This window comes from Desmodus rotundus, chromosome 1, assembly GCF_022682495.2.
Source record: "Desmodus rotundus isolate HL8 chromosome 1, HLdesRot8A.1, whole genome shotgun sequence".
Taxonomy (NCBI): Eukaryota; Metazoa; Chordata; class Mammalia; order Chiroptera; family Phyllostomidae; genus Desmodus; species Desmodus rotundus.
Window position 1 is genome coordinate 43,854,725 of NC_071387.1, and position 128,136 is coordinate 43,982,860.

Sequence of the window (128,136 nt, forward strand, 5' to 3'; positions counted from 1 at the left end):
TTAAGGCTGGAACATTGATGAAAGAAATGGGATGGGATTGCCAGCCCCTAGCAAAGGTGGGGAATAGTGAGAGACAAGACTAGGATGGCAAGCAAGGCCCAGTTCACAAAGGGCTTTGTGAGCTGGTTAACGGATCTGGGCTTTATCATGGAAGTAATGAGGGGCACAGAAAAGAGTTGAGAAGACTGATGTGATCGTACCTGCACTTGAGAAAGGCTCCTCAGCTGCAGCGCAGGGACTAGATGGCACAGAGGTAGACCGGAAACAGAGACAAGGAAGGATGCTTGCCGTGGTAAACAGACATCCAGAATTAAATGAATGACTGCCGTTGAGAGAAGCGGGTGCTACAAACACTACTTATTAGGAAGAATTGAAAGACTTCAGTGATGGATGGATGGTGTTATGAACTGAATGTCTGTGGCCCCCTCAAAATCTCTATGCTAAAGCCCTAAACCCCAGTGCAGCTGGATTTGAAGGTGGGGCCTCTGGGGAAGTAATTCAGGTTAAATGAGGTCATAAGAATGGGGCCGTGAAACCCAATTTGCCAGCACCTTGATCTTTGACTTCCCAGATTAAAGAAATGTGAGAAAATAAATTTCTGTTGTTTACACCGGCCAGACTATGATATTTTGTTACAGCAGCCCAAGCAGGCTGATACTGATGAAAATTCACAGAAGGAAGGAGGCAAATGGAACATCCGGGGCTCCAGGGTGATCACTGGCTGGCTGGGAGCTCCGGCCACTGGCAGAGAAACGCAGGAGAAACAGACTTAGCGGGGAGGATGCCTGAGTTCTGGGCAGAGAGCTTTTGCGAGTTTATGGAATATCCTTATGCAGATGCTCAGTAAGCTCAGTCGGACATACAAGTCTAGAGCCTGGAGTGGTGGGGGCCGGGGGAGAGTTACACCAGAGATAGACTTAGGAATAATAGGCATATAGAGGATAGAACCTTAAAAATTAATGATATTTCTCAGGAAGTGTATGAGAATGAGTGAAAAAAACTAAGGACCTAAGTCAAAAGATGACCAATATTTAAAGAATGGGGAAAGGAAAAGAACTGTTAAGAAAGATTGAGGACAAAAGGAAAAAGAAAAAGGGTAGCGAACAAAGCAAAGGAAAAAAATCAAGGAAGGCATGAGCAATCGCGTCAGATGTCACTGGGAGATTCAGTCGGACAAGGACAGAGAAGGGATTCCTGGGTTTCGCACAGGCAGATACTGATGACCTAGAAAAAGGACATTCAGGGGGGCAGTGGGCGGTGGGGCAGTGCGGTTGGTGTGCAGAGAGTGAGGGACTGAATTAGCAGACTAAACTCTGAGAGAAACGGAAGCAAAACAGCATGAGAAAATAAGGTCAATATATATTTATGAATTTTTTTACCATTGAGTTGTAATTTTTAAAAAATAGATGTAAATTGTAAGACAGAATTCATTAGTAGAAGGCATAAAGACATACTTTATTTGCACAATGCTATTTTTTTAAATTAGATTATTTGGCAGGTTAGAAATGAAATCACATTTCAACCTCATGTGGAACTAGATTGGTATATTTTGTTTAGATTAGGTTTTAATAGAAACAGAGCCTTGTGAATCTCTGAAGTTTCAAAACTGTTACTTTTGTTTATTTGTAAAGTGACTTGAGAACAAGTATAAACACACTCTGAAACCAGGCCAGTTCCAGTAAACTTATTTCTGTGTATTGTAATATTTGTTTTCATTATTGCTATTCAGAGATAATAATATTCTGTGCATTATTAGAAACAAATGATCTGTATGAGCCCAGAACATTTCTCATCTATTGTTGAGACAGAAACCTCTGGATTACAACAAGAGTCTAGGAAGAAACTGACCCCTGTCCCTGTCCCTCTCCTCCCTCTTTCCATCCTTCGATAATCACCCAAATGTGCAGAGCCCTGGATCAGCAGCTGGCAACATCATAGCTAGTGTTATTTGACATAACTCTGCTTACCTGTGAGTTTTAATTCCTCTGCGAGAAGTCCCTCCCTGCTCTCAAATCATCAGATGTTTTGAAGGGTTCTGTCACTCCCTTCCACCCTCCAGATTCCAGAACTTGTCCCATCAAGGGCCCAAATACTGGTCCACTCTCCCTCTGATCTTCTTATGCTTCCGTCACATCCAGGCAGACATTACCCAACAGTCATGCAGGAGAAGCCGACTCTAACTGCTATGCAGTCATCCAAACTGTCTGTCTTTGCCAGGTCTTAACTTCAAACACACAACTTAAAAGTCAACTCCCCTTCTATCCACATTGGGCTCCATGTGAGCCCGGCCCCCAGGAAGGTGAGTCTCATAAGACATCAGGCTGACACAGAGTTACAAAATACATGGAGGGGCAGGAGTTTGGGGTTTGTTTACACCTCCAAACTTCATCTTGCCATTTAAGGAAACGAAAGAAAAACAAGGAAAAACAGCACTTGGATATAATAAGAAAAATTAAAGCACCCACCACCCAACATTGCAATCACTGGGGACAATTTTGGTATATATCTTTTCAACTCACTATCTGTTTATATGCGTGTATTTCTACTACGCCTATCTTTTACCACCTGCAGGTGAAAACTGGCTTCATTTAATTCAGCCATTCACATATCCCTTGCAGTACAACATTATTCATTTCTGGAAAACCTTGCTATGTGAAAAAACAGTAATTTTTAAATTTCCATTAATTTTAATGGGAAAAATTATGATACATTCCATCCCAAGCTATGACACCTAAACAATTTTCAATTGCTAACTGAAAAATGAAAACAAGTTATATAAGCGATAGTCAACAATATTTTAAAGGATAAGAATATGGTTTATGCATTGAAATATAAAACAAAGATTAGGAAATCACCAAATGAGGAAGAAGAGACTGGACAGTGGGTGTCGTCTGGGGACAGTTGTGAGGGAGTCATTCTTTTGGAAAACGCGTTCTCTCACACCATGTCCTGGACGTGGAAAGAGCACACAAAGACACCGTATATTCACCTCACTTGGTTAGTGAACACGCAAAGCAATCATTTTGAAGTCACCAAATACGGTGTCCAATTCACTGTTTCATGTTGTATTATTTTATTAGAAACTATCTGTTGAGAAAATTGGTGAGTGTCCATTAGCCTAAAACCATAGGAAAAATAATTACATTTTAAGAGTCGTCTGAAAAGGGGTATAATTGTTAATAAGGCCACTATGGAAAAAAGCCCATTAAATGAACAGTCATTATATGAAGTAAATCTATATATGAAAACATCATTTTATGCCAGTAAATATAATTCTGCATCAATATTTTAAATGGCTGCATAAATTCTGTTATTTAAATGTGCCATAATTTATTTAAATAATTTCCAATTGTTGGAAATTTAGTTGGATTTTTATTTTTCAGGTTTCATTGTTATAAACAACACTGTAGATTCTTGTGGATAAGTCTCCTAGGAGGTGCTTTATGTGGAAGTATTACCTTTGACCTGGAGCTAAATCCCAATTTTTCTGTTTCTCAAGTGAATATGTTTTTCTCTATGCCAGATCGAGGGGACTTGAATCCCATTCCATTTGCTACATATAGATTCTAAGCAAACACAGAAACAAGCCCTGAAGATTCCCATGAACACACAGTTTATGCTGATTGCCCAATTCAAATGAACGCAATTCTCACTCTACAGTAACTGTCCGACAGTTTATAAAATAATGGGCCTTTTGAGACATAGAGTCAAGGAAGAAAATGTAGCTCTTGTTCAATTTACATTGTCCTAAAGGCTTGGATTGAGAATGCCTTCTCAATGCTTCAACAATTCAACGCCTGTGGGCCAGAGACTAGGAATTTTCCAACTTTCCTTTCTTACTAAGAGGAAAAACTGTGTTGTGCTCAAAAAAAATGCCTGACTTTAATTTTCTCCCTTTTTCTTTTTTTTTTTCTTTTCCTCTTTATTAAGTCATATAGTTAATCAATATGAAAAAACTCTGGTAAACTATACGGCCACAGTGGTCACACACACAACCTGGGTAACTTTGCACACAAAAGCGAAAATGAACCTGGAGACAAATGTCACTGAAGCAAGACTCCATGGTCTTTTAAAGATACAATCTAATGTGGATAGAACAGAATACTGAATGTGTTTTTATTTACAAAGAAATAAATGACCTCAACTGTGTATTTCCAATTCAGACGTGACATTCTCCTGTTGAAGCATAGGGCCTGCCAAGCAGGATGCTATGTCATAAACACGTGTTCTGTAGATGCTACCAACCCATCTCAAATCTGAAAAGGTCTCTTAGCTACTTCCTCTAGTACTTCATGTAAAATACACAGCATGTTTATGCAAGTTATCCATCTTGTTCACAAAGGATAGAGCAAAGTTTATATATATTCTGTCAACATAGTACAGAATTAGTGAGGTGAATCGATTTCCCATTTACGGTCTCTGGAGTTGATTTTCTTGAAGAAGAGATGTGTTTGGACGTAATCTTCATAAATATCAAATTAATAGCCATTTCACTTTCTTTTGTTCTCTACAAGGATGCAGGGAGGGGCAGCAAAAGTTTCCCCAGACACCGAAATGCCAAAGAGGTGTGTCTGTTGCTTAATGGACCACTGGAGTGTGTAGTTTCCACAACCCACAACCTCCAGAGCAACCACTAGCAACTTCCAACAACTATCTGCTACTGTGGCAGCCAGAAGCAGAAAGTACCTCTTTCCCTCCCACTTGTGTACTCTCCACAAATGCCTCTCAATGACAGAACATATGAGAAAGCCAGTTGGCAAAGGAGCCTGGGAAATGTAGTTTGTAGACTCCCCGACGCAGCAGCCCAGAACCAGACATGGAAGAGCAAGTGTTCAGCTTGGACGCAACAGATAAATAACTGGTACTTTTCTAAAATGAAAAACAGAAACAAAAAAATAAAATAGAATTAAGGAATTCAGAGGAAATACTGACAATACAGGGACATTGACCAAAACAGCTTTTTTTTAATTTAATTTTTATTGTTATTCAATTACAGTTATCTGCATTTTCTCCCCATCCCTCCACCCCACCCCAGCCAAACCCCCCTCCCTCCCCCACCTCCACCCTCCCCCTTGATTTTGTGCATGTCCTCACTGTCCCCTCCCCACTCCCCTCTGGCTAAAAATACGGAACGTCTCACAAATTTGCGTGTCATCCTTGCGTAGGGGCCATGCTAATCTTCTCTGTATCAGTCCAAATTTAGTGTATGTGCTGCCAAAGCGAGCACCCAAAACAGCTTTTTAAGTAATGATTAGCAACTTCAAAAAATCAGAGAAGGTATAAAATATATACAACAGAACACGGTACTTTTAAAATAAGGGAACTTTAACAAAAGAAGAGTTCTTGAAAATGAAAATTATCATAACCAAAATTAAAAAGTTCAAAAGAAGGTTGGGAAGATTAGGTCAAAAAATCTCCCATGAAGTATTTTTTAAAAAACTGATCAAAAATAGAGAAAAGATAGAAAAATTAGAGTATCTTTTGAGAAGTTTTGTCATTTGAATAACAGAAATTCCAGAAAAAGAGAACCAAAAAAAAAGTGGAAGGGAAACTATAAGAGATAAAAAAAAAATTTGCAGACTTGAAGAACATAAATCTATAGTTTGAAAAGGTCCACAAAGCACCCAAAACACCAAGGAATGTCATCATAAAATGTTAGCACACCAGGAATAAAAATAAAATCCTAAGAGTTTAAATAGAAAAAAAGGAGGGCACAGTAAGGACTCAGAAATAAGAATGTCATCAGACAGCTAGAGGGCAAAAATAAGGGGGAGCATAGAAAAATATCATCAAAATTCTGAAAGGAATAATTATTTCCAACTTAAGAATTCTTTCCCAGCCACATCATCAAACAGAAGATAAAATAAAGAATACAAGGCACTACCCAGACAAGACATCTGCTATGCATCGTTTCCCAGAAAGCCATTGCAAATACCAGCAACGACAGAAAGGAAGCCAAGAAATCACGAGATTTTTAAAAAATAAAATTTAAATTTAAAAAAAGGTGAGTGGAATTTGGAAGAGAATAAATAGTTCCTGGATAGCAGCTCTCCAACAACTTAGAGATCAACCCACCCAGATTGGCACGAGGGGATAAAAAGAACTCCAAGAGAGTTGCTTCCATGGGGAAAAGCTAACAGATTATCCGAGGGCGTGGCCACACTGAAGGGCATTTCCCATTCTGTCAGAATGTTTGGGAAAGAAGTAACGACAGGCACATACAAAGTGAAATATATGAAAAGACACACAGCAATTACAAACTCCAGGAAAAACAAAACGTAAAAACTTATAAAAGAAAGAACTGTAGTCATATTATAATTCATGCTAATGCTATGAATCGTTACATAATCAAACTAATGTAAACAGTGCATATTAATTTCATCAAAATGTGTAATATGATTACGTAAAGAGGATGGGAACAGAAGCTGGAAGGGGCTGCTAGGAGTTTTGTGTTGAGGGGTATCAGCTTTTCTAGTAGGAAATCAATACTTAAAAGTGAAAAACTGAGAATAGAATTTATGCCCGAGGATCCATTTTACAGACAATAAAGTGAACACTTTTAAATTGTAACAGGTTATACACATACTGCTGACAGTGGTGGGACTCCAGTCCGAGTCTGTTGTGCTTTTGACCCCTCTACGCACTGATTCTGCCTCTCCGGTAGTGTCATCTTTTATATCTTGGGTGTTTGGGGCCTAAAGCCTACTCCTTAAGAAGTGCTCTTCGAACGCCGTGGAGTCCCACATAATGTCAAGTTAGGGATATTACTCAGAAATATTGCAGAGAAGAATTGCCCCAAACCATCTGTCCGCATAATGTGCTAATACAAATAGTACACCTTTTGACCCGCATCTTCTGAGAATAAACTATAATACCAAGATCATCCTAGAATTTTTTAAAATCATTTTAAAATAGATTATTCTCATTTTTTACTTCTAAAAAATAAATAATAATAATTAACTTTTTATTAATGATTTGATGCCATTGCTTTTATAGCCTCACAGAAATGCCATTTTTTTCTTATCACAGGCTACTTTAGAGGAATTTTAAAGTCTGAAGTGGTAGTTCTTTGCCATCTATAAATTGCAATCACCTGGGAAGTTTTTAAAACTACTGATCCTTAAGTCCCACACCGGACCAATTAGAAAATCAGAATTTCTAGGTGTTTTAAAGTATCCCAGGTGAGTTTGTAATGTGAAGCCTGTGCTGAAAACCACAAGGATGGAACGGTGGTCCTCAAAGCACCTTTCCAGGTCAGCAGCACCGGCATGCCCAGGGAGCTGGTCAGAAACGCAGACGCTCAGCCCAGACTCAGACCTGCCGAACCAGGTACTCTGGGAGTGGGGGCCCGCAGTCTGTGCTTTAGCAACCCCTCCGGGTCAGTCTGATACACACTTGTTATTAGTTTCCTAGTGCTCTCATAACAAATTACCAGAAACTAGGTGGCTTCAAGGAAAAGAAATTTATTTTCTCACAGTTCTGGAAGTGTTGGCAGGACCGCATTCTGCCTGAAGGCTCCTTCTGTTCCTCGCCTCTTCCAGCTTCTGGTGACCTCTGGCATTCCTTGTGCCTGCATCACTACAATCTCCGCCTCCGGCTTCGCAAGGCCTTCTCCTCTGTGTGTCTGTCTTACCTCTCTGTCTCTTATTAGGACAGTCGTCATCAGATTTCCAGCCCATCTAGAGATCCTCAATTATACCTGCAAAGACACCCCTTCCCCTCACAGTCACAGGTTCTGCGACATATCTTTTGGGGGGCCACCATTCAACCCACTGCAATGCTCCAGCTTTAGAAGCACTAGAAGAAGAGGAATGAATAAAGGATTCCACATCAAAAATTACTCTTCATATTTCACTCCTCATAGTCTTCATAATTCATTCCCTTCCCTTCTTTTATCTAATTAATTGTTATATTTTTCTATTTCCTTTCCAGTGTTTACCCATTTTCTCTTTTTGTACATTCCCTCAGAAAGAATCTCTCCATCATTCCTTGGCTGTTCTCCCTGGAGTTTTGTTCACACTGGAAACTTTGCTACTCTTGTTTTAGCAGAAAATCCAGGGTGTTCTCCAAAATGAAGCTGCCTCTCTCAGATGAAATATCAGAAAGCATAATGCACACAAAGTGTAATCAAACTGATTTTATAATTAATACTGCAGGCAACAAATTCTATATATAATTAAGAATTCTAAATTTTTATTGTGGTAACTGGTGCCCTCTCGTGGCCAATGTAGGAACTGAGAGGAAAAAAGTGAACATTCTTGCTGATTAAACATATGTTGAGCACTAAAGTGTGTCAGACACTGTAGATGTTTATGTGAAAAATCTAGACAAATAAACTACACACCCTGCCTTCAGCTATTCAGCTCGTTCCCATGGTATTTCCGAAACTCCAGGGTAATCTTTGATTGAAGTATTTATTTCACTAGAAAGTCTATGAAAACTATTTCAAGTTCATTTGGCTAACAATGCAGACTTTCTAAAGAGCAAGATTTTTCTTGCCCAAAAGGTACCATATTTTGCCATGTATAATGTACTCCCGTATATAATGCACACCCACATTTTTGGCCCAAACTTTCAGGAAAATAATCTTTTGTTTTTATTTATATGTACTACCCATGTATAATGCACATCCTTATTTTTCCCTCAAAAATTTGGGCAAAAAGTATGCATTATACATGGCAAAATACAGTAATTCCAGAATTTCATAATGTAGAAAAATGAATGAAATTGACAACTATAACTCAAATCAGAGCCCCTGGGTGTGAATGAATCATGTGTGTTGATACGGAAATTTTAACTCTTTGAAATTCCCTTATTTATAATGTATTTATTATATATCTCTTTTTCCTTTGAAAACAAGCAGTTAGCTTAATATAGATAAATGCGAATATACATTTCCTCTCCTTGTTCCCCAAATCCCACTGAAATAATAAAAGAAACATAAGCACAAGAATAAATTCTCATGCAGAGGGTTGAACAGTGGAAAAGGTGGCATCGCTGGATTAAAAGGAAAGTGCCATCGTGATAAAGTGTGCGTGCGGGTACGTGTATAAAGGACTCATGTCAGACGTGCACACACTTGGTTGGTAGCGTGTCTTCCAAGGGCTACGTTGATATTCACAAGGTGGAGAGATTCTTAGGGAAGAGAAGGTTATAGCAGGAAAAGATCTGGGGGGATTCAGAAGAAACAAGAAATTAGAGCAGGCTGTGACCTAGAGATACATGTTTTTGGAGATCTCTGGAGATACTGCGGAGAACACTGGATTTCCAACAGCACGTGGAACTAATGTTGGAGCAATTCTCCTAGTTATCAAAGCATCAGGCAACCTCCGAAGGTTGAAGGATGTAAGGACCCTGAGACAACAAATTGCTGGATTTCAAATAGTAACTTTTGCAAATTATTTGGTTTTTTAAAACATGAATGACAATGGTCTTGCTTTCCCTAAAATAACTTACATTTAATATACTTTGTTGGCTGAAAAAGAAAGGGTCTAGAGCATGTAGGAACTGACCACTGAATGTGTTGTACTCAGAAGTATTAGCCATCATTTGTATCATCATGGGGAAAATAAGTCTGGGCTAATACGTTTCATGGAATTTGCTCTGGGAGCCTGTCCTGATGACTCCCCTGATGTGTTGTTCACAGTCCTCCAGCTGAGGGGGGCTCAACCAAGGTTTGGTCCACATTCACCTAAATGACAAGGGTAGAACATCAAAGGAAAAAGACCACTCTTTCAGGAACCTCAAACCCAAGCCCGCCTACCTACCCCATACAGCCCCAAACATCGATGTTCCTTGTTACGGGAGAAACTGTGATGGCCTTCCCCCAAATCCACCTGTTGTAGGCCCAGTGCCTCCAAATGTGACTGTATTTGTAGATGGGGCCTTTAAAGGGGTGATTAAGTTAAAAAGAGGCCATTGGGGTGGACCCTACTCCAACCTGTTGGTGTTCTTATAAGAGGAGGAAATTGGAACAGACACCAGGATGCACACACACAGCACGTGAGGACGCAGTAAGAAGATGGCCATCTACAAACCTAGGAGAGAGGCCTCAGGAGAAAGCAGCCTGCCAACACCTTGATCTTGGATTCCCACCCCCAGAACCGTGAGGAAATAAATGTCTGTTATTTAAGCCCTTCAGTCTATGCTATTATGTTAGGGCAGCCCTAGCAAACTACTATATTCCTCAAGGTATGACATCTGATTTTTACTTTTCTGTCACCTGGGCTAGGCTTATCTGTATCTCTTTTTTTGCTATTAAAGTGCATCCACCAGAGATCCCAAAAACACACCTATGATCAAAACAGTTTAGATTTTATTAGCTCCCAGCAGCAGGGGGCTGCCCACACTGTGAGAACTTGACACATCTCAAACTAAGGCACTTCATGAAGGGCGTTTACAGCAGCGGTTCCCTACCTTTTTGGCACCAGGGACCAGTTTCGTGGAAGATTATTTTTCCACGGACCAGAGTGGGGGGATGGTTTTGGGATGACTCAAGCGCATTACATTCAAGCTCACCTCCTGCTGTGTGGCCTGGTTCCTAACAGGCCCAGACCAGTACTGGTCCACGCCTGGAGGTTGGGACCCCTGGTTTATGGAGTATTGGGGACTGTGGTTTGTCATTGGATGGTGTTAGGGCAGAAGATACTAAGCAAGGCCTGAGCAGAGATGGGTCAAAATTTCTTAACTAGGTGAGTTACTAAAACAATCTGTGGTTTTTACCTCTAAAAGACACAAGTCCTTAAGTGTAGTTACTGTTAGATCAATTTTGTGACTTATCTTGAACTCTGGGGTCTAAACGAGCTGGTGTTAAAGGAATCAGAGTTAAGTTTGTCTTGCATGTCATAATTTGGTAGTTTATCTGTTTTGCAAGTTATGATGTAGTTTTCAAGCTGTGGTTTCTGTTTCATTTCTCTCTGCGCACAGCCTCTTTGTGCTTAAATGCAAGTGACCTCAGGTGTGACAGAGAGCTGATATGGATAAGTAGGCACTGTATCAGTGATGAGTGACTCTGCTTACTTTCTAGGCGATTCCAAAATTCCTTATCTGTTTACAAACCATCAATATCCTACATTTAAAAAAAGGCAAATTGGAACCCGAAAAACTAAATTTTCAATACACTAAATTAATACAAATTTACTTTTTCATGTTCACAGAGGTCCAAACAGTAGAATTACATTAACAATTTAGCTCAAAAATTAAAATTAGGGCTTTAAAGTCAGGCAGATCTTGATTCAATTCCCAACTCCCTGGCTTATCAGTTGTAGAATTGGGCAAATTATTTAATAGCTATGGGTCAATTTCATCACCATTAACATGACATAAATAAAAGAATTTCCCTCATAGGATTATTGTGAAAATTAAATACATTAATGCATGTAGTCTACTTATCTGTTGCTACATAATAAACAACTCAAACTTGGTGGCTTCAAACAGCAATTCTATTGCTCATGATTTGGTGGGTCAGGAATTTAGTAAGGTTTGGCAGGGCATGCATCTCTGCTGCACAAAGCATCTGCTAGGGTGACTCCATGAGGCTCGGAGGATCCACTTTCAAGATGGGTCTCAGGTAGAAGAGCACCCATGGCTATTGGCCAGAAGCCTCAGTTCCTCTCCAATGGGCTCTCCACAGAGCTACCTGGGCTCCCTCACAGGCTTACGAGTAATTCGAAGAGTTCATGAGGCTTGAACAGAAGTTGGAAGGCCTTTTTTTTTCCGAGTGTCACTTCCACTGCATTCTACTGATGAAGCATGTCACAAAAGCCAGCATAGATTCAAGGGGAGAACAGCTAAACCCCACCGATCACTGCACGGCGTGGCAAAAACCTGTGGTCATCCTGAATCTGCTACACGCGACGCGTTTGACATAATAAGCACTGCACTCTGTGAGCTATCACGGTCTGTAGAGTTACTACTGAACCAAGTGCAGGACGCAAGGTAGCTTCAGTTTTCTAATATCAGCATGGGAACATAAACGAAATGATTTTTGATTTCCTGATAGAACTTTTGTCATTTGTTAACTCCATATTGCTCAAGGACTGTTTTCCCAGGCCTCTGCAATAATCATAGTCACCATAGATGTTAACGGCAGTTTTCCAGAGATGTGTGAATCCTAGCAAAGGTAGAATTTGTTGACACATTTTTAAAATAATCATTTTAGATTAGTTTAGATTAATCTCCAGATTTCTCAACAAACATATTATGAAGGATTCCCTATACCAGCTGTTACTTGTAATGGCTGTCAGGCAGAAGATGCGGAGATGGGGAAGAGCTTCCTCAAACATTATTAAACCCTTTCCTCTCTTCCCAGCCCCTCCCAGCACTTCCTGCTTCCATGGGATAGAACTAAATAACAGGTCGCCTAAGTGCCTGAGAGAAGAGGATGAGTGTGCCACTTTGACAAAGTAGGGATGACCTACTGGATCATTGTCTAATCCCATTTTTTGAAAAGGGAGGAGAGGAAATTTAGGGTGACAGTAAAAACTGTCTTCAAATATCTGGAAAAGCTGCCATATGGGAAAAGTAAACTTAATCCTAAAGCAAAAAATAAAAATAATAATAAAATAAAACTTGAATTAGTATGCAGAAGTCATAGGAAAGTAGACCTTAGTTCAATAAAAACAAACATGGTCTTTCTCTTACAGCTCTTCAAAAATGGAACAGAACGCCTCAGAAAGTAGCATCCTTCTGCCCCCTGGAGGAGTGGTAGCAACATTCAGATAATATTTGATGGGATGTTACAGACAGGATTCCTGAAATCTTTGGTCAGGAACAGGATGGTCATATCACGTCCACTGTCCTCCAACTCTGGGAGTACGTAATTTAAAGTCTAAATGAAAGTCAGTTCCCGTTTTACTGACATATAAAAAACCTACAATTCTATAATCTCCATGAAAAAGTCATGTTACTATATAATGTATTAACCATTGCTTCACAAGTGGGCAACTGGTTGGCAAATCAGTAGTCTTATCCAACAGAATTTGGGAGAGAAGCAACTATTGCCAGTAACTGTTGTATGTGCCCCCCCCCAAGTGTACCCCTAAGGAATACTTACTGTAAGAACCATCCTACTGTACCTCTGGGTTTGTGTCAAGGTTAAAAGTCTAAAGGTGCCATCCAAATAAATGAAAACAGAGATATATAGGAACTGGACATGAAAAGAAGTGACATCTATTGGTTTGGTACAGAAAAGTTGATGCACATGCAAACTCTGCCTTGGGTATGCCAGAACTAGGTAAGGGCCAGGCTTGGCATGTTAATGCAAGTGCTTGAACCATCAGGCTCGGAAAGGGCTTTGGTGATGAAGGGAGCAGTTATCACAAGGATGAAGATCGCCATAGATCATTACACAGGAAGTGTGCCTTATTCTTATAGAAGAGTAATTACAATGTCAACTGTGAGGTCACCCATGGCCTCTCTGTTGCCAAAACCAGTCACCACCCTCTGCCCTAATCTTATTTCTTTCAGCAGCTTTTCACACAGTTAACCATTCCTCTTGCTTTTCTTAAACTCTTTTCTCTCTTCATTCCAATGCTCCACACTTCACCGGTTTCTTCCTCTCTCTGTCTATTCCTTCCAAGTTAGTTTCCTTTGCTGGCCCTTCTCTGTGACATCACCTCTAAGGGTTGAAGTCCTAAGGATCCCATGGTGACAGCCCTTCTCCCATATCAGTAAATACCACCTATACCACCTGAACACCGACCACTCCCAAATATATATCTTGAGACCAGAATCTCCTCTTAGATAGCTCCTTCATCATATATCAACTGCCTGCTTTGCATTTCAGCTTGTGCATTTTACACATCTTAAATTCAACACATAGAAAACACATTATTTAATTGTGCCCCTACCTATTCTGCTCCTTGTTCTCCCAATGCCTCCACAAATCCACTGCTAAGTCCTCTCTACTTTAGTAAATGATGAATCACCATATAACCAGTTGTTCGGTCAGACACTCAAGGATCATTCTTGACTCCTCATTCTACCATATCCAATCTCTATTACCGAGTTCTGTTGAATCCACACACAAAGTATATCTATAATACACCCACTACCCACCTTTTTACTGCCAGAACCCTAGTGCAAGCTACCTTGGACACCACAATGGTCTTCCTAACAGTCCTCTCCCTCCACACCTTGACAATTCTCAACCCACTCTCCACACGGCAACTGCTATAATTCTTTTGAAAAATGCTTTTTTTCACCAATTCAAAAGAACCTATGCATCCCAATGTTCATAGCAGCATTATTTACAATAGCCAAGTGCTGGAAACAGCCTAAGTGCACCTCAGTAAATAAGTGGATCAAAAAACTGTGGTACATTTGCATAATAGAATACTATGCAGCAGAAAGAAAGAAGGAGCTCCCACCCTTCATGACAGCATGGATGGAACTGGACAGCATTGTGAAATAAGCCAGGCAGTGAAAGACAAATACCGTATGATCTCACCTATAAGTGGAACCTAATCAACAAAACAAACAAATGAGCAAAATAGAACTAGAGACATGGCAATAAAGAATAAACTGACAGTGACCAGAGGGGAGTGGGGAGGGGAAAGCAGAGGGGAAGGGACAAGTCAAGGAGCAGGAACAGAGGACTCATAGGCACAGACAATGGGATGGGGATTAACTATGGAAGGTGGGGGGCCGGGGGAGGGGAGAGCAATGGGGAAAAGGTATGACAACTCTAACTGAACAACAATAAAAAGAAAAAGAATTTGTTTTTCTTACATATGTATTTCCATTTTTCCTCCCCCAGAGGGCTGAAGAAGAAAAAGGCTTACAGAATTCTTACTCAACTATAACAACAGTCTGGGTATCAATCCACAGAATTTCTAAGAGGCAATGTTTCTGTTCTCATTAATCTTCTTTTCTATTGTTCTTTTCCTTTTCATATGCCAATAAAATGCCTAAGGAATATATCTGCCAGTGGAGTCTGAGTTTTGACATGTGTGCTAGCCAAACTAGTTCCACTGTGGTCTTTTTAAAAGATGAATCGATTTATATGACTCTTCTGCTTAAAAGTTTTCAATGAATCCCCCTTTGCACGGAGAAGAAAATCTAACTTTTTCCTGGGGCTGATGAGGCCCCCACAGCAGTATTTCTCAAACTATCTTTGGTAAAGGACCAGTTGGTTTATTTTTCAATTTCCAACTCCTCTCTTTGGATACACTTATAAAATATCAGAGAAATGAATTACTAGAAAAAGATAACATCAAAATACAAGTCCAATTTTTTATTAGATTGAATAGATATAAAACCACTCTGTCAAATCATTTAAAAGATTTTAAGTATATATTTTCAACATCTGTATTTATCGCCTGATAGGCCAGTTCAAGGATTGCTACTAACCTCAATGATTGGACTCTCAGGCCTAACTCTCCAACTTTGTCTTAAGGACTCTCTTTTTTCTTCCACTCTGTGCCAGCCCTGCTTTCTATATCTGAAACAGAAGAAGCTCTTTCCAGCTTCAAGGTGCAGTCCTTTCCCTGAAGCTAGAAATTTCACCACCCCCCAGTCCTCTGCTTGGAGAGTTCCTTCTCATCCAATGTCATTTTAATTCTGTCTCCTCAGTAGCCTTGTTATTCTCTAACACAGCACCAAATGCATTTCTGCATACCACTTATCATAATTCATACTATTTGTTTGTCTACTTGTTTACTATATATCTCCAAAAGTCTACCTCATTTCAATAAAAGCAAGAACTGTATCACCTTCATTCACCATCAATGGCTGGGATACACAAGGCACAACAAAGATATTTGTTGAATGATTGAATGAATGAATAGATGAGTGAACTTTCCCAGTAGAACACACTAATAGCCATGCCATCTATCCACGAATATTCAGCATTTGGGCTGAGCCAACCCAGTCAAAACAAACTACAAAAGTATACCATCATTCTATGGCTTTGTTCAACAGTTTATTTAAATCTGAAAAATCCTGAAGGACAGTACTAAATCCAAAATATTATGTAATGACACAACTGTCTGCAATTAACTGATCTAGTAGTGCTTTTGTGCAAAAAACAAACAAACAAAGAAAACCCACCCTGAGCTATCAAGCTTCTTCACAGATTGTGCACATCTGTCCTAACCAGTCTCAGAACTACCTGAAGAACGGATGTATGGCATCATCTCTGTTTTCCCTAACTCAGAAATCATGGCAGAAAAGTGTAAATATTGCTCAAAAACATTACAAGCCAAACTAACGATTCTCAGACACTTTGGGCAAAAGATTACAATCTAAACATACAATAGAATGCTTAAGGCAAAAGTTAGGGCAAGTTTTTTTTTCTGGAAATTAGGACATTCAAAATCAGCCACGTACACTAGAATTCAGAAAGCCGCATGCGTGTCCAGGCAAAATACTTGCAGAGAAAAGACCTGAGAAGACCCTGAGTTTTCACCTCCATCTGATCCCTGGGTTATGAGCCAGCCTGGCCAGGTGTTGGAGGAGGGCCCTAGCAGAGAGCCGAAGAGCAATAACTGGAAGAAGTGGTGTGTGTATGTGTGTCTGTCTGTCTATCTCTCTCTCTCTCACACTATTGTTTTATTTGTAACTCCCAGAATTCAAGGAAATTTTAACAAATTGAGTGCAAACTAAGGGAACAAAGACTTCAGTGACCTTACAGAATAAGAAAGATAATCTTCACGATAGTAGCTTCAAAAAGTCACTGAACAGGCTACTATGGCCTTCCACAGGTAATAAAGAAAAAACAAATCCCGGGGAAGGAGGAGAATCTGATTTCCAGTCTTACTATTGTATAATATTCAACTGTCTGGTTTTCAACAACAACAAAAAAATCACAAGGCATACAAAGAAACAGGAAAGCAGATACCACTCAAAGGAAGAAAATATACTGACAGAAAATGTCCTGAGGGAGCCCAAACATGAACATCACAGACAAAGACTTTAAACAACCGTTTTCGGTATGCTCAAAGGGCTAAAGGAAACACAGGCAGAGAACTAAGGGAAATCAGGAAGATGCTATATGAACAAATTGGGAATATCAATAAAGAGATAGAAATTATAAAAAGAAAACAAAAAATCTAAAGCTGAGAAGTAAAATAATTGGCATGAAAAAAACTCATGAGAGGGGTTCAAAAGCAGATGCGAGCAGGCAAAAGAATCAGCAAACTTGAAAATAAGAAAATTGGAATCACTAAATCTGAGGAGCAGAAAAAAAGAATGATGACAAGTGAACTGAGCCTAAAAGACCTGTCGGGTACCACCAAGAGAACCAGCATCTGTATTATGAGAACCTGAGAAAGAAAAAAAGGGTCAGGAAAAGGTATTTGAAGAAATAATAGCTAAAACTGCCCAAATTTGATGAAATATATCAACATACAAGCCCAAGAATCTCAACCAACTCCAAACAGCACACTCAAAGAAAGCCTCACTTAGACATATTACAATCAAACTCTCAAAAGCCAAAGACAAAACAAGCATCTCAAAAGCAATGAGAGAGAAGTGACTTACCATGTACGTAGGATCCTTAGTCAGTTATGGATTTCAGAAACCAAGCGGGCCAGAGAACAGTGAAATGACATAATTTAAGTGGTGAAAGAAAAAAACTGTCAAACATGAATTCTATATTTTCAAAAAAGCCCTTCAGAAATAGTGGAGACATAAGACATTCCTTTTGATATTAAAATATTTATTTTGGGCTGAGTGGAATATAAAGAATTTTTTATTGTTATTCTATTAGAGCTGTCAAACTTTTCCCCCTTTTGCCCTCCTCCATCCAGCCTGCCCCCCAACCCCACTGCCACAGTCATCCCCCAAACATTGTTCATGTACATGGGTAACGCATTCTTAAATTAACAAACATTGAGGGAGTTCATTACCAGTAGACCTACCCTACAAAAATATTAAAAGGAACCCTTCAGGTTAAAACAAAAGAACACTGAATGGTAACTCAAAGTCATTAAAAAATAAAGATCTCTGTTAAGGGTAAATACATGGACAATTATAAAAGCAAATTTTATTGTATTTTGGTTAATAACTCTACATTTTATATTCTACAGGATCATCTGGCTGTTCCTGAGTTATATCCTTCTGTGATAAACCATTGGTCTAGTAAGTAAAATGTTTCTCTGAATTCTGTGAGCCCTTCTAGCAAATTAATTGAACCTAAGGAGAGAGTTGTTGGAACCTCTGATTTATATCCAAATGGTCAGAAGACCAAGAAAATACCTAGGGCTTGCAACTGGAATCTGAAGTGGGAAGATGGGGAGCGGTCTTGGAGGAGTGAACCATTAACCTGTGGAATCCGGTGCTGTCTCCGGGTATTAAACATTGTATCAGAATTGAGTTGAATTATCAGACACCCTGCTGGTATCTGAGAATTGCTTGGTGGTGTGTATGTGGTGGCGGGAACCCCACCACACACACACACACACACACACACACACACACACACAGAGAAATTGGGTCTAGGAATCCAATTTAATTGTGAACAGGTATATATCCTCAAAGCACACTAAGTTCTAAATAGCAAGTAAAAATATGCCCTACATCATTTTATATGCTTCAGTTTGAGCCATGGTAGATAATTAAAAATCAAATTTTAAAGATAAGGAAGTTAAAGATAAGGAAAGAAGGGAGGTACTTAACATACTGAATGAATAATATGACAAGTATTTTCCATGCATTGTCTTTTGAAATCATTCTGCTTGGTAGCCAACAGTACCCTCATTTTAGAGAGAAGGAAATGGGCTGAGAAGTTAAGTGGCTTGCCTGGAGCCATTCAACTAGTTTGTAGCTAACCCAGGATTAAAATTTAGCTTTCCCTAAAAATGAAAACATTTTTCTCTGTGTACTTTGTAAAACACACTGCCTTCTGTTAGTAAAAGGGGCGGTCAGAATATTTTGCACTATTTTGACTTTGTCTGAGAATGGCTTGTTCCATTTGAAATTTCTGAGGATGTCTATAGTGGCAACTTCTTTAAAAATCTACTTTAAAGTGTATTTCTGAATCATGGGAAACGGTTCAGTCAATGATAAAAACTGACATTTTGGACCTCTTGCAAGCATTCAAAAATGTCCAATTCTATATAAATTAGAAAATAAACAAAATTTTATACAAGTTTATGTATTTTCTTGATTTTTAATGTCAAGCCTGCTGGGGAGCAATTATTTCACTTCAGAATCCAAATAATATTCATTATACCTCAGTAATACCCACAACTAGCCAGAAGTAATCCTATCTTTTCCTGAAATCCAAAGACCATTGTATGTGTATTTTAAAAGTACTCAATACGTATATACTAGGTCTGTCCCGGAAAAGTCCAACCACTGTCAACATAACAAGAATGGTTTGTGCGTATGTAACCTGGCAGCCAAGGAGAGTGGTCTTGAACATGCATGTGTGAACTTCACCGTACTAGTCAGTGGGGGTGGTAGATGCCATTGAGTGAGCATGTGGACTGTGTGGCCATCTCATTCAAAATGACTGAGCAAGTAGAAAATGCATCTGCATCAAGTTTTGCATTAAGCTTGAACGTTCCTCTGCGGAAACTATTCAGATGATTCCGAAGGCCGCAGCTATGGGCAACTGGTGATTGGCAGCTTCATCACAACACACCTGCCCATGCATCACATCTCATGCAGAGTTTTTTTGGCAAAACATCAAATCACCCAAGTGACTCAGCCCCCCTCCAGCCCAGATTTGGTGCCCTACAACTTCTGGCTTTTGCCCAAACTAAAATCACCTTTGAAAGGGAAGAAAGAGATTTAAGACAGTCAATGAGATCAGGAAAATGTGACAGGGAAGCTGATAGTGATTGGGAGAACTGTGTGAGGTCCCAAAGTGCCTATTTTGAAGGGGACTGAGGTGTCATTGTCCTGTGTACAATGTTTCTTGTATCTTGTATCTTCTTCAATAAATGTCTCTATTTTTTAATATTACATGGCTGGATACTTTCTGGACAGACCTCGTATACACATATATAATTTGTATAACATATATATATATATAACATTAATATTATTAAATAATAGAAAATATACCTTTGATCTGCCTCCACCTTTCCTGACACACAGTTCCTAAAACTCCTGGGGTCTGTTAAGAACTGTGTCTTTTGTCTGCTAATGCCTAATTGCTGGGGGCTCCTGGAGAGCCTCAGGGTGGGGCTGGTTGATATGAGAACCAGCCTTGAGATTAGCATGTTGGAACTTTCAGTCATGCCCTTCTCTTCCACCTGGGGCAGAAGGACTGGAAGTTGAGTTAATCACCTGAGGCCAATGATTTAACCCAACAATTTTCAACCTTTTTCATCTCCTGGCACACATAAACTAACTCCTAAAATACTGCAGCACAACAAAAAATATATTTTTTGCCAATCTAACACAGAGAATAGGTATAATTCTGATTCATTTACACTAGATAACTATTGTTTTGTTGGCTGTTGTCATTTTTATATTTGACAATCTAAGGGAAAAGAAGTCTTTGTCCCTCACTAAATAGTCAGGTATTTCATGTTTTAAAAATTCTTATGGCACACAGTTGATAATCACTGATTTAATTAATCATACCCATGTAATGAAGCCTCCATTTAAAAACAAAAAACGAGAAACAAAAAACACTAATTGAAGCGGTTTGGAGAACTGGGTCGGTGAATACATGGAGGTGCCTGGAGAAGGGCGAACTCAGGGCATGGAAGCCCCTCCCCCCTTGCCCAACCTTGCCCTATGCAGCACCTCGGTCTGGCTGTTAAACACAAGTACACTTTTCCTGAGTTCTGTGAGCCATTCTAGCAAATTATCCATCCCAAGGAGAAGGTTATGGACACAACTGATTTATAAACAGCTGGCCAGAAGAACAGGTGCCAACCTGGATTTGTGATTGGCATGTGAAGTGGGTCCCGGGGAAAGTCGTGTAGGACTTAGCCCTTAACCTGTGGGGTCCCGGTGCTAACCCCAGGTGACAGTGTCAGAAATGAACTGAATTATAGGACCCCAGCTGGTGTCCAGAGCATTGGAGAATTGCTTGGTGTGGAAACCCGACACAACAGTGCAGAAATGTGTACGACAGAAGGAAACAGGTTCCCTATTTAGCGTCCAATGAGGCCTATCACAAATTTTTCTTACACATGAAAGTCCCCAACACCAAGGGGTTGAAACTATGCTGACCCCGTATTCATCTGTTCCTTGAAAAAGCTCTTACCTCGACCTTAGCGTGGGGTCTGGAGGCCTGGGAGGAGCAAGAAGGAGCAGGAGACCTGCGGCTCAGAAACACCTTCTGGAAAATGTTACAGCTTCAAGGGTGCTCAAAGCCCCTGTGGCAGGACGTAGGGAGGACATGAAGCCGGTCCTGGGACGACCTGGCCTTCCAGGTGCTGAAGGTGCTGAAGTCAACACCTGCCCCACCTGCCACCATTGTGCTGCGCGAGGAGGAGTAGGATCTCCTTACGCAGATCTCGCGAGGCTACTGGCTCGGGCCGCAATGGGCACATTCAGAGTGAGCGCTGAACTATGGCACCGGCTAACACCCACCTCCTCTTCCCACGGGTTGGGTGGGTGGATGGGGCGGAGCCCAAACTAATGCCTGCTTGGAGATCCCCGGACAGGTTGCACTGCTGAATCCTTGCAGAAAAACAGGGATTTACAGCTCAGTTACCATCCAGGCTACAGCAGGGATCAGTGCACCCGGGCCTTGGGTACATGTTGCAGGAAAAATGAAGGTTTCCACGGTAAATGTTCAGGGGAAGAAAAATCATTGGAAAGAAGCAGAGAAATTGTGAGCACAGGAAAAGGCTCAAGTAGATGTGAGAGGGTAGAATTCAGTCACCCTCACCTCCTGGCGAAAATGGAAATAAAGGGAAATCTGATTTTCTGATGTGGCTCCCGGTAACAAAAAAAGAAACACAGTCCTTACTAAACCTGTAAGTAAATGCTCAAAACTTTTCATAACTGCCAAAATGTGTAAACAACCCAAATGTTCAACAACAAACTTACGATCATGAGATGGAATATTACTCAGCAATTAAAAAGGAAGGAACCGTCGATACATGCAATAAACTTGAATAATGTCAAAGACACACTGTGTTAAATAGGTCAGCCTCAAAGATTACGTACTGTATGATTCCACTGACGTGATATTCTGGACCAGACAAAAGTAGAGGATTGGCGAACAGACCAGTGATTGATAGAGCAATCGATGGGACAGAGTCGGGGGAGGTGTCGCTATGAAAGGACAGCACAGAGTTCTTTGGGTTGACTGGAACTGTTCTGTGTCCTGATTACGGTGGTGGTCATACAAGTCCTCATGTGTGGTAAGATTCATAGAACTTTACATAGAAAATGGGGTAAAGTCAAATTACTGTATAACTTTTTCTAAAAAATTAAACACTCCATGGCAGGTACTATGCTATCTGAGGTCAAAGCAATGAACTCGATAAAGCATAAATATAAACACAAAATAACTGGGGCACAAAAAATATTTGATATAGAAAAACTGGAAAGTAAAAACAGCAACTGTTATAAGAAATTAAAGAAGAGGTCATTTCTGGTTTATCTAAGCAGAAAATGCTTCAGAGCAGAGGTTGTACTGGATCTCAGTTTCAAGAGCAAGAGAAGGCAAATGATAATAATTCCATGAAGAAAATGGTCATTTAGATTATCATGTTAGTAGCACGCAGGAAGGAAAGGAACAGAAAGTGCAGAGGGCTGAAAGTATGCCTGGTTAGAAGATAAGGAATTTGGGGAGAGCTTGAGCTGGTGTGTCCACCATCTAGCACAGCAAGCCTTTCTAGGGCGCTGGACCCGCGCCTGTAGGATACTCTGGAGACCAAAAGGTTGGAGCAATCTATTTCATTTTATTCCCACCAATTGAGTTTTTCCCCTCATTTACAAATGGGTCCCACCTTCATCTTCCTTGCTACAATGTTCGCTCTTCCTAATCACAATTATGCAGTCTCTTATCTTCAGCTTATCCTCAGATCTCCAAGAACATCCCTTCCAAGCTTATTTTCCAGCAACCTCTCCTTAGATGGTACAACCCCCACCCCAAAAAAAGAGACACAAACCCCCTTGTGAATCCCAGCAGTACTAGTGGACATTGAATGAAAAACACAGATTTGAGAGCCACCGTTTTGGAGTTAGGATTGACAAGACTGGTCTGTAAATTGGATGTAAGGGATGAAGGAACAGGGAAGAAAAAACAACACAGGTTTAGAGGCAAAGTTCTAAAAGGATGAAGTGTAGCTAGTGACTATTTTATTCTTGTGCAACAATTGCATCTGAATATTAGTTTGCTTAAATCAGTATTTATAAGTCAAACCAATTTTTCTTCATTTAAAAAAATGCATGTAAGTCAATAAAACAATGTTTGAGAACAGGCCTTTCCAACATTCAATAAAAAACTGAAAAATATTTTATGCAACAGCATGACATAACCTAATTTTTTTCAAGATAAAAAATGGACAATCCTTCACATCACTATTAAAAACTTATTAGTGTGGAGCTGAGGAAAGAATTTTCATGAATTTTGTAAAACAGAGAACAAGAAAATAATATGTGATTGAAGAATTCTCTAAAAAAATGAGTAAAAGCGTACCACTTTATTGTGCTTCCTTTTATTGCGCTTCACAGATGTTGCATTTTATTATAAATGGAAGAAGGCAAAACACTCAACCAGCAAGAAAGGTTTCAACTTGCTTTATTGCAACACTCTCTTTATTACAGTGGTCTGGAATGGAACCCACAATACCTAACGAGGTATGCTTGTATTCACAGCTTTTCTCACGATAAAAAAATTTATGCTGAAAGAGAAATAAAAATGACTCATATAGAGAAAAAAGTTTGTTATTCAGTTTGCAGTATAAATGCACTCTGGTAGTACTAAATCTATATTGTTACAGTTTTTGTATTACACCACAATCGTATGCAACAGAAGAGACTCTCAATGTAATTTGAACACAATATTTTTCCTACTTGTATGAATGCATGTGAAATTGTTATGAACACTGCAATGAAAATATATGCAAACAAGTAAAATAAGCAAGGCACATCCATAAAGATTGAGGAAATGAAACCGGACTTTTATTGTTACTCATCTGAAGTCATTACAAAGTTTACAGGGCTCTCGGCTCAAAGGAAACATAACAGCTACAAGTACCTACTGAAACAGTACCTATTTACCGTGGTTTTATTTTTAGGATTCCTCAGTGGCTCTAAGTGGCAATGTTGCTAAACAAGTGCAAAAGAAAACCATTCAAAATATTTAGTTATCATTCTTCAACTTAAAAAGAAATCACCTTAAAAGTTCACATAAAAAGGTTCTTAAATATTTGCTGAATGTCCGGCAATACTCATTGCTGATCGATGAAATGGAGAGAAAGTACTGCGAACACTTATATCCTGTGATTGGATATAGTCCACAGAACAGTCATCTGATTGTAGTAACTCAGACACTATAAGGACATGAGTTTCAACTCCTTTTCATCTAGGCTAGGTAAGAGGGGCCACATACAAAACATGGATAATGAACTCAATCATTTCAAGTTACATTTTGGCTAGCATTTCGATTTCTTCCCATATTAATGTTTATCAGGAGACAAAAGTAAAAATATATTTGAACAGACCCTTCCCATCCCCTCTGTGTGTGGCTAGAATGTAGTGAAGAAAAAGAAATGGGAGGGTGGGGGCAGCTGACTGTAAAGCCACTGGAAAATCCCGTGCAGGAAAGACCTGCCTACAGCGGGAAAACCATCTCTCCCACACATCAGCACGATCGGGAAAGAAACACCCATGGCAACTACCTCAGAGCCCTTGCATCTGATTCCCCACTGGTGATCAGCTACATCATTAACTTTCTGTTTCTAATAGGAAGTCACTTCTTGGCCTCACGCTCCATCCATTAAAAAAGGGGAGAGGGGCCAGACACTGAACTGAATAAATAGCATCCGACTGTTCAAAAACACTTAAGAACAGCTCTCATAGTAGCAGTTACAGTTTTCTTGCAGAAATTTCCTAGTGAAGAATGGATGGTTGGTGGTTAGAGGTAGTAGTAGGGGTATTAATCAATGAATTCACAGGACAGCACAGAAAAAAACCACTGCAAAAAAAAATGGAGAGAGATAAGGCACAATTCCCAACTTTAAGAGAGAAAGGTATTTACAAATTTCACATAGTGTCTATAAGTGGTGACCAAAATATTCAAATATGTGAAAAGCACATGACTCATAGAAGAGCAATACTCCCAGCACTGACAAAAGCAGATCAAAAGCAAAAACCTCCCACTGCACCACAACACATTCACAAACTCGGCCAGGGTCCAAGTTCAAGAGCTCCTCGTGCCCTTTCATCTTGGGACCCACCATGTGAACCCTAGTTCTGAGATTAAAAGCAGAGGTTCCCCATGGAGCCGGCTGCAGATGAGGGCCACCACACACTGGAAAGTGACAGAGCAACCACAGTGGGTTATGCTGTAACATGAGCTTCTCAAAAATTGGGTCTTGATCAAGACCCTTTAAAAAATTGATGCAGCAATGACATTTGGAACTCCCGTGAGGAGCCAACGTCACCTGATCCTTATTATGGGTTCATCAAGTGGAATAAGACTTCTGGCCAATGCTACAAGGCTCAGAAATGCCACAAGGCTGCAGGCCAGGTTTCCCCTGAGCACTGGCTGTCATTGTGATGCCCTTTATCTGAGAACTTCTCAGGGCTGTGGATTTCTCTGAAGCTCTTTCTAGTTTCAGTCGATGACTGTTTTTTGGCTGATCCTTTGTACAAATCTGTGTGCAAACAGGCCTCACTTTCACATCTTAGACTTACTCCTGGTATGAAAAGGCATTTTCTTGGGGCCCCAGAAGTCCTCCTTCCGGAATGGGGAATGAAATACCCAATTTAGTTCATACTCTATTCACCTTCTTGTTCAAAGTTAGTGAGGACTGTATGGTACTTAAGTGCCTTGAGAGTCTTTAGGTCATTGACACTAATTAAATTTTTTTTCTTAAATTTATTTTTGTTATTTTTATTCAGTTACAATTGTCTGCATTTTCTCCCCATCCCTCCACCCCACCCCAGCCAGTCCCACCTCCCTCCCCCACCCTTACCCTCCCCCTTGATTTTGTCCTTGTGTCCTTTATAGTAGCTCCTATAGACCCCTCTCCCCACTGTCCCCTCCCCACTCCCCTCTGGCTATTGTTACATTGTTCTTAATTTCAATGTCTCTGGTTATAACTGGAGAGCATTATGCCAAGTGAAATAAGCCAGGTGGTGAGGGACAAATACCATATAATCTCACCTTTAACTGGAACATAATCAACAAAAGAAAAAAGCAAACTAATTAAATTCTTGACGCTTCGATCTCATAGGAGAAACATATGAAGTTGCAAAGCTCATCAGTTTGAATAGACGGCCGGTTTCTGTTTTGAAAACATGTAAGAGCAAGGTGGTAATATCAAACAGCCTTCCAATTTGAAATCATCACATACCAAATATTGGGCCTGTGGACTTTCAGGCCCATCAAACCACCCAAAGCAGCAACGTAAAATGGGAAGAGTGGCAGAGACATTCTCCTCACCCAAACTTTGAATTATTTTAATAACACATGATAATAACCAGTTTTTTTTTGAGGCAGATACCTCTCCTCTATAACTCTCAATAAGTACATTTACATTGAAAATCACTATTACCACATGTAAAGACGCCTAAATGATTGAAAGGAAATATCATGGTCCTCCACTTATTGTTAAAGTATTTTAGACTATCCCATTCTTCACAACGGTGGTGACTTTCCAAACCTTTTCGACACATCCTTCATACACACACATTCATTTGCTTGTAATGAAAACTTGCTCATTGGGGCATATGTGTATAGCCAATATTTATTGAGCAAGGACTCTGCCAGGCACTGTTCTAAGTCATTTACATAGCTCAGTTTATTTAATCCTCTTAACTTTAGGCAGTTTGTAGCATTTTAAAGCTAAGAACGCTAAGTGTTTTAGGTAATCTGTCCAAGGTCATTCGGTAGTAAGCAGCAGAGCCAGACTTGAATCCAGCGTTTCCCTCCAAAGTCCATACACTCTTAGCCACTTCTTGAAGCATTCTTATGACTTCCTATCAGAACTATGGGTAATTTTTAAAAGGTCCCCATTTCTCCTGTGATGTTCAGCCTTTCTCCTCCTCCTCTCTTCTTCCACTTTCTTCCCTGCTTCATAGGCTAACTCCTACTTTGGACTTCCTCAGTTGTCTTTTCCAGCCACAGCCAAAACCTGGCCTCATTCCAGCTCCCAGTTGGCAACGGTGTAAGTGAGGTGGAGGATGAGCCTGCTGAGAACCCCAAGCAGATGGTTGTTGGCAGAAAACGACAGAACTGCATGGAAGAATGAGGTTACCAACATGTCCACGAGCTCCCAACATTCTCTGACCCTTCTCAGGGACACATTTATTTTCATGGTTATGTGGAAATACATGAGGAGTTCTTAGGGAAATGTTGAATTTAGCAATGCAAACTTAGAGCAAGGTGAACAACTGCTAGTGTAGACTTTCCTCCTTTAATATGTATTATTTCATTTGCCTAGAGTTAGAAATGTTGGAAACCAGAGGGGTGCAACCTGCTTCATTAAATCCTGTTTCTGCAGTATTACCAGGAACCAAAAAGTTTTGCCAAAATTTTTCAGGGGGGTTGGGGGGAAGAGATCCTTTATAAGAAAAGGCTCTTAGGGTTGGTTTAAATAACACAATTAAATTGGTAGATATGTTGAATTTATTAGATGCTACATCCAGGAACTGAGATGGAAAGGAGCTCGTCTGTTTCTGCATATTTTTCTGGCAGCATGTGAGTGGCAGCATCTGCCAGTAGCAGCAGGCAGCAGGTGCACTAGCTCAGGAGTCAGCCAGACCTGCACTTCCACCTTCAAGCATGGTGGCCTTGAGCCATTTACTTAGCTTCTTCAAACCTCGACTTCTCTGTAAAGACACAGGGGCATTAATGTTCACTACCCTGGCAAACATTTGCTGGAAAGATCAAATGACATCATGTCACTGAAAGTGCTTAGCACAGAAACTGGCAGAGTAGGCATTAAACAAATGGTACTTGTATTTAATTTTATGTCATTTTAAGGGAGGGGCAGATGTAAAGGCTTGTCATTAAGAAATAAGGAGACAGAAACCATAAATTTGTGGTCTGCAATTTTTCCTTCACTTAAGAAAACTGTTCACCAACGCTGTATTTTCAGTTAAAATACGGAGAGCAGACTCTTTCGCAATACTTCTCCCACCAAAACCTCAACTTTTGGTAATCAGACAGTTCAAAGTTAGGCTGCTCAGTGTAGGGCTGCTCTGTATGTGACGGCCACATGCATATTTACAACATAAAATTTAAGGGAACAGACATGAAATCAAAGTCAACGGGGACATGCTGATGATCAGATGGAAATGGCGTTCCCCACAGCCTCTTAGAAAAGCAATCATCATTTATGCAGATGAGAAATACAGGGTTCACAATAAGAAACACAAGTAAATCAGAAACTCTATACAATAAATCACATTTATAAAGAAAGCACATATGGCCCTGGCTGGTATAGCTCAGTGGATTGAGCACGGGCCTGTGAACCAAAGGGTTGTGGTTGGATTTCCAGTAGGGGCGTGCACCAGGGTTGTGGGCCAGGCCCCCAGCAGGGGGCGTGCAGGAGGCAACCACACATTGATATTTCTCTCCCTCTTTAAAAAAAGAAAATAACAAAAAGGAAGAAAAAAAAAGAAAGCATATATGGAAAAAATTGTATTTTCCTCTACCTAAAAGTTGTATTTTCTTATACCTAAAATTAATGCTGGAAGTGAGGTTTCACTTTCAGCAGTATTTCCAATTTGTTGTACAAAATTAAAAAATAGGGTCACCGCTGCTTTGCTCAACATTTACTTCCCTTTGGGTAAAATGGCCAGTCTACTGAAAAGAGGCCGTTTGCGGGGCTCACTAAGGAAACGCAGAAACTGACAGCTGTAATGCATGGCAGTACAATGATAAACAACTCTCAACAGACCAGTCCCAGAAAGGAAACTAAAATGGGAAGCTCTGATTTTTTAAAAATATTCTTTGCATGAGGGCCCTGGGCTGGTAGCTGTACGAGCATCTCTCTTGGCCTAAGGCGCTGACAGGCATTATCTACCTAAAGAATGTAATGGCTGGGAAAGGGTTCGGCCCCCGTGACTGTCAGAGAGCTCCGGTTACAGCAAAATCTCCGAAGTCATTTCCAGAACATAATCAAAGCTTCGAGTCGGACTACTGGCAAGTTCCTAGGACTGATTTTTGTTGCCGAGTTCAGCATAAAACAATCTCTGAGAAAGCTCAGATCAGCTAGGCTGAATAAACAAGAAGCAAAAGTAAATTTTACCATGGAGTTTCAACCACAGCTAAATGCATTGTTCCATTTCACCAAAAATGCATGCAAATCCCTAAGCCCACCCTCCACGCCCCAACAAACTATAGTTGGCCAACTTTCTAGAATTCTCATAGTGTTACAGAGCAAGGGAGGGGGGTGGTTCACGATAAATTATTACAGAAAGGATTCCGCCTTTCTGTCTCTGGAGGTTCCTTCCCCCACGTCTCCACCTGCTAGGTTCGCAATGCCCGCCGCCAGAGGAAGGACGTCTCTCAATGCCAGAGACTGGTGAAAAGGAAAGGAATTGTTTATTTAAAAGTTACACAAACTTAGAATAATGACCTAATGTCTTCAATAAGATACTAAAGTCCTTTAGAATACCCACAGATGCACAGTCCTTCCCTCTCCCTGTGCCCAGTCCGGGGTACCGTGTCTCAGGAAAAGATGTAGAAGTCCGTGATTCAGGCTCCCGGCACCATCAGCTGTGTGGCTGCTGCAATCTCCAGTTAATCCAAAGCCATGTGGCACCTTCTCACGGCCCACTAGCAAGAGTCCTTTCTCCCCTTTTCTATGGCTGCAAAGTCTCTCCTGCTGCCTAAGCCGCGTGGCAAGAAGAACTCCAAAACCTCGTGGTCCTCTCTACTCTCCTTCAGAACCGCGTGGTCCTTTTCCCCACTTCAGAACCACATGGACCTCTATCTATCTACTTGCTTCAGAACCTCGTGGTTCTCCTTCCTTCAGAGCCGCATGGTCTACTCCCTTCTCCCCCAAAACCTTGTAGTCCTCCCTACTACTTTGGAGCCGCGTGGTCTCTTCTTTACTTCAGAGCCGCATGGTCTCTTCTCTTACTCTATGGCTGCCGGGCCTAGGTTTAAATCCCAGCGCCCAGCTTCCTTTGCAGCCCCATTTCCGACTCCTCCTACAGTCAGCTACACCTGCCAGCATCCCTGTATTCTTCCAGCTTTACTGGGCTGCCATAGTAAGTCTGGGCAGGTGTGGCCCCATGGCATGGAGCCAATCATCTCCACGCTCTCACGCAGGCCCTGTTAACCAGGGGGAGTTGCTTCCCAGACCCGTCTTGGGTGGAAGTCACTCCCATCTCCCTGGCTCAAAGCAGGGCCACAGCTATTTAACATATCTATGAAACCAGTTAAAGGTTATAGATATGTTAAATGACTGTGCCAGGGGTTAGCTGCAAAGCTCTTGCTACCCAAAACAGCTCTGAATGGCCCTGTTCCATGTGTCCCATCCCCCTTGGCTCAGGCCTGTGGGGGTGAAGACATCCTACATACATTTTTCTAATATTTCCTGGACACCCCGAGTCCTGGACCCCATTATAAATCCCTTCTTGGGGCCCTCCTCTTGGCTGCACCCTGCTTCAATAGGTCTGATAATGTTAAAGCAATGGCATTGAAGACCACACTACTCTTCTCCTCAAATACATAAATATCGACATCAAGTACTGAGTATTTGCATAAAATTTATCTATATTCATGCAAACTGTGTATCTCTACCGATGTTGAAAAACTAAAGAGTGTTTAGTTGGCGTCTCTCCTAATTACATGAGGCCCACAGCGTACTGGGACAAAACATTAGTGATTTCCAAACGCTTTCTGTTACAGCACAAACCCATTTTTAAAAGAACAAATCCTTAAAGGTTCTTCAGTGAAGACAGATATAATCTCAACAATGGTTTCATATCTTCAAATTTATGCTTATGAAGAAATACGAATGTTTAACTCACATTGAAGAATGTATCTGTTTTGAGAATAAAATACCCTTTCTAATTAATTTCAGGTTTTGTGCTCACCTTTGGCTGTCACTACTTTACAAATTTCTTTCTACTAAAATTTAGTAGTAGTAGTATATTTTTAAAAGGCCTCAAACAGGCTTCTTGGGGTATCCTTTCACAAGGCGCCCAGAGGAAGAAAAACCAGTCACAGACAGGACACCCCGACACAGGCCGTTATTTGTTTCCTGAGCTAACCCACTTCCTTCTTCACACATTTCCTTCTCTTCACCAATGTGTTTTTTGAAATTAGTATCCAAGTCTTCTCGCAAAATATAGTTCTGGGCCTAGTGCCTGGAACCTGGACAAATGCCAATGGCAGGGTCATTTTTAATTCAGAGTAGTGATAAAAAATTAGAATCTCAAATAAAGTGTCACTTCAGTAACAGAGAAGGCTCCTGATATGTTAATTGATGTTATAGCAAAAGAATACGAATCATTATCAGCTAGAGCCCTGACTTTGAGAAAACAAATGTTATCAAAGTGAAAACTGAAAGCCAAAAACTTTCATGGCTCCTGGCTACTCCACGATGGAAAACTATGGCATCTTCCATATGAGGAAATCATTCCTTTATTTTTAAATTTTATTTATTGATTTTAGAGAGAGAGAGGAAGGGAGGGAGGAAGGGGGAGAGAAAGAGAGAGAGAGAGAGAGAGAGAGAGAGAAACATCAATTTGTTGTTCCATTTATTTATGCGTTCATTGGTTGCTTCTTGTTTATGCCTTGACTAGAGATCAAACCCTCAGCCTTGGCCTATAAGGACAACACTTTAACCAACTGAGCACCCGGCCAGGGCGGTCATTTTTAACCTTTCACACCTTAAGCAAACTAATGAGCAGCTAGGTTTCTTCATACTAAGTATAACCTTGGAGATAAAATTGAAAGTCCCATAATTATTAAAGTTATATATTTTATTAGAAATGTATCTTTTTGGTGATTATTGTCTTGACTTTAATCAGAGCAGATATAGAAAGGTGAACAGAGACGTGGCTATTATGACTCTTCCATGCTAACACACATAATTTTTAGAAAAATAAAATCAGTCTTTACCTAAATATAAAAAGCTTTATTTATTTACCAGCAAAGAGTGATACCAGAAAAACAGACAAAGGGAGTAAAGTCTCTTAAAATGTTTATTTCTGTCAGAATAACTGACGATTTTCTGTTATCTTTTGATTTATTAATATAACAAGCATTTCCCCCCTTGAAAAATCCATCCAAAATAGCTCAATCCTTGAGGTAAAGAACTTTAACTAAAAAAAAATCCTAATTTTTTTAAAGAATAAATTCTTAAAATTCCTTTAACTTGATAAATAGCAATAATCTCTTCTTGTTCTACTCTGGTGAACAAACATATACTTTACACAGCAAAGTATCCAGCCACTTATTGGCAAACCAAAGGCGAGAACTACTCATTTACACGTTCTACCCAAACACAGTGCAATACTGCCATGTTCATACAGACTTGTAAAAAAAAAACTGTTACCAACACTCTTCCGGCAAAGACAGGTTTTGGAATGGCAAAAGCAACACACGTTTTAGCTCTTCAAGCTTTGAAAGGGAATTAATCTGAGTCATCTTCATCAAGATAATCCTCAGCATTGCTTAATGTTCGAACGCCATCTAAACAACAAAATAGAGGGAGAAAGCAAAGGAGAGAAATTAAAAATTGCTTGGATTTTCTTTTCACTTTCAAAGCTCCTAACAATTCAACAAACTCGTCTTCCCTCAGACCCAGAGGTTGTACTTTGCCCCGGATCTTTCTCAACGTTTGCTTTTCAGCCTAACTGTTCAGATTCTGCTGCCTCGGAGGCTGACACACACACCTGTCTGCATGTTCCTTAGACGTGAGTAAAGTAGAGCACGAGGTACTGAGGAGCCATCGCTCTGTCTTGTACAAAATGCACCCTGACCAACTCAGCACACCGGGAGTCGTGCCCCTCCGACAGCGGAGCTGCAACCCCCTCTCCCAACGCCAGCGCACACGTGGCTTCCGTCAGTGACCTGAAGGCCAGGTCACTGGGTAGGAAGACAACCAATGAGGGGTAAGAAGGAAAGAAAACGAAAACCCAGAAGTTTCAGTTTCATTATTGAAAACAATGATAAAGTATACTCAGAAGCAAAAGATTGAAATAAAAAATAAATAAATGCAAGTGTTGAAATAGAAAGAGCTGAACCTCATCAAATGTAAAATCAATCTTGAACAGGGTTCAAAAGGGAAACATCAGAGCTTTAACTATTCACCGATTCAACTGTGTAGTCAAATTTCTATACCAACAGGTTATACTAGGTATAATTTCAGGGGGGGAATTGAAATGCACATGTAAACACCTTGTCAGAGCTTAGTAAATACATGGTATAGCACCCCGATCATGGCCTCTAGGTACTACATCCCCGTAGCTCGTTGGAGATAAGACCAATTTCAAGTCTGGGGCAGAAACTGTAAAAGTGCACCAGGAACCACGTATCACGCCACAAAGCAAGGCTTGTGCCGACAGCATCACATTAAAAGGGTTCAGGATCCAACCTGAAAGACCTCCGCTAGCCAGAGATATCAATAATGGTACTAATTATACGGGACTAAGACACACCAAGTATTTCAGCACACACCAGAGGGAATCTGTTGGTCCCCGGTGGAGGATGACAGGGAGCCAGCATGCTATTTTGAAAACAAATAAAGGGTAAAAATCAAGTCTTTATTCTGCTCCTGCTACATGAACTATTCCTCTTGGTAACCAAACAGCTGAGGGGGAGAAATTTTTCTTTAGAGAATGTTCCAGCTAATAACAGAGGGAAAGAGCTAGAACATCACCACTTCGCAACCATCAGTGAAATAATGAATCTAAACAATGACCATCGCAGATGCTAACGTCACAGGATGAGTGACAGCAGATATCCTGCACAGGCCTCTGATGGGGGATCGTGATTTTCTCTGCGAAGTGTTCTTGCCTCTCCCCCTAAGACAGCTAGATCTAAATCTAATCAAACCTCTAGGTCTGACCTCAGTGGACTGCGGACAGCAGGACAGCATGACAGACACACCACGGAAACGCACACTGACAACGTCTGCCCTGGGAAACTCAGGTAAACTGATGAATGAATTACAAAGCTAAGTATGGGGGAAGAGGAATGGGAAAGGAAACACTAATTTTTTTTAAAAAAAAAACCTAAGAGATATACCTATTAATTACCTAATTTGCACCCTGACTTACTGCAAAGTGTAAGTAAATAAATACATAAATAAGTAAGCAAAGAATAAATAAACAGGTATAAGAAAAATGGCCAATTTGGAAAATGACACGATAATATTAAGGACATTAATTTTTGGCATGTTAATGATAGGAGCTTTTTAAAGAATCTTTACATGTTTAAGAAAATGATTATTGAGAAAAAGGGAGGGGCAAGCAAGAGTCAGAACAGGGGGATAGAAACTAGTTTATTTTATATGACAGAAGGAAAGGCAAAGAAGAACAAGTGCTGTGAGCAGAACGGAGGTCAGCTTCAGTGATTTCACTTCCCAACCTCTAGAAGACTCCAGAGTCACTATGTTCTTCTCCATCCTCCTTATGAAAGTTCTGGAGACCTGGGAGAAATAGACTTTGTTCTACCCATGCGTACCCACAAACTCCAATACTGGCTGCCAACTTGGGAAAAGCAGCTTTTTAAGCTAAAGACAAAAAGAGAAACAGCAAAGTTCTTTCCCCTCCCACTTTGCTACAACAATCCTGTATTTTGCAGTATTTGAGATATTCTTTGCCCTTCCGTGGTCACTTGTGCACTTTGTTATAACCTCGTTTCTGCTGTTGGCAAGAGAAAGATGACTTGCCACGGTGCGAACTCTGCCTGAGGGTAACTCCCGAGACAGAAGTGAGCCAGGCGAATGAATTCCTCTTCCTTCCTTCCTTCAACAGACTGCTCTGAGGCCCAGTTTATCTAGAAACTTCTCGCAAGGACAAATGCTGAGTCATGAGCTGAATCTCTCTCTGTCACCCATCTTGGAGCATGACCGACGTGATAGCGTATGGCCCAGCAGCACTTCCCAGCCTCCCTACCTCACTTGCATTCTTCCTCAGCCTCACTGCACTGGACTTAACGTGTTCCAAATCAAGGATCAGCACTTCAGACAGACAGATAGACAAACAATAAATAAACAAATGGTGGAGGAACAAACAGGATAACATGGCTAATTGTCATACAAATAATGTTAAAGGGAAGAAGTTAGACACAAAAATGTACATACTGCTTGATTCCATTTACATCAAGTTCAAGAACAGGCAAAGCTACGTATGGTGAAATAAGGATGCTGAGGGTGGCTTCTGGAACATGGAAAATGTTTCCTATCTTTATCAGACTTGTGGTGAGGAAGTGTACGCACAGTAAAAAAGTCATCGCTTAGCTGTACACTCGGGATTTATGTACTTAATGTACAAATATGACCCTCACCCCACCTCTATATCCTAAAGTTACTCTCATGGTAACTGAAACAAGTAAGTTATTTTGTCCCTATAAAAATTCCAAGATGTGACCTTGGCTGGTATGGCTCAGTGGATTAAGCATTGGCCTGTGAACCAAAGGGTCTCTGGTTCGATTCCCAGTCAGGGCACATGCCTGAGTTGCAGGCCAGGTCCCCCCAGTGGGGGGTGTGTGAGAGGCAACCACACATTAATGTTTCTTTCCCTCTCTTTCTCCCTCCCTCCCCGACTGTCTAAAATTAAAATAAATTAAAAATCTTCCCAAAAAATCCAAGACGTGCTTTTAAAAGTGGACAACATATCAGAATATACCTTTTCTAGCTTAGAGTTCATGCTGGCAATTAGTTCAATAGTCAAACTTTCATTCCAACTAGGATCAAAATATAAATTAAAACTTTTTAACTGGATGATTGGAGAAATGAAGCAAGGAAAAAAAGGTAACATGCCAGCCAAGATGGAGTCATAGGTAGATATACTTTACCTCCTTGAAATGTATAGAAATCCAACAACCAAGGAGTTAAAGAAGAAACATTCATTCAGACCGGTAGAAGGGCCAGAGACAGCATCTGAGGCAGACAGACCAAGTGGCAAGGCAGTAGCTGGAGGACCAGGCAGGCGAGACGGTGGCTGGTGATCCCACATTTGCAAGAGGATAAGCCAGGAAGAACAACTGGGGAGTGAGACAGACCATGCAACCCAGGGTTCCAGTGTGAGGAAATAAAGCACCAAAATCTTTGGATGTAAAAATCTGTGGGGATTGCAGTGGAGGGAGAAGTTCCCAGCCTCATAGGAGAGTTCGTTGGAGAGACCCACAGGGTTCTAGAATATACACAAGCCCACCCACCTGGGAATCAGCACCAGAAGGGCCCAATTTGCTTGTGGGTAGCAAAGGAAGTGACTGAAAGCCAAGTAAGTGTCATTGTTCCCTCTCTGACCCCTCCCCAACAGACATACCACAACACAGCCACATGGGTTACCCCACCCTGGCGAATACCTAAGGCTCTGCATCTTACAGTGTAACAGGTGAGCTGAGACAAAGAAATATGGCCCAAATGACAGAAGAGATCAAAGCTCCAGAAAAAATACAACTAAGTGATGAAGAGATAGCCAATCTATCAGATGCAGAGTTCAAAACACTGGTAGTCAGGGTGCTCACAGAAATGGTTGAGTATTGTCACAAAATAGAGGAAAAAGTAAAGGCTATGCAAAGTGAAATAAAGAAAAATATACAGGGAACCAACAGTGAAGGGAAGGAAACCAGGACTCAAATCAACAGTTTGGAGCAGAAGGATGAAATAAACATTCAACCAGGACAGAATGAAGAAACAAGAATTCAGAAAGAATTAGGAGAGGCTTAGGAACCTCCAGGACAACTTTAAATATTCCAATACCTGAATCATAGGGGTGCCAGAAGAAGAAGAGGAAGAGCAAGAAATTGAAAATTTATGTGAAAAAATAATGGAGAATTTCCCTAATCTGGCAAAGGAAATAGACTTCTAGGAAGTCCAGGAAGCTCAGAGGGTCCCAAAGAACTTGGACCCAAGGAAGCACAGACCAAAGCACATCATAATTACATTACCCAGGATTAAAGATAAGGAGACAATCTTAAAAGCAGCAAGAGAAAGAGACAGTTACCTACAAAGGAATTCCCATAAGACTGTCAGATGATTTCTCAAAAGAAACTTTATAGGCAAGAAGGGGTTGGAAAGAAGTATTTAAAGTCATGAAAGGAAAGGACCTACATCCAAGATTACTCTATCCACCAAAGCTATCATTTAGAATGGAAGGGCAGATAAAGTGCTTCCCAGATGAGGTCAAGTTAAAGGAGTTCATCATCACCAAACCCTTATTATATGAAATGTTAAAGAGACTTATCTAAGAAAAAGAAGAAGATCAAAACTATGAACAGTAAAATGACCACAAACTCACAACTATTAACAACCGAACCTAAAAAAAAAAAACAACTAAGCAAACAAGTAGAACAGGAACAGAATCACAGAAATGGAGATCACATGGAGGGTTATCAGAGGGGATGGGAAGGAGGGAGAATGGGGTAAAAGATACAGGGAATAAGAAGCATAAATGGTAAGTACAAAATAGACAGGGGAAGGTTAAGAATAGTATAGGAAATGTAGAAGACAAGGAACTTACATGTACGACCCATGGACATGAACTAAAGGGGGGGATGCTGGTGCAGGGTGGAGGGGAGTAAAGGGGAGAAAAAACGGGACAACTGTAATAGCATAATCAATAAAATATACTAAAAAAGAAGAAAGAAAAGGAAAAAAGATAAAATGAAAATGGAAATGTGAAAATTTATTTCTCGGCTCTGTGTGCCAGGCCCCAAGATTACCTCCGTAATGAATCCCTTATCCAGTCAGTGCATATTTAGGAAGGCAGACTAAAGACACTTGGAGAGAACAGAGAAAAAGAGCACACCCCTTCTAGCCGTTTCACAAGGACTGCAAAGAGGTAAGGGATACAGAGAAGACTTTGCCACCTGCGTCTCCCCCATCCTGCTGCTCATGTTGAGGTTTCTGGGTGCAGCTCTCTAAGGGGTAAACAGGTTTGGTGTCCTCCTTGCCTGTCAAGGTCAAGCTCATACTATGCATGAGATTCTGATAACCCACAGAGCAACAGGAAGTCAGTGGTGGAGAAAGGACATTAAGCCAGAGTCCTACTTCCTGGCCCAGCAAAGGCAGCAAGGATTAGGTCGTCCGCCTCACGTATGTCTCTCCCACAGGGCTGCAAACATAGCCGCTCAGTAAAAATGTACCTGGGGAGCACCACTCAGCTGGTAAATACTTTCTCACTCACTCAGTAGAACCTATTTCATCTACGCAGGAGTAATTACTTTAAAGACAGACTTGCTCTGCCAGTCACCACTAACCGCTTGAATAATTAAAGAATCCCAAACTGTTTAATAGTCTACATTATCTATCCGAAGTTAAAAGAAATAAGAATGTGGAATAAACACACACCTGGAATAAAGGACAAAAAGGAACAATAGGTTCGTGAGGAGGGTTATGACAGGAATGTGCTGATAGGTAGGGAGGATACTTCTGGGAAGCCCCCTTGGTGAGCTATGAAGAGAAGGAGACTAAAATTTTTTATTGGAACAGGAAACCAGGGGACTGACTTTATTTTGTCGCTTCTGCTAGGAATGGAGTATGTATGGGACGGCACAACATTGCCTCTTCTCATAACACGGCACACCCTCCCAGCATTTGTTTCAGGAATCGCCACATTAGAATGACTCTGGGGAGACACATTCAATAGGCTATATACTGAGAGGTCAAATCAACATCCGGTCTCTGAATAGTAATCAGGGATGATTGCAATCATGTTTAACACTTCTTTTTAACACCCCTACAAAACAACCACACAAACCGTTCTTTTTTTTTTCAAATCTATTCTCCCACATCACTAGCTATTTTTATCTCTAAGAATGTACACCCCAACTTCATCTTTAAAAACGATACATAGTACCATGATATATACAATAAATGCCAAAATGTTTACAAAGTCTAGGATGATCCTGATTATAGTTTACTGATACCCTCATTTAAAATAGAAACGAAATATAACCATGGAGTTGTTGAGTGCTTAAGTTAAAAACATTTAGCTCTACCCACTCATAAAAACATTATCTTAAAAGAGGTAATGGAAAGCAAGGTGATTAGAATTTGGCAGTAAGAAACAAAGAAATATACAAAAATCAGTATATTCAATTTGTTTCTTCAAATTTGTTTGCATGGGGGTATCCTGCCGGGTCAGGGGTTCTGACTCAGAGCAAGGATATAAAATCCAACTTCAGAATCACCTGAAGAGTTCATCAAGAAAATTATTTACCCAATCCTAAGTAGATAAATCTTAGTAATGACGGCACCACAGGAGAAAGAGGGGTTAAAACCGAATACCTGTTCCCTGTTTCTTTTTCAGGAGAGTTGCACAGGCAGCATTAGTAGCCATGTCCAGGGCCAGCTTGTTCTCATTGTTCCGCAAGTCTGTTCTAGCACCTTCCCCAACACAAGAAAAGTAAATTAGACGTTTTTGAAGACCATAGTAGCAGCCAGTACTCTTTTCCATCAAAACGGACCACTTTTGGCAAAGCTAACTGGAGATCTTTTCTGGCCCAGAAATAGTTTTTTGAAAGCAGAAAAACTCTCTCAAACCAGTAATAATGACCTATATGTTTTTATTAGCCAATGTCACCTCAATATCTTCAATAAAAAAATAAAGGACCCCGGTAGTTCCTGTGCCTCGGCATGAGTGTTTGGAGACTAAATTCAATACACCCTTTGCTTCTTATGTTCAAGAAGGTCTCTGGAAAGGACCCATGTAGGTTGAGCTGGAGGGGATGAATATTCTCCATCTGTAAGTATACTGTCATGTAAACTGGCGGAACAGCAACATCACAAAACCCAGAGGCAATCAGTGCGTAATTCCTGTGGCCCATCTTCTACACACCTTTTTCCTTGCCTTTATTGTATTAAAGATTATATCATAATTCATGAATCATCATCAAAGATTCAAAAATATGGAAGTATGCTGGACAAAACCATGTCCCGTTTCATCTCCCAAACAAATCCGTCCTTCCCCATTTTCTACCTTCTCCAGAGGTAACCATGCCCCACAGGTAGGGGCATGAATGTAGTCTCAGACATGTATGTACATACACACAAAACCACACTACAGGTATTGGTCTGTAATTTCACTTTTTAATTTATGTACAGCTGATGTATATACAATTAGTTTCAAGTAAATAATATGATTCTATTTATTTATATTGTGAAATGATCACCACACTGTCTAGTTAACATCCTTCACCCTGCAGTTACCAAAAAAAATATTTTTAAGTGGTGAGAACTTTTAAGATCTCTCTCAGCAACTTTCAGAGCTGCAATACAGTGTTACCTGTAGTCATCATCCTGTACACGACATCCTCACGACTGACTTTATAACTGAAAGTTTATACCTTTTGACCCCCAAGATACTTTTAACATAGCAATTTATAACGGTACTGATTTCTTAGCAGTACACATACTTATAACTCAATCTATTGAAATGTGTGTAAGTATCCCATGTGTGGATGCTCCGGATTTTATTTAATCTCTCCCCTACTGAGGGGCACTCAGGCTGTTGTCCCCAATTTTTATTATCACAAACAATGCTGCCCTGAACCTCCCTGCAAACATCTTCGTTTATGTATTTCTGAAGGATGGTTTCCTAGAAGGGATGTCGAAATGTAAGGACATGTACATTTTAAGTTCTGCCAGCTACAGTAGAGCGCTTTCTGAGGCTTTACCGATTTATACTTTCTGCCACAATGTATGAGGCTGCAATTGCCTTTGCAATGACATTGTCTTCAATACACGAAAAACAAATGTCCTAAAACTTAAAGGCGCAAAAATATTAAGTCCAGAAAAAAAGTAGTATGTGTAATTAGGAATATGGAGATGGTGTGTGGAAACCTGTCTCTGAGCAGAGTTAGATCTATCCATAGGGTTATACGGAAAACCTCCTTCCCTACAGGTCAAAAAGCCCGAGGGTTCCCCAGCTGGGCGGCTCAGTTGGTTGGATTGTCACCCCACACACCAAAAGGTTGCAAGTTCGTTCTCCAGTACAGGAGCATACGCGAGGCAACCAATGGAGGTTTCTCTCTCACACTGATGTCTCTCTCTCTCTCTCTCTCTCCATCTCTCTCTCTCTCTCAGATCAATAAACATATCCTCAGGTGAGGATTTAAACGAATCCTGAGGGTTAATAGTTCTGTGACTAATCATTTCTTACATTAAATTATACTTCAGAACTCAGACATGCTTTCTGTCAGGCCAGGAAATGTTCAGAGGCACTGTGCTGAAAAGAAACGGCAATTTCCTGTGTCCTTCTCACCCAGCGCTGCCCGATAGAAATACAGCGTGAGCCATAGACGTAATTTTCAATCTGCCAGTGGCCACATTGTCCAAAAGTGAAATTCATTTAAATACTTTATTTTACTAGTATATCTGAAATGTTCTCATTTCATCATGTCACCACTATAAAAGTGATTGTGATATTTACATTTTTTTCACTAATTCTTCTAAATCTGCAGTGCATTTTACACGTATAGCACACCCCAATGGACACTAGCCTTTATCTCAAGGGCTCAAGGGCACATGTGCCAGCGGCGGCCGGAGCAGATGGCACAGCTCTTAGCACGACTTTGGAGGGGTGGGGTGGGGGCGGGAAAGTGGTGTCCCATCTTTTAGACCTAGAGTTTACATCATCAACATACTTTAAATCAAAAACATTTCCTCTCCTATATCCCAACATTGCTCCAAGGAGCCCTAATGATAGTGCGTCCATATAACATGTGCCCTGGGGGTGCAAGCATCTTATATTACAGCCTTCTGGACCAGGGTCCAGTACGGGATGACATGCCTGGCTCTCTGCAAGGGTTAATTAATATTTGTGGGACAGGTGGATGAGGGGATGGTCAGTCCATAATTTCAGAGTTGCCTCTGACGTGTGTAAAAACAGAGAGTCAGGGGATCTTCTCCGCTCTCTGTAGGTCTAACACCTGCTCAGCTCAGAGCAGGACACCGCAGCCACGGAAATCTTCCGTATCTACCGAGACTGTCCTGTGAGAACCGGGACCACAGACACTTGCCCCACACGGCGCTCTCAGAGCAGACAGACAGAGGGCCTCCTTGGTCTGTTCATGCACGCACACACCCACGCACATACACACACACCACAAAACACGTCTTTCTAAGGTCCTTTAACCCCACAGAAATGCACAGTAAGTTCTTACTAAAATTAATACGTGTAATTTTAAAGCTTACTACAGTTTCAATTTAAAACTAAAAACTTACACAAGTCACCTCATAATTCCATCTTATTGTAACAACTCTGTGATGCAGAGTAGAGGTTAAAAGCCCCAGTTTTAAAATAAGAAGCCTAAGGAGCCTCTCATTCGTCTTATTCTTTCAAGTAGTATCATTAGATGCAGTCTAGTTTTCAGGGTAAGCAAAGACCGGATAGCCACAGCACACTTTACCTTTTGCCAGAAGCATCTCGACAATATCTGCGTAACCCTTCCACGCAGCAGCATGCAAAGCTGTGTCTCCCAACTTGTTCTACGGTGACAAAAAGAGAAAGTAGCATTTTAAAATCAGAGTGTGGACTGAAAACACACAGGAGCTGAGGCTTACTCTAGTGAACCTCAAACGATAAGAAAGTTATCTTCATACACAAATTCCACAGAGTGAAAGGAGACTCGAGAGATGGGAGGTGAGCGGCACTGGGAGAGAGACTGGGACGGAGGAATGGAAACTGCCGCGCCAGACCCCAGGCGAAGTGCAGGTGCACGCAGAGGAAGACTCCAAGAGGAAGCAAGCAGATTCCCGCCAGAAGCCCTGCGTGAATTAGGAACTGGAGATGCCTGGAGGCAGGCACTGGGGCGGGAATGAGGCACGGGGGTGAAAACACGTCCACCGTGTGGAAGTGTTTATAAGGAGTAACCTCAGAGCCCCAGATCACCACCTGCTGCTCTCCTTGCTGCTAGATGAGCCAGTACAGGTGCTAGAATTACCGTCAAGAAATTAACCAGATAGTTTCCATGCTCATGGACACCAAGGACAAGAAAAGGTGGCAATGAGGCCAGGAAATAAAACCAGGGGGTAGGTGAAAAACCTAACAACTGAGCGGCAAGCCCGCTCTCCCGGCCTCCTGCCGTGACACGTACGGTCTAGCAGGCACCCCAGGCAGGGGCGGGAAGCTGAACAGCCCGCAGGCCATGGAGGGAGTGAGCACTCACACTGATGTCTGGGGACAACCCCACAAAACACCGAGACTTCACCACTTCGCCCTATGGAGAAGCCCACCAGACAGCAAGCCCCACCAGCACACACAGCTTCCAATTTCACCTAAACGGGAAGGATAAACAAAGACACTAGGTATTTGAGGAAAGTCTCCTGTATCTGAGGAAAAACTAAAACAAAAAAAATAAACGAAACTGAGGAAAAAGACACAGTACTGTGAATAGCAGAAAATACTTTAAAAAGCTGTAATTAACATCAGAGATATAAGATGGTACTGAATAATGAAACAAGAAACAGATGCTATTTAAAATAGCAATCGGAGTAAAAGAATGAGCTTGGGGTAAACACAATTCTGAGATGGCCCCCAAGACTCCTGCCCCCTGGCACACACCCACTGTATGGATCCCCTCCCCTTGAGTGTGGGTGAGTCCTGAAAATATAACAAAATATTACTCCCATAATTAGATATCTAATCAGTTGACACTGAGATCATCAAAAGAGAGATTATACTGGGTGGGCCTGGCCTAATCAGGTGTGCCCTTTCCCCAAAAAAGGTTTGGTTAGTGCCAGACACAATCTCCTACTGACCTTGAGAAAGAAACAAATGTCATGCTGTGAGCTGTCCATAAAGAACAGTGGTCTCTGGAGGCTGAGGGCCACATTACTACCGATGCGAGACACTCAATTCCCCCGGCAACCTGAATGAGCTTGGAATAGGATGTGCGCTCCACACGAGAACCCCACTGCGGCCAATACTTCGATCCCAGCCTGTGAGACCTGGAGAGAGAACCCATCTGTGCCATGCCCAGAATTTGGGTCTACAGAAAATATAAGGTAAAGGGGTGCTGTTTCAGGCTATGTTTGTGGTAATTTGTTACACAGCAATAGAAAACTTATAAAGAGCTCTTGGTCATTAAAAACGTGACCAAAATAAAACATGAAGATAAAAGTGAGGAAAATCTCAAACTAAAAAAATTGGAGGTTCAATGTAAGAGTCCAATATAACTATTGATGGATATTCAGAACCAAAGAACAAAGAAAACAGTCAGAAAACTGACCATAAAGAGAAATAATACAAGGTATTTTTCCAGGCTGAAAATAATGCAGCACCATTACTGGGGAAAGACCCACACCAAAGCCTGTCACTGTGAAATTTCAGAACTCCGAAGTTACAGGCTCCAACCAAGGAAAAAAGCAAATCACACATAAAGGAATGGGAATCCAAATGGAATCAAACATCTCATAGGCAACCCCAGATAGGAGAACACCATAGAGGCATGGTGCAGCTGAGGAAAATCATTTCAACCTACAATTCTGTCAACCAAATAATCAACACCAAGCTCCCCTTTCTCAGGAATCTACTTAAAGATGGCCTTCAACAAATGGAAGACACAGGATCCAGGGAAGTGAAGGTACAACACAGGAGACAGGTGAAGGACTTCCCGGGAAGACAGCAAAGGGCAGCGCAGACCAATTCGCTCAGATTAGAGAACGAGGAGGGACGGCTGCTAGAAGTGTGATTCCAGGGAGAGAGAAGAAAGCAGCCGATTATCTTACACATAATCGAAAAGCGTATCAAGAGAGTATAAAACAGCATAGAAGTGTTTGTAAGACACCAAAAAAAAGCTAGTAAGTATAAAAACAGTTACATAAACAGTGAGCAATATTTAATAGCCATACTAATGTAAGCAATGTACAGTAAGGTAAAAACTCTGATGTGACACATTGGAAGGACCACCAGAAGAAAGGGTGGGTGCTGCGGGGCTGGGGCGCTGGGAGAGGAGACTTCGGCGGTTGATAAACTTAAACCTTCACCTACACAATAGGATGCCCAAATGCATATGAAAACGACAAATTCTGAGACAGCTCCATAAGTCTTTTCCTTAGTAACATGATGGTAAGAAGAAAAAGCGTAAAGCCAAAAGTGATATACAAGGAGGAATGTAGTAGGTATTTTGGCTTTATATAATTTGAACTTTAGTACAATATTAATTTTTTAACTATGTGCTTATAGCATTTTGATTAAAAGCTTACGAGAGATAATAAATGGGAAAAGGTCAGTTCAAGATACTATGATATGATTTTTCATGCTCATATGCTATACAAGGAGAATAGGACAGGTGTGTCAAATGACTTTCCTGTTAACAATCTTACCTGCTGGTTCAGTTCAACGTTTGGTTGAGTAAACAGCATTTCTACTATATCTGAAATTCAAATAGAAGAACATCATTTTTTAATAATGAGAAGTAAAAGTCTCACAAAAGTAGGCATAACTTTAAAGAAGAGAATTTTTTAGATGAATCTTCAAGAAAATCCTTATAATAAAATTTTTAAAATGTATCTAAATTGAAGACTTAAGACTTCAAAGGGTAGATTTAAGGAAACTTTTTTCCAAATAGTTTGGCGTTTGCATTTTCACATGGCATCTATTACAGAAACATTTCTACATTCGCTATGATACTTAATGTCTGTGTCACCGACTGGTGTTTATCAGCTAAAATAAAATGGGTACCTTTGGGAGACAGTCATAAGTTTCCCTCTCGCTATGCTATTTGATTCGTTGGCTTCTTCGTTTCTCATTGTTGTCGGGATTATGTTTTTGTGTTAGACAGAGGTGTGAATAGAGTGAGTGTGGTAGAGATTTTTGGCCTGTCTGAGATACATCTAGAAATTCCATTTGTCATTACTACTATTGGTTAGAACAGAGAAAGTCACCAACTGAATCCCTAACTCAAGCAAATGCTCCTTCTCCTCAGTCTGACAGTAAGCACTAAACTTGCAATGTGAATCATAACAGCATACCATGGAAAAAGCTGCACTAGAGAAGTCAATTCTGTCCCTTTCTCCTGGAAGATTAGATATTGGGGTTTGTGTTTACATTGCTGCTGTCTTCCTGTAACTTTGCCACGTCTGAGAGAGGAAAGGAAGCTTCTACCCTTTCAAGTCAAAGCGGTCCACTAGGGAGGCTGACCGATGACGTTCCACCTGCTGTGTTATAAAGAAAGCTTCCAGGAGCAAGGCTATTGGCTGATGTTCCAAAAGATTTGAAAAGAATAACGAACTTTTTTTCATTTCTGTAAATCCGATTCCCCTAGGTGAAGCACATCTTTCCGTAGCACAGACGTTTATGGTAACAAACAAAATGTGATACCTTTGTGGCCCCCGTGACAAGCCCAGTATAAGGCAGTGCTGCCAGCTTTGTCTAAGCCGTTAACACCCACTCGGTTCTCCAGACACTCCCTCAACCAGCTCAAGTTGCCTGGAAAAAATTTACATTTATAAAAACACAAGAAAGAGGATTTTGGTTTTGGTTTTGCTTTTAAATCAATTTCACCCTGCATAAATTTCCATTTGCAACAGATTAATCAGCAAGTCTGAAATTAAGACCTGCCCAGTAATGCATTTATTAAGGTACATTTTGACTTCCAGTCTACTAATGGAAAGCATTAACATCAATTTTTAATAGTAGACTAATGGGAAGAGTTACCTAAATGGGTCTGCTTAAAGTATTTTTACTCTGTAAAAAATAGATGTAAACATATATTTTCCTTTGTGAATTCCTGAAACTTGGGGGCAGGAAGGAGTCAATCCTAAGAACAAGCAAAAACTATTTATATTCATATTTAAAATGTACTTTCAGTTCTTACAAGAAAAGAAACACTAAAAACTTACTCAAATATGCTACTTTTATATGTTCAAGTAAAACCACTGATTTAAAACTTCTGGCTAATGCCCTAGGTATCTAATTGACAAAAAAATGTTTTAAATGTCAGTTTTGTAGTTCTTCTTATGCACAATCCTAAACCCATAATTTCCTTTTGCATATTCAGATTTCAAAATGATCTACAATAGCATAAGAGAGAGCCCACCGAGGCCTTACTAAAACTCCCACACAGTTTCTCAACGGCCGCCCTACTGACATTTGGAGCTGGAGAATTCTTCTGGCATCCGCGCTGTCACTGTAGTATATTCAGCAACATCCCCAGTCTCCACCCAAAAGGTGCCAGTGGCAGCCCCCAGTCATGACAGTCAAAATGTCCCCAGACACTGCCCATTGGTCCGTCTGGAGGGAGGAATTACCTGCAGTGGAGAACCACTGATCTATAGGGTAAAGCCCCAGGTACCAGGTGCACCTAGCGACAGGAGTTGCTCCCTCCCACCCTGACCCCACCCTCAGCACACACACCTTACATCAACACTCTCCTAAATGCTGTACCCCCAAGAGGCCCCCACCCACCTGCCTCCTGTTACTCATTCTGGCCTCTGTAGCCCATTTAACTTAAACACACTTCAACTGCTGTACATATCGCACCACCTTGTTCTGTTACTCACATCTCTTCCTTTCCAGGCCTTGACCCTGGAGTCACAGACCATGCCTCCCACTTACCACGGAGCATGGGTATGTAAGGGCCTCAGAAGTGTCTCTGACTGACACTTTAAAATTAAAATTGCACTTACCCATCTAGGATAGCAGAAGGCAAAACAGAAATTGCCTCTAGGGGAGGCAGGGGGTTAACTGGAAAGGGAGCTTTCTGGAAGGATACAAATGTCCCAGCTGGATCTTGATCTGGGTGTTAGTTACCTGGCTGCACATATTTGTCAAAAGTTCCCAAATTATGTAATTAAAACCTGTGTATGTCACTGTTCTGTGTATCTCAATCCAAAAGAATCACACCTACCTCTTTTTGCAGCTTCATGCAATGGATTGTCAATGGATTCTGCCTGCTCAGCCACTAGATTGAAAAGACAAAGCACAAACCCAATGCTGAGAGTGGTTCACTGAAGCCAGCTCAGTCCCCCAGCTTCAACAGCACCAGAGCCTTCTGCAGTTCAGCTTCCCTTACTTAATGTGGGAAAAAATAGCATAAAATCAAACTGATCTTTCCTGCTTTAAAAGAAGCTGAATTATGTTCAATGAACCCAAGCTAAGCAAGCAATGTGACAATAATAGCAATTAACTTGGGGTATACACAAAATAAACATCCATGGCCTGCATACCAGTTTATTCAATTATGTAATAAACAAATGTGGTCACAAAAATACAAAAGAAAGCATTTGATACTCATTTTTACATTCTGTGAAAACACCCTATATGAAGATGGCTGAAAATAACTGTTTCCCTTGTGTGGGATGGGGGGACCAGGGAGGCTGGTGAAAGGAAAATATTTTGCTTCCTCTATTCAGAAAGAGCAATGAGATACCCACCTGCCTCCAAGGAAGGCGTGTTCACTGTGCCCCAGAATCAGCACCAGTGACAAGACTATTGTTCACATGAGACTTCGGACACAGCCCCTCCCTCCATAAAGGGCTGTAACTGGACACCCCCTTGGCTATCCGGGATCCAAAGCTACAGAGGAACATTTTATTCCCTCAGTGTCTGTGAGCATTTTACACCCTCGGAAACGAGGTACATTTGCTATTTCAGAGGTTAGAGCAATGTAAAAATGTTCAAAGTCTGTTTTTAATCCAGAATGGTACCACTCTAAAACCAGGGCAGGTGGGACCCCTATGTTGGATCCTAAGCCTCAGCTCTTCATCCCTCCTCTCAGCTCTTCATTTCCTCCATTAGGAGCTTTAAAGTGTCTCCTTGACATTTTCTAAGTTCCCTTCCAGTCCTCGGAACTGGTGCCTGACGCCAGCCAGCCCTATTGCTCTAAGGATTCATCTAATGCTGAAGTCAAAGGCAACCTTAGGAGATGTTTCTCTCCCTTTCTCCCTCCTTCTTCCTCTCTCTAAAAGTAAATAAATAAAATCTTTTTAAAAATTTAGAAGTGATTTAAATCAAACTTTCATTGCAAAGATAAGGAACAGCCCTGGTAATTAGGAATTGGAAGAAAAAGAATTAGAACCCAGGACCCTTGTTTATCAATCCTATGCTCTCTTTACTCTGCCAATTTCTAGACGAGTCTGTTTTGCCCTCCCCCAGCTACAAGTGAGGTCATGGCAGAGGCCACATCTCTGTGCTCAAACACCCCAAACTGCCCCTGACATGCGTTTAATGAACATCGCTGCCCCAAACATGGATTGAAAAGGCAGGGTCACTTCATCAGAAAAGAAATGGCTGGTCTAAGAAACAATCAGTGAGATTTAGTTTAACAGCAAAAAAAAAAAAAGTTCTAAGAGTTAAATGAATGCTTTCAAGAATGCTACAATGTATTTTCTTGAGCCAATGAGGCAAGGCTCAAGCACTCCCAGCATCCATGACTACTTTATTAACAGGTGGCTCATGGAGGAGAAAATGTCCTAGACTGGCAAGGACTCCACTGATTTCTCAGCCAGAGCAGCAAGCAGAAAGCCCTCAAGAACCATATAATAAGGTTCATGCAGTAGGATTGATTGATTTGCCTCTTAAGTCTCTTTATGGCCAAAGTATAGCCACAGCAGCCATGCTTACCATAGTTGCTTGGGATTAGTCCAGTCCTGCCTTTGCAGGTGCCTTTCCACCAATTGGTATCACTCTGCGGAAAGAAAAGTTAAATTAAGTGGCACCAACTCCAGTTTACATTCAATCGCTTTTAAAACCACTGGACTCATGGAGTGTACCTGATCTATGAAATGTCCATTGGCCCTGGTGACAATGAGCAAGCCTCCTCCCTCCCTACTTAGGATGTCCATTCCCATTACCACTAAATCACAAATATTCATACATCTCTCTGTAACAAAACAAATACACTTCATCACAGAGCCTCAACAATCAAACAAACCACACGGATAATACAAATTAAAAAATTATATACAGTTTACACAGACTATCTGTAGCATTTTTTTGTCCTGTCTAATTTTTTTAGTGTCAAGATTTTTTTGTTTTCTAAAAATATCTTTATTTCACCTTTATTTTGGGGGTAACTTTTTATTACAGAAAAATCCAAACCTATATAAAAGTAGAGAGAACAGTATAATGAACCTACACGTACCCATTTTCAACTGCATGAATTATTTACTTATGGCCAATATCGTTTCATGTATACCACCACCTACAACTCCCCACCCCTTCACATTATTTTGAAATAAATTCTAGACCCAGTATTATTTCATCTATAAATATTTCAATATGTACCTATGAAAGATAAGGACAAGTTCAGATGTAATTGTGATACCATTATCAGAGATTAAGATTTTCAACAATTCCTTAATATCAGCAAATGTCTAGATCAATTGAATTTTCCAGTTGTCCCATAATCTGGAACCTAAATAAGGAACATACTATAGGATTGATTTATTTGCCTCTTAAGTCTCTTTTAGTCTACAGGTTCCCCTCCATTTGTTTTCACTCCTTCACAATCTACTTGTTTAAAAAAAAGAAAAGTCTGTTTGTCTTGTAGAGTTTCAACAGCCCGGATTTTGCCTATTTTGTCCCTGTGTCAGCATAAACGTGTTCCTCTGTTCCCTCTACTGCCTCTGATTTGGTCGTCAGTTCTAGACGCTTCATTAGACTCGGATCCAATTTTGGGGCAAGACTATTTCACAGGTAGTCTCGATCTCTTCCATCAAAAGGCACATAATGGCTAGGGGTGTCTCTTTTTGTAACGTCAGTAACCACTGACGAGCATCATCGGGATCTGCTATTTCACAGGGGTTGCAAAATAGATGACGTTCTCTCATTCTTTCTTCTTTAAATACCTAGAATATTTCTTTAAGGAGAAGACTCTCCTTCATCAACTCTCAGATTATCCAGAGATGAAATTCATAAAAAAAAAAAGGCAAAATAACAAGTGCAGATGAGGAAGTGAAGAAAGGGGAAGGAACCTTTTTGCACTGTTGGTGGGAATGCAGACTGGTATAACTACTGTGGAAAGCAGTACGGAGATACCTCAAAAAATTAAAAATGGATCTGCCTTTTGACCCAGCAATCCCACTTCTGACAATTTATGCGAAGGAACCCAAAACACTAATTCAAAAGAACATAAGCGCCCCTATGTTCACTGCAGCTTTATTAACAATGGCCAAGATATGGAAGCAGCCTGTGTCCATCAATAGGTAAGTGGATAAAACAACTCAGGGACATTTACACAACGGAATACCACTAAGCCATAAAAGAGAAGAAAATTTTACCCTTTGTGACAGTATGCATGGACCTGAAGAACATTATGCTAAGTGAAATAAGCCAGAGAAAGACAATACCATATGATTTCACTCATGTGTGGAATCTAATGAACAAACTGAACTAACCAGCAAAACAGACTCATAGATGGAGAGCAGATGACAGCTAGTGGTGGTGAGGAGGTTAGAGGGTGAAGGGACTGAGCAAAAAGGAAAAAGGACTCATGCATGTGGACAACAGTGTGGTGATTGCTGGGGGGGAGGGGGCACAAGGGGACTAAATGGCAATGGAAAAAAGTACAATAAAGATTAAATCAAAAATGAAAAGGCAAAATAAATGCTCCCTTCCTTAACAGATATCAGAATAAAAAATTGGTTCCCTCACATTCTCACAAGGTGTTTGATAATGTTTATTTTGAAATATCATTAGGAACTTACAATTCAATGATAGTACATGTGTTTCAGTTCTTGCGAATTGCTGCTCTTATTGATTGCTCATATAGTCCCATCTTTGGCTAGAGGCAGCCTCTTCAATTTAGTGCTGTGTCTTTCCAATGTGACCCTAAGTAGTCTTTGGTAGCTTCCCTGCTTTCTAAAAATAAGATGTTTGGGGATTACCTTGTACCTTAACTGTCCCTGACCTGGTACAGACATTTCTCAAAGAATCCTTGTTCCTTCTAATGGGAAATAACGTAACGTTACTGGTAGGTCATTTTTTTCTAGGCTTTCAAAGTACAGAGCAGGAGATGTTATTTTGTTTTATTTTAGGGAAAATATAGCCCTGGCTGGTGTGGCTCAATGGACTGAGCACTGGCCTGCGAAACGAAAGGCTGCCGGTTCGATTCCTGGTCAGGGCACGTGCCTGGGTTGCGGGGCAGGTCCCCAGTTGGGGATGTGCGAGAGGCAACAAGATCGATGTGTCTCTCACACATTGATGTTTCTCTCCCTCTCTTTCTCCCTCCCTCCCCCTCTCTCTAAAAAGTAAATAAAATCTTTAAAAAGAGAGACAGAGGGAGAAGATATAAATCCAATTGAAATGCAGAGCTGCAAGATTGTTACCTACCCTGATTTATCTTTCATCTGTACATCCTTCCTGGCGGGCTGAAGATCCCAGGTTTCAACACCACTTACCCAATGACTCATTGGCTCCACCATACACGTGCAGCTTCTCAGAACAGCAATACCAACGCTTCTCCAACAAGACTATGCTTAAAACCAGTTCACAATATTTTTGGCATTTGTTTTTGACCTTCATCTATATTCTACTAGAGGTGTTCAGTTGAACTGTTGAGTTGTAAAGTCACATGGAATAGTTCCTCTCTGTGTGGTTATACCAATTAGCTGGAGCACAATTAAGTTTACTTGATTCATGCTGCTTTTAATTTTCAGGGATTGTTTTTTTACCAATTTAATTGGATAACTATGCAAAAGTTTACATGATTCCAAAGTCAGGTCTCCAAAAGAAAGTATAATTTTTGAAAAGTTTGTCTTTCATCTATGTTCCCTCTACTCTATTTCCCTTCCCCCCCACACAGAAAAAAACTATGTTTTAAATTTTATTTTAGGATTCCTCCTTTACCTTTTTACTTTAAATTGAAGAAAATAGGTAATATGTATATCCTCTCACTCTTTCTTACATAAGGGAAGGCACGATACCCACATTTTTTATCTTGCTTTTTTTTCTCTTAAATTACTCTACAATAGAGAGATACTCCTTATTCTTTGTAGCTGCAAAATACTCAAATATAGCAAAGTTTATTCAACTACTTTCTTGGTGATGGACATATGGGCTAGTTCTAATCTTATGCTATTACAAACTGTGCTAAAATGAATACTCAGCATATGTATTTTTATACAGACTCGCATTTAAATAATGTACAATGTTATGGCTATACAAAATAGTCTTATACATCTTCAATTCATACGCAGTATTATAAAATTTTAGGTGGGCTTACCATGTCAGTAATGTAGATGATATCACCCTCCTCAAAGTACAATTCATCTGGCTAAAAGAAAAAAAAAGTTTAAGTTTGACTTCATGTGATATTTTCATGAATTAGAACACAATGCTTATAATTATATAGATTTCAAATGGTAAAGTATCCTTACACACAATGTGGTTTTTTAAATTATGTAAATCATTTCACAGGACATTATTAACATGAAGCAGTAACTCGGAAGGTCCAAACCATAGCAGCTCAAAGGGATTAGTTGATTACAGTCAGTCTGTGCTCTGGCCCATACCTGCCAAATGTCTGATGAACTCTGAATAAAGCCAGGCACTTTAATTAAAATATCTCTTTTCTATCAGTAGATAACAATTATCCCCATGACCTTATGAGCAAATAGCATGATGCCTATTCCGAGCAAGTTTCAGATATTGAGAAATGTTTACATTGTCATGTTGAGTGACAAATGTAAGGCACAAAATATCACATTGGATAAGATTACAGTAGTGCATGAAATTATGTATAGAAGATTTTCCAAAATTTTTATTATTTTCATAATTTTAGTTGGAAAATATTTTTTTAAATAAGGGGCTTTGATATTTCCTATTATAGTTATTCTTCTACACAAGTAAAAATTGTGCCAGTGAAACAAATTATTTCATCCATTTCTTTTTCCAATTGTTTATCTCCTCTTCAGTCACAGACTAGGGTAGTAAATATGACTCTGCACTAGTAATTTATTTAATTTCAAAGCTGATCTATATTATTATTCTAACTATTTCCCCAAATATAAATGAAGACAATAACAGCTATATGTTTTAAACAATCACAAAACATGAATATTTAGATGTATTACAAATTCAAATATAAAAATTAGCAAATAATGATTAATGACAGTAAAAAATGGCGAAGTTCCTGAAGCATTTGTTGCATTTACACTTTGATTTACAGAGACTAGACTAACACACAGCACAAGCAATGCAAAATTAGCTGAACCTACGTAGACTTGACGATACACATTTTAATATTATATGAAATAGGCATTTAGGAAAATAAAAGCAAGCCCTCTAAGATTTTCTGTATTTATTCTCTAAAATGTTCTGATGACCTATGATCAATATGACCACCAATATGTGATGGATACACAAAGTGATAGGGAAAGAAACTATTTCCCATTGCATATCCTTCTCAGGCCAGAAAGGGGACTCGCTTACCACCACACATAGCATCCCAGCTGGATGCAGTGGCCACCCCATAACAGACAAGGGCAGCCTTCACTGGCCATGCTATTTGACTATCTGCCCTTTAGATAACAGTACGGGATGGAAGGAGAAAATGAAATAGGATAGAAGGAAATAAGGAAAACAGAATATACGTGAAAAGGTAGCATTTTTCTGGAGTGACTAAGTTTCCTTGAAAAGATCCTTCAGGCCTTAGAGACACCCCAGGCCTTTCTCATTCTGCACCCCGCTAAGAGGTAACCCTGCCCACTTACTCTCTAACAATGAATCCTCCTCAATCAGCACTTTCATTGACATTAAGGTCCCATCTCTGACTACAGTTTTCATCTCCTTCTAAAATTGTAAAAGTCAAGTCTGACAAAATTTTCTCATTTAGTAAGATTCACCCTTTGAAGCATGTTTTGAAAAAGTATCAAACAAATAACTCAAGAAAACAAAGCATACACACACACACAATCCCTATGATTAGTCTTTCTCACAAAAAAAGAAAAAGAAAAGAAAGCGAGCCCAGAAGAATGGAAAGTTCAGTGCTTAGTGGGTATGGGGTTTCCTTTCGGGGTGATGAAAACATTTTGGAACTAGACAAGAGGCGGTGGCTGACAACACTGTGAATGTACTAAATGCCACTGAACTATACACTTTAAAGTGGTTAATTTTATGTGATAAAAAAATTTTACCTCAATTTTTAAAAAGGCAGTAAAAGCCAAGAACAGTTAAAAGTCAATGTCTTTTAAGTAGTGCTTGGCCTGTATGGTTTGGCTAAGTGCCATTTGGAAAATGTCACTAAGCATGGTCATCTTGACACTTGCTGGTGTTCTTTCTGTTTGGCATTTAAACCCATGGCTGCTGTTCAGTAATGGTGTCTGCCTGGAGCCCGTGTTAGGTCGGACTTGTTTTTCAACTGAGGCAACAGCAGCCGGTCGATTTCAGAAAGGTATAAAAAAAGGTCCTAACTATTGTTTTCATCTTGACAAAGGAAAGCGGACGGTTTATTTTCTTTCTAATCAATAGCTCCCAGACACACGACACTACTTACTGCCCATAAAATACCTTCTTCCAAAGAAACTAGCACAGTTTGTCCTAACAGAGCGAAGGAGATGAACTACCAAGTTCTTCAGGCTGTTGGTGGCAGTACAGACAGCAAGGTAATTTCATGACTTTAAAACTTGCATCGATTTTACCTACAATAGTCACACTTTCCATTAAGAAACCACTTGCAGAACACGTAATGTGAATTGTTCAATGAGGATCTACTTTTAAATTCTTGGCATCACATTCATGGAACAGAAACTGGCAGATAGTGACACAATCAAGTAAGCATTTCTCTATTTCCAGCTCAGTCTTTGGTTTTTAACCACATTCCTCCTTTCTTCTCTCCTTGAAGAACCACAAGGTATCAGAACAAGTAAATTTTGTTGGCCACTGGGATGTTACAGCGATGAGTACAAACTTGGTAATACTTATTCTCATTCCTGTTCATATATTCTTAGAAACACATAATTCCCAAGGCATTAATTGTTGGTTAATGCAAATATATACTTTATGAAAAAGACTGTGAAATACATTGGAAATTTTTCTGATTTGTCAACTTGGAGTCTCAAAAAATAATAAAAAGAAAAAAACAAATCGAATTGGCACAGATATTTTTATTTAACACTTTATAATAGTATTATGTCCCCAGGCACTGGTCTGACACTTACAAATACTAACTAATTGAATCCTCACCAGCAACACAACGAGGTGGTGCTACTCTCACCACCACATTACAGATGAGAAACTTTTCCAAGGGCACAGACAAGGTACAAGGCAGACCCCAGACTTGAACCATGACGGTCAGATTCTGGAGTCCCTGCTCTTCACCACCACTTATGCTTTCTCTCATATGGAAGGGTCATTCATAGCCATTACTGGTCCTCATGGGGTCGTGACCTGGTTACAAGGCAGTGTCCATGGGAAATATCTGCTTCCCCCCACCTCCACCCAATGCATTATGACAAAACCAACAGCAGCACCTTATACTTGCAAACCATACTTAACCTCATTTGATCCTTACAACGACCCATTAGAGAGGGCTGGTCACGGGTATAATCTTCCATGTCACAACCAAGCTTAGAGAGGTAGAAGAACTTGCCACAAATTACATAGTGAGTGGCAGGGCTGGGCTCCTACTTCAGCTTTTGGAATCCCATTCTAGGGCTCCTTCCTCTACATTTAATGCTATAAACCTAGCAAGGCCCAGCAAACATTACATGATAGAGCAGGGTCCTGCTGGTTTCTCTTTAGAAATCAATACGACAACTCTAGCACAGAGGAAATGCTGTTCTTTGTCTTTGCGCATCTTTACACTGGTCTATCCAGTCCAGCCAGGTCACTGCAGTATGACACGTTACTTACTGCCTTGGAGGTTGGGTGACAAATGAGAACCAAACAGGACTACCTTGCCTTCAAGCAAGACAGAGGAGAAATGGGTTGGCAGGAAGAACCAGGAGCCACAGCTGCCCAGTGTTTACCTGTTCAGTGAATCACCAAGAGCGGAGCTGGGCATTGCTGTCCCTATCTCCTGAGAGTTGAATGGTAGCTAAAAACAGACCCAGGCCTCCCCGGGGTGCTGCACAAGTCAGCGACGGTCCCACAGAGTCAGCTCTTCCATCTTGCCTGATCTCAATGACTCTAAGGAGACCAGGGCAGAGTAGGATGTACCCCAGTATGTTTATTACACCAGAAAAGATGGCTATTCTGGTGAGGGGAGAGAAAGACCAAACTGAGCTTCCGGTTTGGTCTTTCAACAAAAATTCTCATTCAGAAAAAGAATGTAAAACTAGTTATTGGATGATACCAAAATACTGAACTGCTGGTACAAGCACAGACACTTAACCAGTCAGGGAGACCCATGGAAGCTGGAGGCTACCTTGAACGTCTGGACCGAGGGAAGGTGGAAAGGGGCAGACTGTGGGGGCAGCAGGTTGTGGGGCAGCCATTACTGAGATACCCGGTACACACAGGCTGAATCTGCAGCGTTGCTCTGCAGCCTCAAATCCTTGGGACCAGGGATATTAAAAAACACAGTAACATTTTTAAATACAGAATATTCAAAAAACCTAATAAACAAATGCCTATTTTCCCCTGTGCACTCAATAATAACTAAGATAAAAAGCAGTGGAAAGATTCCATCTGGGAACAAAAGGTGAATTAAAGTAATTAATCCATCAACCAACTAAAAATATTTGTTAAAGGTCACAGGGAACCGAAGGAAGAAGAGGTGGTCAATGAGAAAGGACAAAGGTGGTGACAAAAGGAGAAACAGCCAGAAGTCACCTCCGGGCTCAGCTGAGTAAATTAGGGAGGCGGCAGAGAATGTCTATTCGCTGACTGGCCAGGAGGGCAGCTGATGACCCCCTCCCTCCTCCTACTCCTCTCCACCTCAGGGGTCATGCAACCTAAGGAACAAATGATTTGGACAATCAGAGGCATGACATGATTGTCCTCCCTGTGATCAGGGGACAAAGACAACAACATCTGTGCCTCGTAGCTCCTTACCTTTCGTGCCCTGCCCCAAAATTCAGAATGTGACAGTATTTGGAGCCAAGGTCTTTAAAGAGGTAATTAAGTTAAAATGAGGTCATTAGAGTAGGCTCCAATCCAATCCGGCCAGTGTCCTTGTAAGGAGAGATTAAAATGCAGGCAGGTACAGAGGAAAGACCACATAAAGACACTGGGAGAAAGACAGTCATCTGCAACCAAGAAGAGAGTCTCATCAATCCTGCCGACATGCTGATCTCACCCTCACAGCCTCCAGAACTCTGAGAAAATAAATGTTTGTTGGTTGAGCTACTGAGTCTATGGTACTTTGTTCCAGCAGCCCTAGCAGACTAACATACTGGCCACTTCCCACCCTCACCTCCACAGAGGAGACATCCATGCAACCGCTGGGTGAGAAGAGTAAGAAAACTGAAACTTACCCCTACTCACCAAATCCCTTCCTTGCCCCAGAAACACTCTGTTTACAAAGCCTCAGGACAGCTCCTCCGAACACACACACACTCACGCCCTCCTGCTAACTGCATCACTTCACCTGCTGCCGTCCCTGGCACTCACCATCACAGTCGGTGCCCACAGCAAGGTTCTGCTGTAAGACGGTTAATGTCATTCCCATTTTCAAAATAGGGAAACAATGGCCACAAGAATAAGTAAATTCGCACAGTGAGTAAATGACAGATTTGGGGTTCATTGTTCAGAGCTACTTGTCCTAGAGACCCCAGGGCCCAGGGCTAACAAAGCCAGCAGAAAGCTGGCTACACACAGCAGGCTTCCTTCTCTGGTTCTTCCTCCTCCTGATCCTGACTGGACTGCCTGCTTCCATTCTTATTCTCCTTGATGGTTGTCCACATTTCAGAGTGATTCTTCTAAAGCTTAGCTATCTAATCAATCTTGTACTCAAATCCTTCAACTGCTTCCCATCCTACTCAGGGCAAAATCCAAACATGACCCAGCATCCCTGAACACATCTCTTACCTCCCTCTCCCTCGTTCACAGTTCTCCTAGCCCCACTGTCCTTCCTGCTGTTTCTAGAACCCAATAAGCATACTCCTTGCACCTCCTGTTCCTTCTGCTCCCTTACTTCCTACTCAACTGTCACCTCTACACAAAGACCATCCCTAAACACCCTATTGAGAAGTAACACTCCTCCTCCCTTAACCTCGTTGTCCCTTACACTCCTTATTTTTCTTCATAGCACTTACCAGGCCCTGACAGTCACACTCATTTGGCTGCTTAATGTCTGTCGCTCCCCCTGGGATGTGAGCCCCATGAGACAGCCCTTGCTGTTGTCACTACACTATGCCTAAGGCATGCACCAGTGTCTGGCTCATAATAGGTGCTCTCTAAACCATGGGGAAATAGAAGGATGTATGTGTGGACACCAGAAACTATAACAATGGAAAATGCATACAGCAGAGACATTAAAAAGAACTGCTCTGGGCAATTAGCAGAAGGTACCAATATAATGCAGTATGAGGTAGCAAGTCAAGGAGAAAATTAGCGTGAGAGTCAGGGGAAGGATGGCCAGGACAGGGTCACATGCTTGCTATACAGGTCACTTGGTGATTTCAGAGCGATGATTTCACAGCATGGGAAGAAGCTGCTCAAGATGGGCAGCATGACCTTGAGCAGAAAGGACCCGCAGACCCATGGAGGGCCTTGGCTTTCACACCATCTGGACTGCGGGGGAAGGGACTGAACAGCCACCCCTGTGAATCACTTGTGGCTATCCAAGAACAGGCAGCCCATCTAGACCAGAGGAAGTATCTAAAAGAAATCGCCCTAGGTTTTTATGCCAATTTTAAAGTTAAAAACTGAATACTTACAGTTCTGGGTTCAAATGTATAAAGAGCTCTGAACACTTTAACTTGTCCTAAAAGAGAGGGGAAAAGCAACATATGGTCAATTCCTTTGTTTCTAAATTTGCTCTAAATAGTATTATCCATTATATTTTTCAGAATTCCCTAATGAAAAGCCCAAGTGAGAAATTTATTTTGGAATTAAGTGCTTTTTCCACATAGGAGGTATTTTAAAAACATCTGTTAAATGAAAGCAATGAATAAATACACACCTCTGGGTTGATTTTGCTTTCTCCTCTCAAACAATAGGAGCTACATAATATTTGTACTTACCCTCTCTCCTATATAGAGCCCTTCCAACCCTACGATCTAAATTTAAAACCAGAAAGGTGTGAATTTAACAGAGAGATACTTAACATGATAATCGACAATTGTTGAATATTCTTAAGTCAATGTTTAGAATATTATTTCCCTCGCCTCCAAAAAGAAAACACCATTGAGAAAAATAGTACCTACTGGAGAAATCTGTGATTCCATTAACTCCCAAAGCCGAGTACAGTAACTAGGCAAAGAGGAGGGGGGTGGTGCTCACGAGAGCTGTCCACCATTGTGCCAAACAACCTCTCTCTTCTGGTGCCCCTGCACCGCATCTCCACGCACCAGTGTCCTAGAGTAACTGACCTGCTAGCCTCATTTGAAGGCAGGAACACTGACCTTTTCAATTTCCTGGCACCTACCTGGCATATACATAGATGAACTTAATAAATGCTTGCTAAGTGAATATGTAAGTAAAAGAACAAATCCACACACCGTGTAGGAAAAAAGCCTAAAGACAGCAAAAGAAAAAAGGTCTTTCTATGAGATAAATGAATTTAGAAGGGCTATCAAAATAGAAGAACTACCTATTTAAACAGTGACAACGGTTCAGTTTCAGCACTGGAAGCATCTTTAGAGGTGATGTCTATTACAAGAGCGTCATGCATAATGGCAGCATCCAAGGTGGGACACAGGAAGATGACTTCAGAAATTCTGTGTACATTTTTACCTCACTCTTCCTCATTCCTACTGTAACATGTTTTATCATATGACAGCCTAACAGAACACATGTGCAAGTTATAAACACATGTAGTACCTTTGCTGGGAGCTAGTACTCAAAACCTTTTGCTGATACAATGTAAGCATTATGAGGACAGGTGTTTTTGTTCTATGAATGAGATATCCTAGTACCTAGCACAGTACCTGGCACATAAGAATACTCAGTAATTATCTGTGGAATGAGTGAAGAATGGGAGAATAAAGGAATGGAAACATGTGCCCAAAAAAACTCTGAGACCCCTAGTTTAGAACAGCCTCTAACTATGCAATGATGGGAAAAGCTCTATGTCTGTGCTAGTCACATGAAGCGAGTCACGGAGCACTTGAAATGTGATTAGAGTGACTGAGGAACTAACTTTTAAACATTTAATTCTAATTAGATTAAATTGCCACACATGGCTGGTAGCTAGCATACTGAACCATCAGAAAATGAGAAATGTCAAGATGTCCATTAAGAAGGGACTACGTAAATCAGCACCCGTCCATCCACACAGTGGAGTCATTAAAAAAAGAGGCTGCAGACAGATCTGCAGACGCTGACACGCACACCCCTTGATGGACAGCACCGATGACAGGGGACCTTCACATTCTGCTGTACACGTATTGTTTATATTCAATACACTTACCACGTATTACTTTTATAATCAATGAAAGCACTAAAGTTCCTTTCATGGGGGGGGGCGGTGAGAATCATTCTTTCTTCTAAATGCCCTAATGCAGAAGAGCAGCTCAGATCCCTGTCACTTAGTATGTCTGCAAGAAAACATTTTTGCAACTGAATTCTAGTGCCACTTTTTCCTGCTCTACTGAGAGGGTAGACAGTAACAGGCAGAAGAAAAGGCGAAAACTTTTTTTGTTTGTTTGGAGTTTGCTTTTTACCCACAGACCTGAAAAAGGAGACACCGAAGGGAAGGAGGAGTTGCTAAAAGAAATATTTTCTGCTGACCTGAGTGTCTCTCCAAGAGGGGAGACTGGTTATCTTGATTACTTCAAACTTTCCAAAGAGAAGTTACATAAGGAAGCAGTCTACTCGTGACCAAAATCAATAATGACAGAACTTTCTTGTTCCTTTGAGGGAACAGTGGGGATGGGATGTGCTGTGGATAATTTTGAAAACAAGATCCAATGTCAATTTAATGAGCTTAGATGAAATTCAATATAAAAACACCTGAAAAAAATACCTGGAGTATGAATAACCCAATGATTTTTGTAATTTTATCTTTTGTGATTGTCTTACTTAAAATGTTCATAACTATGCCCTGGCTGGTGTGGCTCAGTGGATTGGGCACCGGCCTGAGAACTGAAAGGTTGCCAGTTCGATTCTCAGTCAGAGCACACACCTGGGTTGTGGGCTGGGTCCCCAGTTGGGAACATGCAAGAGGCAATCAATCAATGTATCTCTCACACATCGATGTTTCTCTCCCTCTCTTTCTCCCTCCCTTCCCCTCTCTCTAGAGGAAATAAATAAAATCTAAAAAAAAAAAAAATGTTCACAAGTAAAAGGAAGTGGGAGGTTTATTTGCATTTTGATTCACACTGAACACGAGGCAACTCTTTAAGCCAAGTGCTCTTCGACCGGTTCCATCTCACAGCACACACAAATAAGCACTTCAACTCTGTGGCACACCACGGAATATGCTTTCTACCAACCCAACAAAAAAAACAGGTATAACTTTGACTCATTGACACTGGACAGCTATTGTTGTATTCGCTGTTGTCATATCTGTATCTGACCATCTGCAGGAAAAGAGGTCAGTGCCCCTAACTAGTCAGGTATTTCATGTTTCAAAAACACTCGTGGCACACGGGCTGAAAACTCTCTGCTTTAGGCCGTTACTCTGTACAAAACACTACCACATACACAGTCCTATTTACCAGTTAATGTTGGAATGTTAGCCTCTTCTGGATCCCTTTTAATCTTCACATTATAAACGTTCTGGGCCCTAATTTATTCCTTCTCAGAGCCGAGTCAAGCAGAAATGAAGGAATGCAAAAGAAATATCCAGAGGATATGAAAGAAATGCATTAAAAAAAGAAAGAAAAACATGACTTTCATGATTACAGTTTACCAATATTGGATAGACTCTCAAGAGAATAATTAATAATACTTAATACAGTGATCATTTTACATCATATTTAATTCAACTGTGATCGATGTTATATACAGGTTTAAATAGAGTATTGAAGGGAAGCAATCGGGGTACTGTTTCTATAGTAGTGTCCTTGCAGACACCTAATAAATAACAATAAACATTTTAATCATCAAGAGCAAGTACCGATCAATTCCAAATTTATTTAAGGAAGGCAGATCCATGTATGTATAATAGTTGTGTTCTTCTCCATGCGGGGAGACTGCCTGAGGTGCCTTCTTCAGGCACCCTCCACCTTGACCATTTCTCACGGAAGTCTGGTTACACACAACAGAGAGAGAAAGTAGAGCTGGGAAGACTGCGTGAGTTACCTGAAGTCACCTTGCAATTCACCCTGAATTAAGACTGGAAAGAGGCCCAATCATTTGATGCTTTACATGGCTCTCACACGACCTAGCGTGTGAACGGTGTTAAGGATTTCAGTAGGGCTGGTTTCCGGGTGTTAACAAGATAAGCAAACACCCGCAGCTGCTGGCCCCTGTGGGTTTTTCACTTTGCTGGTTTCTCACCGTGCCAGTCACACCCTTTCCATTTCTTTGCAACTCCACCCGCGCCCTACACAGAAGGGCTGAGTCCACCAGTCATCAGCCAAACACTATTTTCCTCTGGAGTGAGGCTGACCCCGGACTTCAGTAAACGAATCCTTGTCCATCGTGGTTGAGGCAGGCAGAGGGAACGGGATCTGGGCAGGGCCTTGCATATAGGGAAAGGGTAAGAGAATTTTCGGTTTCTGAGGTTTGCAGAGCCTGTATTGCTGCACCTCTAAGGCCCTGAAATGGCACTTAGGACATGGGGCTTATAAACTCAAACATAAAATTTCTAACCTACTTTATTCCCTGTTGGTGAAGGAGTGGAGAAGCTCCTAGAGAGAGCCTCTAAGACAGAATTAAAAAGGGGCTGCTCACTATGACAGACATATAATAAACTGCAAGCAAAGTGGCTTTTCAAATATCAGACCTTAGTTATCCCGAACAGAGCAACTATTTCACTTACCCTCTGCTAAGAATTTGGGAAGCAGGGCCATCTGGGACTCCACTTACAATGGCTATGATAGTTCCCACATACCCACTCTGAGGGAAAAACTAAAAATATTGACAATGTTCAGCGTTAAGAACACAGAACAACTGGAATTCTCACACACTACTGGTGGGTGTGTAAACTAGCACAACCACTATAGAAAATCATTTAGCAGTAGCTTCTATTTCTTTTTTGTAAGTCTTAAAATGCCTTTGAGATCTTAAATTTCATTTTAAGAAAAGAAACATAACTCGAAAACCTTTGTAGCATCTTTTTGTAGGACTGTCACTATGCCCAGCTCACAGTGAGTCTCAACATTTTTAAACTGCAGATCAGAACCTGTATATTATATATACAGCACATTGTGAAGCTAATGTAGTAGTTTTAAAAAATATTAAGTAGAACTGAAAAGATCAGAACACACTGTAAGCAACGGAACGATGGCTTTGTGAAATTGTTTCATTGGGACTAGATAGATGGGTGTTTATTTCAGACATCTGCCAAATACACATTTTGTTCAGCATCACACTAAATGGCCAAATGTTAAAATCAGTATTTGCCAAAGCCAAATGTTGCCTTTACAGGTGAACTATTGAGAAACAAGAATAAATCTGAAATTTTATTCAGGAAAATAATTACGATTACAATCTTAGTATGAAAATTTCTGGTAGACTCATTTTAAAAGTTTGATATAAAAGGGCAGAAACCATAATTCCTGGGCACGATCAACTCCCGGCCTGAGGAGACCGGTGTTAAAACTAAGTGAATGTTCTAAAATGAGGTCTGTGGAAAAGCACAATCGTTTGGTAGTAGCTCTGCCAGCTTAGCTGTTGCCTGCGTGATGTTGCCACCACGTTGGTCATTTCCTTCCTCCCTCATAGAAAATGACTGAGGTCAACACGTACCTCCTCTCTATCTCCCGGGCTGGAGGGTTTGCTTAATGCTGGTGACGCAATCTCGCTGAAGGCAATCCCACACAGGACACACTGGTTTCCCCCGTATGATTAGCAATCACACTCTCGCAACATCAATTCTCAATCTATACCTAGAGCCTCTACTATTTCTACAATAATTTTTGGACATATAAAATTCACAGCCTCCGCAGTCACCATTACTTATAGCAATATTCTACTTGCCAATAATAAATATACATTTAAATTTTCAGTTGACTGAGGGAATTTGCACATATAAAGCACAAAAGGAGTAAGTCACATTTAGAGTACTGACCTGTTTCTCACGGTAAATATCACGATAACAATACAAATGGCATGTCACTACACTGGTTAGACACGAGGGCTACCAATGCATCCTACAATCCTCGTTCCGGTACAAGTCTAGGTGTGCCTAAAAGGACACTAAGGTAGGCACTCCACCATTTAGAGCCAAATAGCAGATTCAGGAAGAAATTTGAGGCTAAGGTATACTCCTGTGTACCCCTATAATCGTGTGTGTGTGTGTGTACCAGGTCGTTAAGAAAACCATCTTGCTGAAGGTCAAAGTCAACAGAAGTTTGCAAGTCACTGCTCTAGACTATCTGATCAAATTAGGAATTTACTGCAAAATAATCTAAAGAATAAATAATGTTTCCTCTACTTTGTAAATTTTAAAATTCAGCTAGCATATAAATAACAATATTCTCCCCTGCCCCCCAAAACAGATGGTTTATAACCAACATTAGAGCTTTGGAAAAGAAAGAAAAGGAAGGAAATTATATAAACAAGGGACAATCATGAACAAATAATATTTACTATATACATATATTTCTGATATTTGTCTAAGAGAATGCAGCAAGTATTAACTTCTTAATTTACATCCTGTGTGTATAAAAAAAAGTGTCACTTCTGAATATTCCCAGGGTAAGTAAAAGTTAATGTTATTTCTATTAGGTATATTTAAATTACTTCATTAAACATGCATGATGAAAAAGGATGCTTTCTGCTCAAAACCAAAACAGAAGGAATCTGTGACAGTATCGGAGAGTCAAGCCCATCATTCAACTGCTGGGGTAAAAGGAAACAGCTGTGCTCTGCTGGGCCAATACAAGGCTCCCCTGGGCTTTGCGGACTGCAAACGCCCGCAAATGAGATGGCTGGCTCAGAATGAGCTTCTTGGTCATAATTTCTCTTCATGTCATCCCACGAAAGCCCACTGCTCTTGAAAACACAACACAGAAGCTATGATGCTTGCAAAGAAAAATCATCATGTGAGCGCAGAGATGTCCAAGAGTTTCCAAAGTAAAGATTAAGTTTCTTCCATCATACTTATACTCTGGGGTTAACTAATGAATCCAACGAATTCTATTTGCATATATACCTTTAAAGGATATAACTAATAAAAAAAGTTACGAACATAATATTTCCATCTCTCCTTACTCTAATACCACCTCTTCCCTGCAACTTCCCTTTATCCAATACAAAAAAAAAAGAGCTAAAGAATTTGAAACGTGTCTTGCTTTCAGCTGCAGGAATGGCAGACGCATTAAACACAGTAGCCAGTGTGTTTTCTGACAAGAGGGTTCTGTTTATTAACAGTGTGCCTTTCTTATCCACTTTTTCCTTTGCTTACACTTTTCAGTGACTTTCGGCAAACGGTTACTTTTACATCTCGAGGGGTCATAACTGCTGTTATTTTTATTTCTTCTCCACAGTATAAAAGTCCAAAAAGCAGGGTTCAAAATTTTGAATGACATGTTCACTGTCAACTGTGATATGACTGGTTAAAAATTAGTGATGGGACAAGTGCCCCAAAGAGATTTCATCCGAATATGAAGTTTGAGGAAACTCCAGGGATAAACAGAAGAAAAGTCTTTATTTCCATCCTTGGAGTTTAACTAAAGAAAAACAAACAAAAATGCTACATTGGTCATGTCACCTTCTGCAACAGGCTCAGATGAGTTCAAGGGCCAGCTCATGACAGCAATACCTGTTTCTGTAAAAGCAATAAGGAGCTAAGAATGGTTTTGCATTTGTAAATGGTTGGGGTGGGAGGAAATAAGAACAGCATTTCAAGACACATGAAAATGATCTGAAATTCAAATTGCAGCGTCCATAAGGTTTTATTGCAACACAGCCGAAGTCTGGGTACTGGCTATGGCTGTTCTTGTACTACAATGGCAGAGGTGAGTGAGTAGCGGCAACAGAGCCCATCTGTGACCCACCGAGCCTAAGATACTTACTCTCTGGCCCTTTGATGGAGGAAGTCTGCAATTCCTATTCTGTGGTCCCTTCTTCTGTAACTAACAAGTCAGACCGCAGCATCACCATGGCATAGTGTGAAGAGCTGTGGGTCCAAATCTGCCTCTCCAAGGCCCCGCAAGCAGTTTGGGCCCTGCCCTCATCTATGTAAAATGATTGGTTGGGAAAATAAGCCTATACGTCCGAGACTGAGATAGAAAATGTCCTTACACTAAACTCTCTAACTGAAAACAAAATCACCCATCTATACTAACGTTTATGGGACACTTACCACATGCCGTGCACCATGCAAAACGCTGAAGTCACTCTTTTTTGCCTCAGAACAATCCTGGATGTAAATACTTTATTAGCCCTATTTTACAGCTGAGGAAACGGAGGTTAAAGGGGGTAAGTACCTAGTTCAGGTCTAAGCAGCGATGGGGTGGAAACCCAGGCCCAGGCTCCAGGCCACATGCTCTGAATGCCCTGGCTGTGGCTCAGAAAAATCTGAGCTTTTAACGCTGGTATGCTGGGCTGAATCGACACTAAACAAATTAAAATACTGAGTGCAGTGACTGAGGTGGTGTATGTGCCCATAAGTGCTACCTATTATTAAATACTACATTTTTTTACCTTATTTGGGAGTTTACTCCTTGTGTCTTTATCCATACTGGCAAAACAGACTTATCAAAATCCTATTCCTGGATACTGGAAAATTTATCATTTATAATATGCCAGAAATCTTAATGCTTTTCTTGCGCAAAGCATAGCATCTAGTATTACATCCCTCAGGGGCTATTAAAGAATTAAATGTAGTTTTAAGTAGTCACTTTTGAAACCTATAGCTCTCTAATGTCTTTAGTCAGCTCGGTCTGCCTTAACAAAATACCACGGATGCGGTGGCCTAAGCCGCATTTATTTCTCACAGTTCTAGAGGCTAGGAGGTCCAAGATCAGGTGCTAGCCAACTTAGTTTCCGGTGGTAAGTCTCTTCCTGGCTTGCAGAAGGCTCCCTTCTCACTGTGTGCTCATATGGCCTCTCCTGCACACACGTGCACGCACACACAGAGACCTCGCTTCCTCTTCTTACAAACAAACCACTAATCCCATCGCAAGGGTGCCATCCTCCTGACCTATCCGAACCCTGATTACTTTCCCAAAGGCCCCATCTCCAAACACCGACACACTGTGGGTCAGGACTTCAGTATATGAATGCAACATTCAGTCTGTAACAGCAATGAATACAGACTTACTGAAAAACAGAAATGCATGAACATGTGAATATATATATATATATGTATTCCAGCATATATATATATATACATATATATATATATATGCTGGAGCATAGGCTACCACAAGAATAGGAAAAAATAGCTTTACGGAGATATGCTTATGCTTTACTGTTATGTAAAAACGGTTGGTGGTAATATTATATATACAATCAGCTATGTAAAACAAAAACATGCATGGAAGAAAAACTGGAAGGAAACAAACGTCAAAATGTTAAGAGTTACCTCTGGGCAGTAAAACTGCCAGTCATATTTATCCTCTTTTTTATTTTCCAAATCGTTTACAGAGAATAGGAGTTCCCATATATAACCAGGAAAACATATTCTCTTTTAATACCATGCTGAGGAACAACTTAAGTTATTTGTACTTTATCAGCAGAGTATTTTAATATGTGTCTTTTTTGTCCTCTTTGTCTCCCTGATCTTCCACCCTCCAAAACAAAATCAGCGGAGAGAGAAGCCACTGCAATGCCTTGAAGTAAGCTCCCAAGAGTAAGCCTACGGGGGACATGTAGGTACACAGACAGTGGGGCGACTCTTAGGCCAGTGCAGCTGGATAGGAGGTGGCACTACTTGATTCTGGAAACATAACAGGAGTTATCTCTCCCAGGGGGCAGGCAGGGCGGGCCGTCACACAGAGCAGTATGTAAACAGAGGGGCTGGAGGCCAGGAGGGGTTGTCTGCGAATGCCAAGTAGATCAATGTGCCTGGAGCCTGGTAGGAGAAATGGTGAGAGATTAGGTTGGGGACGTAGCACGGATAGGCTAGAGGTGTCTCAACATTTCTGAGACTCACATTGAGAAATACATTGCACATCAGGGACCAGGAAACACACTTACACACGCTCACAAAACTGAACAGAACTCCGCCAAAAATAGGTATCCTTACTTGGAGTAATTATCTCTGATAGTATCACCACTTACAATCTGAAAAAACACAAGGCCAAGGCATTTAATGCACAAGTGTGTATAACTGGTGTTAAGAAACCAAATGAAAAATTTTCAGATTTAGATATCTGATACTCTTGGCAATAATAAAATACTCTCAGAATATATTTTAAAAACCTCTTGGAAATTAGTTTTACTTCAAGACAATTTTTAAATTTGAGCAAATAATAAATGGACAAGCTTAAACTTCAGACTTCACGAGTGCCCAATTTCTGGGAATATCACAAATGTACTTTGGAAATGAAAATCTGCAACAAGAAAAAAATGGCTTTGATCTCAGCCCTCTATAAAAATACATGCTAGCACCCTGGCCGGGCTGCTCAGGTGGTTGCAGCATCACCCCATACACCAAAAGTTGTCGGTTCAATCCCCAGTCAGGGCATTCATCTAGGTTGCAGGTTTGATCTCCAGTCGGGGCGCCTCCAGGAGGCAATCGATGTTTCCCTATTACATCGATGTTTCTCTCTCTCTTTCTCTCTCTCACTCTCCCCACCCCCACCCTCTTTCTCTCTCTCTCTATAAATCAATAACCATATCCTCAGGTGAGGATTAAAAAAAACACATATGCTAGCAAGACAAGATAATAATAAAAACACCTCCTTTATTTAAAGCAGAACCCCCTTTAAAAGTTGATATAAGGACAAAGATATACACTGTGTCTAAGGGGAAAAAAGAAGACAATCTCCAGAGACACTGAACTGAGCTTAAGTTAAATCAAGCCCGCAACTCGAAGTTCACCTGATGGACACAGAGGGACTAAATCTGTAACAGAGGGCGTTTTACTCTTTCTAGCTAATATGAGAGCTCTCAGATGATGATACAAACTCTGGATGTGTGAAAAATATTATCAAACACAACAGGAAACAGTAATTAGAGAGCAACGAATAAGCAATAACTGAAACTGAGCGACTCTCAATTCAGAAAAGGAGTGCAATTTGCTTCTGTGGCACATTCAAGAGACTCCATAAAAGTCCATAGAGAAAATTAGAACAGGAAAAAACCCAGGAAAGTGGATTCCGGAAGGCCACGTATAAGGAAACCAACAACATGTTGGTTTCTACGGCATTCATTTCTTCCAAGATCATCTATTCGATTGTCTTTAATCGAGAAATTGTTCCCCTAATGGCATCCCCTCTCAAGTCCCACAGCAGTGCTCCTTCAAAAGGTTTATAACGTGTTCCTCAGGGTCACGGTCCTCCCATGAAAGTGGTGAGAATTGCCTGGTGGCCCTGGAAATGTGGGACATGACACCTGAGGCCATTACGGAGCCAGACCTGGCACCTTGCTGAAGGCTCAGCCCAGGAGATGCAGGCAGGTGATGAGTTCCTTCTTCCAGCTTGCCTGGTTCTGAGAGTCCAGATTGTTTACAGAAAGGGGGGCTAGGCAGAAGTCTGGATGGTCTGGAAAGACCGAAGCAGTTGTGGGGGTCCAGAACGAGTCATCCTCAAGATGTGCCTCTGTGATACACAGATTGTTTTTAGCTAAAGGTAACTAAGTCACAGGCTCAGGAGACAGTCTGACCCCCCCACCCTTAAGTGTCTAGAAGAGTTTGAATTAGAGGCCTTGCCCATAAGAGTTTATCAGCGATAACCTTTTCACCTGCCTATATGACCGGGCAAACTTCTATGTTCTAGACATCTGTCCTTCTTACCATCCTGTGATGACCCTTTGAAGCCCCCCAGGTGCATTACCTCATCTCTAACTCAGAACCCCTCTTTCTACCTCAATCCCTATTTCTACATAAACTCCCCTGCATGCGAGATCTCTGACTCTCTCACGTATGTGGAGTTTCCATACATATGTCTGTACTAAATTTGGTTATTTTCTCGTGCTAATCTGTCTCCTGTCTATTTGACAATTAGACCAGCCAGAAGAACCTTGATGATAGAGGAAAGTTGGTTCCTCTCCCACAGAGTCCAAGTGACTCCCAGAAAAGGTGAAAGAAATGTTCAGGGATTTTCCCAAACCAGATCAGCTTTTGGGAGAGGGAAGAGTGGCCCAAGAGAATAAAGTCCCTGAATAATAATAGAGAAGTCCCTAGAATTTCCCCAGAAAATGACAAGGGCAAACAAAATGGGGCTGGGCTGCAATTAAAATAGAGTGACAGGACCACTCTTTTGAAAATGTCCCCTCCACTCAAGGCCTGGACATAGCTGAAGGTCACATACCTAGATTCAGTGCTTATCTTTAGCTACTCCAGGCCCAAGGCACCTTTCACACCCATCCCTGAGGCTTCAAGTTGCTCATGAATTTTAACTCTTTTTCATTAATGGATACTGAGAAGATCATTTACCTTTATGTAATGGGGTCATGAGGCAGGGAAAGACAGGGGATTGAGACATTAGAATTTGCCCTTAAACTTCTAAGAATTGCCCCGGTCCCTCCCAAACCCGCCAGACCCTTGGGCCTGCAGAACTATGTGCAGTTTACGATGTGGATGGGTTGGCAGAGAAAATAACCTCTCTGCCCGCAGGGACAGAAGAGGGGAAACTCCCCGCTCTCTCTCGGGCAGTGGCCTCCCACCAGCACGCCGTGCTGCCTGAACTGCAGGCTTGAATGATTACCAGGAATTCGCCCTCCTTTGGTCGTCCCTGTCCAGCAGCATAAGAAACCTGTCTGCTCTCATCACCTATCCTAACAAACTGCAGTTCTTTAGGGCCTTAAATATATTCAGTGGAAAATTAATACTCAAGGACACTATCATAGTTTTCAACTACAAACATGATTTTTTTGGTTTACGTTCGAAAGTTTTAGCAATAAAACTTGTACCCATCAGTACAATTTTATGTACTGATCCCTGTAATATGTATATAAATATGTTATTTCCCTAAAAAAAAAACAAAACAGGCTTTTGGTTTCTTATGTAAGAACTATGTTAACTGACAGAGCGACGGGTGGGCTGAGAGCAATTTTTTTAGAGGAAGAATTGTTGTTCCTCTTCCAGACAGAGGCATTGAAAACCTTCCTCCCTGGAACAAAATACGGAAATTTCTAAAGCTTAAAACTGTTACCTCCAAAAAAGACAGGAAAAAAATGTCAGAGAAAGGAGGATTCTGAAAAATATTTTGCACAGAGTTAATTTCTAAGCACTAGCTAAAGATATATTCTTAGATCTCAGACCCATGGAGTTAATGTTATCGAGTTATAACTAACTTTATACATTTTCTAAACATAAAAGCCCTCCATGTTTCAGGCCATTCTGAATGACCACCTTTTGCAAGGGTCTCCTTGGCTGTGCACATGCGGTCCAGACACAGTTCTGCAGGGCCGCGCCACCCCGATGTCCTCTTCCTCTAGGCGGCTACTGCACAAAAACACAAACGAAACCCTCCACTGCCCTATCCAGCCAGAGCCCAGGTGAAACCCGATCAGACCTGATTATGAATACATTACATCCTCTTCCCAACCTTTCCCCTCTCACCCTGCTTTACCATGGAAATCTGGACTTATGAAAAGCCCGTGAGGTATTTAATTCCTCTGCACGTCTGCACTCACATGACCCTGAGCATTGGGAGTGGCAGGAAGATGGGTATCAAAAATGTCGCAGGGTTCTACAGGATGCACATGATGAAATTATACAGAAATTTGGGGAGTTGCTTGAAACACCAGTCTAAGGCAATGAAAATTCAGAATCGGATTTAGAATCAAGTAAGAAACAGGCCCAGAGTAGCCTGGGACTTATCAAGGTGCCCTAGCAAGTTAATTTAAAAATTGAGGCCAGAATTTCACCCTAAAGCAAATGTTTATTTCCCATTACTGTATTCCGCCTCCTCCTCCAAATCAAAGCTTAGTCCCTAGAATATCCACTTGATCATCCCGTCTTTAAAGTCCAACTAAAGAGTGCAGTTGTCCCTCTTACCCATGGGGGAGATGTTCCAAGACCCCCCGTGGATACCTAAAACCATAGAGTACCAAATCCTATATATACTATTTTTTCCCTACAAATACATACCTTTTCACTTAAAGGAAGCACTGGTCTTTGGCATACCCAAATTGCCAGCATCATTACTCTCGTGCTTTGGGGCCATCAGTAAGTAAAATAAGGGTTACTCGAACAGAGCACTATGATGCTGAGACAGGCGAGCCGGTAACTGAGGTGGCTACAGTGTGACTAACAGGTGGGTAGTATCACACCGTGGCTACACCAGAAAAAGGGATGATTCACATCGGGCGGGAGACAGCATGAGATTTCATCATGTTACTCAGAACCATTCACAATTACTAACTTATGAATTATTTCTGGAATTTTCCATTTAATGTTTTCAGACTGTGGGTAACTGAAAGCATGGAAAGCAAAACTGTGGATAAGGGGTACTACTATGTAGTTCAATTGAATAAAAATTGGAATTTCTTCCGGGAAGCTTGTTTTTAGCTTATCTTATTTTTTAATGTAAGCACCTTTGGGAAGGGGACTATGATAAGTCAATGACTGGTTTGACACGGAAGGTGGATTTGTTCCTCGGATGTGAAGCAGTGAGTTAGTTCCTTCTCAGAGTCCTGTGGAATTGAGATTAAGGGGAAACCAAGTTCCAAATGATGTCAGCAGACAGCCAGGCCAGTCCTGACCGAGATACTGTTGTAAGGCTCTCTGGGCATGTGGCCCTGGTCCCTGAGGTACCATAATCAGAGTTCAAACACCAACTGGCTATGATGGGCAGGTATGCCTAAGGTTATGCCTGAAGAAGCAAGAGCGTCTAGGGGAAATCCACCCAACAGTAGCCACAGGCCCAGGCCAATCTTAGGGTCATAGTACATCCAAAAGGCACAGGTATATGAGCCAAAGGTGTAGATGATAAAATGATATGGGGAATGCATCCAAGCAGGAGAATAGCAGGCCGATGACAAGGGTTCAGGACAGACCAAGCAGCTGCCGTCCCAGGGCCAGTCAACAAGGCAGTGCCACGACACACACCAAGACATGAGAGAGACTTAGTACCGACCAAGAATCTGGAAGTGGGCGGGAGCCCATTGTGGAGAAAAGAGCTCCTCCCAAGCCAGTGTCAAATCCCAGGGACCCTTTAGAGCCCCAGTATTTGGGTATACAATTAGTCCTCGAGAGTGGGAAGGAGTTAGGCAAAGATTAGAAGCAGCCCTGTGGCTGGGACAGGTGCCCTGAAAGAGAATGTGGCCAGTCCCCGTAAGTGGTGACTCCTACTTCACATTTCAACTTAACACAGGCCCTGGTTCTTGTTGGCAGCTGCTTGGGTGACTTAGATTTAGAACCTGGGCGCAAAGAAATGAAAGAGAAGGATTTATTCCTCAACAGAAAAATAAGGCAGAAAACAATCTCAAACTTGGCACACCATTCAGAAAAGAAACTTTGGAGGGAATGGTTTCTGTTGTAACATTTCACAGGCAGTTTCCTCGTCTGAAAAACCAGTGAGAATACCTGCAGTTTAAGTCCTCCCAGGGCTACTGTTAACAAACTTGCACTGACTCATCGAAACAACAGGCCCCGGAAGCAGAATACCCTGTAAACCCAGGTAGGCAACAGTTTGAGTCATTTGGAATCTGGTTCTCAAGCAAGGAAATATGAGACTTTGTGGACACTTCTCAGTCTGGAGTCTGAGTATCTGTTAACCGTGCCAACAGGCTACAGGGGCTTCTCTCAGCCTAGCCACCCTCACCCGTGCTGAGAGAGACTGAAATTGGAGGTGTCCTTCCCCCAGGTATGGACTGAGTCAGGAAGTTCACAGAAGACACAGCCACCCCAGAACACTCTCCCGTGGAAGTCGTTTCTTTGTCTCACGCAAGTAAGTTGAGTCAAGCCTTTCCCCCTAGATGAGGGAGGGAATCCCGAAATAGAACCCGTAAGTTTCTCAGAACCAAGCAAAATCCCTGCAGTGTGGGGCTGCCAAGAAAGACTAACTCCCTAGAGCTGCCTTCAGATCCTGCTAAAAGGCCCGAGGCAGCCGCTGTAGCAGTATGAACTGAGTTGGTCCCTAGAGCCTTCTTTAATTTGAATTCAGATTGCATTCAGGCTCCCTGGAAATCAGGAGCACTGAAACTGGGAAAGAACCACACTGAGTATATTCTTTGGTCCCAGGAATATAAAACCCAAGTAACTTATCAAGTTCTACAGGATGCTAATGAGCTTTAAATTCCTGTGCTAATCAAAATAAACAAATACAAAACTCTCCCTCAACTCTTAAACCAAGAGTAAGTTGAGGAATTTGCCTCGTGATTTTCTAAAAATTCTACAGTGGCTCAAGCATCAAGTGGGGAATTATTGGCAAGAATGAACAAAAGGAGGTGGGTACAGTAGTCCCAAGGGTGACTTGTTTAAGTGATTTAAATCTGTGACCCTCTTTCACCCAGGGCTGCAAACTTAACACCCACAGCTATTGTCGACACTCTGACAGACATACAGACATGCAGAGGACTGATATGCCGACATTTAAATTCTCAATTCCTGTGTGGAACTAGTTCTTGTTTTCCATTGGCTGCTACACCAGACAAATGGCTTTCTCTTTAATTCGGAAAAAATTTCTCCAGCCCACAGTTCCACCTGTGCACAGTCCGTCTCCCTGGCTTCCTGAGAGACGCTCAGCCCCTGTGCAGTCGGGCGAACGTGGACAGGAGGATATATTGAGTTATTCATTTCTGCCCAAGTAAAACGACTTCCCCCCCTTTTTGCCTACCAAACTCTTACTCAGCATTCAAGACACTGCTTAAATTTCCCCTCTTCTGTGACACGTTCTCGGCTTCCTCAAGCTCCTTGCCTTGTGCTGCCCAGCTCTCTGGTCACATTGTGATAATATCTCCTATGACATGCTTGTAATTTTTCTGTTTAAGGCAAGCTCACACATTTTTCGTAGGAAGGTCAGCTGGTGACACCTCTTTGGAGAGCATTTTGGAAACATCTGTGAAAATGACAAGGCACGTGTCTTCAAATACAACAATCCCCTACTGTCGTGACTTTCTCTTTTGTTATAACACTGTTATAACAAAAGAGTGAAAACGGTCTAAATGCTCACTAACATGGCTGTGGTTAAATAAATACCATAGAATGCCATGTGGTTGTTGGAAAGAACCAGGAAACTCTCTTTATACTGATATCTGAAAATTTCCCCCTAAACTTCTTTAATTTGTTTGACAGAGAAACTTTACCCTCCAGCTTTATTGAGATATGATTGACAAATTTATACAGAATCTTGACGTAACAGCTCACATCAGCCCACTGGAAGAGTGTGTGTGTGTGTGTGTGTGTGTGTTTGTCAGTCTCTCTCCCCCTCTCTGTCTCTCTGGTGTATTGTTCTCCCCCGGGCATTAAACAAGGGAGGACAACTTTGTCAATGGTTTTCATTGCACATGAGGTATGAGGTAAAGGGGGTAAAAATCTGCCGCCCCAAAGTATGCCACTTTGGCATAAGGATTACCTTGAGCTGAAGGTAATTGAGAAGAAGCAGAGACAGGAAGAAGTCTTCATCCTCCCCCATTTTCCTAAAAGCAGAGCATAAACTCCCCTCGTGGAGGTGCCCTCCCAACATGTCCCCCACACGGGAAAGAGGAAAACAGCCCTTATCACTGGAGATGGAAATGGCACCCAGATGAGTCTGCATAAACAAACCTCACTAAAATAACCCTTATCTTCCATTCGGTTCCCTATATATTTACCTTCCCACAATTCACTCCCCTCGAAGCCCCACCCTCCTGCTCTTTGTCTCGTCACTTCTCCACACTTCATCACCCTTTGTTAAAATGATGTGTAAACTTCCGATTCTAACCACTCCTTTGGGTTTCCACATTTTCCGTATATCCCCTGTACAGACAAAATTAAAAACATCAATTAAATTTGTATGCCTTCTTCTCCGGTTAATCTGTTCGTCAGTTTAATTCACAGAACCCAGACATAGAACCTAGGAGGCTAAAAGAAAAGATTTTTCCTCCCTTAACAGAAATGTGTCAGAAATGCTAGTGACTAGTGACACTGAAGTCAAGCAGTGGGAATGTAAAAACAAAAGGGAGGGGACACCACTATGTCCCAGAGTACTGCTGACAGTGCCTCCAGCCTTTGCTACTTTATAGTGAAGCTACACGACATACCCAAACACAGTCTCCCTCACCTTCTTCCAAAGACTTGATTATGTATCAAGACTTTTTATGTGTCTGTCATGCATAAAAAGTTTAGTTGCTATGCAGTTACAAAGAAATAAAAGATTACTCTCGAAAAGTATCTAATAGTCTAATACAGACCTGTTGAAAGAAGGGAGTTATACAAAGTAAATGCAAAAAATACCACTGCACAGTTGATAAAGGTGGCTGCCCAACAAAAGCCCGTCCAACCAACAGAACCATCAGAGGCTTCTCTGGGCAAAACGTGTTCCATTCCTAGGTCAAACAAACCACTTCCTAGCTTTGAGACCTCAGGGAGTTTTCTCGCCCTCAAAGTCCTACTTCACCCATGAAATGAGGACATTAGAATCTACCTTTTAGGGAAGTTAAAATAAACAAATGAGATGGAGCATTTAGAATTCTTGGCACAGTTCCTGACACTTAAGGCCAAATAAATGTTAACTGTCCTCATCATCACCATCATCATCATCCAGTAATTTTCAAGATTGTTTCTCAACCTTTATAAATGGAGCACCTCTGACTAATTCATTTACTGAGAGGGAAAAAATTACACAAAAAGTTCAGATCGCTTTAGAGGAAGACCTTCTACCTATCAAAGGTGTTATATAAGCAGCGTATGTGTGACATTTTTGAAGTTGTTTTTACTGAGGATACAAAAGAACCCAAAACATTGACATTTGCTTCTTCAAAGTCCCATGAATTTATTTTCACAAGACCTGTGAAATATTTATGCTGCTTTACTTCCACCATCAAAATCAATAAGCCATTTAGAAGAAGTGGTCAAGGTCAGACATCAGACTTCAAACTACAGTGGAGTATCATCACACCTGCTTCAAAAGCAGTGATTCTAGTTCACATCTCATTCAACATATCCTTTGGCCCATTTTACATAAGACTCAAAATTAAGTCTCCTTTTAAAAAAATGTCTTTGTGCGAACATAAGGTGTTTTCTACACTCCAAACAGCCAGACAGGCTCACACTAACTTAACTGCAAGGCTTCAGAGGGTGGCGGAAAGCTACAGAAGTGCTGTCCGGTATAACATGGAGAGGCTAGGCTGGTTCAGTAGAGAGTAAGGAGGGTCCCCTAAGGTCTGAGCTGAACCACAAATCTGTGACGCATTCCAGCAGATAGAGTACCATTATTGACACATCTAACAATCAGAAGGGAGAGTTTTGAGAACAGACCTTGAAGAGCCAAAGGTGACCTTATAGTGGGGGCGGGAGGTGGGGGCAGTAAACAAGGAAAGGTTACAATGCAGCAGAATTGATTTTTCAAGCAGAGCATAGGAGATATTATAGAGACTGCAGGAAACATACCAGTATGCCAACTACCGGCAAGGCACCTAAAACGGAAACTGACACTGTTCAGCAGTGGGGGCAGTGGGCTGGGGGAAGGGGGGTGCAACTGTTTGTATTTTCTTTTTTGAATGAAATGGATTTGAAGAAGAAGAAAAAAATCTGAGAAAAAAACAGTGGTTATTGCCAGATGATAACTAGAGATGGTTTTTATAGTTTTAGTTACATATTTACTATTTTCCTGTACTGTATTTTCTAAATTTTCTATCACAAAAATATTACTTTCATTTTTAACTACAAGTTTTTAAACAAAATGGACAAGATCAGCCATCCCATTGTAGATGTGAAACAACCTAAAATTAATCTGTAGATACATAAATCTCCCCCATTAGACTCAAGACCCTCATAAATGAAAACCTGTTTTGTTGTTCTTTGGGGCCCCAGTATCTAGCACAGGGCATAAAATATAAGCTACATGTTTTAAGAAGTGTTCTTAGCAAAAGAATTTAGATTGTGGCCAAAATCCCAAACAAGGTGACCCCTGGTATAACCTCAGGAAGGAAATTAAGGAATTGCAAAAAGAAATTAAGTGGCAGGACTTTCCCACAAGCAGCTGACCAGCACTTGTCTGGCCAGTCTCCTTTCCAAAACGGCCCCCTTCAGGGGTATTGCCAATCACCCCGATACATATCGGCTGGGCCAAAAGGTTTGTTCGTTTTGGTTTTCTTTTTCTGTAAGATGTCTCTAGTAGCACTTTGTTGTCTTTAATGTCATCCAACGCAATTTTGCTAGATTGTATTGGGACAGCTGTCACATCAGCATGCATTTAAAAAAACACACACACCTCTCAAAATTGGTGAGTTTTTGTGTAGCCATTTTAAAATTGAAGATGGAAGAAAATAAGCAGCATTTTTGGCATATTGTGCTTTGTTATTTCAAGAAATGTAAAAACACAACTGAAATGCAAAAAAAGATTTGTGCAGTATATGGAGAAGGTGCTGTGACTGATCTAAAGTGTCAAAAGTGGTTTGCGAAGTTTCGTGCTGGAGACTTCTCATTGAACGATCTCCACAGTCAGGCAGACCAGTTGAAGTTGATAGCAACCAAATAGAGACATTAACTGAGAACAATCAACATAATACTACGTGGGAGCAGCTGCCATACTCAAAATACCCAAATCGAGTGTTGAGAATTATTTGCTCCAGCTTGGTTATGTTAATCACTTTGATGTTTGGGTTCTACATAAGCAGGGAAAAAACCTTCTTACCTGTATTTCTGCATGTGATTCTCTACTTAAACGTAAAGAAAATGTTCTGTTTTTAAAACAAATTGTGATGGAGGATGAGAAATGGATATTTTACAATAATGTGAAACAGAAGAGATGGGGCAAGCAAAATGAACCACCACCAACCACACCAAAGGCCAGTCTCCATCCAAAGAAGGTGATGTTGTGTTTATGGTGAGATTGGAAAGGAGTCCTCGATTATGAGCTCCTTCTGGAAGACGAAATGATTAATTCCAACAAGTACTGCTCCCAATTAGACCAACTGAAAGCAGCACTGGACAAAAAGCATCCGGAATTAGTCAACAGAAAATGCATACTCTTCCATTAGGATAACACAAGACGACATGTTTCTTTCATGACCAGGCAAAAACTGTTACAGCTTGGCTGGGAAGTTCTGATTCATGCACCATATTCACCAGCCACTGCACCTACAGATTTCCATTTATTTCAATCTTTACAGAATTCTCTTAATGGGAAAAATTTCAATTCCCTGGAAGACTGCAAAAGGCACCTGGAATAGTTCTTTGCTCCAAAAGATAAAAAGCTTTGGGAAGAGAGAATTGTGAAGTTGCCTGAAAGATGGCAGAAGGTAGTGGAACAAAACAGTGAATATGTTGTTCAATAAAGTTATTGGTGAAAGTGAAAATGTGTCTTTTATTTTTACTTAGAAATAGAATGAACTTTTGGCCAGCCCAATACATTATTGGGCCATTAGAGCTTAATGTTCCTTGCTACTAAAATCTTCCAATACGTCCTCCCTTGCCTAGCTGCCCTCCCTTCAGCACTGCCTATGAACTGAGCCCTGATGCTCTGCCAGGATCTTGCTTCACAGGAAGCTATAGGGACCACCTTGTGTGTCTCGTAGAGATGTCCAGTCCACCCCAACACTTTAAGAGAACCATGGCGAGGAGTTCATCTCCGATCTCAGTGCCATTAAAACAACTCCTCTCAGAGCAAGTAATACATTTTAATTTTATGAATACTAGGAATCTTGTAATTGATCTCTTACCTCTCTGCTTGTAGCTGACAGCCAATCTACAGGATCTGAAAAGCTGCAGGATCTGAAAGCTAACTTTTCCACTGGTTTCCTCTTACTGCTCTCCCCTCCCTGCTCTCTCTCTTTTCTCACTCTCATTTGGGGTGAGGTAGAGTATAAACAAGTCAAGAAACCAAAAATTAAATACACCTCCCCATCCCCAAGTCCAAGCTTGCTTCAGACATTTTCACCCATTTAGCTGACCTGCAAGACAAGAGTTAAAGCTCAGCACCTCTCCTTGCTGCTACCAACCAGGGGGATGACTTTCATGTGCACTTGCAACAAGAAAGTCTGATGGAGTACCAGAGGCACTTTCCTTTCCACTTCCTGGCCACAAACTCTAAAATACACATGACCATTCTATGAATGGTGCACTTGTAAGGTAGAATAGCACTACAGTTAAGAGCCCAGATACTGGAGCCAAACTACCTGGGTTCTAATCCAGCTTGCTCCTCCTCATTCAGCTACTGACCTAGAGCAAGCTACTTAAATCTTTTTGTGCTTTGCCTTCATTCCCCAACTGTGCAATGGAAACAATAATAGTACTTAGCTCATAGGGTTGTTGTAAGAAGTAAATGAGTTAAAACATTCAAGGTGATTAGATCAGTGCCTGGCACACAGTAAATGTGGGCCAGTACTATAATAGGACAATTCTGTTTTCAATTAAGCCAGGCCACACAAAGTTTCAAGTCTGGTTGAAAGTAATATTTCTTACTGTACATTGGAAACTAACAGACCAATTTCTATGGTGACCTTATTTGAGTTTGGATGTCATTTATAAATGAGTGTGGAGTTCAAGCTCTCTCTAAACAGTAGTCATTTTCAACCATTTGCATTCTGGTTTGCGAAAGAGGAGAAAGTAAAAGTGTTAGACAATGCAAACAGTTCCTGGGAGGTTATTCCCAACTGTTAACACTATGATTCCTAAACCACACCTGTGTGTGCATTAGTACTCATGTACACGCTTATACACACACACATACACATAGCTGTCGATGTCCCTCCAGCTACAACAAAGACACACAATGTCTAGAGAGAGCCAAACCTCATGAATAAGCTTCTCAGGATATTCTTTAACATAAAGTACAGTACTTTATTTAGCTATAAAAGGACAACTCTGCTTTATTGGATGCTTGAGGTCCTGATTTACTTCCGAGTTTAGAAATCTGCCACCTCCTACATATTTACTTAAAATGCAAATTCCTCTTCAGATTCCACATCTAAAGAACTACAGGGCCCAATTCTAGCCAAGCCCCATCTTTGCTCAGAGCAGAGCCAAAGTCCCTTGACACCAGCCCACCAAAATTTAAGCCTTCAGTGAATCACTATTTCATGTATGTGAGTATGTACATGATTTTCAAATAAAATGACTTGAATCTAACAATGTATGAGGGGAAAGAAAAAAACTGAATAATCATACCAGTTGTAGTGCTCGATTAACGTGTAGAAAAATAATGAAAAGAAATTAATCACTGAAACTCCATGCCGTGCAACCTGGGTTACTTTGAAATGTAACGTAAATGGATAAATTTCAGCCTGTGCTACGATAAAGTTACATGAGATTTAAAGGGAAAAAAACCTGACAGTATGTCAGAGCTATTTATTTTCTATTTCTTACGTTTCCCGTAATTACCTATCAAATGAATGTAGGAGTTTGTTACACAGTATTGAGCTGAAATACATCACTCCCTTTTAAAATCTCTTTTCTCCCTATCGCAGAAAATAGTCTACAAATATGGACAAAAATAAACCAGGACTATCGGCCAAGAAAACGACTTTGAGGAACTTAGTTATCTCGCCCTCTCCTGTTTAGCAGGCCAAATTCACTGGGAGAGCGGAGGCACAGGACTTGCATTGCATGATAAACTGACACTTCCGAATAGTAATAGCTGAGATTGCCGCAGCTTGGATTGTTCCAGCCATGAACCGGAATACAGTCTTCTAAATGTTTTCCCCAAGATCCCGAAGTCAATTTCAAACGCTGTTCCTCTCAAAAGTCCCAAAGGAGACTCGCTCACCCACCCCACCCTGCAAGCAGCGCACTTCCCGTTCGCTCTGGCCGGTCAAGAACTCTAACTTGACAGTGACACACACTGAAGAAAAAATAAAAGGGAAGTGGCTACAAGGCCATTTCAGGATATTTATTTAATTTCTTTTTTAAAGGGAGATCAATGGCCCTGTCTACCAGGAATGCTTCAATGGGATGTAGCCATCACACCCGCCTGAGAGTTGGCGAATGTCATGTTGAAAACCGAGGGCGATTCCTCTTTAAAAATAAACGTTTTAAAAATCCTCGAAGTCCTCTTGCTATCCAAACCGATCCCCTCCCCTTTAGAGAACGCAACACAGCTAAGAACTCCCATCCCGGTGGGTTGGATCTCAAAAGCGAGGCTCGGGGCCGGTACGTGCCAGGTCTGCCCTGCCAAGTGGCAGAGGAAGCGCAGGGCACCGAGGCGGTCAGGGGATTCAACAAGCACCTCCCTTACCTGGTTTGACCGGTTTGGGTGGCGGCTTCGACATCTCGCTTCCTGGTGCAGCTGATACTAAAGACCACGAACGAAAAGCCAACCGAACGCCCCGGCAGCCGACGCCCCCGGCACCCCAAAGTTTCTTTTTGTCGGTTCCGCAGTAGTGCGCGTTCAAGGACCTGCGCCCACCCTTCACTCCAACCGGCGGACGCAGGCCGAGAGGCTCCGCGCAGTCCCCGCCCCGCCCCGCCCCTCCCCGCCCCTCCCCGCAGCTGCCAGAGCCTTCCCGGGAGCTCGCCAGCGAGGACGAGGAAGTGGCCGCAGCGTCGCCGAGTGCTAATTGGCTCCCTGGTTGGCAGCTGCGGCGCGCGCAAGCCGAGTCAGGGAGCTGCGCGCTCGCGCCGGGGCCGGCTCGGCCGCGCGCGCCCCCGACGACGAAGGGCCGGACCGTGCCGGGGCGGTCTCCGAGCTCCGCTCCCTGGAACCCCGCCGCTCCCTACCGGGACTGCCGCCTGGCGTCGCGCGGGGGCCAGGCGGCAGTGATCCCTGGGTTCAGATCACTGCTTGGGCCGCCTCTGACCGGAAGAGGCGCGGGGCAGGGGTTGTCGGCCTCTCGGTTAGCCAGCTGCGGGGTCGCGGCGGGTTAGTGACAAACGCGCGCTGGGCCATCGCCTCTGCCGCTGGGCTTGGGAGAACTCGAACTGGCGCCCGGTGAGTACCTGCCGGACTCGGCAGCGCCGCGCAGCCCCTCTGAGTGGGGCCTACAAGTGTTTTCAGACTGTTCCTGCGCTGGAGCGCGAAGCCTGGTTGCGTCTTGCGAGCCGCATTGGGGCTCTTACTGCCTGAAACGGGCCGACCCACGGCCTGCCAAGTGTACTCCTGACGGTTTAGTGCTTTAACACCCCGCAGTTATCCTTAAAATGGGAGTCTGCCTGCCAGAGACCTTACAGGTTCTGGGGAAGTCGCAGGGGACAGGACCAGGTCCTGATCCCCACGGGAGGAGGTCTTTTATTCCTCCGGCATTGGGGTTGACTAACCAGACGGCCCGCCTGCCACTCATAAGTGGTTTTTAAATTTTTATATGGCTGAAAAGAAAACAGAAGAATGTTTTGTGACACGTGAAAAGTACATAAAATTCACATTTCGGTGTTTATAAAGTTTTATTGGAACACAGCCACGCTCATTTGTTTATGTATTGCCTGTGGCCGCTTGCACTTCACAACAACTGCCCGCAAAGTCCGAAACATTTTCTGTTTGGCAGTTAACAGAAGTTTGTCCACCCGTACCCGGCAGGTTCAGTCGCCAATGGGAGGCAAGGGCTGGGGCACACAAGAAATGCAGCGTTCGTAAATTCTAAATAGCACAGCCAATTTTATAAATATTATGTTTGCGGGAAGAAAAATTGGGGGAAAAAAAACCTTTCTCCATGAGAGTCTACGTAAAATAAAGCTTGAAGTTTCTACTAGGGGTTATTGAAAGATTGAGTGACTAGGGGAAAGAGGAATGGTTTGCATATTCAGAAACTTCAGCCTTGGGAGAGTTCTGTTTACCGAAAGGAAGAAAAATTTAAACAATAGTAGGAAATGACTTCCCAGCAGCGTGGAAGAAGTTAATCAAAATATCTGTTAAATAAAATAAATAAGTGAGAAGTCCTGAAAACATTTCACTCTTTTAAAACTATCACACCGCTCTTGCAGCACGTAGAAAAGGAGAACCCTTCGTGAGCACGTCAGCCGCCTTTCAGGCCCTCTGTGTTAGGGAGTTGCTGGATCCTGACAGTCTGCTGATGCTGCACATGCCACCTCTGACCGTTTTGCAGTGTGGAATCTGAACTGTACCAGGTTTAGTAGTAAAATAAATGAAATATAATAAACACCAACTATGCAAAAAGGACTCAACAACATACTTTACGTAGGGTAAAAAAAAGTATTAAAACTAACTAAAATTCCTTAACAAGGATTTGCTCTTGAGTATCTTAGTTCTCCTACCCCTATGCAAATGCTCTGTGCTGTTGAGGAGAACTTTACATTTATTGGGAGAATAAGTGCATAAATATCCCGTGAGTTTGGGGTGTTTTATACTCCTATTAATCGGATGGCCTGGGCTGATGAGGCTGGAAAGTCCAGATGGTTGTCTCTCTGGAGACATTCAGCGATTAACAGTATGCAGTTGATTAAATGTGTGTTCACTTCATTGAGCCTGCGGCTGCCAATTTAGAGACTGCCAACTCTTGACTGAGAGCTTTTTAAATGTGATTTTAGAATACTTATTAAAGAGAGCAAAAGGGAGTGAAAAAACAGCATGGTGTTGAAGTGGACAGATGCTGGGCCTGAACTTAGAATTGACCTGCAGCTGCCCCCTGCATCCAACACTGTTTTTGAAATAAATTGCTTTGGGGATTGCTACACCTGCTCCCTCCCCAGCTACTCATGGCAGCCACAGGTCTTGCTTCTGCTTCTTCCATTTCCCCACCCTTCCCACTGCGTTGTCAGCTGTTTATTTCTAAAGGACTGTACCCAACGTGGACCCAAACACTGTCTTGTACAGGCGAAGACTGCTTACTGATATAGAACTGAGGGTACATGTTTTGGTAAGAACTTGAACTTGACTGGGGGAATTCCCTCCTGAGGCCAAGAGATTTTATAATAGTAGATTCTTGATTCTCCCTCATGCTTTGTTTCTGCATTGCTAGAGTTTCCACCAAAATAAGCCCCTTCAGCCTATTTTCCAGGGCCACAATCACACTCACCTGTTATTTACATGCTATGTAATTGATAGAATATCCTTGTGTGTATGCACAGATGTAGCAAGAAGCACAGGGTACCAATATTCCTTGCCATTCAGTGTGCACAGCAACTATATACCCATCAATAATGCACCAATATAAAGGACATTAATTATACATGAGAGCCTCACAAGCTGGCACATGTGCACCATTAAAAAGAAAATTTTATTGAATTTATTAAGGTGATGTTTAGTGAAATTATATAGGTTACAGGTGTACAGTTCTATAGTAAATCATCTGTATATTGTATGTTTATGACCCAAAGTTGTCTACCTCCATCACCATTTATCCCCCTTTACCCTCTTCTACTTCCCCCTAACTGCCTTCCTCTCTGGTAATCACCATAGTGTTATCTGTGTCTATGAGTTTTGTTTGTTGTTTGTTTGTTTGTTTTGCTTAATCCCTTCACCTTTTCACCCAGCCCCCTAACTCCTCTCCCTTCTAACAACTATCAGTTTTCTTTACCTATGAATCGGTTTCTATTTTGTTTGTTTGTTTCGTTCATTAGATTCCACATGTGAATGAAATCATATGATACTGGTCTTTTTCTGACTGGCTAATTTCACTTTGCATAAGGTTCTCCAGGTCCATCCGTACGGTTGCAAAGGGTATAATTTTCTTCCTTTTTTATGGCTAGTAGAATTCCATTGTGTAAATATACCACATTTAAAATTATATGTTATTGATTATGCTATTACAGTTGTCCCAATTTTTCTCCCTTTGCCCCCCTCCACCCAGCACCCACTACTCCCTCAGGCAGTCCTCACACCATCACTCATGTCCATGGGTCATGCCTATAAGTTTTTTGGCTACTCTATTTCCTATACTGTACTGTACATCCCCATGGCTATTCTGTAACTACCTATTTGTACTTCTTAATTCCCTCATCTCTTCATCCATTCCCCACACCCCCCTCCCATCTGGCAACCATCAAAATGCTCTCTGTATCCATGATTCTGTCTCTGTTCTTCTTATTTGTTTAGTTTGTTTTTTAGATTCAATTGTTGACAGATATATATTTATTGCCATTTTATTGTTCATATTTTTGATCTCTTCTTAAATCTCTAACATTTCATATAATAATGGTTAGGTGATGATGAACTCCTTTAGTTTCTTCTTGTCTGGAAAGCTTTTTCTGCCCTTTGATTCTAAATGATATCTTTGCTGGGTGGGGCAATCTTGGCTGTAGGTCCCTGCTTTTCATGACTTTGAATATTTCTTGCCAGTCCCTTCTAGCCTGCAAAGTTTCATTTGAGAAATCAGCTGACAGTGTTAAATGCCTTGTCAGATAATCATCTGCTTTTTTCTTGCTGCTTTTAAGATTCTTTCTTTATCTTTCACCTTTGGCATTTTAATTATGATGTGTTTTGGAGTGGGCTTCTTTGTATCCATCTTGTTTGGGACTCTCTGTGCTTCCTGGACTTGCATGTCTATTTCCTTCACCAGATTAAGGAAGTTTTCTTTCATTATTTTTGCAAATAGATTTCCAATGCCTGCTTTTTCTCTTCTCTTTCTGGCACCCGTATGATGTGAATGTTGGCCTTCTCGAGCTTATCCCAGAGGCTGCTTATACTGTCCTCATTTTTTTGGATTCTTTTTTCTTCTTGTTGTTCTGAATGGTTGTTTTTTGCTTCCTTATGTTCCAAATCACTGATTTGATCCTTGGCTTTATACACTCTACTGTTGTTTCCCTGTAAATTATTCTTTATTTCAGTTAATGAATCCTTCATTTCTGACTGAATCTGTTTCATGCTGCTAAGGTTCTCACTGAGTTCCTTGAGTATTCTTTTTTCTTTTTATGCTTTTAACATTTTCCTTGAGCATTCTTATAACCAGGGTTTTGAACTCTGCATCTGATAGATTGCTTATCTCCATCTCATTTAGCTTTTTCTTGAGTTTTGATCTGTTCTTTCATTTGGGCCATGTTTCTTTGTCTCCTCATTTTGGCAACCTGCCAGTGCTTGTTTCTATGTAGAATTAGGTAGAACTAATGTAGAATTAGGCTATGACACCCTGTCTTGGTATCATGGCCTAATATAATACATGTCCTGTAGGACCTAGTGGCACAGCCTCCCCTATCACGCAAGCTGGGTACTTGAAGTGCATCCTTTTGTGGGCTGAGTACACCCTCCTCTTGTCCTTGAGCCTTGGTTACTGTTGGCAGGTCAATGGGAGGAATTTACCTATGTCCATCAGCTGCAAAGATTGGCTGTGACCACTCACCACCAGCCTCCTTTCTCCGTGGAGGATCAGCTGTGCAGCGGCAGGGTAGTGGTACTCCAATGTGATCTGCAGCTGTCCACTGGGTGCCCAGGCCCTGAAGTTTCCAGGGTTGTACAGGCCAAAGTCAGCCTATACCTGTGTTTTGCCCAGGGCCACCCTGCCTGAGCTATAGAGCAATCTGAGATGGCTGCCACTATGCTGAGCTTGGAGATTCCCAGGTGAAGCCAAACTGTGAATCTAGGGTGGTTGCTGCTAGTGCTGTATCTGGGGCCACTTAGCAAGAGGTACTGGGGCTAGAGGCTTGCTGAGATCAGTTGTTGCTTGTTTGAAAGGATTTAGGAAATGTGAAGCTTGAGCCAAGACCAACCATTCATATAGAAAAGCTACTGTTAACAGCTGTTAATTGGGTGGGATGGAGACTCAGGATCTGCAGGGTAGGATAGTGTTAGCCAGGTTGATGGAGTCTCAGATGTGGCACGTGCCTGCTGGCTGTGTGGCTCTAGCTGCCTTTCTGTCTGGGAGAAAGCTGTACCCCAGCACTTGCCTAGATATCAGCCACTTCAGCTCCTCCCTGTATGCCACTGGTGCCTTTCAAGCTGCTACCCTGGTGCTGGAGGTCAGAGGGAGTGAGTCTGAGTAGGTGAGGCCATGTGTGGGTTCTTTAAGAGGAACTGCTTGGCACTCCAGAAGTTTCTTCCACTGACTCAATCCTCACTGGTTTTTGCAGCTAGAAGTTATAGGGACTTATCTTCCTGGCACTGGAACCCCGGGTGGGGGTTCTGGTGTGGAGCTGGGACTCCTTACCCCTGAGATATCCCTCGGGATCTTTATCCATCACACGTGTATGTGGGACCAGCCTGTTCCACGTCTACACCCCTCCTACCAGTGTTGATGGATGTGGTTTCTTTAACTCTGTAGTTGTCAGACTTCCATTCCACTCAATTTCTGCTGGTCCTGAGTGATGGCTGTTCTGTAATTTAGTTGTAATTTTGATTTGGGTGTGTGGGAAGGTGAGCCATGTTTTCTTATGCTGCCATCTTGACCAGAAGTCTTTATACCGCAGGTGTTTTATCAGCTCATCTATTGAACACCGTCCTTTCTTTGCTCTTGGTAATAAAACACTTTTCAGCAGCTTAGAAGGAAGAAAGAATTTAACTTCTTGGTCTAGTTTTGCTTCTCACTTTTCCAAAACTTACTAGCTCTGTGACCTTAGGAAAATCATTCCATTTTCTGGGCCAGTTTCAACTTCTGCAAAATGAAGGTGTAGACTAGGTGAATTCTAAGGCCACACTTGTCTGGTTTCGAGAGTTTAATGCTCTCACAAGCTATCCAAAAATGAGTGAGGTGGGGCAAAGAATGACAAAGCTTTATGTTTTGTTTTGGCGGGGGGGGGGGGGGGTGCCAAGTGAGGACATCAATCTACTACTATTTACTGCCAACATAATTTCATAAGAGAAAGAACATTTATTATCAAAAAAGTAAGAAAGGTACCATCTCAGGATAAAGGGCATTCTTTCTTGTCCCAAAAAAAGAGTAGTTGCCAGCCTTGCACCAGCATATTAATAAATAAGAATAGGGCAAAATTAAATTCAAAAGCAGAAAAGTTATGAGGACAAAAAAAGTCCACATAGTAAACCTGACAAGCCCGGGGAGGCCTGCATGATGGCCTTACAAACTCAGGGACTGAAAGTGACCACATAGGATGGTCTGAACATAAAAATTCCTAACTAAAACAAGTCTTGGCAGGTAGTCATGTCCTGGGCCTATAGCTTCCTTGACAAAGGTCAGTCTTTACCTTAAGTGAACCTGTCTGTTGTCTTTTTGCATCTAAGATAACAAACCCTTGGAGTGTCAGAGTCATCCCCTTTTTCTGGGCCACTCAGTATAACCTCACACCAGAGTCTACAGATCACAGAACCCCTCATTGTTATCTTGTTCCCCAAATAACTTCTTTATGTGCTGTAAATGGTAATTATTAACTATCCTGTACCCACCAATGGAAAAGAAGTATGTCTCTCTGTTTTACTCTTTATCCAATCTCAGAAATTTACCTGCTTTGCTTTCTCCCACCTCCCTAACCTATCACCAGTGAATCTCATGCAGCCCCCTTCTGTCTCCTCCTTTGATTCTAGCACTTAAAATAAGCTTCAAAACTGCCACTCTCCAGAGCACTTTCTGAATGGTGAGATTTGGCTTCCCAGCAACTGTCGTCAGTTTTGCTCAAATAAACTCATAAAAAGTCTCTACGGGTTTGGACGTTTCTTGTGTCGGCAAGGACAGCACAAAAATTTACAGTACTCACGTTATGCAGGTGTCCCCTTGATACGCCTTCGCAGTTTGGGTGGAGTAGATGCTCAACAGTGCAGTCCAACTCGTTCAGTTATTCTTCTGAAAGCATAGCTGTTGTTGAATTCTTGTCTCACACAGGCTTTTTAGTGAAAGTGGAACTGAACCTTAAGCAATTGCTCTCAATTTGGAATATTCTAGATAAACTGAGAAGACACCAAGGAACAACAGCCCTCTCTCCAGCAGGTTCTTCTCCCTGCCACCTCTTCCCAGGAGAAGCCTGCACACAGGTCAGAGAAGGGAATTGGCAGGGCTGCTGGGAGCCCTCAGCTCAGGGGCCCCTTACCCTGGACAGCATATCCTAAGTCCCTATCACCCAACCAACGCAGTCAGTAAGGCAGAGCAACTTTTCCAAGATTGGTTTCAGTGAGCTTCACCTTCTCACTTACAAATGTGAAAATGACCCATTGGTAGGGACTGCTGTGGTGAACCCTGGGTGACCATGTATGAAACTGCCCTAACTCCTAGACCAGGGGTCAACAGACGCTGACCTGTGGCTAAAACCCGCCCCTCTGCCTGAACATTTGCCGTCAATTTCCTGATAGGGAGCATTCACTTTCAAATCTAGTAAGGGAAGTGTTACCAAATAAAAAGGAATGTTATTTTTCTCATTTGTTGACATGTATTACCCAAAACAATTTTACTCAATTATTAGTATGTTTTGACTTTCATCAGAAGAGTTTTCTCTTGTCATATAAATACTTCCATAAAACCTAGATTTTTGCCTCTTGGCCTACAATGTAGTCTCTAATATTTACTACCTGTCCCATATCCGAAAAGAATTTGTCTACCCTGGCCCTCGGCCTAGGCTTTTGGGTGAGGAAATAGTACCCTTAAAGGGCATTATCTCCCCATTTCAGAAGTGGAAAGAGAGAGAGAGAAGCTATGCGGTTCACTTCATAGGGGCTAGGGGTCCTCTCCCAGTGATTGAATCATGCAGGTGAAAAGGCAACCTGGCTAAGGGGAGTGTGAAACTCTAGTGACGTCTGCAGCCTAGCAACTCTTCCACAGCCTTGAAAACAGACCTTCAAGCATAAATGTTTTGCCACAGGGGCCTTTTCAGTTCACTTCACTTGGGCAACAGGTCCTGAGTAGGCACCATCTGCTGGCACTGAGCAGCAGAGTGTCAGAGAGAAACCACTACTGGCGTGTCTCATTTTACTGCACTTCCAGATGTTGCGTTTTTTTTACAAATTGATGGCAAGACCCTCCTCCAGCAAAAAGATCCTAATTCCCTTTATTCCAGGGTGGTCTGGAACTGAGCCCACATTATCTCCGAGGTGTGCCTATACAACCTGAAGCTCTCCCACAGAAGGTTGATAATCCAGGAGTAGGGTAACCCAGAGATCACAGCCATCTTTGCTCCTCAGCTGGCCCTCCTAATTTAGGACGCATTCTTTTACCTCTTCAGACTTCTAAATGATAAGTATTTGACTTTTTTTTTTCACTTTAGGAATTCTAGGAGAACACTGTCAAAGCTAATTATGAAAACATTTGTCATTGGAATCAGTGGGTGAGTAGTTCTGCTACAATCGGCTGGTCAACACACTCCGAATGTCCAAAAGGTGTTTTCATGTGGGTGTGGTGGGGGAAGGAGAAGCAGTGAGGATTCCTGAGTCCTGTGGAAAGCAGGCCACTATCGAATGTGAAGCAGTGGAGCGCTGGCTACCTAACTGCTACCAGGAGGCGGGAGAGTGTCCTTATAAACAGAAAAACAGGGAAACCAATAAGCAAAAATTTCCTACTTTATCATTTATTTTCTGGAGCTGACACCAGAAGCAAGGCCTGATCAGATGCTGCTTTGGTTCAGGATGGTTTCATTCTCCACATGGCTGCTCCCCCAGCGTGACATTGGAAAAAATCTATCATTTCTTTTCTGTTATGCCCAGCTTTGGACATGTGAAATATGGAACCACCTCACCTGACAGGTGTGATAAGCTAAAATGGGCCTCCCATCTAGCCCCAAAGTGGAGAGAGGTTAGAGGGAAAGGAGACATCACAGAAGAGATGTGAATTCATGATAGAGGGGCTTGTAATGAGCCACTTCTCCATATTGCTCCATTGTGCATTGAAACAAAAATCACAATGACCATATGCAGTTTTATATATGTACTGGCATTGAAATGTGCTACTCATATTCTGTGTTGCATTTGAACCCTATGAAAGTTTTACCATAGACAAAAAATTCTTTTGTTTCCACCACCACAGCTGTATTTTCAAGCCTTGGTGTTACCCAATTCACTTGCCCCATAGTTAGTTACCTTTGTCCTCAATCCTTCCCAGCTTATTTCTTAATCATTTATTACATCAGGTCTACTCATGCCTGTGGTTTTGCCAATAGAAAAACCTTATCTCTGGAATAAATAATTTTTCTTAGATATTAGATATTGTTTTAAATGTTTTATTTTTTTAATGTATCTTCTTGGTATGTTCCTTTTTTTTAAATTCTTTTTTTCTTTTTCGTTCAGTGTGACAAATGGTGGGAAGACAACACTGGCTAAAAATTTGCAGAAACATTTTCCAAACTGCAGTGTCATATCTCAGGATGATTTCTTTAAGGTATCTATAAGACTTCTTAGATAACTTATTTAACAAAAAAAATTCTAGCAGCAAAGTTAATTGAACTACATCCAAAAGCCTTTGCTGAGTGATACAGGTTTTGTATTGAAGGTAGAGTCAATGCAGTAGAGTTACTTATCCACTAGGTGGCACTACTATTGGTGCTGTCTTTGATTTTATTTATCCTCATCATCTAAAGCATTTATTAGTTTATCACGTCTTCATTCTATAATTGTATTATTTCTGCAATGCAGTTTTTATGGGTACTTCATAATTTTTTTCAGCCAGAGTCTGAGATAGAGACAGATGAAAATGGATTTCTCCAGTATGATGGTAAGTGGATGAGCTTGTAAAAACATTATGCCCTAAAGTTCATTTCTTTTGCAAACCCAAATACTTCGCTGTCTGCAAAGACATTCTCAAAAGTGTGTTTAAATGTATTTCAGTACTTTAAACCTACCTTTGTAAATGTTTCTGATTTATATTTGGCTATTTTTTTAAATGAAATCTTTTCCAAACTTTACATTTAAAACTGAAAACATTGGAATGATACAGATTTTTCTTCTGAAGCTGGGGCAAGGTGTGTTCACTGGCGCTGTAGTCATCCCTGCCTGGGGAATGCATGACTAACTGCGCTTCCCTCCCCAGCCCCGAGTCTTACCTGGAGCAAACTGGAAGCACTCATCTTCCGGGCTTTCCTTCCCAGACCCAGGTGCTACTGGGAAGTGGGTTTTCATTCTTTTCATAGGTCAAAAAGGGTAGTGAATATTTTTTAGATGGATTCACCTCACTCCTGTATCCAAAGTAACATGGCTTTTAAGCCAAAGGATTAAAGTGCATCAGAAAAAGTTTATTTTGCTGTAAAGCATATGCTAGTAAACTATATTTAATGGTATTATCAACTTTCATAATTAACAAGAAGATTATTGAGAGTGTATGCCAATTAGCAACCAATAGAGTTCTCTTGAGGAGCCATAAAATGTAGTCTTTATTTTTAACTTTGATAACCTGGGAGGAAAATGTTGTATAGTCAGTTCTTATATAGACACACGCTAGTTTTAAGAGAGGCAAAGTCCTTGACTTGCTATCTGTTCTTGTGTTTTGAGTAGCAGCCTGGATATTTTTTTCTTCTCTTCCCCTCCTCTAAAGGTTAATAAGGAAAATTATCACAAAATAAGAGTCAAAAAAGGAAAAACTGTTTTCAACAATTGACAAAGAATTATTCCTAATTTAATTGTTCTTGCAAACTGATAAGAAAAATAGTAATATCCCAATTGAAAAAAAATATCCAAGGATGTGAATAAGCTATTCACAGAAGCCAAAGTTTATTTGATAATGTGCAATAAAAGATCAACCTCAAAAGTAGTCAAAGAATTGTAGTTTACTTTTTTCCCCACTTACGTAGTAAACAGATTTCTAAAGGAATGATAATTATCAAATGCTAGCACTGACGTAATAAAACAAAAACTGTCACAGGTGGGAGTATAATAAATTGGTACAACCTCTCTGGGAAGAGATCGAGCGTATGTCCCAAAGACCTTAAAATATTCATGCTTTGTGTGCAACTGTCCACTTCTAAGAATCTATCTTAAGGAAAAATTTGAACTTTTTACGTAAATATACAAATTTAAGGTAAGTCAAAGTAATGTTCAAATCTTTATGATAAACTCCAAAAGAGTAATTTTTAAATGCTAGCTATCAAGTTTATAAATAGCTGAAATCATTCAAATATAGTTGATAAATACCAAGTAGGAAGTTAAAAGAAGTAAAAAACAGAGATCTTAAAAAATCAAAGGATGGTATAAAAATAGAAAATGAGCCCTGGCTAGTGTGGCTCAGTGGACTGAGCACCAGCCTGCGAACCAAAGGGTCACTGGTTCAATTCCCAGTCAGGGCACATGGCTGGGTTGTGGGCCAGGTCCCCAGTAGGAGGTGCACAAGAGGCAACCATACATTGATGTTTCTCTCCTTCTCTTTCTTCTTCCCTTGCCCTCTCTCTAAAAATAAATAAATACAATCTTTTAAAAAATAGAAAATGATAGTAAGCTGATAGACTTAAACCAAATACATTGGTAGCTACATTAAGTTAAATGAACTAAAATACTCCAAATATTATCACACTGGATTTTTTTTTAAGCCAACAATCAGCCTCTTATAAAATATATATTATATTTCAATATTAGGACATAGAAAAGTAGTCAGTAAAAACCTAGAAAAAGTTAGTATATCATGCAAATACCTACTGAAAGAAAACTGATATAACTATATTAATATCAAAGTAAACTTTAAGGCAAAGAGTATTACTCGAAATAGAGAGAGATCAATTCAACAGGAAAATAAACAATCTAAAATTTGTATGCACCCCATAATATAACTTCAAAATACATTAAGCAAAACCTGAGAAAACTGAGAGGAGAAATATATATATAATTATTGTGGGAGATTTTAATACAACTTTCTGAAAAACTAATGGAATAAGCAGGCAAAAATCATAAGGGTATAAGAGATTTGGGCAATACAGTTAACAAACTTGATGAAAGTAACATATATAGAACATGCAGCCAACAACAGAATACACATTTTTTTCTCAAGAACACATGGAACATTAACCAATATGGAGGCATATGCAAGGACATGGAGCAAGTCCTAATACTTTTCAGTCAATTCAAGTAATAGAGATTCCCCCATCACAGAGAACTGAATTAGAAATCGATAACTAAAGAGGAAGTAGAAAAGTCCTAAGAATTTGAAAAATAATCAGTACCTTTTTTTCTGGATTTTAAAAACTTTTTCTTATGGAAAATTTTAAACATATTCAAAAGAAGAGGGGAATTGTGGGGGGGGAAATGGAGATAACTATACTTGAACAACAATAAAAAAGAAGAAAAAGTAGTCAGAAGGTATAATGAATTCTCATGAGTTCAACATTCAGCTTTTAAAATGATAAACTCTTGACCAATTATATTTTATCTACACCCTCACTCACTTTCTCCTATATTATTTTGAAGCAAATCCCAGACATCGTCACATTTTATCTGAAGCAAAACACTTCTACCTCCCTTGGGTTAAAGAAAAAATCACGATGACAATAAGAAAATATTTTTAACTGAGTGATAATGAAAATATGTTAAAACTAATGGTATTTCTGGTTCTAGCCCAAATGGATTGCCCCCATTCCTTGCTACTCCTCCCTCTTACAACTAAAAATCCTGGATGGAATACAGCAAACAAAGGGAAGACTGAAAGACGAAGAGAAGAGAGCAGACTGACTAGGGACTTGAGTACTTGAGGAATAACATGGCTGTGAGTTATCAGAGTTTTGGTTTTGGTTTTTTTTTTTTTTTTTTGCCTCTTATACATTCAGGAAGGGGTGCAGAGAACTCTGCAACATGGAGTCATTAATAGGTACAGACAAAAACAAACAAAAAAAGCCCCAGGAAACCTGTTCCCTAATCAAAGGACCAGAAAAAGGGTGGCCTGGCAGAATAGAAAATCATTTTGTCATTTTCTCTTTTGTCCACCCTACTGAAGCCAAACAAAAAAGAAAATACAATCCATCCATCTTGGGAGCAGGGCCACATATGGAGCAAGACTTCTGAACCACCAACACTAGTAAGGTGAGGTGAGTTGGCCCTCCATGCCATCGATAGGGATCCCATCAGTGGAGCCAAACCGGGCCTGGACTTCCACCACTCCTAGCAGCAAAGAGGCAGGATGAGGCAGTGTGCGGTGGTGCTGGTTGGTACTCCACTCATTCCTCACCCAGCTAGCTTCAGCTACAATCAGCAGAACTCAGTGGAGAGCTGAATTTTCACCCTTCACTGAGCAGCAGTGAAGCCATGCAAGCACTTTCTTTTCCCTTTCTCCTCACCAGGGCAATAACCCCCATCCAGTATCAGTGAGGCAGGTTGCTAAACATACCCCCCCACCCCTGCTGGCAAACTATACCTAATCAGGTAACACCTGCAAAGAAGATTAAATAGTGTTAAACGCCTCCCCACGCAGTGCCCAGAATTTCCGGGACAAGACTGAATATCACTTGTTGTATCAAGAACCAAGCAAGGCTCCACTTGAGTGAGAAAGGACAATCAACAGACACTAACTTTGTGGTGACACAGATGTTGAAATTATCTGACAATTTTCATGCAGTTTTATTAAAAGACTTCAGTGAGCAATTGTGAACATTCTTGAGTCAAGTGAAAAATTAGACCACTTCAGGAAAGAAATACAAAATGTAAAAAAAATGCCAAGTAGAAATTTTATTTCTTAATTTTTTTAATTTAGTCTTCATTGTATTTTTTCTCCATTACCATTTACCCCCCTTATGATCACCTCCCCCTAACTTCCCCCCACCCCATTAGCTGTCGTCTGATCTCCAGCTATGAGTCTGTCTCTGTTTTGCTTGTTCAGTTTGTTCATTAGATTCCATGTTTGAGTGAAATCACATGGTATTTGTCTTTCTCTGACTGGCTTACTTTGCTTAGCGTAATGTTCTTCAGGTCTATCCATACTGTCGCAAAGGGTAAAATTTACTTCTGTTTATGGCCAAGTAGTATGCCATTGTGTAGAAGTCCCGCAGCCGTTTTATACACTTAACTACTGATGGACACTTAGGCTCCTTCCATGTCCTGGCAATTGTAATACTCTGGTTTCTCTTCAGATCGTATAAATCTTTCACCTTTTACCGTATCTTGGCGATTATATATAACGCTGCAGTGAACATGGGGGTGCTTATGTTCTTTCGAATTAGTGTGTTCCTTCAGAAATATTCCCAGAAATGGGATTGCTGAATCAAAAGGCAGATCCATTTTTAATTTTTTGAGGTATCTCCACACTGCTTTCCACAGTGGCTGCACCAGTCTGCATTCCCACCAACAGTGCAGAAGGGTTCCCCTTTCTCTACATCCTCACCAGCACTTGTTTGTTGATTTATTGATGACAGCCATTCTGACGGGTGTGAGATGGTATCTCATTGTGGTTTTAATTTGCATCTCTCTGATGATTAGTGACGTTGAGTGTCTCTTCACATGTCTATTGCCCATCCATTTGTCCTCTTTGGAGAAGTGTCTATTCAGGGCCTTTGCCCATCTTTTAATTGGGTTATTTGTTTGTTTGGTGTTGAGTTTTGTAAGTACTTTATGAATTTTCTATATTAACTCCTTATCATATATATCAGTGAATATATCTTCCCATTCTGTGGGTTGTCTTTTTATTTTGTTGATGATTGCCTTTGCTGTGCAAAAACGTTTTGGTTTGATGTAGTCTTATTTCTTTATTTTTTTCTTTTGTTTCCCTTGCCTGGGGAAATATATCCATTAAAAAGTTTTCTCTAGTAATAGCTGAGATGTTGCTGCCTATGTTTTATTCTAGGATTTTTATGGTTTGGGGTCTAACATTTAAGGCTTTGTTCCATTTTGAGTTATTCTTGTGTATGGTGTGAGAAGTTGGTCTAGTTTCATTTTCTGCAAGTATCTGTCCAATTGTCCCAACACCATTTATTGAATAAACTATCTTTAGTCCATTGTATGTGCTTGCTTCCTCTGTCGAATGTTAATTGACTATAAAGGTGTGGGTTTATTTCTGGCTCTCTATTCTGTTCCATTAATCTATGTGTTTGTGTTTATACCAGCACCTGGCTATTTTGATTACCCAAGTAGAAATTTTAGAACTGAAAACAAACAATAACCAAAATTTTAAAATTCACTGCATGAGTTCAGTAGAACAAATATGATAAAGGAAAGAATCAGTGAACTACAAGACAAAATAATAGAAGTTACTGAATCTGAACAACAGAGAGAAATAGACTGAAAAACAAATGAACAGAAATACAGGACAATAATGAAATATCTAGCATATCATTGGAGTGTCAGAAAAAAAAGGAGAATGTGGTGCTGAAAAAGTGTGTAAAGAAGTAATGGTGTAAAACATCTCAAATTTGGCATAGGACATAAATCTACATATTCAAGAATCTGAGTGATCCCCAAACAGGTTACATAACACTGATCAAGGAAAAGAGATAATAGCATTACAGATCCTAGAGGCACTAAAAAGATAAGAGGGTATAATAAACAATTTATACAAATAAATTAGAAAGATGAAATTGACAGTTTCCCAGAAAAATATAACTTGCCAAGACTAACACCAGAACAAAGGGAAAATCCTAGTAGCCATATATCTATTAAATAAATTAATCCATAATTTATTTAAATAAAACCTCTACAGGCACAGATGACTCAATTCAGTCCTTCTGGAGTGGGACTCAGAATGTGCATTCCTAGTTAAGTCCCCAGGTGATGTTGATGGTGCTGGTCTGGATACCACACTTTGAGAATCACTTTCATAGTTACTTTTATATAAGAGTTATAATTGTAAGCTCAAAAAATATGTACATTTTAGAGGTTGAAAATGACATACTTCTGTTCTTTGTAAAATTTTTAATGATTTATTCTTATTTACCTGTAAGATCTCTTTATATATTAAAAATACGAGCCCTGGCTGGTGTGGCTCATGAGTGCCAGCCTGCAAACCAAAGGGTCGCTGGTTCAATTCCCAGGCAGGGCACATGCCTGGGTTGCAGGCCAGGTCCCCAGTAGGGGTGTACAAGAGGCAACCACACACTGATATTCCCCTCCCTCTCTTTCTCCCTGCCTTCCCCTCTGTCAAAGAAATAAATGAATAAAATATTTTTAAAAATAAAAATATGAGCTCTTTACCAAATACATCACAGATATTTTCCTCAATGTGTCATATATCTTTCAAACTAATTTATAGATATTTTTTCATCCAAAAATGTTAAGATTTATGTAGTTAGAGGGTAATAGAATTTTTAAATAAAGCAACATTAGCCATGAATTTATGTTGTCAAAGCTACCAGTGGGGACATAGTGTTCACTGTACTTTATTCTCTACTTTTGTATGTTTCAAATTTTCCATAATAAAAATGTTTCAAATACTAATTTCTCAATATTAGAGTCTAAAAATATCTTAAAGGTTTGTTATTAGATTTTTTCGGAGGGTAAATAGCATTTGTTATTTTATATATTTCTAGAGCCCAGGATATATTCATTATAAAAAACTGTATCATAAAACTTTTATCATACTGATTTCATATTTTTGTATGTTGTTTGAAGTGCTTGAAGCACTTAACATGGAAAAAATGATGTCCACCATTTCTTGCTGGATGGAAAACTGGAGACACTCACAGGGATCAACAGACTGGAGAAGCACTGAGGAAGTTCCCATATTAATCATCGAAGGGTTCCTTCTCTTTAATTATAAGTAAGCATCCTCACTCAAATATTGACTGAATGAATGGACAAAAAACCTCGTGAACTAAATATGCTGTTGTTTCAGGCCCCTTGACACTATGTGGAATAGAAGCTACTTTCTGACCATTCCGTATGAAGAATGTAAGAGGAGGAGGAGGTAAATTTTGAAATTGCCTTTGTAGATTGTGATTCAAAAGACAAAATTTATGAAAAACAAGAAAAGGAACATTATTGAGCAAGGCATATGCCATTTTTCAAACAGGGGAAGCCTCAACTCTTACACAGTGAGCCAAACCTTTTTCCATAAATAATCATCCACATGGAGTAACACAAATTAGGTTTCTAAGAAAAGACGCTTATAAGAGTCATTTGGCTCTTTTCTCCTAAGTCTTCAAATGAAACAACTCCATGCTGATTATGATTTTAAGTTAGTTGGCCTGTATTCTGCTACAGCCTCAAAGAACACCAATTAATTTAAAGCTTAATCCAACATATCAGTATTTCTATTATTTACACTGATATTTGTCTCTTAATTCTTTTATAAAAAACTAGAGGGGGGAAATAATATGAATGATAGTGATTTAAAGTAGTTTTTTTAGGAGACTAATTTTTGGGTGAATGAACTAAATTCCTTTCATTGTCTTTTAACTGACATTGAGTCTGGAAGTCTAAAATGTGTTATCTTAATCCTGTTTAGATTCAGTATCTTATGACTTTTCCCATTATCCTCACCATTATTATACTGTATCTATGCATGTTTCTACCAACATGAAATTTCCTACATGTTTTGATAGTACAAGGGTCTACCAGCCTCCAGACCCCCCAGGATACTTTGATGGCCACGTGTGGCCCATGTATCTAAAGCACAGACAGGAAATGGAGGACATCACATGGGAAATTGGTGAGTGCCTGTTCCCCCTCAACAGAAGGCCTTTTTTATTTGTCATGGCCTCAAGGTACATAAAAAATAAGGACTTTACGAGGCATGTTTCTCATGTATTATGTTGTAAAGGAACACTTTAAGCCCTGACATTCTGGGCTCCCCATCTTCCACAACTGGCTCTTCTAGCTTCTGCTTCTCTTTCTGTGTCTCTTGTCAATAGCTTGGCAATGTCTAGATGGTCATTTATTCAATAAATGTTGATTGAGTGTTCTCTGCATATAGGTACTGCCCTGGTGATACATATCAAGGGAAATAAGGCAGATCCAGTCCTTACTCTCATGAGCCAACATTCTGTTAGGGAAGCAGACGTTAACCACAGTGGCTACGTGAGCACGTCCTTGCTAGTGTGCTGAGTCCTGCGACAGCAAGCTCTTGGGAGACCGCCTAAGTCCCAGTGATCCAGCCACATTTACACCATGCTGACAGGTTTAACCAGACCAAGGGAAGAGGGTTGGGGTGGAAGATCACCCCAGACAGTGGATACATGAAAAGGTCAGCACCTGAAAGAATGTTGGTGTCTTTGTCATAGAGAAAAACCAAGGACAAGAGGTGCTGCTGGTAATATAGGAAAGATCCAAACCCTATAATGCCATAGGCCAGTTAAGCACTGTGCCATTACCTCAAGAAAAGTGGGAAGCCCTCTACAGAGAAGTTTGAACAAGGACATGATAGATGCCAGGTTCTTGTTTTAGTAAGATCCCCCTGCCTATGTGGAAGGTGGATGTAGGGGGTGTGATATTAGACATATGTGCTCAATAGAACTGATGATAGTGTAGATAGGAGGGTGTGAGAAATTGAGGTATCAAGGAACACCTTGGAACCTGGCAGGTACTATTTTGGAAAACAGAAAAGTGAAGGAGTTGCAGGATTGTAAGGTAAGAATGCAAGTCTGTTTTGCACATAATGTCGTTGAGATGCTTCAAAGACATAAAACAGCGATTTGGGAGTAAACATCTGCTCTGAAACTAGAAAAGCCGACGTTCATGCTGCCTCTTTCCACCAGGACCTGTAAGCAGAGACAGGGATTGAATCTGTACGTGCCCTTTACTCAGATGGCCAGCAATTTGGGAAGGCAGTTCGTTAGAACTAGTACTAGTTCGTTAGTTCAGTAGTAGTAGACCATCTTACATTTCCTTTCAAGCCAGCCTTTTTATAAGGAGGAAAAAAGTGTAGGTAAGAGATTTGGAATTCTGGGAAAAGGTTAATCAGATAAAAGCTAAGTGTGGCAATTTCCCTAACACCCTTTCATCCTGTTGACTGGTGATTCTTTATCTGTGTCCTGGGCTGCAGAGAGGTCTCTCCCTGGAGCACAATGGCTCAGATACCATCTTCATTGCTTGTATTCTGCTCTGGAGTACAAAGGTTGAATTGCTGATGGTCTCCTAGAGTCAGGATGGGCCATACCTTCAGTTCCTGAAACAATAGCTTCTTATATGCATTAACTGCAAAGATTATTAACTATTACTTAAAACCAAAATTTTCCAACTCTTGAGTTCCCCCATCCGATCTGTGAGCCCCGGCTCAGAGCAGACCACTGGGATACAGAGCTCAACATGGAGAAACTACAGAAGGCAGAAGGAGAAGGCTGTTGGTTGGGGCAAAAAAAATCAGAACTGATGTATATTCAATTCTGAAAAGAATTAAGCAGGTTACCCATATTGTGAGAAGCTTCATGGACTCCAAGTGGCTATATCTGAACCATGCAGAAAGCACATGGGGCCTCCCCATGGTCTGGCAGCCATTATAATCTCTTTTTCAGTCAAGTTCAACCCCTTCTCCCTATCCCCAGAGCCAGTGCTGAGGTTCAAGCCACAACACTTCCAGTGTGGACCATGGTTCTGGGGGCATCCCCTTCTTACTGTTCCTCTCTCACTCTCCATCTAAAATATGAATCCATGTCCCTGCCTGGCTTAAGACCTTCAAAGAGTCTCCTGACTACACAGTTAACACCTACACAGGCAGACATCAAAGACAAAGGCACACCCTTGCCCTAAAACCTCATCTCTCCACTATTCCTACCTCCTCACATCCTTTCCAAATTGTGCATCTTTTTCTTAGCAGGCAAAATTCTCTCCCACCTCCCTACTTAGTCAGTTTTCTGACTGGAAGGCCTTTTCCTTCAACATACATAACTTCTGCTGCGTCTCCAAAACTGACTGTGCCAGTTTTATTAAAAATCCGTATCTTCTGGGCCTAGAGAATTCTGATGCAGCACACATGTCAAAGCCCAGACCCCTACATGGTTTAAGAAGCTTCACAGGTAATCTTGTTGCATAAGTAAGTTGGAGAACTACTCCCTTAAAAGATTCTTTTCGGGAGGCACCTCTTCAGTCCTCCTAAAGTGACATTCACAATGCTACTTGATTCTTTTTCTTTCTTTCTTTCTTTTTTTTTTAAATAACATTCACATTAGCTAGTGTACATTTCTCTGTAATTAGCCAAAATTTTTTACCTGTTATTCCTGGCTATAATCTATTTCTCTCTTTAATGGCTATTGATTTATTTTTACTTTATGGTCCTGGGTTCTTTGGTTAAACATACTTATTTTCAAGAGATATCAGGTGCCAAATTAAGCACCCTATAAAGTAATAAGACTGTTAGCACTTGAATTGCTCTCTTTTTCTCTTTCCAGTTTACCTAGATGGAACAAAATCTGAAGAGGACCTCTGTTCACAAGTGTATGAAGATTTAAGACAAGAACTTGCAAAGCAAAAATGTAAGTATTGTCCTATTGAAGTGGGTGGTGAAGGAACAGCTAGGATTATGGTTCATCACACAACCAAAAAGGGAATACCAGAATGCTATTGTAAGAGTGATTGTATGCATTCATTCATTGCTTTGAAGATAATTCATAATCAGAGACTCTGAGTGGGTTTGGGGACTGGATTATTTTTTTAGGGATGAAGATATTTACCCTACATTGTATCTCTTAATAATATTTATGTTATGTAATTTAAATATTTTAGTGGACAGTTACTATTTCAATGACACTGAAATTATCCTTTGACCGGGTGAAGTTAAAATGTTGATGACCTTGTTTTAATGTCTAGAGCTCCCCTTCTCCTTTATTCCTCTTAGAGATTTTCCGTGCCCTGGCCAGGGGGGCTCCGTTTGTTGGAGCGTCATCCTGTGCGCCAAAAGGCTGTGGGTTTGATTCTCAGTCAGAGCATGTATGGGAGGCAGCAGTCAATATCTCTCTGCTCTCTCTCTCTTTCTCTCTCTCTTCCTATCATTCTCTTGAAACCAATAAAAACATATCCTCGGTAAGGGTTTAAAAAAATGATTTCCATGAATTTCTATTTCCCAAATGCCTCAAAAGTAAAAAGATTTTAAAAATTATTGAGTGTTTCTTTAAGATTAAAAAAAAAAATTTTATCTTCACCTGAGGACATTTTTTTCATTGCTTTTAGAGAGAGAGGGAAGGAGGGAGGGGGGAAAAAAACATTCATGTGAAAGAGAAACACTGGCTGGCTGCCTTCTCCTGCATGCCCCAATCAGGGATCGAACCCGCAACCTGGGCATGTGCCCTGACGGAATGGAACCTACGACCCTTCTGTCTACAGGATGACTCTCCAACCAACTGAGCCACACTGGACAGGGCTCTTCAAAATTTTTATATCAGACAACACATTTTGCAAGTGACAGAAATCCTTCTAAGTTTTGCTTAAGCAAAAAAAGTAGGGGCAGGGGTCACTGACACATCAATCACTGGCAGACATCATGTCTGTTGGAAGCACTGTCCTCCTAGGCCCAGCAGCCCCAGTGCAAGAAGACGGTGTATCCTTCTTCAAGACTGTTCATGGGCTGATAAATGTTGGAGCTGGGTGTTGGGTTAGGGGTTTACATGTTATTCTCGCTGCTTTTGCAGACGTTTAAATTTTTTATTTTAGACAGTTTTTTAAATTTTACTGTTCAAGTATACTTGATGTTCATTTGGCTTTATATTGGTTTCAGGTGTAAGCATAGTGGTTAGACAGTCACATAACTTACAGTGATGCCCCCAATATTTCAGGTGCCCAGCGGGCTCCACGCTTAGTTACTACAATATTATTGGCTGGTCCCTGTGCTGTGCTGTATGACCCGTGGCCATTTTGTGACCACCAACTTATGCTTCTTAATTCCTTTGCCTGGTTCACCCGGCGCCCAACACCCCTGCCCTTAAAGGTTTTTTAAAAGCAGTTTTGCATTTTAGCCTAGCTGAAAATTCCCAGGGAAGATTTTGATTGATCCTGCTTGGGTCACATGACTTTTACTAAACCAGTCACTATGGCCAGGGAGATGGCATACTCTGACTGGCTAGGACTGGATCATGTGCTGACCTTGTAAGTTGAATACACCTCCTGTATCCTCCTGAATTAAAGGGAGAAAATTCTCCAAAAGTAAAGCAGGACAGGAGGTAGAAACCAGAAGAAAGAGGATAGCAAAGCATGCTGGGAGAACAAAACTATAGATGTAGCTGCTGTTATATTTGAACTGAAAGGATTTTCATGGCTATCTCATGCAAAATGCAGTCATCAGTTGACTCAAGAGAAGACAGTGTAAGTCACTCCAGCAGTGAACACCATCACATGCTTTTTTTTTTTTTTTTTTACAAAGAGGAGAAAAGAGGGAGAGAAACATGGATGTACAAGAGATACACAATCATCAGTTGCCTCTCGCACGCCCCCAACTGGGGACCTGGCCCACAACCCAGGCATGTGCCCTGACTGGGAATCAAACCAGCAACCTTTTGGTTCACAGGCCAGCACTCAGTCCACTGAGCCACAGCAGCCAGGCCAAGAACATTACATGCTTTTTTTGGTGAGACACAACTGTCCTAGTCCCAATGTCATCATCTCAGTAAGAATTAGATTTGCCATGTCCTCAGTAAATTCCTGTCTGTCTAGGGGACTGAGCCCAGCCAGGCAATTTATTGATCCTGCATACTTCTAATTTCAGGATCAGCCCTTCATGTAAGCATGAACCCATCTGAAGAAATTTCAGGACCATAATTAAATTACTTCCTAGTGTAACTTATAATTCTTGCCAGGTATGCCTGCCCACCCCTGCCATCTGTTAGTGTGATGAAAGGCAAGCCTCCCACCGTGAAGCTCAGGGCACCAGCGTGAATGGATACAAAGATTGAAGGGAGAAGGGAGGGACTCTGCCTTTGTAAATGATAGCACCCGAGCCAAAGCCATTTTTACAGGGGTTACTGGCTTCCTTTCTGGCCACAATGAGTACTTCCAAGAGCTTTTCGGCGGTTGGCCGCCAGACTTTTCCATCCCCTCAGCAACGGCCAGTGCACAGGTCCAATTCTCCCTCAGTGACTCAGTCACATACTGGAGTTTGGCCTTATGGTCTACTTGCTGATAAAAATGAAAGGATCCTTGATCATGTATTTCAGGCAAATTACACCTAGTTCCATACCAAATGCCAGCTTTTGCCATCTGATACAGGGCCTAAGAATAGCTGGCATGTTTTGACAGGTGCTGAAAGCCCACAGGAAAGTACATGTCCATGAGTGCTACACCCTCTTCTTTTTTTGCCTATGTCCTAGAGGCCTGTAAGGAAATACTTAACTGTACCTTTTAAGGCTATCTTGTTTGTATACTAGATATTAGGTAAAGTTTAAAAAGAAGAAAATACAGAGTGGCAAAAGCAGGGTTACAGTTGTGAGTATGCAAAACCCAGAGCTAATTTTCGTATTATTAGTATTAATTAATTATTGTATTTTCCAAACAAACAACTGTAAATCTGTTTTTGCCCACCCCGGTAAGTAACAGATATGTTAAAAGAGAAATAAAATCCAAAGCAGATCAGCTTTTCCTACGTTGAAACTTTTGTTATGTTTTTTCCAGTTGCATAAATAAGTTACTATATTATATTTACCCACCATCTTTCCCATTTCTCCCAACCACAGTGTGCGGGCAGAGCCAGCCCAGAGGGGTCCTCAGCATAGCCTGCCTGAACCCTCAGTTCAGGAATGAGCTACTGGGGAGGCCTGCAGATATTTCCACTGACTACTCTTCAAGCTTCTCCTAACATCTCATAACACTGCTTAACTTATTTTCCACTCCAAGCATATTAAATAATAATTGTGATAAAATAATAACAAAGTGGAAATAACAAAGATTGAATTTAATTAACAATGCAACAATAAATGACCCAGGGGAGTAAGATTATGAAGCTATATATTTAATTCAATCCTTATTTAAATCCAGACTTTAAAGCAAAATTGAATCATTACCTGTTCTTACTATAACAAAGCAGTCTGGCAACATTCAAATTTCCTTTTAGAAGGTTTATTTTCATCTCATTATAAAAGTATATTATTACAAAATAAAATTTTAATGTAATAGCAAAAGAAAAAAATAATCACCGATATTTCCACCAGTCAGCAGTGTTAAAATTTAATGAGTACACACCCAATGTTTCGGCTGTTCACATTCATATCTTCTATATGGTTACATAGTTTACATGGTTAATTGTGATGCTTAGTTCTTTTTTAAGTTAATATTTAATACTTAAGAAGCTTTATAGAGGCCATTATATCATGAAATTGAATAAAACTAAATAGCTCTCCCAGTTACAGGATTGAAGGTTGAGTTCTGTTTTGCTCATTGAAAGTGAATTGTAAGACTTGACTTAAACATCTTAGTGCAGAAGGTGTCACATGTCTACTTTCAAACAGGAATAAGAAATTTCAAAATAGGCCCTGCCCAGGTCGCCCAGTTAGTTGGAGCATTATCCCAATATGCCAAGGTTGTAGGTTCAATTCCCGGTTAAGGCACATATAAGAAACAACCAGTGAATGCATGAGTGGATGGAATAACACATTGGTATTTCTCTCTCTCCCACTTTCCCTCTCTCTCTCCCTCTCCCCCTTCTCTAAAAGCAATTTTTTTAATGTAATTACTGTAAGAAATTTTTTTTTTAAATTTTGAAAATAAAAATGTAATCAAATGTTTATATTTTTCTTTTTGGCATTTATCTATATTGAATTTAAAATATAATATCTGATTACAAAGTAATAGTATAATAGTTCAAACTGACATAAGATTATTGAGTCATTTTCCAGTTGTTGGGTATTTTTTCATATTGGCAAATAACACGGTACAAAAATATCTGCACAGATTGCTGGTTTTCTTCTTGAATTACACTAACATTTTTCAGAGTAGCAGTTGCTTGGTCAAAGATTATAATCATTTTTACATTTTACATATTTCAAAGATTAAATATTATACTAAAAAGTGTGTTTCTCCAACCTGAGGTGTGTAATAAGAACACAGTAGGTTTATCACTGGGTTTCTAAGTCAAAGTCACTAAATATTCGACTAAGCATCCTTGGTTTAAGAAAAATGATTAGGGGATGGTTTGGGTGGGAGGAGTAGTAGTGGGAATGGAGACAACTGTACTTGAACAACAATAAAATAAATAAATAAATAAGGAAAAGAAAAATGATTAAAGCCATGACCGGTGTGGCTCAGTTGGTTAAACATCTCGAAAAGCAAAGGGTCGGAGGTTCAATTCCCGGTCAGGGCACATGCCTGGGTGCAGGTTCAGTCCTTGGTTGAGGTGTGTATGAGAGGCCATCAATCCATGTTTCTCTCCGTCTCCTTCTTCCTCCTTTCCTTTAGAGGGCTCTCTAAAAATAAATGATTAAAATTTTGTTTTTAATAGAGAAAAATTATTAAAGGTAACAATACTTATTTCCCCAAATCAAGCACAACACTCCAAAACAAGAATTCTGCAGCCAGACACCTTTTATGATATTCTCTAGCTCTCAAACTATTTCATTCCTTGAAGTCAAGGAGTACTATGCCAATTGCAAATGATATTGGATATCTGATCTTAAGATAGGCTTAAATTTAATGCAAGGTTTAAAAGAATGAGATTTGGACTCTATTTAGTTCTTTACAGAAAACCAACATTTCTAGTTCCAGAATCCCTGTAATCTCTTTTTAAAAATTTTATTTATTGATTTTTGGGGGAATAGGGAAAGAAACATCAATTTGTTGTTCTACTTACTTATTTATGCATTCATTGGGTGATACTTATATGTGCCCTGACTGGGGACCAAACCCCAAATCTTGGTGTGTGGAGACAGTGCTCTAGCCAACTGCGCTAGCTGCCCAGGGCTGGAATCCCTGTAATCTTAACAGCTTTAGAATACTGTTGTTAGTGTGAAGTTTTCATAAAATGAGAACTGGAATTCTCCACTAATTTCTATCCTATTTATTCCCAAGGTCTGCAAGTAACAGCATTCAAATAGAAGGCACTAAATTCTTCCTGGGTGAATTAAGAAACTTTACCAAGAACCTTATTCAAGAACCTTAACCAAGATATAACATGTACTTTGTTCTGGTGACAGCTGCTGTTTTGTTCTAGCACACGTGATTTCCCAACATGTGGAACAGTAAACAGTTACCCATGACAATGATCAGGAATTTATATTAATGAGTTGTTCTCACTCTAAGGAGTACATAGATACAGAATAGCTAATGAACAGTGAATCGGTTCCTCTACACCCGTGGTTGTCAAACTTTTCTAAATGAGACCCAGAGTAATGAATAAGATTCACATCACAACCCAGTGTAAATGTAATCTATTATTTGTGTGTGTATGTGTCTATACTTGTATGTATGTTTGTGTCTGTGTATGTGTGCATGTACATATGTGTGTATGTGTGTACACATATAATCAAGTATCCTAAGACATTTACCTTATATGCAATGTACTCTGGTGTTTTTCTATTTTTAATTTTTAAAAAATATTAGTTACTATCCCACATCAATGTCCACCTCATGCAAATAATGGCATTGCCAGCAGTACCAGTCCCGTTAAATGAACCAGCAGTTTCCCACAGTAACTTTTGTGTGTGCTTTGTCATTGTTGGATGTGTGTCACTTTTGTTGAGACATTGTTACAAATAGGGTTTTCCCTGTGTTTTGTTTTTTTCAAACCAATGGTCTAAAGTCACAGATATAAGTTATCGTTATTTCAATGACATGTAATACAGAGTACCTTTCATTGAAAAGCACATTCAGGCAGTTTGAATTTTGTGATTTTGTTAGGCCTTTTTCAATGCTGGAATTTAAATTATCTACTGTACCAATAACCTTTTGGTTATAAATAACAGATTGCTCACAGTCCTTTCAGTTCTTACGAATATAAAATATATTGTTATATTAACTTCACATGTTCTCTACAGATTCATTTGATTAGCTCTCATTATTTCTATATTTCTAACGAGCTTGCACACAGTATTGATTAGGATTTTTTTTTGTCACATCCTCTACGTAAAAATAAACAAAAAACAACAACCTGAGCTCAAATTACAGTTTAGCTATTAGTGGCTATATGACTTTGATCAAGCTATTGAAAGTCTTTTTAAGATGGGGACATCAATATTACTTAGTAGGATGCAGTGTAGAATAAGGATAAAGTTTGCAATCCTTAAATAACCTCTTAGGCGTTCCCCAGTCTAGCCTCCACGTAGCTTCCTAGCCTCATTTCCCATCACTCAGCCCACTGCTGTTCCGCCACTGGGACGTCTCCTCCAGGACCCTTGCTGCCTCACAGCTGGCGCATATGCTGCCCCCAATGCTTAGAGCAAACTTCTGCAACCCTTCCCCCCACCAGCTTGCTGATTCCTCCTCTTCCTTCAGATGGCCCCTAAAATCCCACATCCAGGAGGCTTTCCTGATCCCTGCTAGTTGGTGCTCTTGAAGACTCCTATTTTTTTCTTCAAAGCACTAATTACAATTGTAATTATACTGCCACTTACAGAATCTCTTGTTTAGTGGCTGTCTTTCCAGCTAGGCTACAAACCCCGCAAAGGCAGGACCTACCTCTGTGACTTAGTTATAAACACACCCCCGCTACCTAGCACATGATGAACACACAGTGTTAAGTACTTCTTATAAATTACTGTTACATCAGGAATGAGTTTGCACACAATCAATATGTTATTTGACTAATAGCTTAAACTCATTGGGATTTATTTTTCTTTACATAACAAGAAAGTTCAAGGCAGGCAGTGCAGGGTTTGTGCATAGAGATACCAGATTTAGGGGGAAAAATTAGAGGACACAGAGTTAAATTTGAATTTCAGATAAACTACAAATAACATTCTGTATAAGTCAGTCCCAGTTTACTTATTTAAAACTGATGTTTTTCTGAAATTCAAATGTAATTGGGTGTCCTGTATTTTATCTGGCACCTCTATTTTAGCTACAACTCAAAAATGCCATGAAAAAGCCAGGGTGTTTCATCCTTGACTTGTGGCCCTATTACCAGGAGGTCACAGGAAGCAGTTGGAGCAGTCAAAGCTGACACCTTCATACTGTCAGCTGTCAAGGTAGGAAGGGGGCTGCTGGAAGCACATAAACCCGCATGACTTTCAAAATCACCCAACAGTGACTCCAACAGACCCCTGCGTGCCTCTGGGCCCAGAACTGACTCAGATGGCCACTTCTCACTGCAAGGGAGGCTGGAAAGAGGATGTCATGATAGATTTGGACCAATCATGATTCATTTCCTGGGGATGCGCCACAGGAACAAAACCAAACCTCTTTTAGCAGGGAAACAGGAGGAAACAGGTAAGTAACTAGAAGGGCTGGCTGTGAAATTATCAAGCTGATTGCTGGAATTCTAAATTACTGTTAGGAAAACAGTAGGAAATTTTTAGAATAAAAGTCTAGCCCTGGCCAGTGTGCTTCAGCTGGCTGCAGTGTCATCCAGTACACCACAAGGTTGTAGGTTCGATCCCTAGTCAGGGCACATGCTTAGGTTGTGGGTTGGGTTCAGTCCCCATTTGGGGCATGTACAAGAGGCAACTGATCGATGTCTCTCTCTTACATCAATGTCTCTCTCTCTCTCCCCACCAACCCCCTCCCCTCCCTCCATCCCTCCCTCCCTTCTCTATAAAATCAATAAGCACATTCTCGAGTGAGTATTAAAAAAAATTTTTAATAAACTTTTAAAGTCTAGCCCTGGCTAGTGTGGTTCAGTTGATTGACTGCTGGCCTACAAACCAAAGGGTCACTGGTTCGATTCCCAGTCAGAGAGCATGCCTGGGTTGTGGGCCAGGTCTGCAGTTTAGGGTACATGAGAAGCAACCACACATTGATGTTTTTCTCCCTCTCTTTTGCCCTCCCTTCCCTTCTAAAAATAAATAAATAAAGTATTTAAAAATAATAGTTTTTTAAAGTCTAGGTATGATTTTTTCAAATTTAATTTCCAAGAATTTCTGAAATACCCTCTTCTCCCTGCTGATTGAGAATAATTACACTTGACTTTTCTGCCCAGTTCAGCCTGTGAAAATAGGTCAGTGAAAGACTATCTTGAAGGAAAACAAAACCTTAACAGACATTAAAAATGGAAACATTCAGATCATTTGGGGGAAAAATAAATACCTTTTTGCGTATTATTATCAGTGAAAAAATCAGGAATGAACTAAAGAATACCATTGCTTAGTTTCTGGATGTGCAGTTGCACATTACAATTACTCTTAGCAAAGCAATTAATGGGATATTGTATCTGTTTCAAAAGGTTCTTGCTTTTCATTTATTGGAACAGAGCAAATCTGCTGAAGTCTTAACCTCAGTCCCTCTAGGATGAATTTGCTGTAGGAAGGCTTCATTGTACTCTATCAACCAGGAGGGAGTTTAAAAGAGGACCTCCTGCAGAAACTGTTACACTAAGGGGTGAGATTCCAGACCAGGTTACCTTCGAAGGATATGCTTGTGATAGAAAATAGAACCATAAAATGTTGGAGCAGTATCAATCAACTGGTCCAATGCTCCGTATGTCAGTGTGGAAATTAAAACCAGCACCGAGAACCTGCTCGACCCCATGCAGCTAGTTAGTGGCAGGACCAGGGCCAGGCTACATGCCTTCACCACTCAAATATGCACACACATTTTTTAAAGCAAAGAATGACAGAAAAATCACCTGCTAGAATACATTTCTCCCCCTCTCCTTTGAAGAGTGCACATTGAGGAGCCTGTAAAAAACAAAGGCTGTATTAGGGAAAAGTGAAGCTTTGTGTCTGAGCTTAGGGAGGCAAGCTGACTCATGAGGTTATTCATGGAGAGCGTGGTGAACTGCATGCAGCTGTCTGGCTGTGCAGGCCTTAGGTTTGTGGCTTCAGCTGTTTGCTTTCAGTGTTCCATCCATGCTGGAGAGTTAGGAAAAAGCAAGGATATGGAAAGGTAGAATAAGCATTACTCTCCACTTTTGTGCACACACAGAAATAGATGAAAATTGCAATAGCAGCTTTGGAGCTTTAATCAAGGTAGCCCTCACATGCAAATAAGAAAGAGTACATCAAAAAAAAATCTTACCAAAGTGAGCATATCCCATGCAGTCACACCTACAGGGTCCACTAGATGTCAGTAGTGCTCCCTGCTCCTGGGTGTGACCGCAAAAACACCTCCAGAGAAGAGGGAACCCTCATGCACTGTTTGTGGGAATGCAGATTGGTGCAGCCAACTGTGGGAAACAGTATGAAGGGTCCTCAAAAAATTAAAAATGGATCTTCCTTATAACACAGCAATTCCACTTCTGGGAACCTTGAAACACTAATTTGAAAGAATATATGCACCCATATGTTCACTGCGGCATTATTTATAACAGCCAAGATTTGAGAGCAGCCCAAGGGCCCATCAGCAGATGAGTGGATAAAAAAGCTGTGGTGCATTTACTCAATGGAATACTACCTGACCGTATTAAGAAGGAAGTCTTACCTTTTGCAACAGTATTGACCGACCCGGAGAGAATTATGCTGATTGAAATAAGGCAGTCAGAGAAAGACAAATACCACCCCACTCATATGTGGAATCTAATGAGCAAAATTAACAAACAAAATAGAAACAGACTCCTAGATACAGAGAACAGACTGACAGCTGTCAGAGAGAAGGGGGATTGGAGGGCCGGTGAAATAGGTGAAGGATTAAGGAAAAAAAACTCATAGACACAGACAACATGGTGACTACCAGAGACAAAGGGGGGTTCATGGTGATGGAAGGAGACTTGACTTTGGGTGATGAACACATAATACAATATACAGGTGATTTATTATAGAATTATACATTTGGAACCTAATCATTTTATTAACCCATGTCACCCCCCAATAAATTCAATAATTTTTTTTAATTATAAAAATAAGTTACATATTCACACCCCCCACACACAAAGAATGCCTCTAGACATTGCCAAATGTCCCCTAGAGGGCGAAATTATTCCCTTTTAAGACCAACTGCTGATAGGCATGAAAATTATATTTGTCCAGTAGGGATGTAAATGACTTATCTGATAAAAAAGAAAACCATAGCCCTGGCTGGTGTGGCTCAGTGGACTGAGTGCTGGCCTGCAGACTAAAAGGTCGCTGGTTCAACTCCCAGTCAGGGCACATGCCTGGGTTTTGGGTCAGGTCCCCAATGTGAGAGGTAACCATCGATGTTTCTCTCCCTTTCTTTCTTTCCTTTCCCCTCTCTCTAAAAATAAATAAAATTTTTTTAAACAAGAAAACCATAAAAATGACAGTTATATTGCCCTGTATATTAACCAGTTTTGTATCAAAATCAACCACCTTTTCAAGCCTTTTCCCTTCAGCTACCATAAATGCTCTCTCCAATTTTCTTTGAACCAGCCACACCTTCTTGCAAATTCCCTCATTACCATGTTAAGTGAATCTTTAACATGTGTTTTTCACTTTTTGGAAAGTATAATTTGGCGATACTTTACATACATTACTTTATTTAATCCTTATAACAACTGTATAAATACGAACTACCTGAAGTCACACTGGTAACACTTGGAACGGAGTTTGGAGACAAAGTCTTCATGACCCTGGAACATTCTCCGCTCACTTTATTATAATATCACTGAACTCAACACAATAGGAGGCTGGCAGTGGAGTATGTGGAACCTGTAGCTACTTGATTCAAGGCGCCATGTCCCTTCAGCACATTCCCTGCACTTATCTTTGTGAGTGAGTTTCTGCTCTCTCTCTCCAGGTAGAAGATAGACTAAGCAGACTCTTTTGGGGCTTGTCTATCCTGGTATTCACTTCTTGTCCCCCTTCCTGTTTTTCAAATGGACGATGTGGTAAAACAAAGCACAAAGGCATCCGGGAATAGTCTATGCTGGTCTTCCCCTCTTCTCAGTCTAGTCTAATACTACTAATCACAGTAGGCAGCGTGTTGGATTCCGTGATTAAACAATCATTTTCCCAAGTCTTGAATTACCTCTCTTAGGAGATAATTTAGTTTTATGAAAAATACATGCAAGAACCTGGTGGGTTCACAGTGGCTGGGCTCATCCTGCTCCCTGATGTTCCCTCTGCTCCCTCCTCCCTGGCATTCTGCTCCGCCATGCTCTGCTCTGAAGGAACAGCTGCCATCTCCCCCAGCAAGTAGGCGGCCTAGTGGAGGAAGGTGGCATGAGGCCCTTCTTTGCCCTGCTCTCAGAGAATGCCGTGGCCCAAGAAGTCTGCATAGGCCCTGACTGGTATGGATCAGTTGGTTGGGAGTTGTCCTGCAAAGCAAAAGGTTGCAGGTTCAATTCCTGGTCAGGGCACATTCCTGGGATGGGGGCCGGTCCTTGCCCTGGTTGGGACATGTGCAAAAGGCAGCCGATCAATGTTTCTCTCACAATGATAATTTTCTCCCTCCCTTTCCCTTTCTCTAAAGACAAAGAAATAACATCTTTATTAAAAAAATTAAAAGGCTATGACTCATATGATTTTACAATACCACCTATGGAGAAAGCCCTCATGAAAACTGACATTAAGACAGTTCTTTCTGCCCTGGCTGGTGTGTCTCAGTGGATTGAGTGCCAGCCTGCGAACCAAAGGGTCGCCAGTTCAATTCCCAGTCATGGCACATGCCTTGGCTGTGGGCCAGGTGCCTAGTAGGGGGCATGTGAGAGGCAACCACACATTGATGTTTCTCTCCCTCTCTGTCTCCCTCCCTTTCCCTCTCTAAAAATAAATAAATAAAGTTAAAAAACAAAATAATTTTTTTAATTTAAAAAAATTAAAGGATACGGCAAGTGGAGAAGGCAACAGCAATGGTTGGTCATGCTGAAAAGTAAAACAGCTAAGTGGAAAGCAGGTGGGACTGTGAGTAGGAAAACCTGGTTTTCATTCCAGCTCTGATGCCTGACCATGAGCATGCCATTTAACTTCTCTGAGCCCAAGGAAGCCAAGCCTCTCTCAAAATTGTAATTATTTACACCAACCTCATGTGTTTGGTTTAAGGGTTAATTAATATGAAGCACTCAGTGAAATGCCTGGCACTTGGTGAGTGTTCACCATTATTAGCTCTATCTTTCAGTCCCAACCCTCTTGACTCCATCCTACAAACCTAAGATTTTTCATAAGATCAAATAAAACATTATGAAACCATCTATAAACTAAAGAGCTCCTCAAATGTTACAGTGTTATTAAGACAGATCTAAGCCTATTATTATGAATAGAGGTGAGTCACATATAACCCTTGGGATTTTTTTAATTAGTATTATTTTCCCTTCAAGCTTTCCCTTGATACTCAGTTTAATCATTTTCACCCCATTAAAAAATGACTGGGTACAGTGGAACATATGTTACATTGGCTCTAGGACCTACAACTGTCTATAAGGATGGGCTTTTAGCCTTTGCAACAATAAATAACCAACCTATGACTACCATCCCCCTCCTCCTACTCAAAGATACCTTAATTCCAGCCATAAATTGTATCAACCTGCTTCTGCCTTGCTGGCTTGGATTGCTCCATCCAGGGAAAACCAGCCAACATATTGGGAGAATACTCCAGCAGCCCTGTGCAAAAATCCATGTGGCAAAATAGTCAGGTCACCTGCCAACAGCCATGTAAGTGAGCCACCTGGGAAGTGTGTCCTTCAACCCCAAACAAGCCTTTCAGTGATTGAAGTCAGCTGACACCTTGATTTCAACTTCACGAGAGACCCTGAGGCAAAACTACCAGATAAGTCACTCCCAAAATCCTGATTCACAGAAACTGTACGAAATAACAGTCGTAAGCTGCTAAGTTTTGGGTAATTGGGTGATTTGTTATGTAGTAGTGGATAACTAATAACAACCCACCCCAAAGTGTTAGCTGAGGCTGATTTGAGTTGCATTTCTGCCACTTTCAACCAAAGAAATTCTGAATAATACATCTACTATATCAGAATCACTTGGGATGGATCCTGGACATCTTTACTTTTTAAAAGATCTACTAATGATTATAATGTGCAGCCCAGTTAAAAAAATTGTTTATTGGGAGTCTTCAGACAGCTGGTTGCACAGGCCCCAGGACCATCCTCCTGTCCTCAGTCATGGCTGGTGTGGGTCTGGTGGCCAACAGTGTGAATCTCAAACCTGGGGAGTGCCTTCGAGGGTGGGGTGAGGTGGCCCCTGACGCCAAAGAATACATGGGGACATCAACACCATGGTGTGTAACAGCAAGAACGCAGGGTGTGGGAGAAGGAGCGTCGGGAGTCTGTCTTCCCCTTCCAGCCTGGAAGAGTCGTAGAGGTGTGCATCACCTTTGACCAGGCAGAGCTGACTATCAAGCTGCCAGATGGATACACATTCAAGTTCTCCAACTACCTGAACCTGGAGACCATCAGTTACATGGGAGCAGAAGATGACTTCAAGGTCAAGTGTGTGCCCTCTGAATGAAGCCAGCCAACAACCCTTAACCCCCAGTAAAGGCAGCTGCCTCTGAACCAGCAAAAAGGAAAAATTGTTTATTGTGGAATATTTATATGAACACATAATTATAACCCTAAAACTACAAGTGAACTGAACTCCCTTTCCCCTCCATGTTGCACTGTGATAGGACCAGCTGCTAGGTAATGGAAGCTCAGAAAGTCTTCTCTAACATTAGGAAAATCTGAAGGGTTTTTTCTTCCATTTCTAGCATAGAAATAAGCAAGAAAGGTTAATTTCCATGTCTTTCCTCCTGATTTCCACCTTGGCTTCACTGTCACAAATACAGCCACTTTGTATGAAATATTCCCGGCCATGGGACAGTTTGCCCGCTCTCCCTTGCCCCTGACTCAGACATACTAACTCATTCACGCAGTATTCCATAACTGTTTTTCCAAGGACATGTGAAAATTCCCTTTTTCCCAGAGACAATGATGCCATGATGAGATGTTGACACTTCTGCCCCTCCTCACGCATAGTTATAGACCCAAGATGCTGAATATCCAGACCTGAAACTTGAAAACAAGAGTAAAGGAATAGTAAGCATCCCTTTTTTTCTCTTTCAGTATTTTTTTAACAAACACTCAAACAGCTTTTTATAGCAGCCACACACCAGAAAATCATTTTTAATCTTATTAAGGAATCTGAATTACAAAGATCTTCGCTACCAATTGATAATGGAGTCAACTGTCTACCTGACCCCCTAACATCCTAGTAATTATCTTCAGTTCCTCTCTCTCCTCATGTCACTCATGAAAACAGTCCCCAAACTCTATTAATTTTACTTCAGGAATCTCATGTTGGGACTTTCACCCCCATTTCTGCAGCCACAGCCTTTGCTCGGACTACCACCGTCTTCCGCCCAGTCTACTACAACAGCCCCTTAACTGGTGGCTTTGACACCCTTCCTTCCCTTCAGGTCACTCTGGCCCTAGCTGCCAGAGTTATCTTTCCAAAGGGTAAATTCTATCATGCCACTCCCCTGATTAAAAACCTGTCATTAACCTCGCATACCCCCTAATACAATACACTGGGAAGGGCACATCATTTCTGTGGTATTCTAATCATGAGGAAACACCAGACAAACCCACATGAGGAACATCATATGAAGAAAAATGATCAGCACTCTTCCAAAGTGTCAAGATCATGAAAAAAAGGGCAAGACTGAGGAGATGTGTCACAGGCAGACATAGGAGACAAAGAAGACATAATGACTAAATAGAAGGCTAGATCTTAGAGTGAATTCTGGAACAATAGGAGAACATTAGTAGAAAAACAGTAAAGTGCATAGAAATTCTGTACCTTACTTAATACTACTCTACCAACTTCTTAATTTTGACATTGTACTATGATTATGCAAGATGTTAACATTAGCCCTGGCTGGGTATCTCCGCTTGTTAGGGTACTGTCTGTATACCCCAACGTTGTGGTTTTGATCCCTGGTCAGGGCACATACAGAAATCACACAATGAATGCATAAATAGAACAACAAATTGATCTCTCTCTCTCTCTTTCTCTCTCACCTTTTCTCACTCTTAAAAAAAATCAATTAAAAAAATTGTTTTAAAAGATGTTAACATTAGAGGAAGCTGGGTGAGGAGAATGTAAAAATTCTCTGGCCCTGACTGGTGTAGCTCAGTGAGTTGGGCGTCATCCCGCAAACCTTGATAACATAAAGGTCTGCCAGTTGGATTCCCAGGCAGAGCACATGTCTGGGATGCGGGCCAGATTCCCAGTTAAGGGCATTAAAGAAGCAACAACACATTGATGTTTCTCTACTTCTCTTTCTCCCTCCCTTCTCCACTCTCCAAAAATAAATAGATAAAATCTTTTTAAAAATTATCTGTACTACTCTTGCAACTTTTCTGAAGTCCAAAATTATTTCAAAAGGTGAATGGAAAAGAGACCAGGGGAAAAAAAAATGCCATTGCACCTAATTCCAATCAACTATATAGGCTTAATGGAGAGAGAGAGAGAGAGAATGGGGGGGGGGTGGGGAAGGTGAGAGAGAAAGACAGGGAAAGAGGAAGAGGGACAGGGAAGAGGGCAAAGGAGAGAGAAAAAATGATTTTATGCCTGGCAGGTAACAGGGCAGATGATGTATATTTACAAGATCATCCATCAGCCTCCCAAATGCACAGGAGTATGAACATTCCGCGATGCTAAATGTGGCTTGACACTTCAGAAAAAACAACCCCTAAATGCAAGCCAGTTACTTTTCTGGTGCTCAGCTGAAGAAACAGTAATCTGTTCCAACACTAGAGGAAAACTGACTGTGCTGACTTATTGAATGTGGCAGAGAATGCCTCCAAATTTCCATTGGCCCATTCTTTTTCTTAAAATATATTTATTGATTATGCTATTAGTTGTCCCATTTCCCCCCCTTCACTCCACTCCATCCCACCCACCCCCTCCCTCCCACATTCCCCCCCTATAGTTCATGTCCATGGATCATACTTATAAGTTCTTTGGCTTCTACATTTCCTACACTATTCTTACCCTCCCCCTGTCTATTTTCGACCTACCATTTACGCAACTTATTTTCTGTACCTTCCCCCCCTCTCTCCCCCTCCCACTCCCCTATTGATAACCCTCCATGTGATCTCCATTTCTGTGGTTCTGTTCCTGTTCTAGTTGTTTGCTTAGTTTGCTTTTGTTTTTGTTTTGGGTGTGGTTGTTAATAACTGTGAGTTTGCTGTCATTTTTACTGTTCATATTTTTTATCTTCTTTTTCTTAGATAAATCCCTTTAACATTTCATATAATAAGGGCTTGGTGATGATGAACTCCTTTAACTTGACCTTATCTGAGAAGCACTTTATCTGCCTTTCCATTCTAAATGATAGCTTTGCTGGATACAGTAATCTTGGATGTAGGTCCTTGCCTTTCATGACTTTGAATGCTTCTTTCCAGACCCTTCTTGCCTATAAAGTCTCTTTTGAGAAATCAGCTGACAGTCTTATGGGAACTCCTTTGTGGGTAACTGTGTCCTTTTCTCTTGCTGCTTCTAAGATTCTCTCCTTATCTTTAATCTTGGGTAACTTAATTATGATGTGCCTTGGTGTGTTCCTCCTTGGGTTCAGCTTCTTTGGGACTCTCTGAGCTTCCTGGACTTCCTGGAAGTCTATTTCCTTTGCCAGATTAGGGAAGTTCTCCTTCATTATTTATTCAAATAAGTTTTCAATTTCTTGTTCTTCTTCTTCTCCTTCTGGCACCCCTATAATTTGGATGTTGGAACGTTTCAAGATGTCCTGGAGGTTCCTAAGCCTCTCCTCATTTTTCCGAATTCTTGTTGCTTCATTCTTTTCTGGTTGGATGTTTCTTTCTTCCTTCTGGTCCACACTGTTGATTTGAGTCCCAGTTTCCTTCGCATCACTATTGGTTCCCTGTACATTTTCCTTTGTTTCTCTTAGCATAGCCTTCATTTTTCATCTAATTTGCGACCAAATTCAACCAATTCTGTGAGCATCCTAATTACCAGTGTTTTGAACTGTGCATCTGATAGGTTGGCTATCTTTTCGTTGCTTAGCTGTATTATTTCTGGAGCTTTAATTTGTTCATTTGGACCTTTTTTTTTTTTTTTTGGTCTTGGCGTGCCTGTTACATAAAGGGGCGGAGCCTTAGTGTTCACCGGGGTGGGGCAGGGTAACACTCCTCACTAGGCTGCGACGCTGTATGTGGGGGAGGGGCCGAGAGGGAGCAGTGGTGCCTGCTCCACTCTCTGCTCCACTCTCAGTCACTGGCTCTGCTACCCACAATCAAACTGGGCCCCTCTAGTGCTGATTCCGGAGTGGGTGGGCTTGTGCACACTCTAGGCCCCTGTGGGTCTCTCCAAAAACTCTCCTGTGAGGCTGGGAGTCTCTCCTGCTGCCGCCTCAACCCCCACAGGTGTTTTCAATCAGAGGTTTGAGGCTTTATTTCCCCGAGCTGGAGCCCTGGGTTGCTCAGTCTCTTTGACTCCCACAATGTTCCTCCCCGTTTATCTATGCGCCAATGTGGGGCCGTGGGGTCTGCTAGTGGTCGCACCGCCTGCCCAGTTCGTCCCACAATCCACCATGTCTCTGGGTCCAGCCTCGTTGCTGTGAGTCCTCTCCACGCTGGCTGCCTGTCTCCTCTACCCCTCCTACTGGTCTGGATGAATTTTTCTTCTTTATCTCCTTGGTTGTCGGACTTCTGTGGGGTTCGCTTTTCTGTCAGTTCTGGTTGTTTTTTGTTTTTAAATTGTTGTTGTCCTTCTTTTGGTTGTGCAAGGAGGCGGCAGTGTGTCTACCTATGCCTCCATCTTGGCCGGAACTCTCCATTGGCCCATTCTTTAGCAATAAAATCCTGGTTTGAGGTTGAAATATGGTCACCCAGCAAAAAGAAATTTAAGAGTTTCTCCATTTGTTCAGTAAAGAGTATAATGTGGTAATGTGGTAATGAAAACCAGAGCTTTGGTGTCTGTCATATAGAGCAGAATCTATCTTGAGGCTTAGTCACCTTGTCTGTAAAATAGAGATAATAATAAACTTAATTTATAAAGTTGTTGTGAGGATTAAATTTTTAACCCATGCAAATGTTTTACATTTAGCGTAGTAATCTTGCACAGGATATTTGCCCATTAAATATTAACTCTTACTTAAAGACAGAGGAAAACTCTAAAATTTGCAGAAGTGGAAAGTTAGTGACAAGACATTCAAGTGCAACTCTAATTGCACACTCCATTGATCCAGTAGTCACTGGTTTTGGAACTGTGAACTGGCTCAACTTCCTTTTTCCATTCTAGACTTTACTCCTTGGGAAGTCTCACATTCTCTATATTCTATCCGCCAAATCACTGAGTCTTGCCAGTGTCCTAAAATGAAGAAGAATCCATTCTGTGATCTAGTGACCAGAGAAAAGAAGTTGAAAAGTTGAGATAAATCTCTTTGCCTGAGTGCTAATGTCTGCCCTCTTCCCAATCAAGAAAACTTTACCTAATATACTTTTCATCTTTCCTCCTCCTTCTCTTCTTTCTGCTTATATAGAATTGGTACCCCATCAAATAGTCCTAATTACTAAGATTAGGTAGATATGCACTCTTTTCTCTTTTTAAAATATATTTTATTGATTATGCTATTACAGTTGTCCCATTTTTTTTCTTCCCCTTTACTCCCCTCCGCCCTGCATCCTTCTTCCCACCAGCATTCCCCACCCTTAGTTCATGTCCATGGGTTGCACATATAAGTTCTTTGGCTTCTCCATTTCCTATACTATTCTTGACCTCCCCCTGTCTATTTTATACCTACCATTTATTATTCTTATTCCTTGTATCTTTTCCCCCATTTCCCCCCTCCTCCACCCCACTGATAACCGTCCATGTGATCTTCATTTCTGTGATTCTATTCCTGTTCTACTTGTTTGCTTAGGGTTTTGTTGTTGTTGTTGTTGTTTGTTTTTTTTAGGTTCAGTTGTTGATAATTGTGAGTTTGTTGTCATTTTACTATTCATATTTTTTATCTTCTTCATTAAAAGATAAGTCCTTTTAACATTTCATATAATAAGGGTTTGGTGATGATGAACTCTTTTAACTTGACCTTATCTGGGAAGCACTTTATCTGCCCTTCCATTCTAAATGATAGCTTTGCTGGATACAGTAATCTTGGATGTAGGTCCTTGCCTTTCATGACTTTGAATGCTTCTTTCCAGCCCCTTCTTGCCTGCAAGGTTTCTTTTGAGAAATCAGCTCATAGCCTTATGGGAACTCCTTTGTAGGTAACTATCTCCTTTTCTCTTTTTGCTTTTAAGATTGTTTCCTTATCTTTAACCTTGGGTAATGTAATTATGATGTGCCTTGGTGTGTGCTTTCTTGAGTCCAACTTCTTTGGGACTCTCTGAGCTTCCTGGACTTCCTAGAAGTCTATTTCCTTTGCTAAATTGGTGAAGTTCTCCTTTATTATTTTTTCAAATACGTTTTCAATTTCTTGCTCTTCTTCTTCTCCTTCTGGCATCCCTATGATTCAGATGTTATAATGTTAAAGTTGTCCCGGAGGTTCCTAAGCCTCTCCTCATTTTTCTGATTTGTTATTTCTTCATTCTGTTCTGGTTGAATGTTTATTTCTTCTTTCTGCTCTAAACTGTTGATTTGAGTCCTGGTTTCCTTCCCTTCACTATTGGTTCCCTGTATATTTTTCTTTATTTCACTCTGATAGCCTTCACTTTTTCCTTTATTTTGTGACCATACTCAGCCATTTCTATGAGCATCCTGATTACCAGTGTTTTGAACTCTGCATCTGATAGGTTGGCTATCTCTTCATCCCTTAGTTCTATTTTTGGAGATTTGACCTGTTCTTTCATTTGAGTCTCTTTTTTTTTTTTGTCTCTGGGTGCCTGTTACATTTTAAAGAGTGGAGTCTGAGGTATTCATGAGGGTGGGGCAACCCATATCTCTGCATTGTGGTGCTATATGTAGGGGAAGGTCAGAGAGGGAACAATGCTGCTTGCTCAGCCCTCAGCTGGCTTTCAGTCACTTCCCCTGCTACCCACAAGCAAATTGGGCCCTTCTGGTGCTTATTCCTGGGTGGGTGGGTTTGCGTACATTCTAGAACCTCGTGGGTCTCTCCAACAAACTCTCCTGTGAGGCTGGGAGTTTCTCCCACCACTGCAACCCCCACAGGTTTTTCCATCCAGAGGTTTTGAGGCTTTATTTTCCTGGCACTGGAACTCTGAGTTGCATGGTCTGTCTCGCTCTCCAGTTGTTTCTCCCAGAGTACTCCTATGCAAATGTGGTACCACCAGCAGCTGCCTTGCTGCATGTCCTCTCAGCCCTGGCTGCCCGTCTCTGCCCTTCTACCAGACTGGATGAATGCCCTTCAACTCCTTGGTTGTCAGACTTCCATACAGTTCAACTTTCTGGCAATACTGGTTGTTTTTTGTTTTTAAATTTGTTGTTGTCCTTCTCTTGGTTGTGTGAGGAGTCAAAGTATATCTATCTATGCCTCTATCTTGGCCAGAAGTCTGATATGCTTTATTAAAAAAAAACAGCTAGAAGTATAAATGAAAATTTCAGGATTTTAATTTATCTGTACGTAGTACTACATCTTCTTTATCCATCACCCATCGATGGACACTTAGATTGTTTCCATGTCTTGGCTAGTGTGAATAACACTGCAGTGAACATGGGATTGCAGATATCCCTTTGATACCTTGTTTTCATTTCCTGTGAGAAAAATAAAATAAGACTAGCTGTATTAGGGCACCATTTTAAAGTTGCTTTAAAAAAAAAAAGAGAACATCTATAGTCTAAAAATATGTGTTTTCAACCTAAGCGGTAAAAATAAGGGCATTATTTCTAATGAGTAGTCCTAGATTACACAAACTAAACATGAAGTATAGTTTCAGCAAATAAATATCTAATGAGAAAAAATTGCAAAAAACTTAATATCTGTGACTGTAAACAAAGCATCATAGTAGCATCGTGTGACAAAGCAGGACTGCCAGACATCTTATGCTTATTTCAGCATTTAACAGTCTTACTCAGAATCACATATGATGTGGGAGATGGGGTACAACAGTCTTCCAGTACTTAGAACCTCTAGTAGTCTTTATGTAGCCCGGTGATGGAAATCATAGGATAAAAGAGCAGGCTTGTGGGTTGAGGACATCGGGGAAGGAGAAACCCACAATCCTTGGAAATTCTACTAATAATATCTTTGCAAATCTGGCTGCAAACTTTGTCATCCCTTTTAATTCTTCTCTTTATTCATTTCCCTATATTCATTCAACTCTGCCTTTTCTTCCTTTGAAAATATCATCTGGAGTTACCTTAATCTCTTCCTTTCACTATTACTGTCTAGCATAAATCTTTATCACACCATTTCAGTATTATTCAAACAATCTCCTCATCTGGTTTTCCAGGCGACAGTTTATCCTCTGCTCTTGTCCGATTAAGTGTTCTATAATACTTCTTCTATCATACCACACTGATGTTTCAGAATCTAAAATGAGTCTGCTTGGTCCAAAATTGAGTTTGCCTTTTGGTAACATCACTCAGAAATTTCCTTTGGAAACTGTTAAATCCTTACCTTTAGTCCACAGATTTGGATGGGACTGACCCCACAGCCAGCTCCAGGGTGGACATGTGACCCAAGCCTGGGTAATTTGAGAACCACAGCCCCTTATTCACAGCAATCAGTTCAATGAAGAGCACACAACCCGAGCTGGTCCAGTGAGACCTTTTGCTGGAACTTTCAGAAAAGAACAGTGCTGTTTTAGCACTACTAGAAATAGCAACTGACAGATTCCTGATGGCATAATTTGAACTTCTACACCTACCTGTACCTGATCTTTTCAGAATAAGAAGCAATAAATCCTTTTTTCCCTTTTTAGCTTAAACCAATTTAAATTGGTTTGGGAAGAATACTCCCATATCTTTGTCTCTTCAAGGTAAAGTCATCCTTTGAGATTTAGCTCTGTGCTACTTTCCAGTTGTTCTCCCTTTCCTTAATTCTGATTACACCCTACTTAATCCATACTATTTTAATACTACATCACTTCGACCTGGCTGGTGTGGTTCAGTGGTTGAGTGCCAGCCTAAAAATCAGAGGGTCACTGGTTCGATTCCCAGTCTAGGAAACATGCCCGGGTAGCGGGCTGGTCCCCAGTGGGGGGGCGTGTGAGAGGCAACCACACATTGATGTTTCTCTCCCTCTCTGTCTCCCTCCCTTCCCCTCCATCTAAAGATAAATAAATAAAATTAAAAGAAAACAGCACTACATCATTTCAATTTGCATCTAGTTTTGCTTCCCCACTGTAACATCAGCTTCTTGAAAGCTTGGACCATGAATTTCATTTTTCTTGTGTTCAGAACACAAGAATTTTTCACACTTAAGATGCAAATCGACTGATAAATTCTTGGATACTTTTCTTTAGGAAGTCAATAGTTAGAATCTTAAGAATAAATGAAGACCTAGCAAATTGTTGCTGATGAGAGCTCAGCTCTTTCAGTAGTTCTGTTCCCATCTTACTGATTTAAAAATAAAAACATCAGGAAAGAAAGGGAAATGCTATCAGTGACTGTTATAAAGTCACACTTTGAATCATCTCCTGAAGATATGTTAGGGCATTTGGAGGGGCCTGATAATAACTTACAGTTTTAAAATGTAGATTTTATTATTATTCAGGTATGGTGAGACTAAGAGATCAGTAGACAGCTGCCATTGACAAGACAGTTACTTACTGTCCCCAAGAGGAGTGGAATGCCACACCACCAGGGCCACACAGAAAGCACCAGGGGGCAGGAAAAGTGACAGTAAAGCATGGGTACACAAGCCTTTATAGTGGTTTCCCAGGAAAGGCAAGGCAAAGCAGAGGTAACAGGCTTAGGATTAGTTGTAGGAAAAATTTCAGCAGGCTTTGGAGTGCAGAGGCTGTCCCAAACCGGTGCCTTGCCCTGCATTCATTAGGGTAGGGGTACATTGGCTTGGTATGTGAACATTTGATTAAGGAGGTGGTCGTGGGTTGTGGGTTCTGGATTGGCCTGTTTGCATAGGAAAG

The 128,136-nt window shown here is 40.9% G+C and overlaps 2 protein-coding genes, 1 non-coding gene and 1 pseudogene across 10 annotated transcripts; 2 read left to right on the forward strand and 2 right to left on the reverse strand.

The window, feature by feature from the left end:
- Positions 1-5,120: 5,120 nt before the first annotated feature.
- On the reverse strand, positions 5,121-5,227 carry LOC112300409 (U6 spliceosomal RNA). Its single transcript, XR_002974387.2, has one exon. It is a non-coding gene; the product is annotated as a U6 spliceosomal RNA (small nuclear RNA).
- Positions 5,228-32,238: 27,011 nt separating this feature from the next.
- OSTF1 (osteoclast stimulating factor 1) lies at positions 32,239-84,025 on the reverse strand. Its single transcript, XM_024555569.3, has 10 exons — positions 83,820-84,025; positions 59,994-60,040; positions 53,396-53,446; positions 49,795-49,858; positions 48,080-48,133; positions 46,552-46,659; positions 45,555-45,604; positions 42,638-42,716; positions 39,516-39,614; positions 32,239-32,746 (listed from the first exon to the last, which is right to left on the reverse strand). The coding sequence occupies exons 1-10, from the start codon at positions 83,851-83,853 to the stop codon at positions 32,688-32,690; spliced, it is 645 nt and encodes a 214-aa protein (XP_024411337.2). The 5' UTR covers positions 83,854-84,025; the 3' UTR covers positions 32,239-32,687.
- A 121-nt stretch (positions 84,026-84,146) lies between these two features.
- NMRK1 (nicotinamide riboside kinase 1) lies at positions 84,147-111,104 on the forward strand. 8 transcript variants are annotated; one of them, XM_053923682.1, is made up of 11 exons: positions 84,147-84,512; positions 85,499-85,642; positions 91,297-91,385; positions 92,609-92,668; positions 93,624-93,714; positions 93,999-94,047; positions 100,845-100,992; positions 101,068-101,139; positions 101,777-101,883; positions 104,558-104,641; positions 107,828-110,144. In XM_053923682.1, exons 4-11 carry the CDS (start codon positions 92,640-92,642, stop codon positions 107,947-107,949), a joined length of 702 nt encoding a protein of 233 aa, XP_053779657.1. In that variant the 5' UTR covers positions 84,147-84,512; positions 85,499-85,642; positions 91,297-91,385; positions 92,609-92,639; the 3' UTR covers positions 107,950-110,144. The 8 variants fall into 8 exon arrangements, with proteins under 8 accessions (XP_053779657.1, XP_024411318.1, XP_045047408.1 ...); XM_024555550.3 differs by lacking the exons at positions 85,499-85,642; positions 107,828-110,144 and adding an exon at positions 110,154-111,104; XM_045191473.2 differs by lacking the exon at positions 85,499-85,642 and having other exon boundaries at positions 91,237-91,385.
- Positions 111,105-118,248: 7,144 nt separating this feature from the next.
- Positions 118,249-118,594, forward strand: LOC112299463 (galectin-1 pseudogene; annotated as a pseudogene).
- The last annotated feature ends 9,542 nt before the right edge of the window (positions 118,595-128,136 follow it).

What these genes read in the sequence shown, in the direction of transcription:
- NMRK1 (XM_053923682.1), top strand. Translation starts at nt 92,640, where the DNA reads ATGAAAACATTTGTCATTGGAATCAGTGG. An exon ending in TTTGTCATTGGAATCAGTGG is followed by an intron (nt 92,669 to 93,623) that starts GTGAGTAGTTCT and finishes TTTTTCGTTCAG; the next exon opens with TGTGACAAATGGTGGGAAGA. An exon ending in AGAACTTGCAAAGCAAAAAT is followed by an intron (nt 104,642 to 107,827) that starts GTAAGTATTGTC and finishes TCCCAACCACAG; the next exon opens with TGTGCGGGCAGAGCCAGCCC.
- OSTF1 (XM_024555569.3), bottom strand. Translation starts at nt 83,853, where the DNA reads ATGTCGAAGCCGCCACCCAAACCGGTCAAACCAG. An exon ending in ATACATTTGAACCCAGAACT is followed by an intron (nt 53,447 to 59,993) that starts GTAAGTATTCAG and finishes TTTTTCTTTTAG; the next exon opens with CCAGATGAATTGTACTTTGA. An exon ending in ACTAATCCCAAGCAACTATG is followed by an intron (nt 48,134 to 49,794) that starts GTAAGCATGGCT and finishes TTTTCAATCTAG; the next exon opens with TGGCTGAGCAGGCAGAATCC.